Source organism: Phascolarctos cinereus, unplaced genomic scaffold (genome assembly GCF_003287225.1).
Source record: "Phascolarctos cinereus isolate Bilbo 61053 unplaced genomic scaffold, phaCin_HiC Scaffold_1;HRSCAF=81, whole genome shotgun sequence".
In the NCBI taxonomy this organism is placed as follows: domain Eukaryota; kingdom Metazoa; phylum Chordata; class Mammalia; order Diprotodontia; family Phascolarctidae; genus Phascolarctos; species Phascolarctos cinereus.
In genome coordinates, this window is record NW_027555514.1 from 212,256,178 (window position 1) to 212,400,356 (window position 144,179).

General features: G+C 38.2%; 1 protein-coding gene across 2 annotated transcripts; it reads right to left on the reverse strand.

Moving 5' to 3' along the window:
- Positions 1-6,525: 6,525 nt before the first annotated feature.
- Positions 6,526-86,017, reverse strand: FAM186A (family with sequence similarity 186 member A). Of its 2 annotated transcripts, none has more exons than XM_020966038.2 (5): positions 81,036-86,017; positions 45,635-45,827; positions 31,405-31,571; positions 30,486-30,671; positions 6,526-6,606 (listed from the first exon to the last, which is right to left on the reverse strand). In XM_020966038.2, the coding sequence occupies exons 1-5, from the start codon at positions 86,009-86,011 to the stop codon at positions 6,573-6,575; spliced, it is 5,556 nt and encodes a 1,851-aa protein (XP_020821697.2). In that variant the 5' UTR covers positions 86,012-86,017; the 3' UTR covers positions 6,526-6,572. The 2 variants fall into 2 exon arrangements, with proteins under 2 accessions (XP_020821697.2, XP_020821698.2); XM_020966039.2 differs by lacking the exon at positions 6,526-6,606 and adding an exon at positions 25,023-27,528.
- Positions 86,018-144,179: the final 58,162 nt, after the last annotated feature.

The following is a 144,179-nucleotide window of genomic DNA, read 5'->3' on the forward strand; positions in this document are numbered from 1 at the left end:
CCCATTCTCCCCAGACCTCTCCTTCTGCTCCCTATTTTCCCTTTACCTCCCCTGCATTTCCCTATTCTCCCCTACCCCTCCCTGTTTCCCATGCCACCACCTCCTTGCCCATACCCCCTTTCCTTTGGTTCTCCTTCCCTTTTCCTCTGGCCTCCTACATTTCCCCCCCAAGCCCCTGCTCTAGAGGCTGCTCCTACTCAGGCCTTGAGCAAGAGCCTCACCCCAGCCTCTACTTCCGAAGAGATCCCAGCTCAAGCTCCGGACGAGGTTCTCAACTCAATGCCTCCTCCCCAGACCTCTACTTCGGATGGGACCCCTCCTCAGGCTCCAGACAAGAGTATTGCAGTAGCGTCTTCTCCCCTGATCCCTCCCCCCCTCCTCCCATGTCAGGTAATCTTCCCCCTTGTCGTCCAGATTCCTCAGCCTTGCCAGTTCAACCAGCACTTTCCAGTCCCTCACTCACGAGAAGTGAGACTTCCTATCTTCCCTTTTTCCTTTAAGGGAAGTACCTGTCTCTCCTAATGGGACACTTAGGGTGCATGTTCCATTCTCCATTTCAGACCTCACCCAGATTAAGGAAAGGCTGGGTCGATACTCTGAAGATCCCACTAAACTTACTGATGGCTTCAGAGATGTGTCCCTACAATTTGAACTTTCTTGGGGTGATGTGTATGTCCTCTTCTCCACCTATTGCACCCCTGAGAAGAGACAGAGAATCTGGGAACAAGCCCAAAATTTTGGGGGTCATTTGGCTAGCAATGACCCCACAAAATACCCCCCCAGAATTGCTGCTGTTCCTGCTAGGCATCTGGGGTGGGATTATCAGAAGAGGGAGGATAGGGGAAAGAGGGACTACATGATAATTTGCCTGTTAGAAGGCCTGAAAACAGCATTTCAAAAGCAGGTAAACTTTCAAAAGATTAAGGGAATTACTCAGGAAGAAAAGGAAAATCCTGCCCTTTTCCGAGATAGGCTAGTAGAAGGCATTAAAAAGTATAGGAATTTAGATCCTTACTCTACAGCAGGGGCAGCAATCCTTAGCATGTATTTCATTAACCAATCTGCCCCAGATATTAGGACAAAATTACAGAAATTGGCAATGGGACCCCAAACACCTCAGGCCCAGTTATTGGAGATTGCCTTTGGAGTCTTTAACAACAGAGACTTAGTTGCAGCGGAGGAGAAAAACACAGGCAGAGGGCTAGAGACAAAGAACATGCCCAATTCCTGGCTGCTGCCATGGTCAGGAAAAGATCTAAGGGTGTTCCTGGCAACCTGGGCAGTGGGAAAACCTGCTTTCGATGCCACCATGAGGGTCACTGGTCCAAGTAGTACCCCTCCAGGGCACCCCCTTGGAGGAAGCCCCCAAACGGACACCTCACCTCCAGGACCTTGCCCAAGATGTGACCAGGAGGGACATTGGAAGGAGGATTGTCCCCGAGGTAGGAGAAGTGGTAGAGCAGCCCCCTAGTACCCTGTTCTCCAGTCTTCTCAAGACTGGGGAGGACAAGGGAGTCTGGGTGCGGGCAACACTCCCACTTTCTCCAACTCTCGCCAAGCCTTGGGCAGAAATCAAGGCTGAAGGTAAGGTTACCCACTTCATCATGGCTATGTTCTTTGCTTTAACCAATTATTGTGGCCCTATTCGCTCCTTGACCCATCCAGTCATGGGCATTCCAGAGGTAACTGAGGGATGTCTCCAGACACAGACATACCCCTCCCCCTGCCTATTGGAGAATCTGTTGTTTAAACACTCCTCCCTTATGCTCTCCTCTTGCCCTGCCCCCTTGTTGGGAAGGGACTTAATGGTGAAGTTGGGGAGCCAATTTTCTCTATTTAAGACTCCCATCTCCCTTTTCCCTCTGTGCCAGACCTCCCCATGTTCCCCTGGAAGTGTGGGAGACAATTTGGGATACTTTTGCAACCCCTGTTGTTCACTTCCGAGACCCTATTTTCCCATTGCTGTATTTGTAGCCCCACCAAGAAGGCTTCTTTGTCCTCTGCCTCAGTAGTGCTTAATTTCTTGAGAACTCGAGGCTATATGGTCTTTTTGAACAAAGTCCAGATAGCATCCCAGTCTGTAAAGTTTCTGGGCCATGAACTCCCTGTCCCAGCCACTAAGAAACAATTTCGAACTTTTCTAGGCATGGATAGATTTTGTAGACTCTGGATCTCTGATAATAGTTTGATTGTTTAAGCCCCTTTATGACTGTCCTCTGGGTCCTGATTCACTCCCGGAAGAGTGGGGCCCAGACCAGGCTTTTGTGATTTTAAAATATAAATTGACCTCCATGCCCCTAACTCAGTCCTTAGGAGCCACTGGAAAGCCTGCAAGCTTCCTGGCAGTGGCTACTACAGTCATCCTAATTGAGGAAGCCTCTAAATTTGCATCTGGCCTCCAAAAGTGGGGAAATATTTTCCTAGTTAAACTGGGAAGCTGCTTACACCCGCATAGTAACTCTCATCTCCACAAAGCCCCCCTCCCCAATGCGAATTTCTCAGAAGTTTATGCCACTCCATTTATGCTTGCCACTTCTCTATGGGCCACTCTCTCTGTATCAACACCTTGCTTTTCCACAGGGAAATATTCCCAAACTTGGGAGACAAGCTGCAAGGACACTAGACAAGTTAACACCTTCTGTGGAGGGAGGGCTTGTTAGAGTTTCTGCTAATATTTTGACCTGTACTACCTGTGCAGACACCACTAGTGACAAGAATTTTGGGGAAAAGGTGAAACGAAGTACGAACACATGGCAAGACCCCAGAACTACTGTTTTGGTCACTCAATGTTTGACACCCTACAAAGGCTTTGGGGTGTGCACCCTCAGACTTTTAGCACCACCCTTCTCCATTTTCAATGCCAAACAGCCCACAATCTCTAACTTAAAGGTAAAACATGGATTTTGGGGAAATGTCCTCTGGTCTCTTAAAAAGGGAGCACATTATTTTATGTCTTGGTATAACTTACAGCATGAACATATTCTCTCTAAGCTTACAGAGACTACTCACCAGTTGGCAAATGTGACAGCTTATGGTCTCCCAGAAATCCAGCAATCTCTGGATTCCTTAGCAAAAGTAATTCTAGACAACAGAATAGCCCTGAACTACTTGCTTGCCTCCAGTGGGTGGGGGTGTATGTGGTTTAGCAAACACATTTTGTTGCACGTATAAGAACTCTGGGCAGATAGAATTCTGCACTGCTCATATTTTGGAAAGGGCTAGTTGGATGCAAGAAATTCACAATAACTTTAGTGCTCCAAAATCTTCTTAATGGGAGTCCTGGCTTTTTCCTATACTGGCCCCTATTCTCATTCCACTACTGATCATACTTCTCTTGTGTGTGTTTGGTCCATGTTTACTAAATATTCTTGCCAGATTCCTTTCTTCTAGGGTCAAAGCCATCAACTTCAGATGACTGTATACCAACCCAAGGTCTCTAGTCCACTGAGCCTGGCATCAGCCAGGTTTTGAAGTTTGACCCCTCGACCTCGAACGGGACCCAGAGAGGCAAGGACAGCTCTACTCCACTTGCCAGAAGGAAGCAGTTTCAGAAGCAGAGACCTTCCTCCCTTTCACCAAAAGAGTTTGGTTCTGATTGTTTGAAGGGGGAATGATGGGGGGCGGGGCCCAAGCCAAGATCTTCCGCCCTTTGCCCCAAAGGGAATCTGACTCACAGGCCCCAGACCCTCATCTCCCTTTGAAAGCCTTAGCCTTACCTTTTAATCTTATTCAGATGTGTCCTAAGAGAATCTGGCTTCCTTTTGTCTATTGGCCCCAGAAAGGCCTTCTCTGGTCTCAAACCATTCCTTAACTCTCCCCTTATCTCCTTTTGAAAGTCCTAGCCCCACCTTGATTTTGTGCAGATGCCTTTCAAACTTCTGCCTTCCTGTTCCCTCCATTAGCTATTCCCATTGTCTATTCAATCTCTCAGACCTCCCCAACTAGAATTCTTAGCTAGACCTTTTTCCCAACCCCCTTCTCTGGCCACCCAAAGTTACTTTAGTATTTAAGATCCACCTTGGCCCTCATTCAGAAGCTGAGAATCTCAGGCCCACAAGGCTGAGAACTTCTCATGCCTGTTTGTCTTTATGGGCATCACCTGGCTCAGAATGCCCACCTGTCCTTACAGCGTCACCTGGCCTCTGTGATTTATCACTAACAAACTTTTCCTCTGGCTGAAGAAGATTTGAGTTGAATTAGGGTTAGGGTTAGGCCCGGTCCCCGCGATCTTGGAGATTTTGCAGCACCCCAAAAGTCCTAGACCTCTTCAATTTCAGAGTCAAATCCCAGTCATGGGTCTCATTTGACTAAATTTCAGAGTATCTATGTGATCACATTTGCCACCTCAAGTTAAGATTTCTAGTTCACCCTGTTGGATACCTCAGTTTCATTTATGTGTAGAAATCACAGGCCACGGGTTTTGTTGCTGGGTTCTTTCTTGGATTTTGTCTTCCATGTATTTTGGGACATCTCTACTGCTATTTTTCTTCCTACATGGTGGCTTCTCTATGGTATCTAGCTTAGTAGGCAGGTAAGTATAAAGGCATGTAGGCAGAGTTGGTGCTATATTTTCGGCAGCATTATGATGGTACATAGTGTATTTATGGCTTCCTGGGGCTGATCTGGAAGCTTAATCTCAATTCATAACATTCTTTCAATGAGAAGATACATTAAAAATTTATCCACCAGGTAGCACTAAATAGCTACTTGCTAGGAAGTTCTATATTCACCCTAATGTTTGGCATATGCCACACTGGGGCTGAAGTGCCTTGATCTTTATGGTTACCAGAGAATCAGTAACCTTATATCTCCCTCTCTATCTCTTTCTAGGGTGGTGGCCTTCATTACCAATCACAACTTGGTTCCTAGCCTATACCCATGAAATAATTCTACTATCTTGTGAATAGGTTATTAATTCACATCTGAGTCACATGACCTTGACATCATGGTGATGATTTCCCACAAAAGCAAGTATACATGCTGTAATGCTGAGTACCTCATTATTTACTCAGCATAGAAATAGGTGCATGATCAGAATTCAGTAACCACATAATAAATTAGGTAAACATTAACCAACCAACTCAAGACTGCCATTGTCTTAAGTCCTGGAAGTCTAGCTTGAGTCCCACCTTGAGCAAGCAAAGTAGTACAACAATACAGTGCTCCAGGGTATTTGAATCCCACTTCCATTGGGACTGGTGACTCATGGTATTGAGAGTTGAAACATGGGATCTAATAGAAACTGAACCTCAGGAAGGCTGATATTTGGTTGCTGGCAGGAACCTCCAAACGAAGCAATAGTAGGGCAGAGAGTGGTACGGCTAGTGTCCTTACACCCATTTCTCCTTGATTATAGTACAATTTCCCCCTACTATTGTACCTCCTCTAAGCCTCACTTCCAGTTACCAACCCCTGCTCCTGGTGGGGAGAGGTGCTACACAAACGTTTGGAAAACATTTATAAATTGGACACTGGCTGGACTGTTAGTACCATTTCAGGCAAGTTAAGGAATGAATGAATTTTTGTGTTTGCTGGCTGATCTGGGAACTGAATCATCAGATATATTATTTGTAGGAGAAAATGTGATCTCTAGTGCTTAGCACACAGCAGGCATTTAATAAACATCTATTGATTTATTTGTTCTTTGGCGCTCCAGGCCAAAGGGAAAACAGTGGGACCAAGAAACACCCTTACTTCCTATCACTATTGCAGCTGTGGCAACCATGTATCCTCTCCTCCTATGTACCCCACTGCAGCCACAAGATTGTTGTTCTCCTTCATTCTTGAAGAGCACCATGACATCAGGAAGATGATGCCATGACTTGCAAGTGAATTGGATTTAAGTGAGGGAGGGCTGTGCAAGGTCACCAGCCTCACTTTCTCTGGAGCCATGTGGGTCCAGTGGCAAGATATAGATCAGAACAACTAGAAAACATTTTTCACTCTGAGGAGTACCCATTTGAAACAGCCCAGGTCAATTTATTCATATGTTTGAGACCTAGGGCATTTGTAAGTCGGGTAGTCATAAATGAGAGGATGCCAGGTGAGAACAGTGGGGTGGACAGTCAGTGACTTCTGAGACCTGTTCTGGTTAACACGGTTATTCAAAAATTAAGACTCCTAACAAGAATGAGTTAGATAAGACATACATGTTCTTGGCAAACAGGGACAGGAGTCAGCTTTCAGTGATGTCACTTTCTTGGATTAAACTCTACTTGAAAGAGACACAAACAATAGAATTTAGAACTTCAAGGGAATTTTGGAAATCTAGTTAAATTCCACCATTTTTTAGATGAGGAAACTGAAGTCTAGAGAGGGGAAGTTACTTGCTTTTAGGAACTTTGGGTTTCTGGATGAAATATATCATCCAAAGATCTGAAACCAAGAATACGTTTCTGACATGGAATATCACTGAATCAGGGAAATTTGGGAATGAAGTCCTCCAACATGACGATGCCCAGACTATTTTTGTCTCGAAGCAAAAGGTTATTAAGAAAAGCAGCACATGTTGTAGGAAAGAAAAGTAGGCATTTTACTTAAACTAAACAGAATTTACTTGCGTACACCAGTGTTCATTTCTTTGCGTACTGGGGAATATTCCGAAATCTAAAAGTGAGAAAGATAAAGACATATAACTATACATGTACCCTGAAGAACGGGCCCCTAAAATTTAAGAATCTTACATAATGCCATGATGCTTTTGGTTAAAATAACTGCCTCTGGCTGACTATTGAACGGTAAACACATTTATGGGGGCTTGTGATCTACAATTTTAGGACTGGAGACCCACAGAATATCTTGAACCTGGAGTTACTCTCTGTTGCAGCCCAACGGGGTGCTGCTTTTTAAATTAATGTTGATACTATTGGTTTTTTAAATTACCACTTCCTCACTCTGCATTCCCACTCCTCAATACTATTTGTAATTTATTATACTCTTCCTGATATCCTCTCTCCTTTTCCTTGTTCCTCCTCACCCTTTCTCTATTCTCTCTCGATGATCTTTAATCATTTTTTCGTGTAGGCATATGTATGTGTATACACACACACTGCATACACATACACACACAAAGATACAACATACATGCACAAGTGCACACAACATGCAGCATGCAAACACGTGAATGTACATGACACACATGTGCACACACGTGCAAATTCATGCACAACACATGCCACTCACACGCACACAGTGCACATGCACACATGTGCACAACACACAGGACACAATGCACATGTAATGCGCACGCATGTGCAGACGCGCAAACGCACCTGCACAACACACATGCGCATGCATAAACATGACATACATGCACACATGCACATACACATGTACACACAAATGCACATACACACATGCGCATATGCATGTGCACAAGCATGCACACATGCATACGCATGCAGACATACACATGGTACACACATGTGCATCACACACAATCACAATGCACATGTACATATGCACATATGCTCATATACATAAAAGAAATACACTGATGGGGATGACAGAGTTATGGTTTTTGATTGCTGATTCATGGAGTGCCTCATTTATGAACATTTTTTGGTTGACCCACATGTTAGAACAGGAGATCCGTGTGCTACATACAGATGCTTAATATTTTTTAATTGAAGTGAATTCAGCATGAGTGGCCATACCAACCTCTCATCCTTCCCTCTAATCTTAGAGAAAGAAAAGAACTTTTTAATGGTACCATTTTAAAATAGATTTTATTTTCCAGGTCAAGAATTGCATTTTTACTTGTTTACAGTACTGAATAAGTGCAATGTTGTTCACTTCTCTCTCCCTCTGCACACATTCAAGTATTCAGAATGTCCAGATTTACACAGTAGCTTAAATGTTACTTTTGAACTGCTACACCTTGGCTAGGTTTTGAGTCCTTCAATTTTTTGAAAGCTGTGTGGAATGCTTTTTCTTTTGGTGTGTTTAGTTGACCTCTTCAAAGATGGGTCCAGAAGAAGCACCTCCAGATGGGGCTGCTCCACCCCCTGGGAACCCACTAGGCATGCCCCCTGAACTCTGATACAACTTAGTAATTATAGGGTTGCAGACCTTCTACAAATCTTTCTGCTGATCTTCAAAATCTTGGCAGCAATCTGGTTTGTTCAGATCTGTCATAGAGTCATCAACAGTTTCAATTCCAAGGGAAAGAGGAGTGGTATCCAAAACCAACAAGTTTTGCACATTCTTAGATTCATCTCCAGACAAGATGGCAGCCTGGACAGCTGTGCTATATAGGGAACAACCTCATCAGGATTGATACTGTTGTTGAGCTCCTTGCCATTGAATAAGTCCTGCAGAAACTTCTGGATTTGGGGGATCCAAGTGGAATTACCCACCAAGATGATGTCATGAATCTTATTTATCTAGCTTGGCATATCTTAGGGCCTTTTCCACAGGGTCCAGTGTACCATGGAAGAAGTCAGTATTCGGCCATTCAAAATGGGCCCAGGTGATAGAGGTGTAGAAGTCAATACCTTCATAGAGGGGGTCCATCTCAAAGCCTATGTGCTTTGCATATTTCACAAGTGGTACACAGATGGTAGACAGACCTTTTGTTTTCACTGATGTCCTTCTAGAGCTTTTGCTTGAACTCAGCAATGAAACGGTTAACCATGAGGTTGTCAAAGTCCTCCCACCCAAGTGGGTGTCCCCAGCTATGGTCTTGACTTAAAAGATGCAATTTTTTAATTAATGTTAAGGATAGAGACATTTCAGATACTACCTCCAATATCAAAGATCAACACATTTCTCTCAGTCCAATCTTTTTGTCCAAATAATAAGCAAAAGCAGCAATTGCCTCATTGATGATTCAGAGCACACTGAGGCCAGTGATGGTTCCAGCATCTTTGGTGTAATGACACTGGGAATCATTGAAATAGGCTGGTACCATAATGACAATATTTGTAATGATCTTCCCAAGTTAAACTACAGCAATTTCTTTCATCTTGGTCAAGACCCATAGAAGATACTTTTTTTTGGATAGAAACTTTTGGTTTCCCCCTTACACTCGGACCATAGGCCTGCCTGCATCATTCACCACTGTGAAAAGCCAATGCTTCATGTCTGATTATACAACTGCATCATCAGATCTGTGACCAATCAGACGTTTGGTATCAAAAACTGTTGGTAGGGTTGACTGCAATTTGATTCTTTGCACCATTACCGATTAAATGTTTTATGTTGGTGAAAGCAGTGTAGCTTGGGATGATGGTATTTCGTTAACAATTAGCAATGATCTCCCCTTTCCCATGATGGAAGACTCTCATGCAGGATAACTATGGATCCCTTTGATGTAGTTGCTGGGCATCAGGGGTTGTAGCTGACCACTGAGGAGCAAGAAGGGCTGTTGCTGTGCTAAGTAGCTGAACTTTTCTAAAGCTAACCTTACTACTCAGTGTCAGCTATTGGCTTTCTAAGGCTCCACCTGACTCAACAGGTACTTGGTTAGGGTGGGTAACAGCAGGATGTTGCTTTGTTATGGGTCTTCAAAAAGGCATCTATGAAATATAGCTTCTATCGTCAATGAGGTGGACCTGCAACTGCTCTTCTCCATTTCCATTCATACATTTGAGGCTGTATATTTTGCCTTTAGTGATCACCTTTAAGTTTTTCCTTTAACCTGGACTACATTACATATCTTCTAACTAGTTCTATATGTATGGGTAAATATACATATAGATTATATATATGCATGTAATATATATATACACACACACACATATATTTTTATATTCTTATAACCTGTATAAAAATTCTGGGAGAGGGAGGGAGGAGCAGCATATAGTATGACATGCTTGGCAGTCCCATTATGGGTCATTCTTTTCTTCCTTCCTAGTCCATTTGACCACACAACCAAGGATTTTATCAATCATCTGACTATATCTTTTTTTAAAAATTACTTTGTGTTGTGTGTGCAAGTCTTATCAATTACAGTAATAATAGCTAGCATTTATATAGAGCTTTAAGGTCTACAAAGCCTTTACAAATATTATCTAATTACATTATCACAATAACCCTGGGAAATAGGTGCTATTATTATCCCCATAATAAGGAAACTGAGGCAAACAAGTTAAGTGACTTGCCCAAGTTACACAGCTAGTAAGTGTCTGAGGCTGGATTTGGACTCAGATTTTCCTGACTCCAGGTCTAGAACTCTATCTATTGTGACACCTAGCTGCCTAGATGCTAAGCTAGGGCAAGGATTATTTTATATTTCTCTGGTTGTGCCTCTCCTTTCGCAAAATATAAGCTTAGTAGAAATAAATGCTTGTAGAACAGAACTAGCTCTAAGTAGGATTTTGAAAAAATCAGAAAATCTTGGGGGAGAAAACGAATCTATAAAATTCTCATATAACTAAGTAATTAGCCATCTACCCTCCTTCCTCCAGCCATGTCCTATTGACACAGCATCAGAACCTCGTAGATTGTTCTTAGGTTGATTTTCTATTTGGCAGGTAAACTTACCCAACCAGTCCTTCACTAGAAACTGAATTAAGCCACAGAGGCCTCCTTGTTTTCTGTCACTTTTCTATCCTGATCAGACTTTATTCAGATCTTACAACAACCAATATGCAGCAATGATAATATTTCTATACAATTTCAAAGTAACCGGTCCCCCAAAATTCCTTTATATCCTGGCTTTATGCCTCTTTTCTCCTTCTCCCTCTCTTTCCTTCTCCCTACTTTCTAACTTTTATAAATTTTTCCCTCCTCCCTTTTTTCCCCTTCCTGATTTCAATTCCCTCAAGTCATCCTATTTTACCCCCACTTTGTAGTCTTACAATTGGAAATATTAGAAGGGGATAAAAAAGAGGGAACAAAATATCCAAATCATTCTTACAAATTCTTTGGCTTGATTTGATTCTCCTCACTGAAAACCTTACAGGGTTTCCTTCATCACAGAATTATCAGTGGGAAGGACTTTAGATCTTCAAGAGAAAAAGAGAAATCTTTTCCCCAATGGTTCTTAGATTCCAGTAACTGCTAAGTTTCCTTTTTTTCAGCTTAGGTTTTCCAGAGTTTCAAGTGAAAAGTAAATGTTTTAGGAAGGAATCCAAAAATGAAGCATTGGGTCAAATTTATTTTATTAACTTTGAATGATTTCCTCTGAAAATCCTGCTGGCTGTATTTCTTTTCTTTCTTGTTCACTCAGAAAAGCAGTCTGTATTTATGGATTTGCCTTTTTAATGCTTCCAGTTAGAAGTCCCTGTTATTCCTCTAATGGTCTCCAAACATTCTTGATTATGTGCTCTAATCAGCACAGAATTTTTGGGCACAATATTTAGATTTACTTATTTATAAATTGTATATAAATACTAAAAATTATGCATGTGACAAAAGTTGCTGAAAATAGACATGAAAAAAGGATGAGATAAAAATGAGATAACATTTGACCCTAGAATCAATAAGGAGCTACTGGAGATTATAGACTAAGGAAGTAGTATGGTCAAACCTGTGCTTTAGGAAAATCACTTTGGTAGCTATGAGAAGATGGGTAGAAGAGAGATGAGATGAGGCAAGGAGACCAATTAGAAGGCTATTGCAATACTTCCGATGAGAAGTGATGGGGGCCTAAACTGTGATGGTGGCATTGCAAGTAGAGAGAAGGGGACGGATGTGACAGATGCAGAGGGAGGAATAAAAATTTTGACAACTGATTGTATATTTGGTATGAGGGAAAGTGAGGAGTCAAGGATAACATCAAGGTTTCAAGCCTTGATATACTGGTTCCCTCAACAGAATTGAAGACTTTGGAAAAGGATTGGATTTGAAAACGATAACAAGTTCTGTTTTGGACATGTTGAATTTAATATACTTTCAGGATATCAAATCTGAAATGTCTAACAGGTATTGATAATGTGGGAATGTATTTCAGGAGACGTATTAGGGCTGGCTATATAAAACTAAGTCATCTGCATAGAGATGATAATTAAATCCATGGGAGCCAATGAAGTCATCAAGAAAGAGTATATATAGAGAGGAGTTTCTGGGACAAAGCCTTGAGGAATACTCACAGTAAGGGGGTAGAATATGGATGACAATCCAGAAAAGGAAATTTAGAAATGGTTAAACAAGTGGGAGAACCAAGAAAATGTGTATCATGAGAATCCAGAGAGGTTATACAGGAGGAGAGCATGGTCACCAGTATCAAATATAGCAGAGTGTTCAAGAAGGATGAGGATTGAGAAAAGGTTATCAGATTTGGCAATTAAGAAATCATTGGTGTTGGGAGAACACTATTCTAGCAATATTACCATTCGGGCTAGGCTAATTTTTTCTTAAAAGGCATTTAAACTGTCCTGGAGGTTTCATTTGCCCAGGATGCTAAAGTCTCAGGCCACTGACATATCTTTCTGGTGCCTTAGGGACAAAAGCCAGGTCATAAATAGTCACCTGGCTCTTCTTTCAGGCTTCTGACCAACAGAATAACCACATAGGTGCAGGGAAGCTGCCCTCAATTGAAACAAGCCTGCATCCTTGCTAAATATCCTTTCCCTACTCTGAATGTCCTTCTCTTTCAATGGCTAAGTAAACCTCCTTTTCTTAACTGTAAGATGTTCCACAAGTGTCTTTATTTTATAGCAATCTCAGAATGAGGTACTAGGCTATCCTGGGTCAGGCCTGGCTTACTGCAATAGGTAACTTTGAAGAAAACCATTTCAGTTGAGGGAGGAGTCAAGGATAAAAAGGGGGTTATGAACCTGGGAGACTTGGAAGGGTGGTAAAACCCTCAAGAGAAATAGAAGTTCAGAAGAGAGATGGATTTGGTAAGATAATGTAATCACAACCTGCCTGCTCATTCTATGCTACTCATTCTTTCCCAGTGAAAAATGAAATATATATTAGGGAATGGGGAGAAGCCCTATTCACTAAGCTAGCCACTTCCACGGAGCACAGAATCTAACAACTGAGAGGCACCTGTGCTTCTTTAGGTGAGAAGGCAATGGGATTTGTGTGTTTGGAGTGGGGTGAGGATTTTGCCTGCAGAGCTACTGCAGGTGCCTGGGTCAAGTGAGGTAATTACAGTCCTGACGGGCCCATGTTCAGGGCTATATGGGAGTCCAGTGGTGGGAAGGGAGTCAAAATGAAGAAGAACTGAGGGAGTGATGTAGATAGGCTAGAGCCAAGACCAAGTTTGGCTACAGGCAGAGGAGAGTGGGATGCAACCCATCTTCCCTCCCTCTGAATGTTTGATCATATCATTCTTGGAGTCATTCCAGAACTCACCAGGGGCTCCAGTCCCCATTTTCAAGATGACTGCTCTAAACAAAGGTACCCTCTCATTCAGCTAATCTATCCTTCTCAAGTCACCATTTGGAATTCATTCACTCATTCAACAACTATTTACTAAGCATAAATAACAATGTGTTAAATGCTAGGTTGATTACAACCTATGCATATGACACAACTTGGAGAGAAGAGACCTACATGTGTGAGGGATTTATATAACAATACAAAGCATTACATAACTGACCACCAATAAAACTGGTACAATAATTTAGTTCATCTCTATTAAACATTTTAGCATTTATTAAGAGTCTACTATATTCATGACATAGTGTGAGGCCTCTGAATTCAGAAGAGGGTTACATCAACATGGGATTCAATGGTCATTGGAGGTTTCATGAAAGAAGTCACTCCTGAATTAAAATTTTGAAGGATGGATAAGATTTGCATAGTCAAAAAAGGGGGAAGGCATTTCAGGTGGGGTGGAGCAAAACAGTAGTGAAGACATAGAAGAAGATGGGTGGGATAGGGAAGAAGAGATGGTAAGCAGATGGGTCAGCCCAGAGTGGCCAGTTTATGTTGTGGAGCAGAGGGAGTTAAACATTGGAAAATCAAGTGGCCTTGGAATGTAGAGAGTCTTGACTATTACCGGAAGTCTGGACTTTTGTGAGCGATGAAAAGTGTATGAGTAAAGTGTATGATGAAAGCAATGTTTTAGAAAGATTAATCTGGCAATGGCATATAGGATAGATGGGGTGAGGGGAGGTATTAGTGGTATTTAGAGGCAAGGACATAATTTAGGAGGCAATTGCAATACACTAGGTATGAGCAAATGAATTACTATTGCCAATAGAAACTACATAGATTTACTGATTTGTAAATTATACCTGTACTAATAATTATGTACATTATATATAAAACTTATGCAAAAATAAATATTAAAAAAGGAGGAGATAAAGATGAAATATTTGATCCTAGAGAGAACAGGGAACCACAGAGTTTATTGAATAAGGGGAGTCAGACCTGAGATTTAGGGAAATCACTGTAGCAGTTATGTGGAGAATCGGTTGAAAAAGAGAAAGGTTTGAAGCAGGGAGACCAATTAGGAGACTATTGCAATGATGCAGTTAAGAAGTGATGATGGCCTGAACTAGGTTATAGTTATGTAACTAGAGAAAAGGGGTTCAAACGGGAGAGATGTGGAGATAGAATTGACAAGATTTGTCAACATATTGGATACATGAGGTGAGAATGATTAGTCAAGAATGACACTGAAGTTTGGAACCTGGGTGACAAAAAGAATGGTGGCACCCTCAATAGTAATGGGGAATTATCAACTAATTCCAATATTAAATAAATTATTTGGAATAATAGGCAAAGAAGGAGTCCTACCAAACTCCTTTTTTTTTTTTTTTGGCTAGGCAATTGGGGTTAAGTGACTTGCCCAGGGTCACACAGCTAGTAAGTATTAAGTATTTGGTCTGAGGTCAGATTTGAACTCAGGTCCTCCTGCCTTCAGGGCCCGTGCTCTATTCACTGCATCACGTAGCTGCCCCTGCAAGCGTTATTTCTAAAGGGGATGAGTAGAAGCCTTCCCAATAAGGTCAGGAGTGAAACAAAGATGGCCATTATCACCAATATTGTATTAGAAATGGTAGCTATAGTAATAAGAAAAAGAAATTTAAGGAATTAGAATAGGCAATGAAGAAAATAGTATCACTCTTTGCAGATGATATGATGGTACACTTAAAGAATTCTAAACAATCAACTAAAAAACTAATTGAAATGATTAACAACTTTAGCAAAGTTGTAGGATATCAAACCCACACAAATCATCAGCATTTCCATATATCACCAACAAAACCCGACAAGAAGAGACAGCAAGAGATAACCTATTTAAGATAACCATAGACAGCATCAAATAACCTGGGAGTGAACCTACCAAAATAAACCCAAAAACTATATGAACATAATTATAAAACACTTTTATACAAATAAAGTCAGATTTAAATAACTGTAGAAATATGAATTGTTCATGAGTGGGCAGAACCAATATAATAAAAATTTCAATTCTACATAAACTAATGTACTTACTCAATGCCATCCCAATTAAATTACCAAAAAATTATTTTATTGAGCTAGAAAAAAATAATAACAAAATTCATTTGGAAGAACAAAAGGTCAAGAATATCAAAAGAATTAATGAAAAAAAAGTTAAGGAAGTAGGATTAGCAGTACCAAATCTTAAACTATATTATCTGGTGCTGGTTAAGAAATAGAAAGGTGGATCAGTGGAACAGAGTAGACCACAATACACAGTACTAAATGGGCATAATAACCTTGTGTTTGACAAATGTAAAGATTTAAGCTTTTGGGATAAGAATACACTATGGTAAGAACTGCTTAGAAAACTGGAAAGCAGTCTGGCAGAAATTGGGCATAGATCAATATCTTATACCATTTACCAATATATGGTCAAAATGGATACATGACCTACATATATATCATAAGTAAATTAGAAGAACACACACACACACACACACACACACATATATACATATATACACATATATACATATATAAACTATATATAGTCACATGAAAAATGCTCTAACTCATTATTGATTAGAGAAATGCAAATTAAAACAACATTGAGATATTATCTTACGCTTATCAGAATGGCTAAAATGAAAGAAGGGAGAAATGACAAATATTGGAGGGGACGTGGAAAAATTGGGACACTAATGCACTACTGGTGCAACTGTGAACTGATCCAACCATTTTGGAGAGCAATCTGGAAGTATGACCAAAGAGTTATAAAACTGTGTATCCCTTTTGACTCAGCAATACCACTATTAGGTCTGTTTCCCAAGGTGATCAGGGAAAAGGGAAAAAGAATCGATAATGTTCCAAAACATTTATAGCAACTGTCTTGCTGATGACAAAGGACTGGAAATTGAAGGGATGCCCATCAATTGGAGAATGGCTAAATAAGCTGTGGTATATAATTGTGAAGGGATATTACTGTGTTGTAAAAAATGATGAACAGGCTGATTTTAGGAAAACAGGGAAAGACTTCCATGAAATAATGAAGAGTGAAAAGAGCAGACCAAGAGAATATTATATATAGTAACAGCAATATTGTTCAAAGAATAACTGTGAATGACGAAGTTATTCTGAATATTATAAATACTCAAATCAACCACAAAAAACCCATGAAAGAAGATGCTAAGAAAGAACAGATAATTAGAAACATGCATATTGTGGTTTTACCCTATTTATGGACATATGTATGTATGTATATTTGTATATCTGCATCAAAAGCTGGTCTTCTGCAGTGCAGGGTGGGGAGGGAAGGAGGGAGACAGACTGGAACTTAAGATGTAACAAATAAATAAATAAAATTAAATTTTTAAAAATTTGGGGTGGGGGAAGGGAGGGAGAGATGGTATAGCAATAGGGTTGCCAAAAAAAAAAAAAGAACTCATTGAAGCATTTTTAATGCACAAAAGGAAAGCCAAAAAGAAACACACAGGATAGCTTTGAAAATTACAAGTTGAATTATTATATACTTACAGAAAAAGCAAGCTGCAGGTAATAGAGACTCACAGTTTCATGTTTTTCTCTTCTACTTTGTATACAGAAATGCTCATTGTATTTGGTATTAAGTTCAGAATTTAAAAAAAAATTTAAGAATGCAAAAAAAATAGTAAGAGGGAATTTTGGAAGAGAAGTGGATTTGAATGGAAAGATAATGTAATAGGATGGAACTACAATTTATCACATCCCATCCATGCCTGCTTATCCTGGACAACTCAGTCTATCTAACCCAAAATCAAAACAGAGGAGGTGGGATCTCACTTGCTGGTAACTGCCCTGGGGTGTAAAGCCTGATCTCTAAGGGGCATCTGTCCCATCCATAAGGTAACATGGGGAACAAAAGCTATGTATGCAAGTGGCTGTGGAGAAGGGTATAAGTGCCCTGAGAAGCTGACCCTTGGTTCAAAGGAGGGCAGGTTGGGAGCTTGCACAGGAGAGGGAGAAGACAGAGTGAAAAATGTTTGAGGAATAAAGGCAGGTCTAGCTTTATTAGATGGGAAGCATGGGACGTGACATCTTCCCACTTTGTTATTACTTTATCTTACACTCCTTGGGATGAAGCTGTGGCCCCCAACAGGCCGCACTTTGGAGCCTCCTGACATGGTGAATAAAGAGTTGGCATTGGAGTTAGGAAAACCTAGGTTCAAGTCCTGCCCCTGATACAGACTGGCTATGTAAATCTAAGCAATCAATTAATCAACCCACAAACATTTATTAAACCTTTACAAAATGCCAGGCACTGTTCTGAGTACTGAAGACAAAAGAAAAAGCAGAAACAGTCCATGCCCTCATGGAGTTTAAATTATTATTATTATTTTTAAGGTATTCTTTAAAAAAATTTCTTTTAAAAAAACCTATATTTTGTTCACCCTCCCATTACATGTAAAAACAATTTTAATCTTTTTTTTTTTTAAAGTTTTGAGCTCTAAATTCTATCCCTCTGTCCCTTTCCTCCTGCTTCCCTACGACAGTAAGCAATCTGATATAGGTTATGCATGTGCAATCATGTAAAACACTTCAATATTAATCATTTTGTGCAAGAAGACTCAAAAAGAAAGGAAGGAAAGAAGGAAGAAAGAAAGAAAGAAAATGAAAGAAAGAAATAGTATGCTTCAGTTTATATTCAGACAACATCAGTTCTTTCTCTGGAGGCAGATAGCATTTTTCATCATGAGTTCTTTGGGATTGTCTTGGATCATTGTATTGCTGAGAATAACTAAGTCATTCACAGTTCTTCATCATACAATATTGCTGTTACTGTGTACAATGATACCCTGGTTCTGCTCATTTCACTTTGTATCAGTTCATGTAAGTCTTTCCAGATTTTTCTGAAATCATACAGCTTGTCATTTCTTATAGCACAATAATATTCCATTAAAATCATATACTACAACTTGCTCAGCCATTCCCTAATTGATGGGCATCCCTTCAATTTCCAATTCTTTGCCACCACAAAAAGAGCTGTTATAATTTTTTTTTATAAATATGTCATTTTCACGGGTATGTAAATGTAGAGCCTATATCAAATTGTGTGCCGTCTTGGGGAGGGTGGGGGGGAGGAAGGGGGAGAAAAAATTTCAACTCAAAAGCATATGGAAGTGAGTGTTGATAAATCAAAATAAATTAATAAAATTTTTTAAAAAATTAAAAAAAAATGTCCTTTTCCCTTTTTTTTTTGATAGAAGCTTAAATTCTAATGGGGAAAACAACATGTACATGCAAGATACATATAGAGCAGAAGGAATGTAACCTTAGAAGGAAAGGCATTGGCAGCTGAGGGGGACAAATCAGTTAATGTCTCAGTGCCCCCGGGCAATTCTCTAAGAATGTAATGTGTGAAGGTTAGAAGATAATGGTTAAAAGACCTGAAAAACACTATTTTCCATCTTGTAAGGGAATCATTATCTTCTATACTCCTTTATTTCTAGGGAAAGAGGTAACTTTGGGAGGAAATGGAGACAGCTTAGGAGATTTGGGATACTACGTTTAAAAAAAAAACTCCTCTCCTATATCCTGTTTCTAATATGATGACTCAGGGGAGAGTAAACATTTCCTGAAGTTGAGAAAGCAGAAACAATGATCAGGGAAAGGGGTGTGCCTTCACCAGATAGGCCTAAAAAAGGCATGTGTTTGCCAGCAAACACATTCCCTATTTCCACACCCATTCCTCAAGCTACATGCTTTACTTTTGTATCATTCATCTTTCAAGGCTACTCTTGCCATTTATTCTATCCTGATTTCAGCTATATAAAAATTTTGGGAAAGAGAGAGAGAGAGGAACACAGATCTAATTGTGGCCCGGGAAATGGGCACATCTGAGAAATTTTTTGTTTGTTTTAACTTGGGTATGCTTGGGTTAGCAGTAAGTGAGAGGGTTGGGAGAGGTAAGTTCTATTCTTCTCTCCTTCATGGGAAGGGGAAGCAGAAGGTGTAATTTTAGGAAGGAAAGATGAGGAGTTTGATTTTATTTTATTTCATTTCATTTTATTTATGTATTTATTCATTCATTTATTTATTTATTTATTATTTTATTAATTTATTTTGATTTATCAACAATCACTACTATACTCTTTTGAGTTGAAAATTTTTCCCCCCTTCCTCCCCCCTCAACCCTCCCCAAGAAGGCGCACAATCTGATAGAGGCTTTACATTTACATTCCTATTAAACATATTTTCACATTAGTGAAGTTGTAAGGAAGAGTTAGAACCAATAGGAGGAAAGATGAAACAAAACTCAACAGAAGGTAAAAGTAAGTGATAGCAATTCAACTTCCATAGTTCTTTCTTTGGATGTGGACAGCATTTTCCATCCCGAGGCCTCTGGAGATGTCTTAGATCCTTGTAATGCTGAGAAGTTCAGTTCAACAATCTTAGTCATCGCACAATGTGTCTGTTATTGTGAACAAAGTCCTCTTGGTTCTGCTCACTTCACTCAGCATCAGGAGGAGTTTGATTTTAAACATGTTGTGTTTGAGGTATTGCAGGACATCTAGGCAGAAAAGTCTAGTAGGCCAATTGATATACAGGACTGGAACTCAGAAAAAAGGTCAGAGCTGGAGACAGAATAGCCAGTTGGAAGGGAAAACTGAACCCATGGAAGTGAATGAGATCACTCATTATGTAAAGAGGTAAGACAGGAGGCCTAAGGCCTGGACACTGGGGAACTACCTAAATTTGGAGGGCAGGAGGATAAAGAAAAGCAAAGGAGCTAGAGAAGGAAGAATCTAAAGAGAAAGAGAGGCAGGATACGATAGTACCCTGGAATCAAAGAAAAAGAGAGTTTCAATGAGGAGGATTAGACAATTACATCAAATGCTATGGAGATGTAAAAAAAGACTAGGAATTGAGAAAGTACCATTGACTTAGTTATCAGACTCTTGGAGAAGGCCATTTCAGTAGGATGCCTGACATGGAAGCCCAAGTGCAAGAAGTAAATGGGTTGTCAAGAAGTGGCTGCAGTGAGTGAGTATAGATTCCTCTTTGGAGGAAGGGAGCAACTCTTTGGTAGTGAAAGGAAAGAGAATGAGAGCAAACATCTTAAGGGGGTAGGAAGAGAAAGGGAAAAGTCCAATCAGCTGCTAAGTCTTGTTGAATCTACCTCCTCCACATCTCTCACATCGATCCCTTTTCCACTTAAACCACCACCATTGTAGTCTAGGAATTCATCACTGGTCATCTGGGCTACTGCAGTAGGCTCCTAATTGCACTCCCTGCAACCAGTATCTTCCCTTTCTAACCATTCCTTATTATATAAACATCTATAACTAACACAATAATGGTCCTAATGCACATCAATCAACCAACCACTCATAAAGGACTTGTTGGGAGCTGTGCTAATAATTAGGTGCACAATACAAGACACTTACAGAGTAGATGGGAGATAACCTTAGAGGAAAAGATTCTAGCAGCTGGGGAGCAGGGCTAGAAAAGGCCTCCTGCAGAAGGCAGCATCTGAGCTGAGTCTTGAAGGAAGCCACTAATTCAATGAATCAGAATTGAGAAGGCAAAGCATTGTAAGCTTGGGGGACAGCCAGTGCAAAGTGAGGGAGATAGGAAATGGAGGATTGCATGTGAAGAACAACAAGTAGACCAGTATGGCTGGTATGGGTAAGACAGAAAGGGACCAGACCGTAAAGAACTTAAATGCCAAACACAGAGGTTTATATTTGATCCTAGAGGTCACAGGGAGCCATTGGAGTTTAATGAATAAGGAGGTGACATGGTCTGACACTCTGCTTCAGGAAAATCTCTTTGGCAGCTGAGGATGGATTGGTGCAGAGAAAGACTTAGGGCAGGGAGAACAATTGGAAGACCACTGCATGAGTTCCAACGAGAAGTGATGAGGGCCTGAATTAAGATTGAGAAGGGAATATGGAAGATGTTGCAAAGACAAGACACTTATCTGTCAGTTGTGACACTCTTCTGTTCAAGAAGTTTGAAGGGGCTCCCCATTGCCTTTAGGACAAAATACAAACTCTGCTGGTATTTAAAGGCCTTCACAATCTGGCTCTAGCCTATCTTTCTAGCAGTATTACTTCCCCCATCATGCACTAAACTCCTGCCAAAAACCTACTTGCTATTCTTCCATACATGAATATTCCAACTCCTGTTTCTCAATTAATCAATCAATCGATAAACATGTATTAAGTGCCCACTGTGTGTCAGGCACTGTGCTAAGTGCTGGCAATAAAAAAGGAGACAAAAGAGTCACTGCCCTCAAGGAGCTTATGATCTAATGGGGAAGACAACATGTAAGCAAATATATACAAAGCAAGGTATAGACAAGATAAATGGAAAATAATTAACAGAGGGAAGGCACTAGAATTATGAGCAGTTGGGCAAGGCTTCTGGTAAAAAAGATAGGATTTTTGTTGAGACTTTAAGGAAGCCAGGGAATTTCTCCATGCCTGGAATGCTCTCTCTCCTCACTTCTACCTTTTGGAAACCCTTGGTCCCTTTGAGGCTCAGCTCAAGTGTCATCTCTTTTTTTTTTTTTAATATCTAATTTATTTATTTATTTATTTATTTTTGGTGAGGTGATCAGGGTTAAGTGACTTGCCCAAGGTCACATAGCTAGGAAGTGTTAAGTGTCTGATTTGAACTCTAGTGTTAGTGTAAGACAGGGACAATTTCTCCACCTTACAATGATAGCTGAAATTTGCATGACTCTCCTATCTGATAGTCCTAGTTTCCTGTGTGAAACCAAGGAGAACGAGTATAGTTCATTTCCTGCATGACTTTTAGTTGTTATGTGTCCCTTAGTCTTCTTTTCTCTGGGTTAAACATCCTTAGGTCCTTCAAATGACTTTTTGATATGATTTCAAGTCACCTAAAAATCCTGATCACCTACTGGACATGCTCCAGCTTATCAATATCTTCCCTCAAACTGAATATGGTATTAAAGACGTGGTCTAGTCAGCCCCTTCCTCTTAATTTTGTATAGTTCTATTCCTCTTCCGTTTCTATAGGGAGGGGTATGCTGAAGTCATCATGAAATGGCTTCAAACTTTCAGAGTGAGAATTTATACCTCAGAAATACAAATCAGGGATTGGTTTATCGCTTTGTGGATTTTCTAGACTTAATAAAATGATTGGAAAAAATGTTAATAAAGCAGATTAAATTTATGCCATTTATTTATTAAATGACATATTTATTAAAAAATATGTCATGTGTTTTTGAGAGTCAGTTGTTAAACATTCACCAGCACATTGCTATATGTAGGCATTTTTTTTTGTACCTGTCACCGTGCCTAGCCTCCTTTCCTTTCATTGTAACATCTTTGAGGGCAAGAACCCGGCCCTCTTTTTTTTTTTTTAAAAGCTACACACAGATATATGCAGTGATAATACTAATTAGAATACAGCCATATCTATACATATCTCTACATATCTATCTATCTCCCCCTAAATGGATAAATGGCATTATGTGACTAAATGCTGGGCCTTCGTTTCCTCGTCTTGCAGGTCAGGGGTTCGGACTCAACAATCTCCAAGTCCTCTTCCAGCTCTAACATCCTATGATTCTGACACAGAGCCAGATTAGAGATTGAGAGAGTAGGACAGGCTCAGGGATCCTGACTATCACTCATAGGCATCATCGTCTTCATAAAGCTAGGCCACAATAAGGGGATATTTTTTCTGGTCTCTATTTAATTTGGTTTTTAAAAACATTGGATCTCTTTGTGAACTCTGACAAAAGAGACTTGTTGAGTCTTTTGGGGAATCTCTAATCTTTTCTATATAAGCTAGAGCCTCATGGAATGTGTTAAATCACATATTACTCATAGTCTCTAAGAGATCACGAGGTCACAAAGACTGAACTTTCTTCTTATCCCAAGGGCTAATCATCTGGGGCTTTGACATGTTAATATCCATGGTAGACGCCCTGTACTATTAGGGAAATAGTAAATTATTAGACCTGATTTCTCAAGACTTTTTACCAGTATAGAGAATTTTAAAGACTGAGAACAATCCCCCTAAAAATACCCAGATCCTAAAAAAGTGACTTGAGACTTCCCCTTCTTTTATTTTTGCACTTAATAGTATTTTATTTTTTCCCAGTGATATGTAAAGATAGTTTTCAACATTCATTTTTGTAAGATTTTGAGTTCTAAATTTTTCTCCTTCCCTCCCTTCCTTTCCCCCTCCCCAAGACAGCAAGCAATCTGATATAGGTTATACACGTACAATTCATGTTAAGCATATTTCCACATTAGTCATGTTGTGAAAGAAGTATCAGAACAAAAGGGAAAAACAAAAAACAACGTGAAAATAGGATGCTTCGATCTGCATTCAGACTCCGTAGTTCTTTCTCTGGATGTAGATAGCATTTTCCATCATGGAGACTTCCCATTTCTTTCTGCAAAGTTGTAACTTTCAGAGACCTGTCTTTCCCTCCATGCTGCCCCTCCCCTTCTCCTTTCCCTCAAACTTTGCGTACTCAAGGGTGAATCACAAGATTAGTGTAGTGGAAAGACCACCAGCTCTGCCACTTGATATTTTGGTGACCTTAGGTAAGATATTTCATCTCTCTTGTCTTCTATTTCCTCATCTGCAAAATGAAGGTCTTGGAATAGATCAGATACACACACACACACACACACACACACACACACACACACACACACACACATATATATATAGAGAGAGAGAGATACATACACACACACACACACATACATATATATATATATATATATATATAAAACTTGATGACTGTGTTTCAATGTAATTGCCTTGCTTACCTATACATTTTATTTATGGATTTAAAAGCATTATTCTGAGAATTAGTCCATAGTTTTTACCAGACTGCTAAAGGAAGTCCATGACACAAAAAAGATTAAAAATTTCAATTTAATTGATCTTTATGGTCCCCTTCAGCTCTAAATCCTATTATTTCTAGCCTTGTATAGGTTTTTGACCTGAGCAATAGCAGCAGCACCTGCAGAAGCCTGGATTAAGGAATGACTAGGTTCTCACTCTTGAAAGTCTATAAGAAGACCCTGTTCCATCACTTGCAAACCTATGATGGCACCAGAAATCTGTGCACTAGAGGTTTTTCCACTCAGATCATATTACCAGATAGAGATCTAACTTTACAAAGTATACAAGGCAAAGTTAACAAGTTTGCAAAGGAAAATTTTACAAAGCACATGAATCACTAAAGTTTGGAGTTATGTCGAGCGGCAGCAAAAGCAGTTCAATGATTCAAGCTGATATGGAATAGCACAGTCTCTAAAGGACCAACATTATGGGTCACCCAAAGAGCCTTGAAGAGACACCGAGCAGGTATAAATAAGATATCATCAAAAAGATGTATGACGACTGCAAAGTGAGGAAGGCTGGTCAAGTACTGAAAATGAACTATACCAGATGAACAGCTTTATGGGATCCACCTCTGAGTCTCTTATGTGGGTACCAATGTAGTATACCCACATAAGATTCAGAGATTTATAGATTTTTTTATATATAGTATTTATATATATACATACATATACACACACATATGCATATATACGTATATATACATATATACGTATATATATATACATATATACGTGTATATATATATATATACATATATACGTGTATATATATGTATATATATATACATATATACGTATATATATATATATATACATATATGTATATATATATATATACACACCCACACACCCACACACACACACATATATATTTATCAGAAGATTTATAGGAGCACATAGACAGGAGTCCCCCATGCCTGGAATATATTCCTTCTTCCTTTCTGAGTAATAAAAGTCCCAGATGCCTTCAGATCCCGTTTTAAGTCACCCCTTATATACTATACCTATTCCTATTTTCCCCGATCACCAGTGGCCTCCTCCAGGGAAATTATTTTGTACTGATGTTGTTTGTATTTTGCATTTACTTATAAATATATATATTTCACTTCCCTGTAACTGCCCAAGTCATGATTTTTTGTCTCTGAACTTAAATTCAGAAATTTAGCTGGCCTGTAATGAGTTGTTTAGAGGCTCAGTTCTCCTGCTAATCATTCTATTGTTGCCTCAAGAAAATCTGTTATAATTGAGGGATGCAGGTAGGCACCAGGGAGTCTGTTCTAGTATCTGTACACTACCAAGTTATCCTTCAAGGAAATCTGATTTGTTATCCAAAGAAGCCTCATCCATTATCTCTAACCTTGCAGGTGGATTCAAACCTCTTAGTCATAGGAGGGAAGGAGAATATTGTTGTTAGCCCCTCACTCCCAATTTCCAACCAATCATGTTGTCTCCCATTCCTCAGCTCTGTAGTCAATCATATTGGTTACCAATTATGATTGGTTACCAATCATATTGATTTTGCCATTCAAGTTCTTTTAACCAATCATAACTTACAAAGTCCTATTCTTTGTTGTGCACTTTCCTAAAAACTATAAAAAGGGTAGTCATTCTCTGCCTTGGTGTCTTAGCTTTGCTGAGGAAGCTGAAATCCTATCTATTGGCAAATTTACTTTACTAATACATTGTGCTTTGAACATTGTGTCTCCGTTTACCTTATTTTGACTGTAACAGTTCCTTTAGAGTAGAGACTACTTTCCATTTTTTAAAAATTTGTATCTCCACGGCCTGGTTTATTGAAAGAATGACTAGAAAATACTTCATTCTGCAACATTCCGAACGAGTGGTTATCCAGGCTTTGTTCGTAAACTGCCAGTGAGGAGGGAACTCATCACCCTCTCAGGCAGCCCATTCAACTTTCAGATAGTTGTAAATAGGTGTGAGAATTAACCGGGCCAAAGTAAAATAATTCAGTGTCTTGACATACAACAAATCTTTTAAATTTTTACATTTTTAAAATAAACTTTTAATATGTAATACGTCATCCATTTGCTTCATTTACTTGTTGTACATGTTTTGGAATTGAGTCTTCATGAATCTGACACATTTTTCATCCTTCAATATGAAACCAATATCTCAATGGATAGTCAGCAAACCTTTGATGAACACTCCATTTTTCAAACTCTGGCCTTACATTATATAGCCCAGTTTGCACTCGGAGTTCGTCAGTAGTCTCTCTGAAGGTAGATAGCATTTTTCATCACGCCCTTTGGAATTGTCTTGGATCACTGTCTTGATTAGAATTTTCAATGGGATTTAAGTTTGGTGAATTCCCAGGTCATGAGAGTATGCTCATCTCTAGCTCTTGAACAAATTTCATAACCCTTTTAGGATGTATGTTATGGTACGAAATCATGCGGTGGTATTCAGACTCACGAATTTCTCTAATTCTGGAGCAGTTGTGTTTCTCAGTATATCAAGACGTTTATCAGGGCTCGGATAAGCCTTCCAAGCCCACTGGAAATGAAAAACCCCCAAGGAATTTTTGAGCGGATGCTTTATAATGTCACGAAGATGCTCAGCTCATACGGATTCATCTGCTACCTCTGATGATAGTTTGGTGCAGTATTGAACGTAAAATGGACCACTTCCCAATCTTTAGTATCCTTCTATTTGTATTGCCCGTGCCAAGTTTTCTCCTTCATAGCGATGGTTAATAGCGGTTTTTCATATTTTTAACTGGTCTTCTAAGCTGATCTTTCAACTTCAAGAAGTCTACTCCACCCTGTGACAGGTCCCTCCAGTGGTCTTTGTTTTCTGAGGGTTGTTATTCAGTCATTTCAGTCATGTCCAGCTCTTTGTGACCCCATCCGGAGTTTTCTTGGCAAAGATACTGGAGTGGTTTGCCATTTTCTTCTCCAGCTCATTTTTCCAGATGAGGAACTAAGGTGACAGGGTTAACTGACTTTCCCAGGGTCACACAGCTTGCTCGCTGTGTGTCTGAGTGTCTGAGGCCAGATTTGAACCCAGGAAGATGACTCTTTCTGATTCCAGGACTGATATTCTATCCACTGTGCCACCTAGCTGCCCTTTAGAATTAATTCTGAGGATTAATTAGGTAGTTTTTCACTATACTGTGCTGAAAATATTGGGTTTTGACATTTTTTGTTTAGAACACATTTTTCCTTGTTCTTCAGTGCACTGAGAGTTTCACTGTGGGCTTGAATGATCCTTGAAATGCTTGACTTCTCCACACCAATAGTCATTGCAATATCTCTAACAGTCATTGAAGTATACTCCTTGATAACTACAACTTCTTTTTTTTCACATTTCCTTCCCAAAAATCCATTTTTAAAAACTACAGAATTAAAAACACACAAAAAAGAGAACCATGAAATACATGTATATGGCACAAAAATCCAACAGTCAACTGACAGAAAAGTAATAAGGTGGGGAAACCAGATCAATCTAATTTCACCTGGTCAAGACCAGACATGTTGAATAGGCATTGTAGAAGTGCACATACATAGCTGTAGCCATCACAGAATGAAACCATATCAAAATTGCTGCTTGTCCCAAGGAATTTGCACAGCCTTATAATTGTCAGAAGGTTCTTCCCTACATTAAGTTTATTTGTCTCTGGTTTTCAACCAATGCTTGGGTACCCTCTGGGCCCAAGTAAAGCAAATTGAATTCCTCTTTCTCATGACAGTCTTCTTTTTCAAGTTTTTGATGATAGCTATAATCCCAATAAGTCTTCTTCCAGGCTAAACATATGCAGTTCCTTCTACTGGTCTACATATGATTGTCTCTTCACCATCCTAGTCACCTTCCTCTGGGTTTTCTCTAACTTATCAAAATATTTTCTAAAGGTGGAATCCAGAACAGAATCTAATACTGTAAATGTGCTTCATTAAGGGCAAGTGATGATAGAATCTCTCTTTTTCTGGACAGCATGTCTCTTTTCATGTAGTCTGAAATTGCATTAATTTGAAATTGCATAAAATTTGCATTAATTAATGTTTATAATGCTGATTTAAAAAAAAATCCAAGTTTAAGACTTTACATTTACCTTTATCTCCTTGTAAGGTTTAGCCAAACACTCTAACCTGTTTTTGAATCCTGTCATCCATTGCATTCCTTAGCTATCTCTCCCTTGGTGAGGGACAATCTTAAATTACAATGAGTATCTTTGTACGTCATACCTTAGTATGGTGCCATCCACAAAGTAAATATATAATAAACATCGAATCAAAGTGTTTGTTGAGTTGAATGAGCCCTGAACCACCTCGCCTCAACCTACCTTTCCAGTCTTGTCTCCCACTACCCTCTCCTCCACATACCTTCTGCTCTAGAAAATGAAGACTGCTTGTTGTTCCATACCCCAGACTCTCAGAAGGCGGTTATGAAACTCAAATGAGATTATGTATGCAAAGCACTTTGAAAATGATATTATTCTAGTTTATGCTACTCTCTCTTCTTGGAATGTCCATCTTTGCTGAAATTCTATCCACCTAGTTCAAGGGCCACCTTGTGGTTTCTAAGATCACAGGATTTAGAGATGGATCGCTATTGTTCACTTGTTTTAGTCGCGTCCAACTCTTTGTGACCTATTTGGGGTTTCCTTGGCAAAGATACTGGAGTGGTTTTCCATTTCCTTCTCCTACTCATTTTGCAGATAAGGTAACTGAGGCAAACAGGGTTAAGTGACTTGCCCAGGGTCACACAGCTAGCCAGTGTCTGAGGCAAGAGTTGAACTCACTGGCACTCCATCCACTGTGCCAGCTAGCTAGAAGGAACCTTAGAAATTATTTGGTCCAACTCCCTCATTTTACAGATGAAAAATAGACCTATACAAGTTCAAACTCTAAATCCTATGGTCTTGAGGCATTCTCATTAGCATTATAGTATGTGCATATTGACCACATTTGTACTTGAATAAGAGCAGCAGCATTGGAAGTCTTGATTAGGGAGTTTCTGTGTTCTAATTTAGGCAACCTATTAGATCCACATACTGTTCTGTCAATGGCAAGCCTATGTTAACACAAGAAATCAGTCAGCTAGGAGTTTCCCACTCAGATGATATTAGCAGGCCTTGAATCAGTGACCTTTAGAACTCTATTCTGAGCGAATCATCTGTGGAAACTGGGAGTAAGCAGCAGAACTGGTACTGAACTTAGGTCCTCTGACTGACTGCTCTTTCCAGGACAGTATCGCCTCCCTAGAAAGCCTTTTCTAATAACTCCAGACAGAAAAGATCTTTCCCATAGCACCCTGAACCATTTTTCTAACATCTCAAGTCTTAACATGGTACCTTTCACATAGGAGATACTTAATAAATGTTTATTGACTTTTGATATCTTCTTCCCTTTAGGGAACACCCTTTCAATGACATTGTCATTCTCCTCCATTTGATCTCTACCTTTGGCAAGATATCATCTAGAGCCTGGTTTTGCTTGGAACATGGCCTTCATAGGCAATGTTTCTTGTTTATAGGCAAACATTTACTGAGTGACTGGCTAACTTACCTTTAAAACGTTACATTATAATATGTATTAATATGCATATGTGTCTTGTTTTCCCTACTAGGTAGGCTATGTACCTTATTCATCTTTTTATCACACATAAAATACACTCATTGGCTAATAAATGTTTGGAAATCTCAGCTGACTGGGAGTCAGTCAGAACACCCAAGTTCTCTATTTTAGGCTAAACGTTCCCAGCCCCATTAACTGATCCTCATATGACATAGACTCAGGGCCCCTCCACTGCATACACCCCAGCTTTTCATTATGGCATCCAAGACTGAGTACAATACTCTGTATCAGACCTAATGAGGGCAAAGTACTGTGGGTCCTCTCGAAAACACACTTCCTTGTTCTTGGCTCCAGGGCATTGGGCCATGAGATACAGTGAAAAAAAATGATGCTGTCCTTCTGCTATTTTCAGTAATAAGCTCCCTAAAAAAGGTCTTCAGTGTAATTTGACTTTGTGACTAGATAGGCCTCTAAGGGAGAATTTTAAAATCTTGTATTGCTAAATTGTGACATCTACAGGACAATATAGAGAAACACTAGAAACCTGCCTTGAATTCAGTTTTCAGCTAACAACTTAATGACAGCCTCTCAGTCCAGGGAGAGAAAAATTATCAACAAATCCCACCTGCTTCTTTCCAGTACTTTCCAGTAGCAGCTCCAGGGTACATGAGTAAGGGGGAATGAAGTTACAAAGACTAGGAAAAACCCAACATATTCAAGTGCCAACCAACCAACCAGCTCAACTGCCCAGATCCAAACCCTCTAGTCAGGTACTTACCTTGATTGAATAGATGCAAGAGATTTCCTGAAGGTAGAATGGATATCTAATTCCAGCAGTCTGGGAATATCTGGATACCCACCAACCTGATCCCAGAGTAATTTCATAGGTGTTTTTGTTTCTATTGGGTAACTGGAGGAGGACACATCAGTTCGCCAAATGGCCTCTACCTTGTCCTTCTGTTTCCTAAAAAATTAGGGAGCTATATTAGGAAGCAATAAGCTCTTCTGGGTTGTACAACCAACCCAAATATTCTATGTCCAAGTCCCATTCTACTTTTCTTTTCATGAAGGGCAATCCACTAGTACCCTCTTACTATCTCTTTCACCATCCTCTCCCTGCACTGTGATCCTGTTTTGCTTATCATTCTTCCACACACCTCCACCCCTACTTAGGACTCCATGTGGAGGACTAGCTTCTGGGAAAAGGAAGCTGTGCCCATTTAGAACTCTTTAGAGAAATCCAAGGAGCATTGGTTCCTTAAAGAACTACCAAGGCTACATTTATATGGTCTTTCTCAATCATTACTCATTGTGGAAGTGCCAACTTCCTCTCTGGGGCTTTTTTAAAAAAAAACTATTTGGGGCATAAATAAAGTAGAGGTAAATAATTCTTTCCTACCTCCAATTCTTGTCATTCCCCATATATACTTACACAAAAAGGGGGTTGGTTTTATAATATTTATTTTTGAATTTTTAAAAGCCTGACTCTTTCTGAAGGAGAATAAAGCTCTTTTAAAAACAAAACAAAACAATGAAACAAAGCTATATTTTTCTAGGGGAAATGTCCATAAATAGCGTAAGTCAAACAGTTGACACAAATATTCTGGTGGACCACACCACATTAAGAAGAAGAGAGAAACATTCTGCCCATATAATGTCACCCTGGAGAATGTTGTAATAATATATTTGTCACATACTCAAGTGCCTTGAATATTTCAAATTCTTTTTTCTTTTCCACCTTCTCTGGGAGTGACCATTGAACCACATGTTTGAAGCACACAGCTTTCAAAGGATGGTCTGGCTCCTTTTTGTGGATGACCAAGGGTACTGGATAATTAAGTTTAATATTATATCTCTTTTTGATCTAAAAGATGAAGACAGAGAAAAGAGTCAATAAAGCAGGTTAGAAATCCTCAAGCAAAATTCACTGTGTACCAACCCCTATGTAAAAGTTTTGCTTTTGATGTCTTTTCCCCTTTAGGGAACATCCTTTTTTAAAAAAAATTTTTTTGTAATTGCATGTAAAAACAATTTATAATATTTGTTTTTGAAATTCGAGTAATATATTCTTTCCCTCTCTCCCGCCCCTCCCCCTTCATTAAGAAGGCAAGCAATTTGATATAGGTATCCATGTGCAGTCACCAAAATATAATTCCATATTAATCATGTGAAAGAAAACACAGACCAAAATAAAAACAAAACAAGAAAAATAAAAAACAGTATGTTTTAATCTGCATTCAGACTCCATCAGTTCTTTCTCTGGAGGTAGATGGCAATTTTCATCATGAGTCCTTTGGAATTTTCTAGGTAATTGTATTGCAAAGAAAAGCTAAGTCATTCACAGTTCATCATTGTACAATACTGCTTTAATGTGTACAATGTTCTCTTGGTTCTACTCACTTCACTTTGCATTAGTTCGTGTAAGTCTTTTCATGTTTTCTGAAAGCATCCTACTCATCATTTCTTATAGTACAATAGTATTCTATCATAATTATGTACCACAACTTGTTCGGCCATTCCCCAATGGATGGATATCTTCTCAATTTCCAATTCTTTGCCACCACAAAAAGAGTTTCTATAAATATTTTGTACATATAGGTCCTTTTCCTTTTTTTTTTTCTTTTTAACTATCTTTGGGATATAGATCCTGGTAGTAATATTGCTGGAGCAAAGGGTATGCAGTTTTATAGTCCTTAGGACATAGTTCTAAATTCCTCTCCAGAAAGATTGGATCAATTTGCAATTCCATGAACAGTGCATTAGTGTCTCAATTTTCCCACATTCCTTCCAAAACTTGTGATTTTCCTTTTGTGTCATGTTTGCCAATCTGACAGGTGTTTTAATTTGTATTTCTCTAATCAATAGTGATTTAGAGCATTTTTTCATATGACTATATAGTTTTGATTTCTTCTTCTGAAAACTGCCTGTTCACATTCTCAGACCATTTACCCATTGGGGAAATGACTTTTATTCTCACAAATTTGACTTAGTTATCTATATATTTGAGAAATGAGGTCTTTATCAGAGAGATAAACTATAAAAAATTTCCCCCAGTTTTCTGCTTTCCTTCTAATCTTGGCTGTATTTGTTTAACTTGTGCAAAACCTTTTTAATTTAATGTGATCAAAATTATCCATTTTATATCTAGTAATGCTCTCTCTTTTGTTTGTTCATAAATTCTTCCCTTATATGTAGATCTCACAGGTAAACTATTCCATGCTCCCCTAATCACCCTTTGTGTCTAAATCATGTATCCATTTTGACCTTATCTTGGTATATGGTGTGAGATGTTGGTCTATACCTAGCTTTGCTGAAATGATTTCCAGTTTTCTCAGCAGTTTTTGTCAAAAAATGAGCTCTTGTCCCCAAAACTTGGACCTTTGATTATCAAACACTAGATTACTATGGTCACTTACTACTGTGTCTTGCATACTAAATAAGTTCCACCTCTCCATTTCTTAGCCAGTACCAGATAGTTTTGATAATTACCACTTTGTAACAGATCTGATACAGCTAGGCCATCTTCCCTCAGTTTTTTTTTTCCATTAATTTCCTTCATATTCTTGACCTTTTGTTCTTCCAGATGAATTTTGTTATTTTTTTTTCTAGCTCTATGAAATATTTTTTGGTAGTTTGACTTGTATGACACTGAATAAGTAATTTGGGTAGAATTGTCATTTTTATTATGTTGGCTTGGCCTATCCATGAACAATTGATATTTTTCCATTTTTTTTCAGATCTGACTTTATTTGTGTTAAAAGTATTTTGTCATTGTGTTCATATAGTTTCTGGGTTTGTCTTGGCGGATAGACTCCCAAGTATTTTATACAGTCTGTGGTTATTTTAAATGGAATTTCTCTATCTCTTGCTTTTGGACTTTGTTGATAATATATAGAAATGCTAATGATTTATGTGGGTTTATTTTATATCCTACAACTTTGCTAAAGTTTTTAATTATTTCAACTAGTTTTTTATTTGATTCTTTAGGATTCTCTAAGTATACCATATATCATCTACAAAGAATGATAGTTTTATTTCTTCATTTCCTATTTTAATTCCTTCAATTTCTTTTTCTTCTCTTATTGTTATGGCTAGCATTTCTGGTACATTGTTGAATAATAGTGGTGATAATGGGCACCCTTGCTTCACCTCTGAGCTTATTGGGAAGTAATAGTGGTGATAATGGGCACCCTTGCTTCACCTCTGAGCTTATTGGGAAGGCTAGCTTATCTCCATTACAGATAATACTTGCTAATGGTTTTAAATAGATAACCATTTATCATTTCAAGGAAAGCTCCATTTATTCCTGTGCTTTCTAGTGTTTTTAATAGGAATGAGTGCTGCATTTTGTCAAAAGCCAGCCCAGAATTCAAGGTATAAATCCCACCTGGTAATGATGTATGATCTTTTTGATATATTGCAGTAATCTCTTTGCTACCATTTTATTTTAAAACTTTTACATCAATATTCATTAAGAAAATTGGTCAATAGTTTTCTTTCTCTGTTCTGGCTCTTCCTGCTTTACGTATCAGTATTTGTGTCATAAAAGGAATTTGGTAGGAGTCCTTTGCCTATTGTTTCCAAATTTTTTATAGTATTGGAATTAATTGTTCCTAAATGTTTGGTAGAATTCACTTCTAAAACCATCTGGCCCTAGGGATTTTTTCTTAGAGAGATCATTGATGGCTTGTTTAATTTCTTTTTCTAAGATAAGGTTATTTAAGCATTCTACTTCCTCTTCTGTTAATCTGGGCAATTTATTTTTTTGTAAATATTCATAAATTTTACTTAAATTGTTAGATTTATTAGCATATAATTTGGCAAAAATAGCTGCTAATAATCACTTTAATTTCCTCTTCGTTGGTGGTGAATTCATCCTTTTCATTTTTGATACTAGTAAATTGGTTTTCTTCTTTCTTTTTTAAAAAATCATGTTAACCAATGCTTTATCTATTTCCCCCCATAAAATCAGCTCCTAGTTTTATTTATTAGTTCAATGGTTTTCTTACTTTCAATTTTATTACTCTCTCCTTTAGTTTTCAGGATTTTTAATTTGGTGTTTAACTGAGAATTTTAAATTTGTTCTTTTTCTACTTTTTTTAGTTGCATGCCCAGTTCATTGATCTGTTCTTTCTCTATTTTATTGATGTAAGCATTTAGAAATATAGTTTCCCCTAAGTATTGCTTTGTCTGCACCCAAAAATTTTGGTATGCTGTATCTTTGAAATTATTGTTTCTACGATTTATTCTTTGACCCACTTGTTCTTTAGGTTTAGATTATTTAACTTCCAATTAATTTTTAATCTATGTTTCCACAGTCCTTTATTGAATACAATTTTTTTTATTGCATTATGATCTGAAAAGGATGCATTGAACATTTCTGCTTTTCTGCATTTGTTTGTGAGGGTTTTATGCCTTAATACGCAGTCAATTTTTGTGTAGGTGCCATGTACCACTAAGAAAAAGGTATATTCCTTTCTGTCCCCATGCAATTTTCTCCAGAGGGCTATCATATTTAACTTTCCTAAAATTCTATTCACCTCCTTAACTTCTTTCTTTTCTATTTTTGTTAGATTTATCTAGTTCTAAAAAAATAAAAATCTAATTCCGAGAGGGAAAAGTCAAGGCCCTTCCACTTGTATAGTTTTACTGTCTATTTCCTCCTGTAACTAACTCATTTAACTTTTCCCTAAAGAATTTGGATTTTATGTCACTTGGTACATATTTATTTGGTACTGATACTACTTCATAGTCTATGGTACCTTTTAGCAAGACATAGTTTCTTTCCTTGTCTCTTTCAATAAGATCTATTTTTGCTTTTGCTTTGTCTGAGGATCATGATTGCTATCCCTGCTTTTTTTTTTTTATTTCAGCTGAAGCAAAATAGATTCTGCTCCAGCCCCTTACCTTTACTCTATGTGCATCTCTCTACTTCAAGTGTATTTCTTGTAAGCAATATATTGTAGGACTCTGATTTTTTATCTACTCTGTTATCTAATTCTCTTTTCTGGGTGAATTCATCCCCATTCACATTCACAGTTATGATTATTGTATATTTCCCTCCATCCTGCTTTTTTCTCATTTATCTTTTTCTCTTTCTCCTTTCACCCTGTTCCTCCTCAAACACATTTTGCTTCTGACCACCACCTCCCCCAATCTACTGTCTCTTCTATCTCTTATGCCCTTTCTCTCCTACTTTCCTATAGGGTAAGACAGATTTTGATACCCAATTGAGTGTGTATGCTATTTCCTCTTTTAAGCCAATTCAAATGAGAGTAAGGTTCAAGTGTTGCTTGCCACCTCCCCCATCTTCCCCTTCACTCTAAAAGCTCTTTTGTGCCTCTTTTATGTGAGATAATTTACCCCATTTTACTTCTCCCTTCCCCTTTCTCCAAGTACATCCCTTTTTCTTACCCCTTATTTTTACTTGTTTGGATATCATCCCATTGAAGTCAACTTACATATATGCCCTCTATGCGCACTCCCTCTAACTGTCCTAATAATAAGAAAGTTCTTAGTAGCTTCCCATGTAAGAAGGTAAACAGTCTAACCTTACTGAATCCCTTTTGACTTCTCTTTCCAGTTTCCCTAAAGCTTCTCTTGAGTTCTGTATTTGAAAATCAAATTTTCTATTCATCTCTGGTCTTTTCATCACAAATGCTTGAATTTCATTAAATTTACGTTTTTTTCCCCTGAAGGATTATACTCAGTTTTGCTGGGTAGGTGATTCTTGATTGTAATCCTAGCTTCTTTGCTCTCCAAAATATCATATTCCAAGCCCTCTGATTCTTTAATGTAGAAGCTGCTAAATCTTGTGTTATCCTGACTGTGACTCCATATATTTGAATTGTTTCCTTCTGGCTACTTGCAGTATTTTCTCCTTGACATAGGAGCTCTGGAATTTGGCTAAAGTATTCCTGGGAGCTTTCATTTTGGATCTCTTTCAGGGGGTAATTGTTGGATTCTTTCAGTTTCTATTTTACCTCTGGTTCTAGGATATCAGGGAAGTTTTTCTTGATAATTTCTTGAAAGATGATGTGTATGACAAAACAGAACATGATAAATGTTGGAGACGTGGGAAAACTGGAACACTAATGCATTGTTGGTGGAGTTGTGAAATGATCCAACCATTTTGGAGAACAATTTGGAACTATGCCCAAAGGGCTATAAAAATGTGCATACCCTTTCATCCAGCAATAACACTTCTAGGGCTATATCCCAAAGAGATCATACAAATTGGAAAAGGACCCACATGTACAAAAATATTCATAGCAGCTCTTTTTGTGGTGGCAAAGAATTGGAAACTGAGAGGATGCCCATCAATTGGGGAATGGCTGAGCAAGTTGTGGTATATGAATGTAATGGAATACTATTGTACTATAAGAAATGATAAACAGGATGACTTCAGATAAACCTGGAAAGACTTATATGGTCTGATGCTGAGTGAAGTGAGCAGAACCAAGAGGACTTTGTACACAATAACAGCCACATTGTGCGATGACTAATATTGTTAAACTTAACCCTTCTCAGCATTACAAGGATCTAAGACATCTCCAGAGGCCTTGTGATAGAAAATGCTATCCACATCCAAAGTAAGAACTACGGAAGTTGAATCGCTATCATTTTTTCCCCTTCTTTTGAGTTTTGTTTCCTCTTTCTGATGGTTCCTCCTATTGGTTTTAATTTTTACTTGCAACTTCACTAATGTGAAAATATGTTTAATAGGAATGTAAATGTATAGCCTATATCAGATTGTGTGCCATCTTGGGGAGGGTAGAGGGGAGGAAGGGGGAGAAAAATTTTAAACTCAAAAACATATGGAAGTGATTGTTGATAAATCAAAATAAATTAATAAAATAAAATAATAAAAAAATAGAAAAATGAAAGATGATGTGTAGGCTCAATTTTTTATATCATACTTTTTAGAAAGTCCAATATTTCCTAAATTATCTCTCCCTGATCTATTGTATAGGTCAGTTCTTTTTCCAGTGAGATATTTCATATTTTCTTTTATTTTTTTCATTCTTTTGATTTTGTTTTATTGTTTCTTAATGTCTCATAGAGTCATCAGCTTCCATTTGCCCAATTCTAATTTTTAAGGAATTTTTTCTTGAGTGAGCTTTTGTATCTCCTTTTCCATCTGGCCAATTCTGCTTTTTAAGGAGTTTTTCTCTCCAGTGGATTTTTACGCCCTTTAAAAAAAAAACATTTTACTCATTCTGTTTTTTAAGATGTTATTTTCCTCAGTATTTTTTGTTCCTCCTTTACCAAGCTATTGACTCTTTTTTCATGTTTTTCTTTGTTTGCTTTTTTTGTTTTTTTTTAGGCAATTGGGGTTAAGTGACTTGCCCAGGTCACACAGCTAGTGTCAAGTGTTTGGTCTGAGGTCGGATTTGAACTCAGGTCCTCTTGACTTCAGGGTCAGTGCTCTATCCACTGTGCCACCTAGCTGCCCCTTTTCATGGTTTTCTTGCATCACTCTCATTTCTTTTCCAATTTTTCCTCTACTTCAATTATTTGATTTTTAAAATCTTTTTTGAACTCTCCCAGGGCCTGAGACCAATTTACATTTTTCTTTCAGGCTTTGCATGGTTTTTTTTTGTTTGTTTGTTTTGTTTTTGGCTTTGATTTTGTTGTATTCTGAATTCGTGTTTTGATCCTCCCTGTCACATAGTAACTTTCTATGGTTGGCTTCTTTTCTTGTTGCTTGCTCCTTTTTCTGGCCTATTTCTTGACTTCTAACCTTATGTTAAAATTGGGTTCTGCTACTGGGGTGGAGGGAGCACTGTCCCAAGCTTCAGGTTTTTCATGCTACTGTGTTCAGAGCTAGTTCTGGGGGTCTGTAAGTTTTCAATTCTTCCAAGGTGGTACAGTCTAAGGAGAGGTGTGGTCATTGCTCTCCTGGCCTGTATTCTGATCTATAAGTGAACACAAGCACTCTTTTCTACCCTGGAACTATGACCAGGGTTCCCTGTTCCTGCTAACCCTCCTCTTCACCTTGAGACTGTGACTCAGAACCATATATGGCAATGTAATAGAGTCTTGCTCCCAGTGACAGCAAAGGGTCCTCTGTAATCTCCTTCTGATCAGTTATCCAAACCCTTTACCATCTGTAGGCTGAGAGCTTTGGAGTCTGCCACCAAGGCTTTCTGTAGGCTTACTAGGTGTGGCCTACTCTGGCATGATCTGTGTGGACTTCACTCCACTCTCATCCTAGGGAGTCAGGCTTGTCCTGTTGACTTTCTAAGTTGTCATGGGTTGGAAAATTGTTTCACCCTGTCCTTTTATTGGTTCTGCCACTCCAGAATTTGTTTTGAGTCATTATTCTAACGCTGTTTCACATTCAGATACACTAGGAACTGTAGTCACACCCCACTCCCCATCCCTATGACCACTCCAGAAAAAACCTATATCCAGTTCTGACTTGGGTAGAGGCATTCATTTGCCAGCTTTTTAGGTCTCCTGGATTTCATGTTGTCCATAAGCATGCACACATTCCATGTACCGATGGTAAGTGGAATCATCACAAAAGATTTTTTTATATTTTCTTTTGTGTGTGCGTCCACCACAGAGTGGGATCTCCACTTACCACAGTAAGCAGGCCAGAGTTGGGTGAAGCAGACAATTTTTTTGGTACCTTTTCTAGCCCCCTTCCTAACACCAGGAAATGAGCAGTGTGGTCATTAAAAAAGGCTTCTCAGACTTCAGGCCAGTGAGAAGATGACCCTATAGCCTGGGCCACCTGTGTGCAGGGCTGTGACTACATCTCCTAGTGTATCAATATTTGCTGCTTCATCACTTGTCTGTAACCACTGGACTTTGAAGTAAGTGAAAATGGTAAAATTTTATGGGTGATATTTTTTGACTAGTGCATAAATTGGATTTAAGTGAGGCAAAGTTGCTTGAAGTCATCAGCCTTACTTTCTCTTTCAGAGTCATCAGAAGATCCCAGTGGCAAGATAAAAGTTAAGATGACTAGTGATGGCTCAGAATGCAGTGGATGACCTTGGTGTCTTTAATGTCTAATCAAGCTCTAAGCACTCCACAGCATGTGCTTCAGTCACTTTCATGGCTGTTGGAACAAACTGTCCTCAACTACCCATTCTGCTAGATGAAGTCTTTACATGCTTATGTAGACATTCCCCCTAACTCACCAATGGGTTTGAGACCCCTTTGTTACCCTCAACTTGGATTAGCCTGTCTGCCAAAATGGTTTACTGGAGTGTGGCCACTGCTCTTAGTCACAGGTAAGAGTTGGGTAAATCAGGTGGAAATCAAAGGTGGAAAGCTGCCCTCATACCAGAGGTACTAGTCTACCCTGAACACTCCTGTACCCTAAATGGAAGCTAATGATTCCATGAGATATCAGGAAAGATTAACATAAAGTAAAAATAATTTAAAAACAGAAGAAAATATAAAACATCTCATTGGAAAAACTGACCTGGAAATATGGATTGAGGAGAGATAATTTAAGAATTATTGGACTGCCTGAAAGCCATGATTTAAAAAAAAAGCCTATATATCATCTGTCAAGAAATTATCAAGAAAAACTTCCCTGATATCCTCGAACTAGAGGGTAAAATAGAAATGGAAAGAATCCACCAATCACCCCCTGAAAGAAATCCAAAATGAAAACTCCCAGAAATATTTTAGCCAAATTCCAGAGCTCCCATGTCAAGCAAAAAATACTGCAAGTAGCCAGAAAGAAACAATTCAAATATATGGAGTCACAGTCAGGATAACACAAGATTTAGCAGCTTTTACATTAAAGGATCAGAGGGCTTGGAATATGCTATTTTGGAGAGCAAAGAAGCTAGGATTACAACCAAGAATCACCTACCCAGCAAAACTGAGTATAATCCTTCATGGGGAAAAACGTAAATTTAATGAAATTCAAGCATTTGTGATGAAAAGACCAGAGATGAATAGAAAATCTGACTTTCAAATACAAGATTTGAGAAGCATAAAAAGGTAAACAGGAAAGTAATCATTAGGAATTCAATAAAGTTCAACTATTCACATTCCTGTATGGGAAGTTGATACATGTAACTCCTAAGAACTTTCTCATTATTAGGGCAGATAGAAGGAGTGTACATAGACAGAGGGCACAAGTATGAGTTGATTATGTTGGAATGATCTCCCCCTACCCCCAAAATAAAAGAGGGATACCCTTAGAGAAGGAGGAAAGGTATAAGTAGAATGAGGGAATTTTTCTCACATAAAAAAGACATGTAAAGAAATGCTTTTATGTGGAGGGGAAAAACCTCACTCTCATCAAAACTAGTTCAAAGAGGGAAGAATATATATACGTACTCAGCTGGGTATAGAAATCTATCTTAACCCAGTAAGAAAATAGGAGGGGAAGGGGATGAGAGATATTGTTGGTGGGAGGTGCTAAAATGGAGGACAGATTAAGGGAGGCAGTGATCAGAAGCACAATAGACTTTTGAGGAGGCACAGGATAAAAGAGAAAGAGAAGGATAAACAGAAAAAAATAGGATGGAGGGAAATACACAAAAATCATAACTGTGAATGTGAACATAATAAGCTCACTCACAAAACAGAAGCAGATAGCAGAATGGATTAGAAACCAGAATCCAACAATATATTGCTTACAAAAACACACTTGAAACAAAGACACACACAAAGTTAAAATAAAGGATTAAAGTAGAATCTATTAAACTTCAGCTGAAGTAAAAAAGGCAGGAGTGGCAATTGTGATCTGAGACAAAGCAAAAGCCAAAAAAAGCCTAATTAAAAGAATTTTGCTAAAAGGTACCATGGACAATTGTCTATTCAATATCAAAATTTTTTACAGCAAGTTTCTTTGATAAAGACCTTATTTTTCAAATATATAGAGAACTGAAAGGGTATCTAGGTGGCGCAGTGGATAGAGCACTGGCCCTGAAGTCAGGAGGACCTGAGTTCAAATCTGGCCTCAGACCAAACACTTGACATTTACTAGCTGTATGACCCTGGGCAAGTCACTTAACCCCAATTGCCTAAAATATCTATATATCTATATATATATATATGGAACTGAGTCAAATTTATAAAAATAAGAGCCATTCCTCAATTGATAAATGGTCGAAGGATATGAACAGGCAGTTTTCAGAAGAAAAAATCAAAGCTATCTATAGTCATATTAAAAAAGGCTCTAAATCATCATTGATTAGAGATGTACAAATTAAAATAACTCTGTGGTACCACCCCACACCTATCAGAAATGACAAAAGCTGGAGAGGATGAGGGAAAATAAGTACACTAATAAGCTGTTGGAGTTGTGAAGTGATCCAAACATTCTGGAGAGCAATTTGGAATTATGCTATTGGGCTATAAAACTGCATACTCTTTGATCCAGCAATACTACTACAACAACTACAACTACAACTATGACTATTACTACTACTATTACTACTACTCAAGGCCACATGTGGCCCTCTAGGTCCTCAAGTGCAGCCCTTTGACTGACTCCAAACTTCACTGAACAAATCCTCTTGATACAAGGATTTGTTCTGTAAACTTGGATTTAGTCAAAGGCCACCCAAAGGCCACCCAAGGACCTAGAAGGCCACATGTGGCCTCAAGGCTTCTGATTCCCCACCTGTGACTTAAGCTTTTGATCTGCTGTTTCTGACTTAGACTCCTTTATATCTCCTTAGGCCCTTAGATGCACATTTGAGGCTTACCATTTTGGTGCTGGACTTAGCTTAGTCCTACTGCAACCCAAGCTCTAGCAATTCACCAGTTGTAAGTGTGTGACACCAAAGGATCAAATAAAATAATGGGGTTACAAAGGAAACCAATTAACTTGAAATGCAATTATCCAAATTCTGTTTGTTTTTAAAGTACATGGCCCTAGGTTAAGGACTCTTGATGTAGGGAGTAAGTGGCAGAACCAGGATGTGAATAGAAGTCCTCTGACTCCAAATCTAGCTCTTTTTACTATATTACCCTCTCTTCTCTTGTATTGCTTTTCCAACTGCCATGGGTTTCTCCATTGAGTTATCCTATAAAGACTGGCCATTCCTAATTAACAACTTCAAGCTATACACCAATTTTATCCTAGTTCCCCAAAGCTTGTTGTTAAGATCTCTTCCTTCCCCTCCACCCCCACTACCTTTGAAAGCAACCATTCCAATATGTCATCTATCCAACATCTATTCTTCTAAGGTACCCAGGAGTTGTCCTAAATACTAATGTGCTAATGAGAAGACTGAGAAGATTCCTAGAGTCTTCAGGTCTTTATCCACCAGCCCATGACTTAAAAGCCTGAAAAGCCCAGAGCTGAGAAATACTGCCTCATGCCCCTACTTTCTGGTTATTGTCAAGGTTATTCACAATAGAAAACTCTTATCACTTTGGAGTTTATGGTTGTCACAGTGGTGATATTCCATTAGAATTCCATTAGCTCCTTAAGTGTATTATTTTTGCTTTTTTATTTTTTTGCATCCCCATGGCTTAGCAACTTGCCTGGAAAATAGAAAGCGTATTGATCACTTGATGTTCATAGATGATAGGACCACAGATTTAGAGATGAAATGGACATTAGAGGCTATCCAATCCAATTCTACCTCATTTTACAGATAAGGAATCTGATGGTCAGGGAGGTTAAGTGATCTGCCCAAGATCACAGATAATAAGCATTGGCAGTGGAAAAAAGCAGGAAGAGGAGGGAAGGTAGAGGAATAGGAAGAGGAGGAGGAGGAAGAGAAAAACAATAACAACCATCACCTCTAAAATGATGAAGTTAGACTAAATAATCTCCAAGGTCTTCCAGCTCTAAATCCCATGATAATTAACATTCTATATGATGTAAGTTTTACAAAACACTTTCCTCACAATAACCCAGTGTGTCTCTATTTTAGAGATAAGGAAACAGAGAATTGAGCCCAGGACTTCTGACTCTAAGACTAGTACTCTTTTCAAAAATAGATGTTTGGACTTTCACGGCACTCTCATTCCCTCTTACAACCAAAATCCAGTCTCTGTACAATGCAGTGAAAAGCGCTACTGCCTCTGGAGTCAGAGGACCTACCTCTGATGCTTCCCATTTGTGTGACTTTAGGCAAGTCACTTGCCTTTCCAAGGGCCTCAGTTTCTTCTTCTGTGAAATAAAGGGGTTAGACTAAGTGGTCTCCGAGGTCCATGTACTCTTAAAAATATTCTGATAACTGCATTTAAATATAAATAGTTTCTTTTGTCATCTTATGTATTAAAGCTAATTTTAAAACATTATTCTGAGAAGGGGTCCATAGAAGACCTACCAAAGGATTTTAAGACTCAGAAAAGGTTATGACCCCTTGGTCTAGATCTGTGATCCTCTGTCCTATGTGGTTTTGGATCCTTGTTCTTCATTTACTATCTGTCTTGAACAAGTAAGATATTTGATATCAATGGACCTTAGTTTCCTCATCTGTAATATTAAGGGATTGAGCTAGATGCTAGGTAAAAGCCCTTCTGGTCTGAATTTATGATACTCCCCTCAGAGTCTCATTTTAAAGAGAAAAGTAATTACCAAGCTGAATTATAACTAGGAATTCCAACAGCTAGAGCAAATTCATTTATGGGGAAGGATGCCTAAGGTATGACTACTCCTGTGTATAGATGAGATAGATTGGACACAAGAAGTAATAGGGATTGAGGAGGCTAAGGAATTGAGAGGTCAGGGGAGAAGGAAGAGTGGCTTGGAAGTCTATGGACGGCAACAATAAAAAATTGGACTAGACGGAATGAACACTGAAGGAGGAGAAATGGATACTTAGGGATGGTGGCAGAGGAATGGTCTGAAAGCAGCAGGGAGACCAGCTACTATGTTAACTTCTCCGCCTGGCCCTGTGTATCAGGGGGTTAAGAAAAGGAGGAGATGATCATAGATTTCGCACTACAAAAGACCTCAGAAGCTATTTAGTTCAACCTCTTCTTTTTTCTAAAGATAAGGAAACAGACTCAGCAAGTTGAGTGACTGGCCCAAGGTCACATAGATAGTAACTATCTGACTCCAGGTTTCTGACTCTTGCCTCCCATCTGGCCTCGAAAATAATGCCAAGAGATGTGGAGAAAATTAAGTTTCAGTGAGTGTGAGAATATGGAAAGAATATGAGCAGAACAGATTATGATGAAGGAGAATTTCATCAGGCACAGCAGAGAGGGAGGGCAAAGACTGATCTTTCCACTGAGAAGTGGGAGGTAGAAGGCAGCACACACCATGTTAGCTTTTGATCCCCTCAATTATCTCAGGGCAAGGTGGATTTCCAGTCCTGGCATCCTATAAGAGGCATACTGCCTCAGTGGGTAGACTAGACCAGGAAAGGATTATGAAGGCCCTGGGGAACCAAGTGAAGGAGCATATCGGTCACTTGGCACAAACACTCCCGTGCTAATTGTGGCTCTGCTACCAAGTTTCATTTGAAACATAATGCCAGCAAGAACTTTGGCAACTCAACCTTCCAAAAGCTAGGAGATCCTAAGCCACTTAGGAGTGAATTGAACAATTCCTAGATGACTATCTCCTTTAACTTAATCTCTTCCAGACTCAAAGAATCTTGCCAATATCTCCATACTCCCTCAGCCTAGGAAGAAGAGAAGGCTCAGTTCAGGTGTGTTCTGGAATCAGCTCAAAAGGACCCAACTGTTAAAAGTTTCAGTGTGAGTATTTACCCCTTGGAAATCAGCAAATGCTATAAATCAGACCTTGTTTTATTTTGCTGATTGTACAGTCTTAAGAAAGTTATGGAAAAAATGTCAATAATGCAAATTAAAGTTACAAGTCTGTCTTGTATACATTTTCCCCCAGAGAGCTGGCTGTTAAATAATTACCAACATATCTTTGGTTCAGTTCCAAAGTCCAACATGACTGTTCTTTGAACGTTTTCATACCCTCATCATTTCTCACTGTATACTTTCAATAGCTTAGGGAGAGTTTACCTGGCCATATAAGTCTATCATCTTTGTTGTGCATATATTGCGTCTGTGTTCCATAATCCTTTGCTTCACTGTCCATGTCTCCATCACTTTTTTCAGATATCCATCAAGTCTATTCAAAAACACGTAAAGGATCTGGGCTTCCTGGCCTTTCCCAGAATTCCTGATGGCTTTTATTCGATTGACTATGTTTTGCCTTAAAAGAGAAAAGAGAAATTCAACTTATATCATTGATGAACTTTCATATCTTTGACTCCATAAACTGAGAACAATCATATGTATTTCTAGGGCATTTTCACATCTATCATCACATTTTACTGTTACAAGACCCCTAGCAGCTAGGGACAGAGATTATTCTTCCTATTTCATAGATAAGGAAACTAAAACTTGAAGGTGTAAGATTTTTCAGCACCCTTAGATTTGTTCTCAAAAATCTTATCAGTCTCTAAAACTAGAGAATTTCATGTATCTTATTAAAGTCACAACAGTACTGCAAAATTTTTTTTGTAATTTTAACTCCTGGGTCCCATGCTTCTAATAGATCTTTCATCTTATGTTGAAGTGACTTCAGCAATAATCTCACTATGGTCACTCATAGGAACCCTCCCCTCCTTCACACCCTTTCCAGCATCTCTTTATGTGTTATCTTCTCCCATTAGAATGTAAACTTGAATACAAGGACTGTCTTGCTTTTATTTCTGTCTTCCTTCAGTGCTAAGGCACAGTGTCTGGTACATAGTAAGCACTTAAAAAATGCTCTATATATCTATTTATGTAAATGAAGAAATGGAGGGGCTAGAGTTAGCATGAAGGGCCACCTCTACTTCTGAGATCTAAGCAAAGGAAGATAGAGTAGGAGATAATGTTGAGATGATTTTAAGTGTGAAATTGGAGAGGAGTTCCCAACAGATGCCCTCAGTTTTTTTCAGTGAAGTATGAGGCAAGGTCATCTGCTAAGAGGGAGGTGGGAGGGTTGGCATGGGTGGCTTCAGGAATTAAGAGGAGGTTTGGATTAGATTGCAAAGTGAATCAGAGGATCAATTAGGGAAGAATAAAAGGATTAGAATCTAGTAGCAAGGGTTTAGTTGAGATTTTAGTTTGAAATCAAATCACATAAATTTGTAGTGGAATCAGTCAGCATGTCTTTGTGGCTTTCTCCCAAAATCTTTCAGCAGCATGGGAGCAAAAGTAGAGAAGGCAGATGGGAGTAACAGGACTGGGATTTGAAAAGCAATGGGTGTCAATGGGACAATGTAACAAAGACTCAAGGACTGATGGACAGTGTAAACTTGAACTGAATAAAGGGTCAACATTTTGAAGGGAGCAAAGAGAGGCCAGATCTGAGAGGACAACTGGAAAAGCAGGGAAGGGTGGAGTGACAAGAGATTGTGGGGAGGTCAGGAGGAGTGAGGGAGACCTGGAAGGACAGATGGTTATGGTCGGATAGAGGAATTTCAAAGTTGTGAATTGAGTAGGCAGAACACTTGTGGGTGATGATATGATCAAGGATATGAACATTCCTGTATATGGCTAGGGTAGAATGTAGGTATAGATTGTGGGAGTTGAGGAAGTTGATGAATTGGAAGCAAGGGTATTTCATGGGGACAACAACATAAGTACATACTTGACGCTTATTGTGAAGAGGAAGAGTGAATCAGATATTGAATTCCTAAAAGGAAGAGGAATGATTCAGTTAACAAGGATCTAGGCAGGGTGACCTGTCTGGATTGAGCAAACCTCAAAGGAGGAGAGGTTGATGACTGGTGGTGACAAGCGTATCAATAAGGAGATTAGCGGTGTGTTTCAGAGAGAGAGAGAGAGAGAGAGAGAGAGAGAGAGAGAGAGAGAGAGAGAGAGAGAGAGAGAGAGAGAGAGAGAGGTTAGAACAGAGGTGTCAAATTCATGGCTGAGGGCCAAATGGAGCAACAAAACTCCATAGAGCAGGCTGAACTAAATTGAAATGTAATGGGAAATGTTTAACAAAATAAATACAAATACAACATAAATAATGGTTTTCTAAGTCAACTGCAGGGATCTACTTCTATTTAAGAATGGCACTACTTGATTATAATGTGGTGGCTTCTAGAAGCTAAGAGAGTGAGAGTCAAATGGTTTGTGGGAGTATCCAGTGTGGGTCTCAGGCACTATAGAAATTATTTCTAGTGCCTAACCCCATAACGTTGAATTCTTCTTGATTTGGGGAGCATAGAGAGAATGTAGTATTAAGTTGGTGCACAAGGGCAGGTGCCACCAACTGTTAAGATTTAGTATGAGCAGATAAAAGCTAGAAGCCTTCCCAGTAAGATCAGGGGTAGAGCAAGGATGCCCATTATCTCTACTGTTATTTAGTATTGTATTAGAAATGTTAGCTATAGCAATAAAAGAAGAAAAGAAATTGAAGGAATTAGAATAGGCAATGGAGAAATAACCTCATTCTTTGCAGATATATGATGATATACTTAGAGTCCTAAAGAATCAACTAAAAACTACTAGAAATTATTAACAACTTTAGCAAAGTTGCAGGATACAAAAAAACCCCACATAAATCACCAGCATTTCTATATATTACCAACAAAACTCAGCAGCAAGAGATAAAAAGAGAAATTCCATTTACAACAACTGTAGACAATATAAAATACTTAGGAGTCTACCTGACAAGACAAACCCAGGAACTATATGAACACAATGATAAAATACTTTTAACACAAATAAAGTCAGATTTAAACAATTGGAAAAATATTAATTGCTCAGGGGTAAGCTGAGCCAATATAATAAAAAGACAATTCTAAGTTAATTTACTTATTCAGTGCCATGCCAGTCAAACTACCAAAAACATTTTATAGAATTTGAAAAATCATAACAAAATTCATCTGGGAGAACAAAAGGTCGAGAATATTAGGGGGAATTAATGGAAAAAAATATGAAGGAAGGTTACCTAGCCATACTAGATCTCAAACTGTATTATAAAGTGGTAATCATCAAAACTATCTGGTACTGGCCAAGAAATAGAGTGGTAGATCAGTGGAACGTATTAGGTACATAAGACACAGTAGTAAGTGGGCATAATAATCTAGTGTTTGACAAACCCAAAGGTCTAAGTTTTGGGGACAAGAATTCATTATTTGACAAAAGCTGCTGGGAAAACTGGAAAACTATGACAGAAATGAGGTACAGACCAACATGTTACACTGTATACCAAGATAAAGTCAAACTGGGTACATGATTTAGACATAAAGGGTGATACCATAAGCAAATTATGAGAGCAAGAAATATTTTACTTGTCAGAGCTATGCAGAAGGGAAGATTTTATGACCAAACAAGAAATGGAGAGCATTATGAGAAGTAAAATGGATAATTTTGATTATATTAAATCAGAAAGGTTTTGCACAAACAAAACCAATGTAACCAAGATTAGAGGGAAAGCAGAAAGCTGGGAAATAATTTTTACAGCAAGTTTCTCTGATAAAGGCCTCATTTCTCCAATATATAGTGAACTGAATGAAATTTATAAGACTACAAGTCATTCCGTAATTGATAAATGGTCAAAAGATACCAACAAGCAATTTTCAGTTGAAGAAATCAAAGCTATCTATAGTCATATAAAAAATGCTCTAAATCACTATTGAATAGAAAAATGCTAATTAAAACAACTGTTATCATCTTACAGATATCAGATTCACTAATATGACAGAAAAGGAAAGTGATAAATGTTGGAAGGGATGTGGGAAACCTGGGACACTAATGCACTCACTGTTGGTGTAATTGTGAACTGATCCAACCATTCTGGAGAGCAATTTGGAACCACGCCTAAAAGGCGATCAAACCGTGCATATCCTTTGACCCAGAAATACCACTACTAGGTCTGTATCCCAAGAGATTTTTTAAAAAGGGGGCAGAGGGAAGTCCCTATTTGTACAAAAATATTTCTAGTGGCTCTTTTTGTGGTGGCAAAGAATTGGAAATTGAGGGGACACCCATCTACTGGGGAATGGCTAAACAAGTTGTAGTATATGATAGAATACTATTGTGCTGCAAGAAATGACGGGCAGGCTGATTTCAGAAAAACCTGGAAAAACTTAGATGAACTGATACAAAGTAAAGTGAACCAAACCAGAAGAACTTTGTACACAGTAAATGCAATATTATACAATGACCACCTGTGAATGATTTAGCTATTCTCAGCAATACAATGATTTAAGACAATCCCAAAGGATTCATGATGAAAAATACTATCCATCTCCAGAGAAAGAACTGATCGAGTGTGAATACAGATTGAAGCATACTATTTTTCACTGTATTTTTTTTGTTTTTTTTTCTTTTGGTTTATTTCTTCTTTCACAATGTGACTAACATGGAAATATGTTTTACATGATTAAGCATATGTAACCTTTTTCAAATTGTTTACCATCTTAAGAGAGGTAGAAAATTTGGTACTCAAAATTTTAAAAAAATTATATGTTAAAATTATCTTTACATGTAATTGGGAAAAATAAAATGTTATTAAAAAAGATTGACTGTGGGCTATGTTCCAATGCCCTCCCCATGGAATAGGTCCAATATCTGGGGGAAATGATGATAATTTTAATAAATGTTATATTCGAATTTTGTGATTCAGAAACCACAATAGTGTCCACACAGGAAACTAGGTCCCCTGGGGCAGAATGTGGAGTACAAATGGGCTCAGAAACAGGATGCTAGAGGGCAAGTGGATCCCTAACATTACTGGGAAAAGAGTTAAGTAGAACAATGTCAACCAAAGAGCTCTGCAGCATTCCTACAGTCTGTAAAACACATACTAGAAAGAGACTAGAGGTCTCCTTCTAGTATGACATTGATCCATTGGTCCACAGTCATTCAATCAGTGCTAAATCCACCTAATTATATTGTGATCTAGTCCAGATTGCAGACCAGTATGAATAGAATCCAGAATCTAGGCCATACTGCTCTAGGGCATCAGAGAACAGTGGCCAAGCAAGTGAAAGCGAGGTCTTTTTGGGAATTGTACAGGTGTCATACCTCAAAATCTTTCCATGGCATCAAGCCATAAAGTAAATAGTATTCCCAAAAGGAAAAATCTTCAGATTGTAAAGCAACCCTAAAACAAAATAATCCAGCTAGGTGGTACAGTCCTGGAGTCAGGAAGACCTGAGTTCAAATCTGGGTTCAGACACTAGCTGTGTAACCTCAGCTGGGCAAGATACTTAACTCATTTGTCTCATTTTCCTCATCTGTAAAATGAGGATAATAATAGCACTTACTTCCCAGGGCACTGTGCAGATCAAATGTGATAATAATTGTAAAGCACTTAGCAACATGCCTGATACATAATAAGTGCTATGTAAATGTTAGCTGTTACTATTGTTGCTATTGTCAGTATTATTATTGTTATCCAGAATACCTCCAGAATAGGTAATCAATATCCTTTGGGTCTCAAGAGGCCCCTTCAGAGTGTCCTACGAGAGAGATTCAGAGAGCGAGAACAAGAACTGTGGTAAGAAATCAAGACATGGAGTCAGGCATGAATGAGGTGGGGTCAGCAAGTGCTGTAAGTAATTCTAGAGGCTGTTTGTATGCCCCAAATATTCTTACATACCAAGGCCACTCCCTAACAAGGACAGCACCTTTGTTACTCCTCCACAAAGCCTAGATATTTCTCAAACATGAGAGACTTTATGAAATGCTTTCCATGGATATTCCATGTTTATAGCATTTTTCTTCCTCTTAATAACTCTTTTTAAAAACAAAACTAGACAAAAACCAAAGTTAATATGGCATGACTATGTAAAACAACATTGGTTCATAGAGGTTATTGCTTTCGTTTCTAGGTGCTCACAAACTATCTCTTCTAGATTTTGTCCAGATTTTGACAAGAGGCAGACCTAGGAGAGTGGGACCAAAGACTCCTCTGGTTATTCAGATGAATACCCTGGTTAGCCATACTTGTCCTGTCTAAAAGATTGAGGGAAACTGTACCTGAAATTAACTGGCTGTCCAGTTAAGAGTTAACAAAACAAAGCAGTGGAAATGAGGGTAGGGATCAAAACAATGTATTAATCAGTCTATGGCCAAATCAGAAATCTATGAGGTCACACACTTAGGATACTGTGCAGGAACACATGACCAGTTTGGAAGCAGTGGGTCAAAGCGTGTGTGTGTGTGTATATGTGTGTGTGTAGGATTAAGGTAGATCTGAATAAAGCTGTGCCAGAAAAACAAATGAAACAGAGGAATTTTACTTTTTATGAAAGAAAAGTTCTATAGTCTACATTTTAGCCACAAATCTTCCAGAGACAAATTTATTAAATAATTCCAAATATCTTTACTTAGAGAGATAAAATCTATAAAAGCAGAAATCTATTCTGCCTTTGAAAATTTCTCTGATAATAAACCATTTCCACTCCCTCCAGCACCCCCAAAAGGGACAAAATTCCACAATAATATAAATCACTGTAACAAAGTTCAGATGAAAGTTCAACCAACAAGCTTTGATTCTTCAAACAGAATGATAGTCATCTAGCTTTTGGCACATCCTGGAGGATCATTTTACTAATATCAATCAATCCTTCTTTAACCATTCCATCTAAATACTCTCCTTTCAGTCTGGTCAGAAAAACTGGAGAGATAATTATAATCTATTAATTAAATTAGTCAAAGACTTCCTCTGTCTTATAGTTTGATCATTACCCTCATTACTTCATGGAGGAGTCCTTCTTAGGCTGATCAGGCCTCTCCCTTTAGAAACTTATTAACCTTTAATAAGAATACTATTAAAAAAATCAGTGAAGGGCACTTTCAGAATTGATAGTTAAAGAAAGGTACTGATAAGGACTTCTCATTCAAATTAGACCAAGGTCTTCAGACTAAAGTACTTTCTTAATATTATTTCATAATATGTAATAGCCTAAAGAAGAAATGGGGTTGGGGAAGAGGAAGGAAGGGAACTCAGGATGCTTCCAAATTCCTCCCTTCTGTGCATCCCACCAACCAATCTGAAGCATAACCTATATTCGTTAATTTTAGGATATCATTTTATACCTTCTCTTTCTGTTCTTTAGACCACATTTAATCAGTATCAGGACAGAGAGCTCCAGAGAGCTTCATTTATAATGAACCAACTCTAGTTGGTTATCATTATAAATATGGAGCTTTCTGTCTTTTTACCTGAACAAAGTGAACATATCAAAACAATAATCTAGATGCTGTAACAGCATAACAAGAGGCATAATAGGGTTGAGGGCATTGTCTTGAATATGTGTTAGATTATATTACAGAGATAGGGAAAGCTATTATTGGGGTACAGAAAGCCATACAGAGGATAGCAACAAAAACTAAGTGTTCAAACACATTTGAACCTCCAGCCCTTCAATATCTTGAACTGTAGCTATAAGGCTAAACAAATTAGTGAAGCTATGTGGGGTCAAAGTGGTCCAATCTAAAAATGATTAGAACTTTAATATTATTCTTTTGGTCATCTGGCCAAGTAGATAGTCTGATCTCCTTAGCCATGGCTATTACAAAATAGATATTCTGAATCTATACATTGATGGTTCCAATATAGCTGCAACCCAACAAGAGTGTGTACTAGTCTTTGTTCAACCCCTTATATCTTATGTACTGTAATGATATCCTCATCTCTAATTCTTGTGCAAGGGGGAAGAAGAAGGGAATGGAATAAGCATTTACATAGCTCCTGCTATGTTTAAGTACGGCACTAAGTTCTTTTTACTAATTTATCAGTTGATCCCCACAACAAACCTAGGAGGTAGGTGTTATTATTATCCTCATTTTATAACCAAGGTAAACAGTGGTTAAGTGACTTGTCCAGAGTCACATAGTAAGTGTCTGAGTCTGGATTTGAACCCAGTCCTGACTCCAGGCCAAGTTCTATCCACTGTGCCACCAGCTACTTGTGCGCTATGCACATAGCAACTGGACAGTTGTAAAAGTCAAAAAGTGTTCACTAAGTCCCATTTCCATACTAAATATCTGGTGTTATTCCAAGAGCACTTAGGAATAAACTTGACTCTCTAAAGGACTTAACCTCCCTCCTGCACCTCTTGATGGACTTCTCAATCCCACCTATGTCAGGCTCTTTTAATGGAACCACAGACAGAGAAGCTGCATTTGTCTTTGGTCACACTTCCAATCTGAGAACTTCTATACATAAATCCATGGCCATAGGTCAGAAAACATTCTTGGTTCTTAGTTTAAACTGGCAGATGAAAATTTATTTATCATGTGTGGAACACAACTAGTCAATCAAAAATTTCTGATCTTCAGCGTATGCTCTGTCATCCTCTCCTCATTTATGAGAAAAATACTGTTATCATGTGGTTGCACACTGCAAAAATGATAGGGAGTTTTTTCAAACCCCACCTGAATCTGGTTCAGTGAGGTTCCTGTCATAAGGACAGTGGCTTTTCTCATTATACCAATTAGACCAGTCATCTCTTTCTAGGCTTTATTTTTTTGGGGGGGGCTAGGCAATGGGGTTAAGTGACTTGCCCAGGGTCACACAGCTAGTAAGTGTTATTGAGGTTGGATTTGAACTCAGGTCCTCCTGAATTCAGGGCCAGTGCTCTAGCCACTGTGCCACCTAACTGCCCCTCTTTCTAGTTGGGGTTTTTTGTGGGGGGGGGCCTCTCTGCATGATTCTATTAATTAAGAATAAAAAGAGTTTGAAAGATCAGAAAATATTTTCTCGAAAGGCACAAAAGGAAAAGATGAGAAAGCCCTGAGGACTCTATGATACAGAGATATTGGTGGCTTAAGAAGGTAACTGTGGGCATGGATGAACACTCAACCCCTGGATCTCAGTGAGAGCCCAAGTGGGAGTGGCCCTGTGAGCCCTTTCTGCCTTTCACTAGAGGGATGCCATAGGTGGTATCTTGGCACCTACAGATCTCAATGTGGGTATACTTATGGGCCAGAATGTTCCCTCCAGCACAGTCCTTCTAGCAGCAGCAGAGTTGATGGTCCATGTTCTGAGCCTCTTCTGAGTATCTGACAAAGTCCCACGGGCTCCTGAACAGTGATTCACCAGCACTTCCTTCCTGCAGCTTCCCACAGAAATCATCTCCTTCTGGACAGTCAAACAATGAATCCTGTTCATATTGTGGAATTTGCATGTCTTATGACAGCCACTGACCATCAACTTAATCATGCCAGGCTGGCAGAAGCTCAAGTTCACATTAGGACAAATAATTTCTGAGACAGAGGAAATGAGTTAGTCTACATAGCTGTAGATGGTAGAGTTGTTCTGAGGGTCGTTCTTCTCACTAGGGTATGTGGGCAGAGAGGAGAGGAGAGAACTCTGCTTAGCTTTGAAAACCCTTCACAACCTAGCCACAACCTACCTTTATTACACATTAATCCCATTTACAATCCAGTCAAGTCCTTCTAGCTACTCCTAACACCACACTGCATCTCCCATCACTGAGTCTTTGTACTATCTGAACACAATGCTTGGCATATGCTTCACCTCACCCCCTTAGAATCCCTTGTATCCTTCAAAACTCTTCTACATGAAGCCTTTCTTGATACTCTAGTTACTAGTACCCTCCTATCCACCTCCATCCCTCCTACCATTTACCTTGGATTTATTTTGTATACATAGCCCAGGTATGGCTTCAACCTTACTGTGGATGTGGCAACTGACATGACACCTTAACTCTCTTCCTAGGCTATCTCACCAACCCCGACCTGCCCTCACAGTGGCAGGTGGGGTTTTAAACTCACTGCTCTCCCTTAGGGTCCTAGGGGCAATTACAATCCTACTACTCCCTACTGTAGCTTCTGAACCTCCACTGAGGTGCTTTCCATTTACATGAATGAAATCCATCACCATTATATCATTAACTCTTAAACATAAAACATTTACTAAATGGTTAGACAAAAACAATAATGATAATAACATTATTCAATATAAGACCAGAGAAGGAATAATAACAGTTCACCCAGAAACCTGGACTACACTCTTCCATCAATACATTCAGTGTCTGTGAGGGAGAGTGATGATAGAAAACTCACAAGGAGATCGTGAGGGAGGAAACCCACGTGTCCAGGGCACTTCACAACTCTAGACTATCAGTCTTGATGTCTTTGGTCCCTACAGGATCAAGACTGACAGTCTTGATACTCAATTTGTCGATCAATCAATAGACTGATCGCCAATTTACACAACACAAAAGCTGCTTCTCTGCTAGGTGCTCCCTTTCTGATCCATTGTCCTAATGGGTAAAGCCACTCCTGCTCTTGAGCAATGACAAGCTTAGTAGCTCACAGCCACCTTTTCCTTAGCTCATGAGTCACAGCACCATTTCAGTGAGAAGGAGAAATTCTGTACTCTGCATTTTAGATACAAATCTGCCAGGGACAAACGTATTAATTAAGTCTAAGCATCATTTTAAAATGTTACACTATTGTAATTACCTGGCGTTCCCTTAAGCTGGAAAAGCACCAAGCTCCTCATCTCTAGATGGCAGAGAATTCTGCTTTATCCAATCGGCTCAAAGCCAAGCCTCTGCTCATTATAAAGAGATACAAAGATAGGCATTTCCTTCCTATATTCTCCCTCTCAAACCAAAGCACCCCGAAGAGGTTTCCCTTCTCTCAGGCTGTAGGTGGTACCAGAAAACAAGAAGCTCAAATAGCTGTACGCAGCTGGAGAATTCAATTCTGCAATCAGCCCAGGAGTTGAAGACATCTCTCAGTGGACCCAGGCACTCAGTAAAATGATGCATCTCTTCAATCAGCAGGCTCTCAGCAAAGCTGCTGTCAGATCTTCCTAACAGTTCAATTCTTATTGGTCTCTGTCTTATGTTTTCCACGAGGAACTTTTCTAATAGACTTCCATGTCTTCTGTTCCTGACCTCTTGTGGCTCCTCCTGAGCTCAATTTATCATCCCTTCTCTCTCCTCCTTCTTCTCATAGCTTCTTCCCTTGTTTCTTTTACCTTCCAGTGCCTCAAATCTGAGCCTCTTGGTTGACAATGACTCATCTTTATGAGGGAAAATGCAAGAAATCCACATTGTTGTCAGATGTGAAACCAATAGTTCTTACATAATTTACCCATAGACACCAAACAATTATTTCATTTACATTATCTTAGTTACAAAATACAAAATTATAAAAACAATTATATACAAAGGAGCTAATGGATTGTAAGACCCTATAGACATCATTGTGTCAGTTATTGCTCTGCCTGCAAACAGATGCTTTCAGTACATTTGTTTGAGGGGCAATTCTCTATCTGGTCCTCAAAACAATCTGTATCTCTCCTCAACGTTTTATGTGAGAGACTATATTTCCTCACAAGTTAATTTTATCATTATTTCTTCCGCCCTTTTCAACAACCAAAAACTGTTTATATATAAAAGGGGCAATACCATATATGCATACACAATATGCATATACATATTGTGCATGTATAGCACAGTACATACTGATTTATGTACATGTTATTTCCACCAGTAGAATATAAGCTCCCACCTCTGTAAAGAAGAGGGTTGAGCTGATTGAGAAGGAATATTGTGGTTCTTTATTTTTTTAATAACTCATAAACTCCTAAGTAGCTGAAATTAATGAACTAGTTATCTTGGAACCAATCACATCTAAAATATTAAGTCATGAGGTTGCTAAGTGGAGTGAAATGGCAGAAATTTCAGGGAAACTTACAGCTTTCAGAATAAAGGCAGGAGTAGAGTCACGGGAGGAAGAAGGTATGATCAGGAAAGAGTGATCATACCCTGGAGAAAGTCCAGAAAAATTATAAACAGTGGAGGCTATTCCCTCACCTACATAGCAATCCTTCCTCACAGTGCTATTTCCTAGTTATTTTGTCTCTCCTTCTTCCTCCTGACCCCTAAAACAGGATTTCCCCCCAAATTTTGTTCTTTACTGTTTTCTCTGTATTCCGTCATCCATCTCAACTATTCCTGCTGCTTCTGTAATGACCTTTTATGCTATATGTGGAGACTTCAAACAGGCTTCAGTGTTAATAAGACAGCTTTAGATGAAGCCTATGCTGTCTCAGAAAGACCTTATAAGCACAGACATGTCTAACCTGAAAGACAAAACCCCCAATCACCAGGATTACACCAATTGTAATTACAACATTCAAGATGCCTAGGTGAAAAGAACATGTAGACACCATACACTGCTTCTCTGATTGCCTTCCTATGGATCAATGGACAATAGACACTGCTCATCCTTATCTTTAAATCCTCACACTATCGTCTACCCCCAATGACCATAATGGCAGTGCAACATAGCCCTGTCTGCTTCTCTTTTGCTACAAACACTGTCCAAATTACAGTAATGATACCAACAGTATCTCCCTTTGGCAACCCTTTCCCTCCTCTCTGGTTACAACCCATCTGCATGCATTTGACGAATAATCCCTAACCAAGAAGAGGCAATAAACATTTTCAACTAACTACAACTAGCTATTGATCCTAGAGATCACATTCCTTCCAGTCAATCAAACAGTACTTCTGTTTCTACTTGTTGGTAATCCAAAATTTCCCATATTCATCTCCTGGACGCATCTACAAGGAGTGGGTCATTCCCGCCGTTATCAAGGGAATACTAGAAATATACCAGTTAGTGATAGAGACAGGGACTGAACTTGTGATTTCTTTACTATGGTGAGTTCTCAGGTGAGAGAATCTCCCATCAATGCAGATTGGCACCTTCTCTGCAACTTAAAGTCTTAGAAAATTACCTAGGACCCTGAGAGGTCAATGATTTGTCCAGGGTCACAGAGCAAGTGTATGGCAGAGGCAGACCTTGAACCCAGATATTCCTGGCTTCTAGGCTTGTTCTCTTCCCTCTGTATCAGCTTGCCTTTTGAAATACCTATTAACCATACAAAACACGATTGGATGAATCTTCCAGATTCACTGTAGTCCTAGCTCCTGAGTCATCAGGTTCACTCTCCAAATGACAGTGAATGGATGTGAATATCAATCTATTGTCAAAAGTGTGGGAGGACCCCCCAAAAAAAAAAACCTCAGAAGATGAGAATGATCTAGCCAGACTTGGCCTCCAGCTTCCCACAGTGGGCCTTTGTTTGTTGGTTCCCTCATCACTTTCCTTGCTCCTGTATCCACCTTAATGCATGAAAAGTGGCCCAGAGTTCTCTTTGCAGGTGTTATTTTCAGCTTATCAAAGCTAGAGTTTGCTAAGTCTTTCTTATTTCAACCAGGCCCACATTTGAGGAGGAACCATAGGCTATCTGAAAAGTAGAGTTTCCAAGAGCAAAATATACTGTATTCTTGCCATTAACAGGAACCAGACCCAATCTTGCTATCAAGTACCTGGCTTAACAGGATTGATACAGTTCAATAATCTAGTTCACATACTCCATGTTTCCATTGGTTTATGGGTAGTAGACTGTAGTTAAGTAATAGCTGAACCCCTAACTCTCCTCATTTCCCTTGTAGAAATTGGCTACAAATTCTGACGCCTATCCTTGTCAAATCTGTATGGGAAACTCATATAAGTGGATGACCTCCTTTAGAAAATACCATCTGTAAGGTAGATAATAGTTTGGGACATAGGATCAAGCACCATATTCTTGAGAAATAAATACTAATAGAATGGTGATGTTCCCCTTGGATAGTGAGAAATCAATATAAAGTGACAACTTAAAATAAAATCTAGTTAAATAAAGTAGTTAGTCTAGTAAAAACTAAGCCCCACCCAATATCATAGTTGAACAGGTCCTACCAACGGCTGTAGGATTCTTCATGACTTCCACTGGAGTCTCCTCATGTGCTGAAACTGATCACCCTCTTGGATATAACTCAGAATGATCTTCGGGGAACCAACAGTACCAATACTTAGAATTTTTGGTTTTCACTTCCCCTCTATATCTGGCTGACAGCAAGGTGATGTAGTGAGCCAATCAAACTTCTCTCTCATGCAGCAGCACTAAGTCCTGCCTCTCAAAGAACCACAGCTGGAACCTTTCCTATTTCCTTACTGCTACTGCACATATCCTGGGGATAAATAAGGGCTCTGTCCAGATCTTTATCATGTTTCAAATTCTGCAATGGTACAAGAGTTTTTCATTCCAGACACCTGAGTCACTTAAAGAAAAAAAAATGTGCAAAATTATAATGCTCACTTGGCATGACTTCCCGATATCTTTGGTCTCCTTGACGTGAATTAAATATTTGTGGTCTGTTAACACCATAGCTGGGTGCTTAGTTTCCTTCGAGTACTGCTGCCAAGTCTCCAGGGCAACACTGATAGCAGGCAGCTCCCAGTCTGTCATAATGTAATTCCTTTCTGCCAAAATCAACTGGCAGGAATAATATACAGCTTGGGGCATTCAGCCTCAAGGCTCTGACACTTCTCCCCTTTCTGACAAGTTTTGCTGAGTTAGGCCTGCCTAACTAGTTACCCCCAAGGTGTCTGTCACCATAAAGAATGGATAGTCTGAGTTTGGGTGTTATCTCTGAGGGCATGGCCATGAAAATTTTCTTCAGTATCAAGAAGGCCCCCTTCTGGCTAGCACCTCCTTTCTCTATAATTCCATGAAGAGTTCTCTCAGTTTTTAGTATTCTAGAATGTAAAAGATCCCCATCCCTTAGTGAAATTTCAGAGCCCAAACTGTGTTTACCACAGGGGAAGGGCATACCGAGGAGAAACTTCTATACCAAGGAAGTGTCCTGAGCATCCCAGACAGTATAGTGCACCCTTTTCAAGACCTAGAGGCTTATGAGGGAATTAATTTCTCTCAACAAGCAACTAAATCTAAAAGTTTCCACAGCTGAAGCCAGTCCAATTTCTATTGGAAGAATGTATTTTTCTTTCTCTGTCTAAATCCCCTCACTCTATGTTGCCCATAATTGTGGTACAACCCAGTCCATCTATGGCCAGCCTTTTCTGCTTCTTTCTCTAGATGCAATGCTGACCAAGTTAACTGTGGCTAGTTCTTCCACTACCCTTAGCCTGGTGCTCACTTCTATGAAGATGTCTTCTCAGATCTCCATCTCAAGTTCCAGTTTTTCTCCTGAATTAGATTTTTTTTTCTCCTGAATTTCTCTTGCATTTATAATTGCCTAGTGGACATCTCTACTAGATATCTTTCTGGCACCTCAAACTTGACATGCTCAAAACTCAATCTTTGCCCACAAGACCAGTTTCTCCTTCCTTCCCTACTTCAACTGATGACAGTACCATTCTCCAACTTAATCATATCTGAAACTTTGAAGTCATCTTTGACTCCCGCCTCTCCTTTGTCTACCTACAATCAATAAGTTGCCAAGTCCTGTGAAATATATCTCATTTATCCCTTTCTCTCTATTCCTACTGCCACTACCCAAATTCAAGCCCTTTTAGTTCTATATTGGTCTATTGAAATAATCTCCTAACTTGTCTTTATATTGTCATTCTCCCTTAATCTGTACTACATACTACCATGGGATGAATATCCCCAAAATCCACTTGATCACATCATGTATCTAATTAAAATCCTTCAATGGCCCATACCAAATAAAATTCCATACCAAGCTTCTTAGACAGGCATTGAAAGCCCTTAATCTCCTAGCTTCCATTTTCCTTTGTAGTCTTATCGCATAAATTCCACTTTTCATGTGCCCTTGTCATATATCCAAATGCATAAAGATAAAAAAATATTTTCTTAAATAATGGCTAGGACAGGTAAAAAACACAAGATCTAATAACAGTATTTTTTTCAAAAATTATAAATACAATGTGTCAAATTGCTATGGTGCTACCAAAACAGCATTCAGAAGAGCATTTATTACTCCAGATGCCTATGCTAGTCAAAAAGAAAAGGAAAAACATCATGAAACACATCTCTACCTGAAGGATTTGGGGAAATAACAATGTGGTAAACCAAAAAGAAGTAGAGAAAAAGAAAATACTAAAACTAGCATAGAGATAGATTGAATGAAATATTCCATTTGGATAAAAATTAACTAATTGAAAAAAAAAACATTAGCAGAATTCATCATTAAGAGAAGAAAGTATAAATCAATAATGCCAGGGATGAGGAAGGAGCTATAGTATCCAATGCAGAAGAGATTTGAGACATTATTATCAAGCAAAAATAGATGACTATCAGAAAAAATACAAATAACAAAACTGACACACAAGAAATAAAGGATGTAAACAGACCAACTGAGGAAAAACGAGTACACAATAATGAATTCTGCCTTTCCTCCATAATGGATTCACTGGATACTTAATCCCCATGCAACATAAAGCATGACATATATCAGTGCTTCCAATAGCATAACCGCTGCCTCTAAAGAGAAAATGCAAAGTCTGGAGTTAGGATCATAGACTGGGAATTAGAAGGGATCTCAGAGGTCATCTCTGAGATTGTCACCATGTGAGCTTCTTGAGAACAGGGGCTCTTTCCTTTCTATTTTTATCTCCAGAACTTAGCACGCAGTGCTTTGGACACAGCAAGTGTCTAAGAAATACTTGGATGTTAATTAATTCATTCAATCCTCTAGTCTAAACCCCTCATTTTATAGGTGATACATGAGTGGCCTGGACGTTAAGTGACTTGACCAAGGTCATACAGGTAGTAAGCATCAGGGGTGGGATTTAAACCTAGTTCCTCTGACTTCAGAGTTGCAACACCCTATTCACTCCCATATAGTGAGTGATTTCAATTGGGGAATGGCTGAAGAAATTATGGTATATGAACATAATGGGATACTGTTATGCTATAAGAAATTAGGAAATCAGTGATTTCAAAGAGACATGGAAAGACTTGCATGAACTGATACAGAGTGAAATGATCAGAAGAAGAATAACAATGTATCCTATGATATCAATTAGAAAAATGAACAATTTTGGAGATGTAATGACCATCCATGACTATAGCAGACCAATGATGAAATATGACATCCATCTCCTGACAAAGAAGTGATGGATTCTGGGTGCAGAATGAGACATACATACAGACACATACATACATACATGTAAATATAGATATTGATACATGGTCACCAAGGGAAATTTGTTTTGCTTGATTATGAATTTTTGTTATGATTTATTTGCCTTTCTTTTCTTTGCTGGGTAGAGAGGGAGAAAATAGTTTTGTCAATTTCAAAAATTTTTAATTAAAAAAAAATGAGCTTGAACCTGTTGGTCTTGTTCCCATGCAAACTACTCCCAGACCCACTTCTTAACCTCCATCTTTTCCTGCTTTGTCAGCTTCCTCAGAATCTGTCTCTGCCTGTCCTTCCAGAAGCCATCTCTAGATTTGTGCTCCTGAGTAGCAGCCTTCATTGACTGACTGCCTCCTCTGAGCCAACCTCTGCCTGGCTGCTTCCATGGATTTTGCTTCTGTATTTGCCCTCTAGTTAGTCTGCTTTAGTGTACTCCCCTCTTCAGCCAGAGAACTTTCCAGGCCTCGCAGTCTCTGTCTTGTAGTCTAGGTCAGATTAGTATGTTTTCCAGCTTGTGTTGTGAAGCAAACAAGGTTTGGATCTCAAGATCTGACAAAGACAACACCCAAAAAAAATAAAGATACAGAACAATTTCACCAATGAACATAGATATGAACGTGCTAGAAAAGAGCATATAACACACTTAAATAAATATACACCATAACCAACTATTTTTGGAATGCAAAGTTGATACAAGAAACAGAAACATAATTTATTATGTTAAGAAACTAGTGAAAAATTATCTTAATAAATGTAGAGAGACTATTGCATCAAAATAAAAATGAATCATTGATTAAAACTCTAAAAAGAAATAGATATGGAAGCTTTCTTAATGTAATTTTTAAAAAAGCAAGAGTTAATATTAAAGTGAATGAAGGTGCATTAAAGCCATTCTTTTGAGAAATAGAAACAAAACATAAGGATGCACTACTCCTGCTTACTATAATACTAAGAATGCTGGCATTCACTACCAGTGGTTTTTAAAAAGTCATAAATATAATGAAATGACACGGGAAAATCATTTTTTGATGGGCCTATGATTTCATCAGTGTGGACACTCCTTCCATTAAAGCAGCTTACAACTCTTTTGTGCCTTCTGATCCTAATACATGCCTGTATTTCCCCACAAATCCTCCATAGGTCATTTACTCAACATACTGTTGGTCTTTATATCATTCTTTTAGCATCTCAGGAGTATCAATCAGTTAACCAAACAGATCACAAACATTTATTAAGGGATGTAAAGATAAATGCAAAATGGTACCTGCCCTCAAGGAGCTTACATTCCAACTGGGGAGACAACATGCACATAGATAGGTATAGCCTTGTTTTGGGGAGAGGTTTTCATAAAGCGAAAAAATTCTGCCGGGCTACTGCTGCAGAAGAAAGATTAAGATTTGTATCCACTCTCCTGGCCCCCATCTTTAAAATATGGGGTTTGTCTTTGCTAGGTGTGCCACTCAGCTAGGGTCCCAGAATTTGCTTCTTTCTTAAAGCCATTGCCCATTCTCATCACCACCATGAAGGATCACACTCCCCGAAGGTGCTTTCTCCCTTGGGTGACTCTCTACATCTATGTCTGTTGTCAGTGAGTCTCTCTGCTCATGGATGGACGTCTCTTATTGGTCCAGTAACTCTCATAACTCAGCTGATGAGGATGGGGAAGGAGGCAAAAAGAATCCTTCTCCTCCTCAAGAACAATTCCCCCTCAGGAGCCTCGTTCTTTCTCCACTTCTGGCTTCAAGCTTGTAGATATTCAGCTGAAAACTAACTCCCAAACCAAGACCTCTAAAATTCCTTTAACCTCCCAAAGCATGGCTAGCTTGTTTGGTTAGCCAATCATACTATTCCTTTCTTGACTACATAAAAAAGATTCATAGGAAATACACAGCATTTTACACACACAACACACACACACACACACACACACACACAATTCATAATGTGCTACTACTACATTGTTGTGGACTTATAGGAAAATTCCTCAGCACCAACTTTACTCTTTCTGATTATATTAATCTGAGGGTTTGGAAGGTGGGGTTGGTGGAGGTGGAGAGAGGGGATACTTCCTTTCATGTGGATCATAGGAACATAAATATAAACCTGGATCATAGGAGCATAGATATAAATCTACTACAAGAGTTCTTCACCTGGGTCTATGACCTTGTTTTTTAATATTTTGACAACTGTATTTCAATACAATTGGTTTCCTTTGTAATTCTGTGTATTTTATTTTGTACATTTAAAAACATTATTCTAAGAAGGGGGTCTGTATGCTTTACCAGACTACCAAAGGGATCTAGGACACAAAATGGACTGAGAAATTCTGATTTAGTTCAACTCTCTTATTTTACACATGAGGAAACCAAGGCCCACGGAGGTTTGGCATTGTACTCAAGGTCACACAGTAAGCCCCAAAGGCAGGATTTGATCTGACTCTGGAGCCAGTGCTCTTTCTATTATATTATACTGCCTATGGCTAAAGAGAAGGGAGTGCAGATGAGAAATATTGTTGAAGTAGAAACAACGAGGTTCGAAAACTGATCATATACATAGGACAAATAAGAATGAGACATTGAGGATGACAAAGAGGTTGTGAACTTGAGTGACTTGAAGGATGGTAGTGTCAAGAACAGAGAGAAACAGGCATGAATGTATTACTTGGATGGTCTACCTGTTGTCTGTGTGTGCAAAAAAAACCCCAACCAACCAAAAACAACAACAGTGTGAAAAGCATTACTGAAGATACAGATGACCTGGGAGGATGGGGACTAGCAGTTATAAATCATTTTAGCAAAGTTTTGAGATATATCATGAATAATAGACAAAACAAGGAAGAATAAGTAATACAAAGAAGAGTAAAATGTTAGAGCTATAAGGGGCCTTAGAATTCACTTAGTCCAACCCAGACATTTTGCAAATGTAGAAAATGTAGCCCAGAGAAGAGCAATGATTTGGTGAAGGTCACAAAGCAAGTTAATGACACAGTCAGGATGGCAACTCCAGTCTCTTAAACTCAAGGCAGATCATTTTTCATTATACCACAGTTACCTCCATTAACAATAGTGATTGGAGGAGGGGAAGGAAGCCCATGAAACACTCACATGTTAACTGAGAAAAAAAGAGATTTATCCAAACAAAGTATAAAACATCACCTGTAAAAATACAACACATATGATTAAATGGCACATAATGTGCTTCTAGATCAAAAGCCTGTCATAAAGATGACAACATCTCCTTCCCTCTTCCAAATGTACATTTGCACCTTCTCTGCAATGCTGACTACAAGACAGTTTGCCTAGACTCCTGAGAGGTTCTGTGACTTTCCCAAGGACTCCTGTACTAGTAGAGGTGAGGAGGGAGAGCATTCCAAACACAGAGAATAGCCAGTGCAAAAGCCAAAGACAGGCTGGGAGAAGTAGGCCAATATGGCTGGAAATCAAGAGTATGCAGGGGAGTAATGTATGAGACACTTAGTAAACGCAGGAAGGAACAAGTTATGAAGAATTTTAACTGCCAAACAGAGGAATTTATATTTGATCCTAGAGGTAATGAGGATATTTATTGAATAGAGGGAGTGATATAGTAAGACCTAAGGAAAATCACTTTGGAAGTTATGGTGAGATGATAGTGATCACTGCATGTACTTCACAACCACATAGGGAAGGCTCCCGAAAATATGATCAGATTGTTGATCATAGAGAAGTCGGGAAAATGGAGAGACGCAGAAATATGAGATACCATTGAAATACAACACAATGTAACTAGAAGTAAACTGTGATAACATGATGAAAACATGAAGGTTAATATGGGAATTAAAAGAACACTGTTGAACAATCTGTGGTTTAAGGAAGAATTACAAAGACAATTTATTTTGAGGATTGTAGCAATACAAATACTATGTATCAAGGTTTTCTAGGCAAGAAAGGTTTAGTGAGCAGTTCAAAGGGATCCAAAATCTCATAAACCCTCAAAAATTAATAAAGACAAATTGTGGTATATGAATGTAATGAAATACTATTGTGCTATAAGAAACGATGAGCAGGCAGATTTCAGAAAAACCTGGAAAGACTTACATGAACGAATGCAAAGTAAAGTGAGCAGCATCAGGAGAATATTGTAACTGCAACATTGTGCAATGATCAACTGTGAAGGACTTTGCTCTTCTCAGCAATGCAATGACCCAAGACAATTCCAAGGGACTTGTGTTGGAAAAATGTTATTCATATCCAGAGAAAGAACTACTGAATCTGAATGAAGATCAAACCATACTATTTTCACCTTATTTTTTGTGAGTTTTTTTTTCTTTTGGTCTGTTTCTTCTTTTACAACATGACTAATACGGAAATGTTTTGCATGATTGAGCAAACTGCTTACTGTCTTAGGGAGGGGGGAGAGGGGGGAGAAATTTGGGACTAAAATTTTTTTAAAACAAATGTTAAAATTGTTTTTTACATGTAATTGGAAAAAATACATAAAATAAAATAATGCTTCACATATAATAAAAAGAAAGTTGCTTTGAGCACTGAAAGGGTGACTTACCTAGAAAGAGAAGAATATACATAGCCAGAAAAAGAATAACAGCTTTAAAAAAATCTCCACAAGATTATGAATATCAACCAAAATAAAAATGCACAAAGGTAAAGGAAAGTGTCAATACAATTTTTAAAATGCTACAAAGCAACTGAAATAACAAAGCAGATGGAAAAATAAACAGTATGACAAAGAATGCAAATGAGGGAAATGAGAAATGTTGAAAGGAATATGGGAGAAACAGGCACACAAAGGATGGAGCTGTAAATTGATCTAGAAAGCAATTCTGGACTGGAAAGCAATTTGAAAGTTTGCCCCAAAAGTTACTAAACTGTACATACCCTCTGACCCAGCTATACCATAACTAGACCTATATTTCTTTTTTTTTCTTGGTAGCAAACCTGCTATATCTTTTTTTTAAAAAAAATTTAAATTAATTTATTTTTAGTTTTCAATGTTCACTTCAATAAACTTTTGAGTTTTAAATTTTCTCCCCTCCCCCACCCTCCTCCACAAGATGGTGTGCAATCTGATATAGGCTCTATATGTACATTCCTATTAAACATATTTTCACATTAGTCATGTTGTAAAGAAGAATTAGAACCAATAGGAAGAACTACAAGAAAGAAGAAACAAAACAAAAGAAAAAAAGGAGCAAATAGTATGCTTCAACCTGCATTCAACTCCACAGTTCTTTCTCTGGATGTGGATATCATTTTCCATCATGAGACTTTCAGAGATTTCGTAGATCCTTGCATTGCTGAGAAGAGCTAAGTCTATCAAAGTTAGTCATCACAAAATGTGGCCATGTGTACAATGTTCTCCTGGTTCTGCTCACTTCACTCAGCATCAGTCCATACAAATTCTTCCAGGTTTTTCTGAAGTCTATCTGCTCATCATTTCTTACAGCACAATAGTACTCCATTATATTCATATACCACAACTTGTTCAGCCATTTCCAATTGATGGGCATCCTCTCAATTTCCAATTCTTTGCCACCACAGAAAGAGATGCTATAAATATTTTTGTACATGTGGGTCCTTTTCCTGTTTTTATGATCTCTTTGGGATATAGCCCTGGAAGTGTAGACCTATATTTCAGAGAGATAAAAGAAAGCAGGAAAGAACCTATATGTAATAACCACAATAGCTAGTATTCACATAACTCTTTGATTTGTAAAGCATTTTACAAATATTTTCTCATTTTATCCTTATAACAACTGTGGAATAAAGGCGCCATCACTATTTCCATTTTATAGATGAGGAAACTGAAACAGAGATTAAATGATTTGCCCAGGGTCACAGAGCTAGTAAATAGCTAAAGTTGGATTTGGAACTCAGGTCTAACATTCTGTTCACTGTGCCAGAAGTTCTTTCATAGTAGCCAAAAGTTAAAAATTGGTATGTATGTCTTGTTATTAGGGAATGGCTAAACAAATTATGAATGTAATAGAATATTATTATGCCATAGGAAATGACAAGATGAAGTTTCAGAGGACACTATGAAGACACTATAAACTGATGCAAAGTGAAATGAGCAAAAGTAGTAGAATAATTTATACCATGACATTATAAAGAAAAACAACTTTAAATAACTATAGGACTCCAATCAATCCTATGATAAACCATGAGTCCAGAAGCCTGAAGATGAAACACATCATCATCTCCTGTCAGAGAGATGATGAATTTAAAATGCAGAGAGTCATGCCTCATACAAAGTTTAAAAAGCAGCGGGTGGCAAACATGATCAATAAATAAAACAGTAATAAATCTAGACTTGATTAAAAGAGACAAGCACAGATGATGGGATAATAACAATATTTAAGTATGGTCTGATTGACATAGCATGTAAATACTTAAATGGAAAGCAGGAATAGATAGAAAAATTGTAATGGATTAGTGAATTAATGAGTTCCCTAGACAAATTAACAAAAAGATAAAGAAGAAAGAAGTTATGGACCTGAATAGAATTTTACAGAAGTTAGATATGATAGTTTTCTGGTGACTACTGAATGAGGATAATACAATAACATACATGTGCCATAACTATACATGGCTCCTTCACAAAAACTGACTATGTGCTAGATCATAAAACCCTCATAAATAAATCTGGAAAACCAGAAATATCAAATGCATCCTATATTGACCACAATGCAATGTAATTAATAAAGGCTATTTGAAGAAAGGTTTCAAATGGAGATTGACTTAATTCAAAAGGGTATGTAGCTCAAATAATAAATCATAAAATAACAGATCATTTCATATAATAAAATTATGACAGTGAGATAATATAACAGAAAATTTGTGATGTAGCAAAAGGAGTCCTGAAGAGAAAATTTATACCTCTAAACACTTTCATCAACAAAAGACACAAAGAACAGATCAATGAACTGTACATACAACTAGAAAAGCAAAAAATCACACCTCAACTAAATGTTAACAGAATATTAGTTTCAAAGATCAAAGAAGAAATCAACAAAACTGAAAATAAAAAATCTACCAAATCAATAAATAAAAGTAGGCTTTGGGTTAAATAAAAACTAATAAAATCGATGAACTATTAGCTAACCTGATTTAAACAGAGAGAAAACTATACTATCAATATCAAAAATGTAAGAGAGAATTCATATCAAATGAAGAAGAAATTATTAGAAAGTACTTGCCAATTTACAAGCCAACAAAATTGATAACTTAGAAAACATAAATTAATATTTCTTCAACATGCCCAAATTAACATAAAAATATATAGATAATTTAAATAACCAAATTTCAGAACAAGAAATTGAACAAGCAATAAAGAAAGTCCCAAAGGGAAAAAAAAAATCCAAGAACAGTGAATCCTATCAAACATTTAGCTCCAATATCACATAATTTTTTATTTTGCAGAAATAGAAGAAGGTGAGATCCTATCAAAATCCTTCTGAGACAAATGCAATTCTCATATACAAACCAGGGAAGGATAAATCAGAGAAAAAAAAATATAGACCACTAACTCTAAAGAATATTAATACAAAATCGAACAAAATTATTGCCAAAGAAACTATAGCAACACATTAAAAAGATTACACACTATGACTAGATTAGATTCAATATTATGAAAATCATAAGCATAATTATCACAAAAATAATAAAAAACTACATGGTTATATCAACATATTCAGAAAAGGTTTTTGAGAAAAGACTACACCCATCTATATCTTTTTAAAAAATAATAGAAAGCATAGAAATAAATGGACCTTTCCTTGAGGTAAGCAGTAAATTAACCCTTTGATAGTTTGCCAATCTGATGAGTGTGAGGTGGAACCTCGGAGTTGTTTTAATTTGTATTTCTTTTTATTATCAGTGATCCAGAGCATTTTTGTACAGTAGTTGATAGTTTGCCTTTTTTATTTTGCAGACTGTTCATTTATTCAAACCATTTAATAATTTACTGAATGTAAGATAAGTAGTAAGTTAAGTAGTATCAATTTAAAACAAAGAGCTAGCATTATCTGTAATGGAGAGGCCTTTCCAATAAGATTGGGGTAAATTAAGAATGTCCATTTTCACCACTATTATTTGAAATACTTCAAGAGAGGCTAACTATAGTAATAACACAAGAAAAAGAAGAGAATAATCATAGGCAAAAAAACCCCCCAAATACTGGTTTTTTGCTAATGACATGGTTTATTTAAAGACTACTAGAGATTCAACTAAAATTTTAAAGGGAACAATAACCAGAAAATCAGCAAGATATAAAATAAACCTATAGAAACATCAGCCTTTCTGTATATAAAGAATGAAACCTAGCAGGAAGAGCAAGAAAAAGTAATTCTATTCAAAGTAATTACAGAATGTATAAACCACCTAGGAGTCTGTCTACCACAACACTTGCATGTATTTTATGACTACAATAATGAAAAGTTCTTTATAGAAATAAAATCATAAGCAACTGGAGAAATATCAATTTCTCGTGGTTGGATCATACAAATATAATAAAAATGGCAATAGAATATAAATTAATTTCCGGATTCAGTGCCATCCCAACTGAATTACCAAAGGGTTATTTTATAGAACTAGAAATAATTGTAACTCAGGGTTCAAGCCAGGCATATTTGCATAAGACTCAAATGAAAAATGTGATATGTCCCAAATTTCCAGCTCAATTAACAGAGAGCCCTCAATTATCACCCAAGGGGAAATTCCTTGAAGTTTCTAAGGCATCAAGCTGGAAATCAGACACACGTCGAGATGTCAGCTTCTCTACATATCTTTTTCTCAGTTCACATGTGTTTTCTCTTGAAAACAGAAAAACTGTCCCCTTTCCCAAGCTTTTACCAATTCTGCCTTGCACAAATCCATGGCACATCATCATCTTTCTCTGCATCAGTGAAGAGAATCTTATGCAAATGTATCAGAACTGAACCTCAGGCTAACCTGGGGTAACAAGGGAAATCATGAAAATAAATGGGAGGGAATGGAGTCTAGCAGTACTAGATCTCAAATATACTACATAGTAATAATCATCAAAACTACCTGGTATAAGTTAAAAATGGGAAAATTTTTCAGTGGAATAGATTAAGATACTTATGACCCAGAAGCAATCATATATAGTAGCATGGTGATAGAGAAACTTTCTAACTGCTAGAGTAAGGACTCATGATATGACAAAAACTGATGATAAGGAAGTCTCACAGAATTTAGGTTTAGATGAAGATTTGATACCATATCCCACAAGAAACTCCAATGGTCTATGATCTAGAAACAAAATTTGTTCAGATCATGAACTAATTAGAGGATCAAATTCACAATTGGTAGATGGGGAAAGAGTTCTTGACCAAACAAGAGATAGAAAGGATAACAGGAGAAAAAATGAAAAGTTTTGATTACATAAAATCAAAAAGTCTTGCACAAATAAAATCAATGCAGTTGGAAGTAGAAGGGAATCTGGGCAGTATATTTCTCAGGGATTCACTATAACTGTAGTCATTCCCTAATAAATAAATAATTGAATTATATGGAGGCAGTTTACAAAAGAAGAAAGGCCAACTATCAACTCTTATATGAAAACAGTACTCCATCGCTTTCAAAATGCAAATTAAAACAACACTGAATTTCTATCAAACACCTATCCAAACGGCAAAGATGATGAAAAAGAGAAGTTAACGGTTTTCAGAATATCTGTCGGAGGACAGGCTCACTAATGCTCTGTTGGTGGACCTGTGAATTGGTCTAACTATTCTGGAAAGTAATTAGGAACTATATTCAGATAGGCATTCCCTGTGATTATGCATTCCCTATGTCTGAGGAATACCGCTACTATGCATATGACCCAACAAGATCAAAGACAAAGGAAAAAGACATTTAGTAACCCTTTTGAAGGGAACTAACCAGAATAAGTTTTTGTGCCTTAATAAGATAATAGGAATGTTTGTCAACTTAGCACAACTGACTACATTTTAAGCCTCAATTTTGTGGCTGAGTTGAGTCAGTTTTTTTTTAACAAGTTGTTTTCTAGTAATAAAATAAGCACTTATGTGGTATGATGATATAGTCAATAAAATGCGTTCTTAAACAACAGACAGACATATATGGACTCACTGATAAGATAGACCACCAATGAAAAAAAAGTACCATAAACAACTTCATAAGTAATTCATATAATAAACTACCAACCAAATTATGTAGTAAACAACTTAGGAACACCCATCGCTAAAAGTATAAAAAACTTACCTGAAGGCCCAGCCATCAACCTCTTCCTAGCATTCATCTATGCCTGGCTTCTTCATTCCCTGCACTTGAGACTCAAGCAGCCCATGTTCACTTGAGGCAGTGCTGAGGGGAGGAGACTTGACAGAAGACCACCTTGGAGGGAGTACACAGCCTCCAGCTGGGCCAGGAGGGAACATTGTACAGTCCTATATGAAAGATACTTATTGGAAGCTCCAAGAAGCAGATTGGTGTTTTGTTTTTAGAGGAAGGTATTGTCTACATGCTTTGATTAATAAAATTTGCATGCACTGAAAAGTGTACGTCTAATTATGTTTCTATCCACTAGTTAGCTTAAGTAAACGGTAATTTGGCAGTTCATTACAGAAACCAAGAGCTATTGTCTAAAAAGGAGTTTGCCCTTTATCTCCTAAAGCTGAAGGGAGAGAGCTTAAATCTTTTTTTTTCCTTATTTCTTTTTGGTGAGGCAATTGGGGTCAAGTGACTTGACCAGGGTCATACAGCTAATGAAGTGTCAAGTATCTGAGGCCAAATTTGAACTCAGGTCCTCCTGACTCCAAGGCTGGAGCTCTATCCAATGCACCACCTAGCTGCCCCAAGCTTAAATCTTTTAAAGAGGCAAGAAGTGAACAGCACCACAAAGGGGAAGCTTTTACACACTGCCACAATGCAATGGAAAGAGCACGCATAGCACAATGGTGTCAGAGAGGCTAGGGGTAACTACAGACTCCTGACCAAGCAACTTCAACTATGTTACAGAGGGTGTGTAACTGATGTGACTGATATCAGGACTTATTAGAGCTGAGTGTGGTGAGCTGCAAGAAGAGACAGACCCCAATATCCCAGACTTCTATATCCACATTCTCTGCCTCTTCTTTCTACCACCTCATTCTATCCTAGGGACAGGCAAATCTTCTTTGCCAGGCCTTATTTCCTTAAGAATTTGTTTAGGTTTCTCTTTCACCATTTATTTAAAAAAAGAAATAGGTTTGTTTTTTTTTCTTCTGAGATCCCATGGTCATTCGTTTCAGTATTGATTCATTCATGTATAGATATGTGTAGCCTTTCAGGTAAAATTCAGCCAGTAAGAGGATCAGGGTCCATGGACAGCAAAGCATACTGGAGAGATACATGGGAGATTTTATATTTTGATAGATATTGAATAGAACTAGGTCCTCTATATAATCTATATAATCTGGCAAGATGACCAAAATAAATTCTATTAATTCATAATCACGTGGCCTCCCAAATAAGGGAATTCCTTTGAGGAGAGCCAGGAAAGATAGCAAGTGGAGATGAAGGAGAAAGTTCCAGGCATAGGAGACAGCCAGTGAGAATACTCACAGTTGGAATATGGAGTTTCTTGTTCAAGGAACAGCAAAGAGACCAATTTCACTGGCTCGAGGGGTACATTGGTTGGGGGGTGGGGTTGGTGTAAGATGTAAGGAGCCTGGAAAGGTAGGGGAGATAGGTTATTAAGGGCTTTAAATGCCAAACAAAAGATTTTTTATTTTGAGGAAATAGGGAGCCACTGGGTTTTCTTGAATTGTGTGTGTGGGGTGGAGGGCGGGGAGTAAGATGGAAAGCCAATTTGACAGCTGAATGGAGGATCAATTGGGTCAGAAAGAGACTTGAAACAGAGAGATCAATCAGAAAGCTACTGCAATAGTACTGGCATGGGGTGATACGGGTCTACACCCAGGTGATGGTATTGTCAGAGGGAAACAGGAGGCTTACATGAGAGGTATTTCAAAGGCAAAATTGACAGGACTTGACCACTGATTAGACATGGGGTTGAGAGAGTGAAATAATATAGTGGGAGAAGAGGGCCAGGACAGGGGCCAGGGGGACATCCATGGTTTGCAGTCATACTGGATGAAGATTCAACAAAGGAGACTGAGGAATGGTCAGACAGGAGATAGGAGAAAAACAAGTAGAGAGCAGTGAAAACTTAGAGAGAAGAGAGTATCAAGGAGAAGAAAGTGATTATTGAAGTTTGCAGGAAAGGTCAAGAACAATGAGAATGGAAATAAGGTAATCAAATTTAGCAATTAAGAGTCAATTTCAGTTGAATGATGAAGGTGGCAGCCAAAGAGTTACAAAGAGAGTCAGGGGAAAGAAGCAGGTTGTTGAGTTGTTTTTCAGGAATGTCCAACACTTTGTGACCCCATTTGGGATTTTCTTAGCAAAGATATTAGAGTGTTTGCCATTTCCTTCTCCAGTTCATTTTACAGATGAGGAAACTGAGACAAACAGGGTTAAAGTGGCTTGCCCAGGATCATACAACTTATGAGTGTGTAAGGCCATATTTGAACTCAGGAATATGAGTCTTCTTGACTCCAGGCCTGGCACTCTATCTATTGCACCACCTAGCTGCCCTTAAAGAAGCAGAAGAAGGAACCAACATGCCAGAGTCGCAGGAAGCGGTATAACTCTTCCAAAAAGACCTAGAAAATGTCCTGAATCCTGATAGGGAAATGCAGAAAAAGTCACAGTGGGTCCTTTGTCCAGCCCAGGTCAGCATGTGGACACTGAGTATGAGGTCAGGCCAGGAGTATGCTATGAATGGAACACTCTAGCACCAAGGGAGAGGCTATTCACCAAGACAAGATGTGGTCCCAGACCCCTACAGGACACCATGACAGAGACAGATACTAAATGACAGCTTGGTCACCCACTACCCAGTTCCAGGTCACAGATATAGGACAGACTAGGGATACTTGCACTTGAAGTGGCATTCCATTCCCATGGTTTCCAGGTTGGGAGGTCCTGGGTAGGGCACAAAGAAATTAGGAAGTTCAGAAGCAAGCAGGAGCAGTGTGGCTCAGAAACTCCAAGTACAGGGTGGGGTCTCTTTTCCAGCATCTAGCCCAGCCTTCAGAGGAATAATTGGGGCATAAATTCCAGACCAAAGATGAGTCCACAATTCTGTCACTGAACCAACACAGCTTTCGAGATAGTTGGTATGGACTGAGTCCAGCAACGTTCTACTGTTGCTCAAACTGAAACCCAGGTCAGAAACTTACAGAGTTCAGCAATAACCCTCAGTAATACAAGTCGTGGATAGAGTGCTGGGTTTGGAGTCAAGAAAACCCAAGTTCAAATCCAGCCTGAGACACTTTGTGTGAGCCTGGGCAAGTCACTTGACCTCTGTCTGTCTCAGTTTCTTCATTGGTAAAATAGGGATAATAATAGCACCTATCTCCTAGGGTTGATGCGAGGATAAAATGAGATAATACGTGTAAAGCACTTTGCAAACCATAAAACCTTATACAAATACTAACTATTTTTATTACTGGTGTTGTTACTATTTTACAAATGAGGAAACTGGCTCAGAGAAGTAAAGAGTAAGAGCTCTGATTCTTTAGTTAGAGGACCTGAGTTCAAATCCTTTCTCCAATGTTTACTACTAGTAGAAGTAGGCAAGTCACTTAACCGTCCTTGGCCTCAGTTTTCTCACTTGTAAAATAAACGGTTGGACTGTATTGCCTCTGAGGGCCCCCTCCAGCTCTCTAAATATCCTATGACTTACCGAGAGTAACACAGCTAGTAAGTTTACACATACTGTCTAAGAAGCCTTGTGACTTTAGTAGGAGCCCAGGAACAATGAGTACCAAACATAAACAAGATCAAGCAACTGAATAAAGCTTTATATGAATAACTGACAAAGTAAATAAGAGAATCCTAAGGAAAATGACCCATTTTAGAAAAACAGAAAGCTTGCCCAAGGGAGAACAAGAAAGCCCATGGGCTTTGTCTCTAGGACAAAATAGAAATTAGGCAAAAATATCACTTAAGAAGTACCATGGAGGCAGCTAGGTGGCATAGTGGATGGAGCTCTGGCCTTGGAGTGAGGAGGACGTGAGTTCAAATACAGTCTCAGATACACGAAACTTACTAGCTATGTGACTTTGGGCAAGTCACTTAACACCAACTGCCTCACAAAAAAAGAAAAAAAAAAGTACCATAATAGCAATTCTCATTTATGCCCTATGAGGACAGGGAGCCTGTCTTATCTAAACTTCAGATCTTCCCTAGGGATTCCCCTTGTAGAATCTTCTGCACACAGTAGATACATAATATTTGCTGAAGCAAATTAAATAAAAGGAATGACTGCTGGTGGTATTTTTACATGTATTTCATCGTATACAAAAGTTTGTGAAGTAAGTAGCAAAATTATTATTTCCCTTTTACAGACAAGAAAACTGAATCTGAAAGCTTTAGTGACTTACTCAAGATTATAAGGCTAAGGAGTGACAGAGCTATATATCTGAACTCAGGTCTTCTCATTCCTCCTCTAGTGTTCTTTCTACCACCTTTCACATATCATATCACCTTTCACAAGCACTTTATACGTTAAGGGTAGTAATAAGGGGAGAGGAAGGAAATAAGTATTTACATAGCACCTATTATGTGCCAAGCACTGTGCTAAGTGCTTTTTACACATATTAATTCATTTGATCCTAGGAGGTAGGCGCTATCATTCCCATTTTACAATTGAGGAAACTGAAGCAAACAGAGGTTAAATGACTTGCCCAGAGCTTAGGAAGTATCTGAGGTCCTATTTAAACTCAGGTCTTCCTGACTTTAGGCCCAGCATTTAATCCACTGTGCCACCAGCTGCTTAGTAATAATCATAATAATTCATATTTCTATGACACTTTCAAGTTTCTGTAGTGTTTTGCTCACAACAGCCCTGTGAAGTAGATGGCACAAGTACTACCCCATTTTACAGATGAGGAAACTGAAGCTCAGAGGTTAAGCAACTTATCTAAAGTCACAAGAGTAGGACTTCAAATGACTAGGATGTAAAGACAAAAGACAACAAAAAATTTATTTTTAAATATAGCACTCTCTCTGGCACATTCTAGTGAATTCACTACAGAAGGTGAATGCTACTTCAGGTTCCAGGGGTGACCCTGTGAGGCTACCCTCCTAAAACTATAGCTCACAAGTCCCCACCATTAACAATCAGCCTATTAAAAACATTAAGTACCCATTAACTATCAACCAGTAGACACAAGTAGCTCTCAGCAAAGATATTTAAGATGTCATAGTAAGAATGTGTGTATGTTCAGCTGTTTTTCAGTCATGTCCACTCTTCATGACCCCATTTGGGGTTTTCTTGGCAAACAGACTGGAGTAGTTTTGCCATTTCATCTCCAGTTCATTTTACAGATGAGGAAACTAAGGCAAACAGGCTTAAGTGACTTGCCTAGGGTCACATAGCATGGTCAGAATGTAACTATAAAACATAAACTCATGGTGTGCTTTTCCACAAATATACAGCAACCATGACAAGAATGGGCCTAAATTGAGAGTACAATGGTAGTGAGCCACACATGTAAAATGCATGTGAGACAAAGGCAACTCAAAACTCATAGTACTGTAGAGCTTGGATGTCTTTTCTTTCTTTATGGAGTCTTTGGGTAGTTCCATGTAGGTGAAGTGTCTTTTCTGGTTGGGTTGCTCATCTGGATACCAAAGATTTTCTTCTTTCTGTAGCTTTTTTTTACTTCTAGGAGTCCCATTTCTCGAGGCTGCTCTTTTCCTGAACTGACTAGTCTTTCTGCAACTGTGTCCATCTGAGTACATATCGCTGCTCCCTCAATTGTGACCCTTTGAACTGAAGAACTCTTCAGTTCAAAAAAAGAAAGAGGGTGTTTCCCTCTGGGAAAATTACTACTGGATGCCACGGCATGGCCAATTAAAAGAAGGGAGAGAGAGTAAAATACTCTTCCACAAGGCATTCCTGATCCTGCAGTCCCTCAAATTCTGATCAGCTATCCCTAGGACCTAGCAATTTAAAGCCCTGAAAAGGCTTTAATCTAATTTTTGCTTATCCAATAAGGTTGAAAATACCATAAAGAGATAACAAGATGGCACACCTTTTTAAAACATTAAAATTTTTAAATGTGACTACATACTGTAACTACATCAACTGAGGTTAGTGAACACCCTCCCTTACGCTATCTTCCCAGTTTAAACACTTGCTGATCCCAAAAAATCAAATGGGATGCTTTTTGGCAAATTCCATGGAGCATGGTTCACAAACACCTTGGAAACAGATAATTCCACAAGGATATAATAGCTAGTGGGCCTGGGGATTGCATTCATTTCCCAATTAAGGGTTATATGATTTTAACAAACTGTTACTACCTTACAAAGTTCTCATATACTATTATTCGTCTTGCTGCTTACAAAGGCTTTCCCCAATCCAAAGACAATAAAGAAAACAAAAAAGGAAACCAAACCTAGTCCCTATAGCCCTTCTGGAACATGTGGGGCACTCCCTCACCACTGGGATTTGACACCTGGGATTTGATAATCATACCTCACTAAGACAAGGAGGCTGACATTAAAAAACAAAAAACCTAAAAGTCCTGAAGAGGTGTAGGACTCTCCAAAAAGGATTAAGTACTTGTAGTTGTTTACTCTAGGTTTCTAGGCTTACAGACAAACTTTATACTATGGACTTGCAGTCAGTAAAGACCTCAAAAAAGCTGTGTGGGGGCAGCTAAGTGGCGCAGTGGATAGAGCACCAGCCCTGAAGTCAGGAGGACCTGAGTTCAAATCTGGCCTCAGACCAAACACTTGACACTTACTAGCTGTGTGACCCTGGGCAAGTCACTCAGCCCCAGTTGCCTAAAAAAAAAAAAAGCTGTGTGGACTCATGTCAGAGTAAGGCAAGAAGTCTAGGGCTGCTTAAAAGTGTGCTTTGTTTTTGTTTTTGTTTTTAAGAGTGAACATGAATGACCTGCTAAGTGCCAGTATTTTAGAGATGTAACTTTCATACTGCTCATGTCAGTTTCCATAATCATAATAACATCCAACCACGCACAAGTCGTCCAAAAGAAACTGGTCTGACTCGTAAAAGAAAACCCCCTGGAAAACTGAATGTCCAAAAAGTGGATCCCTGCTAGGATCTTCAAGGAGGAGAGTATGGAGAACATCTTTTCCATAGTGGGTCACCCTGGATGAAATACCCATAACCCTGCTGGGGTACTCCTCTGATTTAGACACTTGGAATCTAAAGCTTGGTCTCCAGAGATTACTAACAACCTCAGGTTCTAGGGTTAACTCTGTGAAGCTATAATTCTAAAATTACAGTTCATTGGTAACTATACGTTGTGACTATATTAATTAAGGTTAGAGTTATCCATCAAAATTTGGGGGCAGCTAAGTGTCAAAATTGATAAGAGTGCTGGGTCTGCAGTCAGGAAGACTCATTTTCTGGAGTTCAAATCTGGACTCAGATGCTTACTAGCTGTACGACCCTGGGCAAGTCATTTAACCCTGCTTACCTCAGTTTCCTCATCTGTAAAATGGGCTGGAGGAGGAAATGCCAAAGTACTCCAATATCTTTGCTACTGAAATTAACATTACCACCAATTCTTCCTTAAAACTTCCTTCCCCTGGTGTCATATTTACGCTTCCAACAGGCTAGAAAACCAGTTTCTCATATAAGCTGCATTTTTTGCTGAAGTATGTAGTTTCATCAGTCAAACAATAACAGATTCATAGCAGGCATAAGATAGGTTCTCAACGATTTTTGAATTTTTAAAAAAGAATCATAGGATCAGAGCTGGAGTTGGACCTTAGTTCAACCCTATCATTTTACAGAGGGAAACTGAGACTTAGAGATGTTAACAACTAGATATGATCACATATCTAGTGAATATATTGGGGGGGTATGGAGGAAGTTTTTGAAGCCCGGGCTTCCTGATGCCAATTCAGCACACTATCTTCTCTGCCTTTCAACAAGATATTGTCCTCTCACCTCATTTCAGTTGGTTCGCATCTTATTAGAAGCAGCAGTAACCCTTCTCAACTCCACCCCCCACCCCACCACACACACTCTCTCTCACTCACACACACACACACACACACACACACACACACACACACACACACACACCCTTACCCTGTTAGAAACATACAGGTCACATATTCTATCAATGAAGAGAAGTTAGAGATGTTTGAGATCTATCTCTAACTTTTTGAAGTTGAGACTATTCCTTTTTTTTTTTTGGTAAGAGACAAAAATCTGGAGTGGGAGGACAATTGGTTTCAACTCCTGGAATTTCTTAATACAGTTCTTAAAACAATATTTCCTTGTGCTCTTCAAACCAACTCTTAATCCCCCACCTTCAACCCTTCTCTGCCCTTCTACAGAGGGATTCCCTCCCATCATCAGTGAAGCTAGACATACACATTCTCTACCTGGCACTCTGGATCAGCCTATAGGCAATGTACTTGCGGAAGAGGCACCCCAGCCTGTTTAGGTTCAAATAATGCATCTTATTTATGAGTTCCTTAACTGCATCATACAGTATCAAGGGGAATTGAAGGCCTTCCACTGCCCGGCTAAGGATCCTCAGGTTCTTCCTTTGACCCTCAATATCAATAAAGTATCGACTTTCCTCAGGTGGAGGAGCAGATGCAAAGAAATCTCTAGGACAGGGAGGGGACACTGTTGTCCTGGATTTCTCAGTGACTGTAAAAGAGGACGACCTCAGGAGCTTGTTATCTATGGGAGGGAGACAGACTTTCGGGGATATATGAGCAGAAGAGACGAGCTGTGATATTTGGAGAAACTCAGCAGAGGGTGGAGGTGGTGATTTTGAAAATTTAACAGCAGGAAAAGAATGTTCAGCAACAAAAGGTGGTTGAGGTGATAGGGCCTTGTAACCACTCTCCTCCTGAGGGGTATGAGGCTGAGTTCTCTTCAAGATTCCTGGGGACCATTCTGTTGGGGGCTTTCCAGAAGTGGGAAGAAACAGTGGCATCTCAAACTTTGGAGCAGAAGGAGGACCCAGAAATGGCTTCAGAGATGTAGAAGGGGCCAATTCCAGGCTGAGTTTCTCAAGAGCAGAAAGTTGCAGTGCTGTTAGGGACTGCCTATGGCTGTCAGGGACCAATGGCTTGAGCAGCTGTCGTCCAGGTGGGACCATCTGTCCAAGGGAAGGAGTGAACTGTGGCACATAGGTTTCTTCAGGGGCAGCAGGGTGCCACAATGTCGGGGGCTGTTCTGGGATACCAGGGGCCACAGAGGTGGTAGGCTGTCCAGGAGCAGCAAAGACCACAGGTGTGGGGGGCTGTCCTGGAGCAGCAGGGGCCACAGGTATAGGGGGCAGTCCAGGGCCAGCAAAGACCACAGGTGTGGGGGGCTGTCCTGGGACAGCAGGAGCCACAGGTACAGGGGGCAGTCCAGGGCCAGCAAAGACCACAGGTGTGGGGGGCTGTCCTGGAACAGCAGGAGCCACAGGTATAGGGGGCAGTCCAGGGCCAGCAAAGACCACAGGTGTGGGGGGCTGTCCTGGCACAGCAGGAGCCACAGGTATAGGGGGCTGTCCAGGGCCAGCAAAGACCACAGGTGTGGGGGGCTGTCCTGGGACAGCAGGAGCCACAGGCATAGGGGGCAGTCCAGGGCCAGGAAAGACCACAGGTGTGGGGGACTGTCCTGGGACAGCAGGGGCCACAGGCATAGGGGGCTGTCCAGAGCCAGCAAAGACCACAGGTGTGGGGGACTGTCCTGGGACAGCATAGGTCACAGGTATGATGGAGGGTTCCCCAAGAGCAGCAAGGGCCACAGGTGTGAGGGGCTCCCCAGGGGCTGTAAAGGTCACAGATGTGGAGGCCTCCCCAGGGGCTGCAAAGGTCACAGATGTGGAGGGCTCCCCAAGAGCAGCAAGGGCCTCAGGTATAGGGGGCTCCCCAGGGGCAGCAAAAGTCACAGGTATGATGGGGGATTCCCCAAGAGCAGCAAGGGCCACAGGTGTGGGGGGCTGTCCTGGGACAGCAGGAGCCATAGGTATAGGGGGTGGTCCAGGGGCAGCAAGGGTCACAGGTGAGGGGGGCTCCCCAGGGGCAGCAAAGTCCACAGGTGGAGGAGGCTGTCTAGAATCCCATGAAGCTTGGAACTGCCCAGGAGCCACAGGGGTTGGAGAGACCTGTTGAGGCTCCACGGTACTCCATGATACTTGGGGCTGCCCAGGGGCCCATGATGTTTGGGGTTGTCCAGATACTGCAGGGGCCCATGACATCTGCGGTTGCCCATGGACTGTAGAGGCCCATGACACTTGGGGTTGCCCAGATACTGCAGAAGCCCATGACATTTGGGATTGTGCAGTATCTGCAGGGACCCATGATGCTTGGAGTTGCCCAGTGGCTGTAGGAACCCATGACATTTGGAGTTGCTCAGGGGCAATAAGGGCCTCCAGATTTTGGAGTGACCCAAAGTGAGGAGTGGCCCAGGATACTGGGGCTTCCCTGGGGGCAGCAGGGCCCAACAATGTTGCAGTCTCACCAGGGATGGCAGGGAGCCTGGATGGCAAGGGTTGCCCAAGCTGCCCAGTGGTTAAAGGTGGTCTCAATGTTGGGGGCTGCTCAAGAGCAGCAGAGCTGCACGTTCTTGTAATTTCCTCAGGGGCAACAGGTTCCTGAAATAGTAGAGTTTCTCCAGGGACTGAAGAAGCCCCTGACGTGGGCGCTTCCCCAGAGGTAGTAAGGTACCTTGATGTGGTAGGTGTAGGAAGGCCCCAGGATACTGGGTCCTCTCCAAAGTACCTAGGGGCCCATGATATTGGGCTTTCCTGAGGGGCAGTTGTGTACACTGGCATTTCCCCAGGGGCAGTCCCTGGTTGAGGCTCCATTACGGGGAGTTTTGTAGGGATGCCAGGGGGTGGGTAAGGAGATAGATAGGTTTCATCGTATCCCTCCTGCCTAGGAAGATCGGCTCCTCTTAAACCTGATATGTCTTGTCCTGGAGTCACCTCATCCATGGCACCTGGCATCATCATCTGTGAAAGGGACTCACCCTCTAGAGGCAGAGCCAGTGTCTCCTCACCCTCTGGGGGTAGGGTCAGGGGCTCCTGGGTCTGTGGCCCCCCATGTTGTGACACTCTCTGAGCCCGCTGCTCTTGCGCCATTTGTTGCTTAACTTTTCTCCACTCTCTGAAATTCTCTGGGTACAGCTTCTGAAGCTCCTCCTCTTGTCTCCGCATTTTCTGCAGTTGAAGTTCTACCTGTTCTTGATATTTTTGGGCTATTTGCTCCTTCCATCGTTCCAGCTCCTGGGGAACCAGCATTTGATGCTGAGCTGCTTCAATCTCCCACTGTTTCTGCTTTTGCTTGTGCTCTTTCTCCTGCTGCCGCCACTGCTGCTGCATTTCCAACCACAGTTCCTCCTCTGCCTGCCACTGCCTCTGCTTCAGCTCCCATCTCCTCTTTTCATCCTGTCTCTGGAACCACGCATTCTCTTGCTGGAATTTTCTTTGTATCTGTTCTTGGGTCTCCTTCCAGAGACGTCTCTCCTCCTGCAGTTGTTTAATGAACTGCATGCCTTGATGCTTCGGAGAACTTTGGTCATGGACCAATTCAGTGCCCACTTTGTCTTCCTGCTCCTTGCGTTCGCGCCGAGCCTTTCCCCCTCTTTCTCCTGCTTCCTCTTTCACGTTGTCGGCTACAGACAAGAGCACTTTGAGTAAGTTGGACAGCACTGGATCCATTTTCTCACTTAAATTCAAAAGTGCCTGAGGCGTTGGTAGAAGCAAGGATCCTTTCTTTGAAGGCTTAGTAGGGTCTCCAGGCTTCTCTGATTGTTTTTCTTTGTATTTCTTCAAGATATTAGTCAGAATCTCGGCCATTTTTTGGAAATATTCCTCCATCTTTCCCCTTACTATTTTTAAAGACTTCTGAGTCTCTGGGTTCTTTGGCTGTACCTGTTCCTTAAATTCACTCTTGGAACCACCTTTCCCCAGGTTGTCAATCTTCTGTTGCAGGAAAGACATTAAGGCTTTCTCATAGTCCTGCAGGATTTGCTGTTCATCATTTTGGTAAGCCTCTGGCACAGTCTTTTCCTTTTTTCCCTTTCCCTTTTTGGTTGCCTTTTGCTTAGCAGCTCCATCAGATTTAGCTTCCTTGACACTAATCTCTTCAAACGAGAGTGATTCCGTGGTCTTGGGTACTTCTTCATCAGTCAGCGGGCTTTCTCTTTCCTTTTGCTTCTTTCTCTGGGCTTGCGACTCACCAAGTTTGGCTACACTTTCCACTTCATCCTCCTGAGGAGATTGGATTTCCTTGCGTCTCTTTCTCTCTGGTGGCTCAGAGCTCAGCTCCTGACATCTGCTCATCTTAGAAATGTCTGTCAAAAAACCATTTTCCCCTTTGCTTTCCTGGGACTTGGATTCACTTACTTCCTCCGGACTTCCTTTCATTTTCCCTTTGGGTTTCGGTAGCTTAGTACGATCCACCGGGGCCTTTCTCGGAGAGAAAATCTCAGGGGAAGGAGTTCTGGAACGATCTTCAGAGGCATCTTTTGAAGATTTTATGGGGGTTTTCGCAGGACTGGTAGGGGGCATTATCGACGAGGAAGATTTACTATCTAAAGATAAATCACCCTTGACTTTGCTGGTAGAGGGCATTGTCAACGAGGAAGATTTACTAACTAAAGATGAATCACCCTTGATTTTGCTGGTAGGGGGCATTTGCAAGGAGGAAGATTTACTATCTAAAGATAAACCACCCTTGTCTTTGCTTGATTCCCATTTGATACCAGTACCTCTGGCCAATCTTCTGCTTGAAGGCTCACTCCTGGCTACTTCCTGGTATTCTGGAACTGAGGGCAGGTCTACTTGTGAAGTTTCCTCAGATGAGACTGTCTCTTCAAATTCTTGCTTGATTTTTTCCTGTATTTTTAGTAGCATATTCCTCCTTTTTCTAATAGTTTCCTCAGAAGGTAAGTTTGCCCCTGCATTCGCCAAACTCAGCTGGTGTAGTAAATTTGCTTTGGCCTGAAGAAGTTCCATGCATTTTTCTTCTTGATTTTGCAATTCCTTCTCAAGTGCCTCATTTTTATCAGTGAGGATTTGTATTGTCCGCTGGAAGGTCTGTTTCTCCAGCCCGTAATACTCTTTTATTTCTGATCCCATTGTGGTACATTGGAAAATCAGATTTTTAATCTCTTGATTCTGGAACCCCAAAGCCTTGTGAAGGTTTGCTGCCGTTGAGCTTATGTATTTAATAGCATTAACTTCACCTTTGTTGAACATATTAGAGCTGATGAGCTCCTGCAGCATGCCAAGGATTTCAGAAACCTTGTTGTTTGTCAGGGCTTCTTCCTTGATCATTTGTTCTGGTTTCAAAGGACTTCCTGCTGAAGGTTTCCGTAGAACCTTTTCTCTCCAGGTTTTCCACATGGTACCTTTGGATGCTGAGAAACATCAGAGAAACAATAGGAAATGGATCTCATTTCTCACCTTGCCCTTCCATCCCTCCAGCACTGAACTCTAATCCTTGCTAATACGACCCATTTAGGGTTTAAGCCTAAGCAACGGACAAATCTAGCATGAGAGCCAGTTGAAATACTTTCATCTGTTACATGAAAAAAAAAAAGAGCAAAATATAAAAGGAGTAGGATCTCCATAAACCCTAATGGCCTAGAGTAGTAAGGGTATGGTTCAATGGCCCTCACAAACTCTGCCTTCTTTGAAATATAAACTGGGGACATATGCTTGGCCTTGGGATGACGACTTGAGCCCTGTGAGCTTTGGAAGAAAGGGACACCAAGGGCATAATATAAAGTCTGACTGTGTTTGAGCTGTTGTTAGGAAATAATACCTGGAATAAAGGACCATCAGCTCTACAGACAGAAGAGATATTAAATGAAGAACAACTCTTTTCACATAACCCATTAGAGATATTGTTTCTATGGAGGCTGAGGCAAGAACCTAGCTGGGTTCCAATCACCAAGATATAGGGTTACCCTCCCCCTCACTATGATGACAAGTGTCTCTGGGAGTTTCCCCAGCACTCAGGACCCCAGTTCTCTTCTCCAGATCATCTGTTCATGGAGTGGAAGGCAAAGAGTCATACTGGTTCTCTTCAACTTGAGATTCATTGGAAATTCTAACTTCAGAGTTTAAAACTAATTTGGGCACCATCATATAAAGCATAAATTGGAGACAAAAAGCAAATTATACTAAACAGTGTCAACTGCTTGAAGCACTTACCTAATCTTTTCTTGTATCTTTTCTTGTCTTTTAAGAAATAAATGCTAAATGCAATCAGTGAATTCATGTTGAGCTCAGTAGCACTGAGGGCTTGTGGCAAAGCTTCCATGTCTGATATCCAGCGGTAATAATCTGTTTCATCTTCTTCACTGATGGTTGCCTCAGACAAAACAGAATCTTGAGAAGAGTCAAAATAAAAGTGTCAAAGACCTTCAAGGAGAAAGGGTTTATCTTTTTGGCTGGCAACATTACATAGTAATCTGAAATGGGACAGGGGCATTTTGAATTTACTTCTACCATGAGGCTTCTCCACATGCAAAAAGATGGAGCAGGGGAAAGAGGATATTTAGATTAAAGAAAGATGAGTAATCCTGTCTCAAACTAAGAATCAGATTTGGAAAGGATATTGGGAATGTTAAGTCAAATCAATTTGGGGCATTTCTTAGATTCCAGGAAGGACTACATACTGGCCATTAAAAAAATTTTAATTATAGTTTTAATCTAGTAATCATGCTCTCATTAGAAGAAAATTCTGCCTTACAACTAACCTAAATGCCTCTCCTTATAGTTTTAACTTATTTCCTACTGTTAGTTTTGCCCTCATTAACATGGAAAATAGTCATCATTACCTAGAAAGTAGTTTTCAATATATTATAAAGCTAACCCTTAACTTCTTCTGACCCTGAATAATACTAGTTCATTTAACCTGTCCTAGTCTCTATTCTTTGTTAGAACTGTGGCTCGTTTCTAAAACACCCGCTGTAAACTTACGCCAGTCTTCCAACCAGGATAGAAGTTCAGCTAGAATCCTTTCCTTAACATCAGCAGACTGTATATGCTGGTATATTTCTTCCAATATGTTGACTCGATTTTTTTTAAAGTCTTTTTCTATGAAGGAGAAGTCCCTCTTTTTTCTGAATGTATTCAATTCAATACCTCCTTGGTAGCGATTTATGATCCGATTCACTTGCAGCATTATGTCATCAAGTTGTTCTCTCAGGTCCTACAGCAGCAGAAAGGGACATCTATAAACCAATAACCACTTTAAAAGGACAAATTGGCAGGGTGCTTTGGACATCTTTCTTTCCAAGGTTTCAGAAGAAACAAATTTTAAAATAATCCATCTTTGATATGTTTTGCATGACGGAACCTACATCAAATTGCTTATTGTCTCAGGGAGGGAGGAGGAGGGAGGGAGACAGAAAATTTGGAACTCAAAATTTTTTTCAAAATTGAACATTAAAAATTGTGTTTATATGTAACTGAGGAAAAAATAAAATATTATTTAAAAAATAATACATCTTCCACTAGGTCCTTCAGATTCTTTCAATGAACTGAAGCTAAGTAAAATGAGTAAAGTGAGCAGAACCTGGAGAACAATTTTTATTATAACAACACTGCAAAGACAAACAACTTTGAAAAATTCTGATCAATGCAATGACCGACCACAATTCCAAAGAACTAATGATGCACTTTGCTGCCTACTTCCCGACAGAGGGGTGATGGACTCAGGATGCAGAATAAGGCCTACATCTTCAGACTTGGCCAATGCAGGAATTTGTTTTGCTTGACTATGAATATTTGTTAAAAAGTATTTTGTTTCCCTTTCTTTGTTCTCAGTGGGGAGGGTAAGAGAAAGAGAGGGAGAGAACAAAGCAAATGCTTATTAATTGGAAAAAATATAATTTTTTCAAATTATCACAGGATCTTATAAATTTTTTAAAAAATGAGCCATCATCTAGTTTAACCCTTCATTTTGCAAATGAAGAAATGTAGGCCCAGAAAGATAGTGTTTTGCTTAAGGTCACACATCTAGGGTATAAGCAGAGTTGTGACTAGAACCCAGGTTATTTTGACTCCCTTTCCAGTATTTTTTCTGCTGTGCCTTAGCTGTCTCTACAGCAGATTAACCTCCTGGAGTTTGGAAGTCTGTCAAACAGGATCTAGGGTAAAGCATTTGCAGTAAGATCAGGGACACAAGAAAGCAAAGGGTAGTATAGGAGAACAGAATCAGATTTCCTAACCTAACGTCAGGAGCATTGGAAGTCAGACTTAGAAGGTATAGAGAAATCTCCACTGTTTAAGCTCATAGAATGAGACAAGGTAGAACCAAATGGTCCAATGAGAATCTCTGAGAATCTTAAGTACATGGCTTACCCTGGCATTGTTTCCTGTACTTTCTGTTGCCCTGAAAGTTCACTCTTATTTGCCTAGTCTATCTGTTTTCTAGGAGGGTCCTAACACTTTATCTAGAGATGAAAAGTTATCATATATGAATGTGGATTGTGAAGATGCTAAATCCTCCATTGCAGATTGACTAGCACATGAGAAGATAGTAGATAATTATGGTAGAACTTGACCAATATGTGTGAACCCCAGGGTCTGGAATGGTAAGAAAGAGCACACTGTTTGAAGAAAGAGGAATTGGGATCAGTTGAGTCTGGTTAAAATCCTATATGGTAAAGACTTAACATAGGAAGGAATGTCATAAAGGAGTACAATGGTTGACCAAAGCGAGATGGGAAGGCAGTCCATTCTAAAGGCAAGATGAACAGCACAAGGAAAAAATATAGAATTGAAAAGGCCAAAAGCAAGCTTGGAAGATGGCAAATAGTCCAGATTGGAACAATTCTTTTTTTATATAATATTTTATATTTTCTCCCAATTACATGTTAAAACAATTTTTAATATTTTTTTTAACTTTTGAGTTCCAAATTCTATCCTTCTTTCCCTCCCTCAGACAGTAAGTAATCTGATATAGGTTATATATGTGTAATCATGTAAAACATTCCCATATTAGTCATTTTGTACAGGAAGACAGAAAGGAAAGAAGGAAGGAAGGAAGGGGAAAATAGTATGCTTCAGTCTATATTCAGACAACATCAGTTCTTTCTCTGGATATGGATAACATTTTTCATTATAAGTCCTTTGGGATTGTCTTGGCTCATTGTATTGCTGGGAATAGCTAAGTCATTCACAGTTTTTCATCGTACAATATTGCCCTTACAGCATATGATGTCTTCCTGGTTCTGTTCACTTCACTTTGCATCAGTTCATGTAAGTATTTCCAGGTTTTTCTGAAATAATCTTGTTTGTCATTTCTTACGGAGCACAATAATATACCACATCATTTACCACATTCTTCACCATGTACCACAACTTGTTCCAATTCTTAGCCACCACAAAAGAGTTGCTATAAACATTTTTGTACTAATAGGTCCTTTTCTTTTTTATCTTTATCTCTTTGGAATACAGACCTAGTAGTGGTATTGTTGAGTGGGTATACACAGTTTTATAGCCCTTTGGGCATAATTCCAAACTGCTCTCCAGAATGGTGGGATCAGTTCATAACTCTACCAACTAGTAGTACCAACTACCATTAGTGTCCCAGTTTTCCCACATCTTCTCCAACATTCATCATTTTCCTTTTTTGTCATATTAACCATAGATTGGAGCAGTTTTAAAGTTTGTGTTGGGGACCATTCATCAACCCCTTGCAATATGATTTCTAATCTCACACTAAACTGAATTTGTTCTTTTAAAAAGCAACCGTGACTTCCTAGCTGCCCCCCCCAATGGCCTCTTATCAGACCTTATTCTCCTTGAAATCTTGGCAATATCTGACACTATTAATCATTCCTTATTCCTCCTTGCTATTTTCTCTTCCCTTGGTTTCCATGACTGTACATCTTCTGGTTCTCTGATTCCTGTGTATTTTCTCTGTCTCATTTTCAGGTTCCTTTTCTCTCTTCCCTTAAAGATATTGCTGTTCCCCAAAGGTCTACCTTGGTCTTCTTCTCTACCTTCTCTCCCTTACCAATTTCATTCATACCCATGGCATCTGCTACCAGTCCTATAAACTATTTCTGTACTGTACTGTATTACTGTAGACTTATAGATGTTCATTTTCAGTCTTGACATTTTGCATCAGAGCTACTCACCCTATAGGAGACACTGTGTCCTAGAAGGAGTAAACCCAGAGAGTCTAGATATATGCCCAGCATAGAGGCTGAGCCTGGGAGAGCAATAGGAAAAAATAAGGAAATATAAAATAAAATAATACATATTACATAATATATATAATATAAAATTAAAAAAAAACAAGGATCCTGCAGCACTGAAACAGCAAATTGCCTTGGCCATATGTGTTTTCCACTTGTGTTCTTCTCTACTACTGTACTTCATGTGTGTTTCCACTTTTCCTCCTGACACTGTGTGCACTTGTGAGAGTTAGTCTTATATTTCTGGGGAGAAGGTTTTACAGCTACTGTTCTGAGGGTACTATCTCAATAAATATCTTTGCTTTGAGTTAATTGTGTCCTCTGGCTGACTATAATCACACTGTTAGGGGCCTCTGAGCTATAGATTTGGGAATTTGGACTCACAAATATACTTCATCATGGAATCATGGTTGGTCATCATTTACTGACCAAAGTTCCTATGTTTTTCAAAGTTGTTTGACTTTGAAATATTGTTGTTCTGCTTACTTCACACTAACCTGGCATAGCCATCAAGTTGGGGGACCCAAGCTATGACTATGACTTAATGTGGTGGCCCTCAAGGTATATTATACATAACCGAATCCCTCTGGCTTGTCTCCAAAATTTTATTCCATTTGTTCAATAGATTATGCTTTCCTCCTCTTCACATTTGAGATACATATATTATTCCCTTCCCTTATCTTGGAAGTACTATATGATTGAATATTACGATATATTGAAAAGACATTACCCCATGCTGGGGACAATGTAGAAGAATACATAGAAGTGAAGTGAATAGAAATGAAGACAGAACCAAGACGGCAAATAAAAGGCAGGAAGATGTCTGAGATCTCCCCAATTCTCCTCGAAACCACTTTAAATCATGACTCAACACAAATTCTAGAGCAAGAGAACCCACTAAAGAATGGGGCAAAACAATGTTCCCGCCTAAGATTCCTTAGAAAGACTGCAGGAAAAGTTCATCTCACTTGAGTAAAAGGTGAGCACAACCAAGCACAGGTGGTGTCTGGGCAAGCCAGTGGGAGAGCCCCTAAGCCCCAACACAGATGAGCAACCAAATCACTGTAGTCCAGCTCAGCAGGCCAGTGGCATAGAAGGCCAGCTGTGAGGGGTCCGGCTCTGGTGTAGCAGGCTAGTGGCTAGGCTTGGAAGGCCCAGAGGCCTCTGCACAGCAAGCAAGCCACCAGCCCTGGATGCCTGGGTGCAACAAGCCATTGGTCAGGGCACTGGCCCCTGGTGCAAGAAGCTTGGGACAGTGTCCCCTGTACCACAGGAACAGAGATCAACTTTAAAAGTAATGAAATAGGCTAGAAATGAGCAAAAAAAAAAACCCACAAAAAAAGCTCTGACCATAGAAAGCTACTATGGTGACCGGGAAGATCAAAACACAGACTAAGAAGAGGACAAAAATGTCACAATTCCTACATGCAAAACCTCAAAGAGAAATATGAATTGGTTGCAGATCCTAAAAGACCTCCTGGAGGAGCTCAAAAAGAATTTTAACAATCAAATAAGAGAGGAAGGTGAAAAAATGGGAAAAGAAATGAGAGTGGTGCAAGAGAATAATGGGAAAAGACTCAACAGTCTGGTAAAGGAAGCACAAAAAAAAAAAAACCAGAAAAAGATATATAAAAATTCACTAGAGAAAGCAGAATTGGTCAAATGGAAAAGAAGGTACAAAAATCCACTGAAGAAAACAACTCTTTAAAAAGCAGAATTAGTCAAATGGAAAAAGGGTACAAAAGCTAACTGATGAAAATAATTCCTTAAAAATTAGAATAAGGCAAGTGGAAGCTAATGACTCTAAGAGGTATCAAAAATCAATCAAAAGAATTTTTAAAAAATGAACAAATAGAAGAAAATGTAAAATACTTCATTGGAAAAACAACTGACCTGGAAAATAGATCCAGGAGAGATAATTTAAGAATTATAGGACTACCTGAAAGCCATCATCAAAAAAAGAGCCTGAATAGCATCTTTCAAGACATTATAAAGGACAATTGCCCTGATGTCCTAGATCCAGAGAGTAAAATAGAAATTGAAAGAATCCACTGATCACCTCCTGAAAGAGATCCCAAAATGAAAACTCCCAGGAATATTATAACCAAATTCCAGAACTCTCAGGTCAAGGAGAAAATACTGAAGACAGTCAGAAAGAAACAATTAAAATATCAAGGAGCCACAGTCAGGATTACACAGCATTTAGCATCTTCTACATTAAAGGATCAAAGGGCTTAGAATATGATATTATGAAAGGCAAAGGAGCTTGGAATACAACCAAGAATCAACTACCTAGCAAAACAGCATAATCTTTCAGGGGGAAAATGGACATTCAACGAAATAGGGGAATTTCAAACATTCTTGATGAAAATCCAGAGCCAAACAGAAATTTTGATCTTCAAATACAAGACTCATGAAAAGCATAAAAAGGTAAATAGGAAAGAAAAAAATACCAAAAGTTATTCAATAAGGTTAAACTGTTTACATCACTACATGGGAAGATGATACTTGGAATGCTTAAGAACTGTATATCTATTTGGGCTGTTAGAAAGAGTCTACATAGAGGGTGTGGGTATGACTTTGATGGGATGATATAAAAAAAAATCAAGGGGTGAGAAAGAGGCTTGAACTGGGAAAGAGGGAAGAGAGAGGTAGAATAGGATAAACCATATCACATAAAGAGTCATGAAAGACGTATTATACAGGAGGAAAAGAAGAGACAGTGAGCATTGCCTAAACCTTATTCTCATTGGATTTGGCTCAAAAAAGGAATAACATTCACACTCAGTGGGGTATAGAAATCTATCTTACCCTATAGGGAAGTAGGAGGGGAGGGGGACAAGAAAAGTGGGGAGCTGACAGAAGGGAGGGCAGATTGAGTGAGGTGGTGGTCAGAAGCAAAGCACTATTAAGGAGGGACAGGATGAAAGGAGAGAGAGAGAGAGAGAGAGAGAGAGAGAGAGAGAGAGAGAGAGAGAGAGAGAGAGAGAGAGAGAGAGAGAGAGAGAAATATAAACAGGGGGGAAATAGGATGGAGGGAAATGCACAGTAATCATGACTGTGAACATGAATGGGATTAACTCACCCATAAAATGGAAGCAGACATAAAAAAACAGAATCCTACAATAGATTGTTTACAAGAAACACATTTGAAGCAGAGACACACACACACAAAAGGTAAAAAGCTGGAGCAGAATATATGCTTCAGTTGAAGTGAAAAAGGCAGGAGTAGCAATCACGATCTCAGACAAAGCAAAAGCAAAAATAGATCTAGTCAAAAGAGACAAGAAAAGAAACTACATTTTCCTAAAAGGGACAATAGACAATGAAATAATATCAACACTAAACATGTATGCATCAAATGGTATAGCATCCAGATTTTGAAAAAAGAAGCTAAATGAGTAATGGCAGTAAATAGACAGTAAAACTATACTAATGGGGAATGCCAACTTTCCCTTCTCAGAACTAGATAAATCTAACCACAAAATAAATAAAAAAGAAGGTAAGGAGGTGAATAGAATTTTAGAAAAGTTACATATGATAAACCTCTGGAGAAAACTGGATGGGGATAGAAAAGAATATACCTTTTTCTCAATGGTACATGGCACCTACACAAAAATTGACCATGTATTAGGACATAAAAACCTCATAATAAAATGCAGAAAGGCAGAAATATTAAATATGTCCTTTTCAAATCATGATGCAATAAAATTACATTCAATAAAGGGCCATAGAAATATATATTAAAAATTAATTGGAAACAAAATAATCTAATCCTGATGAATGAGTGGGTCAAAGAACAAATCATAGAAACAATAATTTCATTAAAGAGAATGACAACAATGAGACAACATAGCAATATTTGTGAGATGCAGCCAAAGCAGTACTTAGGGGAAAATTTATATTTCTAAACTCTTACTTCAATAAAATAGAAAAAGGGCAGATCAATGAATTTGGTGAGCATGCAACTAAAAAAGCTAGAAAAAGAACAAATTTAAAATCCCTAATTAAATATCAAATAGGAAATCCTGAAAATCAAAAGAGAAATTAATAAAATTGAAAGTAAGAAAACCATTGAATAAATAAAACTAAGAGCTGGTTTTTTGGAAAACCCAATAAAATAGATAAACCATTGATTGGTTAATTTGATTTAAAAAGAAAAAAACAAATTATTAGTATCAAAAATGAAAAGGGTGAATTCACCACCAAAGAAGAGGAAATTAAAGCAATAATTAGGAGCTATTTTACACAATTGCAGACTAATAAATCTGACACTGTAAGAGAAATGAATGAATATTTACAAAAAATGTAAACTGCCAAGATGAACAGAAGAGGAAATAAAATATTTAAATAATTCCATTTTAGAAAAATAAATTGAACAAGCCATCAATGAATTCCCCAAGAAAAAATCCCCAGGGCCAGATGGATTCACAAGTGAATTCTACCAAATATTTAAAGAACAATTAATTCTAATACTATATAAATTATTTGGCAAAATAATTTATATAGAAGGCAAAGGAGTCCTACCAAATTCCTTTATAACACAAATATGGTGCTGATACCTAAACCAGGATGAGCCAAAACAGAGAAAGAAAACTACACAGCAGCTTGTGGCCTGACTTTCTACTGGCCCAACAAGCCACGTAGATGTGTTGAGGTCTGTTTGTCAGCACAGACGATAGGTCTGCTCATCAGCTCGGGAAGATCTGTGAAATGTCAAGATAGTTATTTCAAGGCCTGCTCTTTGGCTCATTTGTCAACCAATGGGATTCCATATTTTGTGTAGACCCTCCTGGAGAATCAAGGCCAAGATTTATCAACCAATAAGACTCTGTATTTTACTCTGCCTCTTCTGTATTATCTGGGTATTAAGCACTATAAAACTAAAGCCTTGGAGGAAGGGGGCATCTCAGATCATTAGGAAGACCTGAGGTCCACTCCATTAGAGAGGACCATGGATAATAAATAATAATAAAGTGCTATTAGCTCAGAGCTCTGCCTCAGGTTTTTTTTTTTTAATTATAGATTAGACAATTTTGGACCCCACACTCTCTAATGAATATAGATGCAAAAATCTTATGACAAAAATAGAGTGCTGATACACAAACCAGGAAGAGCAAAAACAGAGAAAGAAAAAAAAGACCAATTTCCCTAATGAATATTGATGCAAAAAATTTAAATAAAACACTAGCAAAGAGATTACTGCAATGTATTACAAAGATCATACACTATACAAAGAATTCAGGGCTGCTTCAATATTAGTAAAACTATTAGCGTAATTGACCATATAAATAACAAAATCAAGAGAAACCATATTATTATGTCAACAGATGCAGAAAAAGCTTTTGACAAAATACAACATCCATTCCTAGGAATAAATGGAGCTTTCCTTAAAATGATAAATAATTATCTAAAACCATTAGCAAGCATCATATGTAATGGGGATAAGCTAGAAGCCTTCCCAGTAAGATCAGGGGTGAAGCAAGGTTGCCCATTATCATCACTATAATTCAATGTTGTACTAGAAATGCCAGCTATAGCAATAACAGAAGAAAAGGAAATTGAAGGAATTAGAGTAGGCAATGAGGAAACAAAACTATCTCTCTTTGCAGTTAAGATGGTAGATCCAGATAATCAACTAAAAACTAGTTGAAATTTTTAGCAACCTTAGCAAAGTTACTAGATATAAAATAAACCCAGCATTTCCATATATTACTAACAAAGTCCAGTAGCAAGAGATAGAAAGAGAAAATCCATTTAAAATAACTATGGACAATAGAAAATACTTGAGAGTCTTCCCGACAAGATAAACCCAGGAACTATATGAACAGAATGATAAAACACTTTTCACACAAATAAAATCAAAATTAAACAATCGGAAAAAGATTAATTGCTTATGGGCAGGCCAAGCCAATATAGTAAAGATGACAATTATACCTAAATTAATTTATTTATTCAGTGCCACACCAGTCAAACTACCAAAAATTATTTTATAGAGCTAGAAAAAATCAACACAAAATTCATTTGGAAGAACAAAATGTCAAGAATATCAAGGGAATTAATGAAAAAAATGTGAAGGAAGGTGTCCTAGCCATACTAGGTCTTAAACAGTATTATAAAATGGCAATCATCAAAACTGTCTGGTACTGGCTAAAAAATAGAGTGGTTGATTAGAGGAATAGACTAGGTACCCAAGACTCAGTAGTAAATGAGCATAGTAATCTAGTGTTTGATAAACACAAAGACCCCAGCTTTGGGACAAGAACTCACTATTTGACGAAAACTGGAAAACAATGTGGCAAAAACAAGGTATAGGAGCTAAGATGGAGGAGAAAAGGCAAGGATTTGCCTGAGATCTCCCAAATTCCCCTCCAAGCAACTTTAAATAACACCTTACAATTAGTTCTGGAGCAGCAGAACCCACAAAAGGATGTGCTAAAACAATTTTCCAGACCAGGATGACTTACAAAGTCAGCAGGAAAAGTCTGTTGCACCAGGGTGAAAGCGGAGCACAGTCCAACGCAGGTAACACCCTGGCAAGCAAGCACCAGGCTGTGAGGCCAACTGAATCCCTCACTATTATAGTTTTGCTACCTATTTCCACCTGTAATTCATTTAAAATTCAAAATTTTGGATATGATAGCATTTGAGTGCATAAAGGTTTTGTATTTATATTACTTTATTATCTATGGTACATTTTATTATAATATAGCTTCCCTGTTTATCTCTTTTAAATCTTACTTAAATCTATTTTAGCTTTAACTTTGTCTGAGATCATGATTGTTGCCCTCACTTTTTTTTTGCATCAGCTGAGCATAATCAATTCTACTCTAGCCCTTTATTTTTACTTTATGTGTATCTCTCATTTTAAAATGTGTTTCTTATAAGTAATAGATTGTCAGATTCTGATTTTTAATCCATTCTGCTATTCATTTCCATTTTATGGGTGAGTTAATCCCATTCATATTCAAAGTTATAATTATTAGTTGTATATTTCCCTTCATCCTCATTGTTTAGCCTTCTCTCCTCTTTTTTACCCTATCCCTCCTCAAACACCTATTTTGCTTCTAACCACTACGTCACTAATCCATACCTCTTCTAATCCTTCCCTTCCCTTATCATCTTATTCCTTTACCTACCCAACCTTCCAAGAGTCCCTCCCTTATCCTCTCCCATTACCCTTCTTTTTCTTGATCTTCACACCCTTCTAAAAGTCCTTCTCTTATTCTATCCCCTCAGTCTCCTATTTTTTTGTGAGTTAAAAAGACTTTTATACTCTACTAGATGTATATATTATTTCCTCTTTAACTCAGTCCTGAAAAGAATAAGGTTCTAGTGCTATCAGTCCTCCACCCCCTCCTACCTCCACTGTAACAGTTCTTCCATTCATGCCTCATTTGTATGAGATAATTCCTCCATTTTACTTCTCTACCCAGTTTTATTTTTTAGGATCATCCCATCAACCCCAAGCCTTCTATCTAAGTATGCTCTTTCAAACTACCCATGTTAATGATAACATTTTTAAGAGTGATAGATAGGGGCAGCTAGGTGGTGCAGAGGATAGAACACCTGCCCTGGAGTCAGGAGGACCTGAGTTCAAATCTGGCCTCAGATACATCACACTTACTAGCTTTGTGACTTTGGCCAAGTCACTTGACCCCAAATGCCTAGCCTCACCCCCACCCAAAGAGTTACAGATAGCATTTTTGCATGTAATAAGTAAATAATTTGACCTTATTAAATTCCTTATAATTAGTCTTTAATGTTTACCTTCTTAAATGTCTCCTGAATCTTTTTTTTTTGAGACAATTGGGTTTAAGTTACTTGCCTAGGGTCATATCTCTAGGAAGTGTCTGAGGCTAGATTTGAAATCAGGTCCTCCTGACTCCAAGGCAGGTGCTCTATCCACTGCACCATCTAGTTGCTCCCTCCTGAATCTTATAGATTAAATTTTCTATTCAATTCTGTTCTTTTCATCACAAATACCTGAAAGTCCTTTAATTCATTAAATATCCATTTTTTCCCCTCCATGTTAGACTACACTCAACTTCGCTGGGTAAGTTATTCTTGATTGCAAACCCAGCTCCTTTGCTCTTCAGAATATAATGTTCCATGCCCTTCAATCTTTTAATGTGGAAGCTGCTAAATCTTGTGTTATCCTGGTGCTACAGTATTTAAATTTTTTTTTTAATTTTCTAGTTGCTTATGGAATTTTCTCCTTGACCTAAACTTTGAAACTTGGCTATAATTTTCCTATGAGTTTTTATCTTGGGATCACTTTCAGATGATGATCAGTGGATTTTTTCCATTTCTATTTTTACCCTCTTGTTCTAAAACTTCAGGGTAATTTTCCTTAATTTCTTGAAGTATAGTGTCTAGACTCTTTATTTAAAAATTATAACTTCCAGGTAGTCTAATGGTTTTTATATTGTCTCCCCTTGATCTGTTCTCCAGGTCAGTAGTTTTTCTTTCTTTTCTTTTTCCTTTTTCTTTCTTTCTCTTTTTTTTTTTGTGAGGCAATAGGGATTAAGTGACTTGCCCACAGTCACACAGCTAGTAAGTGTCAAATATCTGAGGTCAGATTTGAACTCAGGTCCTCCTGACTCCAAGGCTGGAGCTCTATCTGCTGTGCCACCTAGCTCTCCCCAAGGTAAGTTGTTTTTCCAATAAGATGTTCCACATTCTCTTCTACTTTTTCATTCTTTTGATTTTGTTTTATTATTTCTTGGTGTCTTATAACATCATCAGCTTCCTCTTACCCAATTCTAATTTTTAACAAATTATTTTCTTCCATAAGTTTTTAGATCTTCTTTGAGATGTAAAGAAACCCAGATCTTCTCTATCACCACAGAAGCCATGTATGGTCAAGTCCTTTTTCCTTTTTTTTTTCCAGGTTCTTTTCTTTTGCTTACTCATTTTTATTTTAGTGGTTTATTTCTTGGCTTTAATTTTGTTACAATTGGGCTCTAGTCCAGAGATGTAGGGGACAATGTCTCAGGCTTCAAGTTTTTTTATGCTGTTTTCTGAGTTCTATCTAGGAACCTGATCTCAGGTATTCCTCTCTTCCCCTGAGCCATGAAAAGGGCTGCCAGCAATACTGTCACTGCAAATGCTCTTGTTCCCTGCAGTTCATTCTGTGGCTGCAAGCTTCAGCTCAGCCCTCTGACCTGGAACCAAAACCAGGGACTCTACTCTCCTGTAAGTGTCTACAGCCAGCAGGGTCTCTGCCCCTCTGCTATCTTATGCACTGGTATGTGCTCCCTCCTCCTCATCCATCCAGGAACCTCTTCTGGTCCCCCTATCTGGGAGAGGCATCCAGCACTGGCAGAGACCCCTTCAGTTTTTCCCTGATCAGCCATCTGACCCCCATGAGATGAAAGTTCCTGAAGTTGAGGCTGCCCTCAGGCTTGTTGTTTATTGATTCACTGGTATCTTCCTGGAGGTCTCTGCACTTCAATCAGGCCAAACCATGACCCCTGGAAGGTCAGATCTTTCCTAAGGTCTTCCCCCAACATATTTTATGCAAACAACTGCTTTACTCCAACTTTTAATTATTTTTACCACTCAAAGTCCAGTTTGAGGCATTATTTAACTTATTTGTAGGGGAATTTGGGAGAGCCAGGTAATTTTCTGCCTTATTCCACCATCTTCCCAGAATCCAATGAACTCTTAATTGACAAACCTAATGATCTTTTCCCAATTCTTCTGGAGCTTTCTGAAATGTTTGACACTGCTGATCATTCTCATTTCTCTATACTCTCTTCTCTCTAGGTTTTAATGATGCCGCTGTCTCCTGCTTCTCCTCCTATATATCTGACCACTCTTCCTGAGTCTCCTTTGCTGGACCTCTGTTCAGGTTATGCCCATTAAGTGTAGAGCTCCTCCAAGCCTCTGCTCTGGGTTCTCTTCTCCCTCTACACCTTTTCACTTGGTGATCTCATCATCTTCAACCATCATCTCTATGCAAATGATTCTCACATCTATTTATCCGTTCTCTTCTCCTGATCTCCCCATCCCATTCTCCAACTGCTCATTAGACATCTTGAACTAGATATCCCCTATTCATCTTAGGCTGAACATTTCTAAAACAGAATTCATTATTTCTTCCCCAAACCTTCCCTTCTTCCTAACTTCCCTGTTATGATCCAGAGTACCACCATCCTCCCAGTCACCCAAGCTCACAACTAGGTCCTCTACTCCTCACTCTTACCCCTCATAACTGATCTATTTTCAAGGCCTATAAATTCTACCTTAAAGGTATCTCTCATAAGTGTCCCCTTCTCTCCTTTGATACTGCCACTATCCTGGGCAAGTCATCATCATGTCATGCCTAGACAACTGCATTAGCCTTCTGGTTGGACTCCCTGACTTAAGTCTGTCCCAACTCCAGTCCATCCTTCACTCTGCTTCCTAAAGTACAGGTCTGTCCTTGTCATCTCCCTCCACCAGTCAACTCCAATGACTCCTTATTACCTCCATTATGAAATATAAAATCATTAGGTTTTCAAAGTCCTTCATTATCTAACCCTATTACACCATCCCAGTCTTCTTGGACTTTTCTCCCTTCCAGGCACTCTATGATTTAGTAACATTGTCCTTAATATTCCTCTCACAAGACACTCAGTCTCCAAGCTCCAGGCATTTTCACTGTCTATTCCCCCATTCTTGGAATGCTCTCCTTACTCACTTGTGTCTCCTGGATTTCCTGGCTTTCCTGGCTTCAGGTCTCAGTTAAAATCCACCTTCTGCAAAAAGCCTTTCCTGGTCCCCCTTAATATTAAGTACCTTCTCTCTGAGATTATTTCCAGTTTATCCTTCACAGAACTTGTTTGTACATGACTTTTTGCATGCTGCCTCCTTCATTTGAATGTGAACTCTTTGAGGTCAGGGGTTATTTTTGCATTTCTTTGTCTCCCCAATACTTAGCACAGTCTTTGGCATATTAAAATATTTAATAAATGTATTTATTTATATAAAAGTATTTAATAAATTTGATGACCATAAGGCAGTGAGACAATACCAATATTTTATATACACAGATAGATATAGATACATATGATACATATGTACATATACATACATATATATTTGTATGAAATGACCTAACATCTGATTACTTTAAAAAAGGTTTCATATGATAGATATTTGACAATTACTGGGTAAGAATTGTGAGGGAATTGAGAGGATTAGAATAGCAAGTGGTTAATTGTGGGAACTGAGTGAACCATAATTATTCCATCTTGTGACTCAATTCTGGAGCTAGCTCAGTTCCCTTTCTATTTGATTATGAGTCTTGTACAGCTTCTTTCTTGTAAGAAAACTTTAGGGGCAGAGCCAAGATGGCAGAGTGAAAGCAGTGACTTGCTTCAGCTCTCCTCCAAACCCCTCCAAATACTCATAAAAAATGGCTCTAAACAAATTCTAAAGCAGCAGAACCCACAAAAAGACAAAGTGAAACAAATTTCCAGCCCAAGACAACCTGGATGATTGATCAGAAAGGTGTATCCTGATGGGCTGGGAGCACAGCGCAGCACAGGGGCACGCAGACCGCAGCGAACCTGGAGCAGGCCTCAGAGGACTGAATCACGGGCAGCTGCGCAGGTTTCCAGACTCCTCAATCCACGAATGCCAAAGACAACTTAGAAGGTCAGTGGGAAAAGTCTGTTTCTGTCAGTGCTGAAACAGGAAGGTGGGGTTTCAGCTCCATTCCCCAAGAGTGGAGGGGTGGGCAGCTGCTTCCCGAGCTTCCGGCCCACAGACTGAGGGGGAATTCAGTGGCTGATCAGAGAGGGATTGCAGGGTTCTCTTTGCCAGTGCTCAGGCAGGAATCTCTTGCTTTGCCCGTGTGTGGATCTGGGTCACAGTTCTGGGCGGTGCTGGGGTGAGGAGGAACGCTGGCGTGGTGGAGCTTGAGTGGCTTGGAGAGGAACCCTCCTCACAGTTACAGGACAGAAAGAATACTTGTGGTCACAGGCCAGGAAAGGAGTAAACACCTCGCCCCTTATCATACCACCTTGGAAGAACTGAAAATTTACAGGTCCCTACAAGTATCTCTGAAAACAGCTATACAAACCTCTGAAGCTTGGGACAATACATTCTTCACATTGGAAGCAGACTCTTACCTTAACAAAGAGTTTAAAACTCAAGTAAGTGGCTGGGATCATGAGCAAACCTTGCAAAAAGAGTCAGACTATAATCTTACTTTGGTGAAAAAGATCAAAATATACAACCAGAAGAAGACAACAAAGTCAAAGCTCCTACATCCAAAGCCTCCAAGAAAAATATGAATCAGTCCCAGGCCTTGGAAGAGCTCAAAAGGGATTTTGAGAAGCAAGTAAGGGAAGTAGAGGAAAAACTGGAAGAGAAATGAGAGTGATGCAAGAAAATCATGAAAAACAAGTCAACAGCTTGCTAAAGGAGACCCAAAAAAATACTGAAGAAAATAACACCTTAAAAAATAGCCTAACCCAAATGGCAAAAGAGGTCCAAAAAGCCAATGAGGAGAAAATGCCCTAAAAAGAAAAATTGGCCAAATGGAAAAGGAAGTCCAAAAGATTACTGAAGAAAATACTTCCTTAAAAATTAGAATAGAGCAATTGGAAGACAGTGACTTTATGAGAAATCAAGACACAGTAAACAAATCCAAAAGAATGAAAAATTAGAAAACAATGTGAAATATCTCATTGGAAAAACAACTAACCTGGAAAATAGATCCAGGAGAGAGAATTTAAAAATTATTGGACTATCTGAAAGCCATGATAAAAAAAAGAGCCTAGACATCATCTTTCAAGAAATTATCAAGGAAAACTGCCCTGATATAGTAGAACCAGAGGGCAAAATAGAAATTGAAAGAATCCACAGATCTCCTCCTGAAAGAGATCCCCAAAGGAAAACTCCTAGGAATATTATAGCCAAATTCTAGAGTTCCCAGGTCAAGGAGAAAATATTACAAGCTGCCAGAAGGAAACAATTCAAGTACTGTGGAAACACAATCAGGATAACACAAGATTTAGCAGCTTCTACATTAAAGGACCACAGGGCATGGAATATAATATTCCGGAGGGCAAAGGAGATAGGATTACAACCAAGAATCACCTACCCAGCAAAACTGAGTATAATCCTTCAGGGGAAAAAATGGTCATTCAGTGAAATAGAGGACTTTCAAGCATTTTGATGAAAAGACCAGAGCTGAATAGAAAATTTGACTTTCAAATACAGGACTCAAGTGGAACATGAAGAGGTAAACAGGAAAGAGAAATCATAAGAGACTTATTAAGATTGAACTGTTTATATTCCTGCATGGAAAGATGATATTTATAACTCATGAGACCTTTGTCAGTATTAGGGTAGATGGAGGAAAAAAATTATATGGATTTATATGTAGATAGATAGATAGATAGAGGGCACAGGGTGAGTTGAAGATTAAGGGATCATATCTAGAGAATAAAATTAAGAGGATTATACTCGGAGAAGAAGAAAGGGAGAGGTAGAATGGGGTAAATTATCTCACAAAAAAAAACACAAAAGAAAAGTCTCTTACAGTGGAGGGGAAATGGGGGAAGGTAAGAGGGAATGAGTGAATCTTATTCTCATAGGATTTGGCTTAAGGAGGGAATAACATACACATTCAGTTGGGTATGGAAATCTATCTTACCCTACAGGAAAACAGGAGGAGAAGGGGACAAGAGAGCAGGGGGATGATAGAGAGGAGGGCAGATTGGGAAAGGGGGTAATCAGAAGGAAATACTTCTGAGGAGGGACAGGTCAAAAGAAAGAATAGAATAAATGGGAGGGCAGGATAGGATTAAGGAAAATAGAGTTAGTTTTTCACAACATGTCTACTATGGACGTGTTTTGCATAACTGCACACGTACAACCTATATTGAGTTGCTTGCCTTTTCAATGAGGGTGGGTGGGGAGGGGGGAAAAGAGAAAATTTGAAACCTAAAGTTCTAAAAACATATGTTTAAAAAAAATGTTTTCACATGCTACTGGGAAATAAGAAATACAGGAAATGTGGTACAGAAGTCTATCCTGCCCTACAGGAAAATAGAAGGGGAAGGGGATAAGAGAAGGGAGAGAGATGGAAGAGAGGACAGGCTAGGGGAAGGGATATTCAGAATGCATGCCATCTTGGGGTGGGGGGAGGAGGGAGATGGGGTGAAAATTTGGAATTCAAAAACTTGTGGGAGTGAATGTTGAAAACTAAAAATAAATAAATTTATATATGTATATAAAAAAGAAAACTATTCAATTGTGGGAATTAGGAGAAAACCTTATTGCATTGCTTGAACCTAGGCCTGCATGGCTGAGAAAACTGGGCTACCTCCACTTGCTACTTAGAGATGCTTAATTAACGATCTAGTTATGGTGACCAAAAACTCAGCCAAATCCAAACACTGATGCAAGTTTTCTCATAATTGTACACTTCAAGCAACCCATATGTCTTATCTGAAAACTGGCCCTGCACTGGTCTATCAGCTACTGTCTCTATGCTTCTTTGATTGTTCACAGATACTTGGGGGAGGGGGTGTTGGAGGGGAGAAGGGAAATGGGATCTTTTTCTGAATTCAGGGAATTGTACTTCTTCACTCTCCCCCTCTCAACCTGGAAAGTCTCAAATTTTTCATCCACTTAGAAATTAGATTACCTAATGTTGTATTGTTTCCTTTTAATTAATTGGCCTTATTTGATTAATCGTTTTTAATGTATAAAAGTCTGTTTCCCTGTGTATTCAGGGTCCAGGCCTAAGCTGAGGAGGTCTAGTCTCAATTTGTTGGTCAATTGGCATGCATTGCTTAATAAATGGATATGCTCAGAAGACAAAATCTTTGTTTTCTTGGTCATTTCATCTTTCACCCACCACAATAAAAAGGAATATGCATATTTCTCAGTTATACATGGCACTATTACAAAGCTTGACCATGTGCTAGAGCATAAAAACCTCACAGGCAAATCTAGAAAAAAGAGAAATATTTAACAAATCCTTTTCTAACCACCTTGCAATGAAAACTGAATCAATTAATAAAGGACAGGTATTCATGTATTGCTGAATGGAGCTAGAAGAAATCATGAAACTAGGTTGCAAATTTATGTTATCTAATCTAATTCTAGTCCTTAACTGATTCACCATTCCACTCTTTACAGGAGCTATTTCCAAACCTTCTCATCTCACCTTAAGCCTCCCATATAGCTATTGGTTTCTCTTGGTTTCAGTTCCTTTATTTTTGTGCTGAGAAAAATTTTACACCAAAAAAATGGGGCCATCCACCAAAAGCTCCCTCTTCTCTTGCCTTCCTTATCTCTTCTCACTAAGGTATCTCCCTAATTATCTTCTACACTCTGGTCTGGTCCCTGCCAAGGGCAATTGTCTACATTCACCCTTTTCATTTCCCCTTCTTTCTTCTCCAGAAAACTGCCTTGACAATAATCTCTACTCTTACTTTTATCTTCAATTAATTCCTACCCATTGGCTCCTTTCCTGTTGCCTACACACTTATCAATCCTCCATCCTAAAAAAAAACATGTAAAAAAACCCAACACTTCATTTATCTTATCATCTCTACTCTCTATCACTGTAACATCTAAGTATAGTCAAGGAAGACAAATTTCCTCATTGACTGTGTCCAAAATAAATGTCTCATTTTGTACCTTATATCCATTATCTCCCTATCAGCAAGGGGTTGCATACTTCATCATCATTACTCAGGAGTTGTGCTTAGTCACTGCTTTGATCAAAATTCTTAAGTTGAAAGACAGATTGTTTTTCTTTACGATGCTGTTCTTCTCGTACAAATTGATTTCATGATTCTACTCATCTCACTCCGCAACAGTTTATCAAGTCTAACCAAATTTTTTTGAAACTGTCCCTTTCATCATTTCTTATGAATAATATTTTATTACATTTGTATATCATAAGTTGTTTAACCATCCCCCAATTATTGGACACTCCTTTTGTCTCCATAAAGTATATCTACAAATATTTTGGACCTATAGGTATTTTCCTTTCTTTGATCTCTTCTTTTTTCTCCTTTTTTTTGTATATAAATTTATTTATTTTTACCACAATATTTTGAATTCCATATTTTCACCCCATCTTGCCCTCCCCCACCCCAAGACAGCATGCATTCTGAATACCCCTTCCCCTAGTCTGCTCTCCCTTCTATCCCTCCCCACCCTTCTCTTATCCCCTTCTCCTTCTATTTTCCTGTAGGGCAGGATAGATTTCTGTACCTCATTTCCTGTATTTCTTATTTCCCAGTTGCATGTGGAAACATTTTTTTAAAAACATCTGTTTTTAAAACTTTGGGTTTCAAATTTTCTCCCTTCCTCCCCCCCTTCCCCCCATTGAAAAGGCAAGCAAGTCAATAGAGGCCATACATGTGTAGTTATGCAAAACACTTCCATAGTAGATGTGTTGTGAAAAACTAACTCTATTTCCCTTAATCCTATCCTGCCCCCCCATTTATTCTATTCTTTCTTTTGACCCTGTCCCTCCTCAGAAGTACTTCCTTCTGATTACCCCTTTCTCAATCTGCCCTTCTCTCTATCATCCCCCTTCTCTCTTGTCCCCTTCCTCCCCTATTTTCCTGTAGGGTAAGACAGATTTCCATACCCAATTGAATGTGTATGTTATTCCCTCCTTAAGCCAAATCCTATGAGAATAAGATTCCCTCATTTCCTCTCACCTTCCCCTGTTTCCCCACCACTGTAAGAACCTTTTCTTGTCTGTTTTGTGCAAGATAATGTACCCCATTCTACTCTCCCTTTCTCCTTCTCCTAGTATAATCCTCTCTCACCCCTTGATTTTTTCTCCAGATATCACCCCTTCATCTTCAACTCACCCTGTGCCCTCTATCTATCTATCTATCTATCTATCTATCTATCTATCTATCTATCTATCTATCCATACATACATATAATTTTTCCCTCCCACTACCCTAATACTGACAAAGGTCTCATGAGTTATAAATATCATCTTTCCATGCAGGAATGTAAACAGTTCAGCCTTAATAAGTCTCTTATGACTTCTCTTTCCTGTTTACCTTTTCATGTTCCACTTGAGTCTTGTACTTGAAAGTCAAATTTTCTATTCAGCTCTGGTCTTTTCATCAAAAATGCTTGAAAGTTGTCTGTTTCACTGAATGACCATTTTTTCCCCTGAAGATAAGATTATACTCAGTTTTGCTGGGTAGGTGATTCTTGGTTGTAATCCTATCTCCTTTGCCCCCCGGAATATTATATTCCATGCCTTCTGGTCCCTTAATGTAGAAGCTGCTAAATCTTGTGTTATCCTGATTGTGTTTCTACCATACTTGAATTGTTTCTTTCTGGCTGCTTGCAATATTTTCTCCTTGACCTGGGAACTCTGAAATTTGGCTATAATATTCCTAGGAGTTTTCCTTTGGGGATCTCTTTCAGGGGAGATCGGTGCCCTCTGCTTCTAAAATATCAGGGCAGTTTTCCTTGATAATTTCTTGAAAGATGATGCCTAAGGCTCTTTTTTTGATCATGGCTTTCAGATAGTCCAATAATCTTTAAATTCTCTCTCCTGGATCTATTATCCAGGTCAGTTGTTTTTCCAATGAGATATTTCACATTGTTTTCTAATTTTTCATTCTTTTGGATTTGTTCTACTGTGTCGTGATTTCTCATAAAGTCACTATCGTCCAATTGCTCTATTCTAATTTTTAAGGAAGTATTTTCTTTAGTAAGCTTTTGGACTTCCTTTTCCATTTGGCCAATTTTGCTTTTTAGGGCATTTTTCTCCTCATTGGCTTTTTGGACCTCTTTTGCCATTTGGGTTAGGCTATTTTTAAGGTGTTATTTTCTTCAGTATTTTTTTGGGTCTCCTTTAGCAAGCTGTTGACATGTTTTTCATGATTTTCTTGCATCACTTTCATTTCTTCTTCCCATTTTTCCTCTACTTCTCTTACTTGCTTCTTAAAATCCTTTTTGAGCTCTTCCAAGGCATGGGACTGATTCATATTTTTCTTGGAGGCTTTGGATGTAGGAGCTTTGACTTTGTTGTCTTCTTCTGGTTGTATGTTTTAATCTTCTTTTTCACCAAAGTAAGATAATATAGTCTGACTCTTTTTGCGAGGTTTGCTCATGATCCCAGCCACTTACTTGAGTTTTAAACTCTTTGTTAAGGTAAAAGTCTGCTTCCAATGTGGAGAATGTACTGTCCCAAGCTTCGGGGGTTTATATAGCTGTTTTCAGAGATACTTGTAGGGACCTGTAAATTTTCAGTTCTTCCAAGGTGGTATGATAAGGGTGGAGGTATTTACTCTTTTCCTTGCCTGAGCTCTGGTCTTTTGAGTAACCGGCCACAAGCAGTCTTTTCTCTCTTGGAAATGTGAAGAGGGTTTACTTTCCGCCTCCACTACAAGCTCCACTGTGCCAGTGCTCCTCCTCACCCCAGGACCACCACCCAGAACTGTGACCCAGATCCAAGCATGGTCAAAGCAAGAGTTTCCTGTCTCAGCACTGGCAAAGAGATTCCTGCAGTCCCCCTCTGATCAGCCACTTGATTCCCCCCTCAGTCTCTGGGCCAGAAGCTCAGGACATAGCCACCACCCCAGTATCTACGCTCTGCTCTACACTCTGGAACTGGCTCTGACCTAGCTTTCTCTCACAGCAAAAACAGACTTTTCCCACTGACCTTCTAAATTGTCTTTGGCATTCGTGGATTGAAGAGTCTGGAAACCGCCACAGCTGCCCGTGATTCAGTCCTCTGAGGCCTGCTCCAGGTTCGCTGAGCCCATGCTGAACTGAGCTCCTCTCCCCACCCAGGGTGATATGCCTTTCCAATCAACTATCCAGGCTGTCTTGGGCTGGAAATTTGTTTTACTCTGTCTTTTCGTGGTTTCTGCTGCTTCAGAATTTGTTTAGAGCCATTTTTTATGGATATTTGGAGGGGTTTGGGGAAGAGCTCAAGTCACTGCTTTCATGCCGCCATCTTGGCTCCACCCCACTCTTTGATCTCTTTAGGATATGGAACTAGTTGTGGTATCACTGGGCAAAAGGGTATGCATAGTTTATGAGTTTTTAAGCATGGTTTCAAATTGCTTTCCAGAATAGACAAACCAATCCCAGCTTCACCAACAATGTATTAATGTTCCCGTTTTACTGTAGCCCTCTCAGCAATTGTCATTTGGCTTTTTTGCCACCTTTGCCCATTTGTAACTTCAGTTATTTTAATGTTTCATTTCTCTAATTTATTAGTGTTCTCTAATAATTTTTAGTAGCTTAGAGCATTTTCATATAATTTTTGATAGTTTAGATTTCTTCCTTTAAAAATTACCTATTCATATCCTTTGATCATTTATCTATTTGGGAAGGGCTATTAATATGTATTTGAACAAGCTTCTTATTTTTCTTGGATATCAGACCTTTACCAGAGACACTTGCTGCAAAGATATTCCCCCTGAATTTATTTTGTTTGTGCAAAAAATAAGTTAATTTCCTATAATCAAAATTGTCCATTTAATCTTATATGATCCTACCTCATCTCTCATCTGCTTATGAATTCTTTCCTTATATAATGTTGTAAAGGATATTTTGTTCTTTGCTCCTCTAATTTTTTATGATGTGACATTTTATATCTAGGTCTTGTATCCTTTTTGAGTTTATTGTGATATCTAGAATGAGATGTTGATCAAGGTCAAAACTCTACTAGACTGCTTGCAAGTTTTCCCAGCAGGTTGTTTTGTTTTGGTTTTTTTGTTTGTTTGTTTGGGGTTTTTTTGGCCAGGCAATGGGGTTAAGTGACTTGCTCAGGGTCACACAGCTAGTAAGTGCTATGTGTCTGAGGCCAGAGTTGAACTCAGGTCTTCCTGAATGCAAGGCCAGTGCTCTATCCACTGTGCCACCTAGCTGCCCCTTTGTTTTGTTTTTAATACTAAATCTTTACCCAGTGGTCCTGAAGTCAGGAAGACCTGAGTTCAAACTTCCCATAGACATTTACTAGGGACACTGGGAAAGTTGCTTAATCTCTATCTACCTCAGTTTCTTCAACTGTAAAATGAACAAAATATCTATACCTCCCAGGATTGTTGCAAGGATCAAAAGTGTAATATCTGTAAAGCATTTAGCACAATAGGCTCATAATAAATGCTTTTTTTCCTTCCTTCCTTCTTTCCCTCCTTCCGTCCTTCTAAGTCTTTGGAGTCTCTAGGTTTATTGAACACTATGCTATTAGGTTTGTTTGCTTCTGTATGTTTTAATCTGTTCCACTGATTAACTTTTTCTATTTTTTAGCCAATAGCAAAGAGCTTTGATGATTATTGCTTTCTACTGTAGTTTGAGATCTGGTACTGGTACTACTTTTCCTTCCTACTTTTTTTTCTTCATGATTTCTTTCGAGAATCTTGACCTTTCTAGCTCTGTAAAGTAATTTTTTGTTAGTCTGGTATGGTATTTGATATGTACATTAATTTAGGTAGTATTGTCATTTTTATTATGCCATCATGGTCCTGAACAAGAGCAATTAATATTACCAAGTGGTTAATCAAATCTATCATTATTTCTGTAAGGAGTCCTTAAAGTTGTACTCATATCATTCCTATATGTGTTTTGGCAGATGGACTCTTAAATATTTTATATGTGATCTGTAGATATTTTTAATAAAATTTCTCTTTCTTCCTCTTCCTGAGCTTTTTTGGTAATATATAGGCAGGCACAGATTTAAGTGGATTTGTTTTATATTCTGATTTGCTTAAATTATTTTAATTAATTGGTAGTTGGCTCTTTGGGGTTCATCATTTCATCTAGAAAAAGAGATCATTTTGTTTTCTTTTTACCTAAACTTATTCCACCAATTTCTTTCTCTTGTCTTATTGCTAAAACTGGCATTTCTAGCAGCACAATGTTAAATAATAATGGTGATAATGGACATCTTTACCCACAATTTTAGTGGATAAGCTCTAATTTATATTCATTACATACAATCCTGGCTCTTGGCTTTATTTATTTATTTTTTGCCTTAGACAACTACATTTACTAGCAAGGAAAAACTTCTTTGTCAGTTCAGTGCTGATCAACAAATTATAATTAATAAAGGATATCAAATCTATCACTTAATTTGAGAATACATACCTCAGGCAGCTACAACTAAAAATAAGGAGCACTTTTGTTTTCACTAATATGCATCAAGAATAATAAGCAGCATGTTTTGAAATCTTCAGTGAACACAATATTGCCTATTATACAATATATACTACACAGAAATGGGGTCTGATTGGGAAGAATGAGAATGAAAATAGTAGAAAGGAAGAGGAACAATGTGTATATGTTTTTCTGTGTAAGAGGTTTCTTTAATCAAATTTTGGATTAAAATAGAAATTTTACATTATTTAAAAGTTAAAGTTCTCTTTTGGATTTACAAGAGCCTGGTAATTCTTGGTTAGTTGCTCACATATCATGGGAACTTCTGACACTAGACACATTTGAAACTGAAGTTCATCACTAAGCATCAAACCTAGTTACAGAAAAAGGGCCAGTCTCCAATAAACATGTCCACCCAAGCATGCAAGCATGATATCTTTGCAAAGGAATATGGCATGTGTGTTTTTCCTAGCCCTAATCTCCAGAATTTTTCCTTTCCCATCCTTGCAACTGGGGCAAGTATAAGTCATTCAACTTCTCCAACTTGTATCTGCTCTTTCTGCAGCAGGATCTGGGGAACTCATAAGTCAGTGCACTGATGGTCAGGTTCTTCTCAGAAACATTCTGTGCAGTAAGTGGCTGTTGTTGCCCTCTGGGGCTGGCAATAGAGACAGGGAAGTCTTGAACCTCAACACCACTTATACTGGTAATCTGCAAACTTGGGCACTGCTCTATCCAATGAGCTATGCCTAGTTTGGAACAGACTTGCAGTCGGGCAGTTAAGGAGTGATCATGGTTTGATTGGTGCCAAGGATGATATGGATCTGGTTGGGGAGGTTAGGCTGGACTTGGATGATCTGCCTGTTGCCTACTTGAATCTGAGGAACTGCCTGATATTGGATAGTAGCTCTTATTCATTATCATCACCAAGATTTTTAATGTAATCCAATATATTCATTTTACCTTCGGCGATCCTCCTTATTCCTTGTTAGATCATGACTTTTCTCCTATCTATATCTCTGACAGTTATTTTTCCCCATGTTTCTCTCATTTGCTTATGACACAACTTTTTTACAAGTGAGTCATGTCCCCATTTGGTAATTATCTTTGTATAATTTATATTGTATAATTTATGAGGTATTAGTCTAAAATTAATTTCTTCCATACTTCTGTTCAGTTTTCCAAGCAGCTCTTGTCAAATGGTGTGTCATAATCCCAATAGCTAGTCTTTGTGTTGATAGAATACTAAGTAGAATGTTAAGATATATTTGTTTCTGTATATCGGGTACCTAATCGGTTCCACTGATTGATATTTTTTAAGCAGTACCAAGTTATTTTAATAATTACTGCTTTGTAGTATAGTTTGAGATCTGGCACTGCCAGGCCTTTGTCCTCCTTTCTTTTCATTATTTCTCTTGAGAAGCTTAACCTTTTTTACTTCCATACGAATTTCATTATTATTTTTTGTAGTTCTATAAAGTAATCCTTTGGTAGTTTGATTGTTAGGACACTGAATAAATTAATTTAGGTAGTACTGTAATTTTTATTATATTGGCTCATCCTATCCAGGAGCAATTGATATTCTCCCAATGATTTGGGTCTGTCTTTATTTCTGTAAATAGTTGATTATAGTTCTGTTTATAAAGATCTTGAAAACACACACACATACACACACACATATATACACATACAAATATACGTGTGTGTGAGCACGTGCAAGACTTGAAAGTAGATTCCCAAGTATTTTATTTAAGTGGAATTTCTCTATCTCTTCCAGCTATATTTTATTGGTATTACATAGTATGCTGATGATTTTGTGTATACTATCATATCATCTGCAAAAAGTCATCATTTTGTTTCTTCTTTACGTATGACTATTGCCTCATTTTTTTTTCTTTTCTTCTTGCCCGTAGGCAGTTTTGCTGGGTACCGTGTTATATAAAAATGGTCATTATGAATATCTTTATTTCACCCTTGAATTTGTTGTTATAGATTCTAGTTTATCTCTGTTGCAAATAATTGTAGCTCTTGGTTTTAAATACTATTTACATATATTTATCACTTTAATCCTATGTTTCCTAGTATTTTTAAACAGAAATGGATGTCATATTTTGTCAAAAACTTTTTCTGCATCTAATAATAGTCATATGATTTTTGTTATCTTGTCATTATATGGTTGTCTGTACCTAATATTATATTGTTTGAATTTCTGGTATAAATACAACCTATTCATCATGTGTATCTTCATGATGTTGTTTTAACCTCTTTGCTAATATTTTCTTTAAAATGATTCCATATATGTTCAGTAGGGATATTGAACTACAGTTTTCTTTTTCTGTTTTGATTTTCCCTTATTAATGTATCAAGACCATGTATCATAAAAGGAATGTTAGGATTCCTCCTTTTGCTACTTTTGCAAACAATTTATGTAATACTGCAATTATTTGTTCTTTGAACATCTGATAGAATTAACTTGTGAATACATCTGGTACTGTAGTTTTTCTTTTTTCCTTTGGAAGCTCATTTATGGTATTCAATTTCTTCCTCTGAAATTGAGTTGTTGAAATTCTCTATTTCTTGTTCTGTTAATTTAGGCATTTTATATTTTTATAAACATTCATTTAAGTTGTTGGTTTTGTTGGCATATAATTATATAAAAGTTTTTTAAATAATATCCTTTATTTCTCCTTCATTGGTTAATTCTATTTGGTTTTCTTCTTTTTAATCAAATTTGATGATTTCTTTTTTAAAAAATACAATTCCTAGTTTAATTTGTTAATTTTATGGGGTTTTGTTTTCAATTTTGCTAATTCTTTAACTTCCAGGATTTTTATTTTGGCATTTAATTGTGGTTTTAAAATTTTTTGCTCTTCTAGTATTGTCTCTTTTTTCTTTTTTAGGATGGGCAGTGGGGTTAAGTGACTTGCCCAGGATCACACAGCTAGTAAGTGTTATGTATCTGAGGCTGGATTTGAACTCAGGTCCTCCTGAATCCAAGGCCAGTGCTCTATCCACTGCACCACCTAGCTGCCCCTCTTCTAGTATTTTCAATCAATCAATAAACATTTATTTTTTTCTCAAGGATTTTATTTTATTTATTTCCTTTTTTCTATGTTTTTTGTTTAGTATTTTATTTTTCCTCCACTTGTATGAAAAACAATTTTTAACATTCATTTTTAAAACTTTGAGTTCCAAATTCTCTCCCTTCCTCCCTCCCCATCCCACCCCCATTAAGAAGGCAAGCAATTTGATATAGGTTATACATGTATAGTGAGAAAGGAATTTATAATTTTCATATTAATCGATATGATATATGTAGTGAATATACGAATAATTTAGTATTCTCAAGAGCTGCCTCTCTGGCTTGGGAGTCAGAGTTCACAATGCAGCTTAAACTGATTAATCAAAACTCTGACAACCACTCACAATCACTGTACCTTAAGTAAAATGATTCAAAGATTGTAGAACATGTTCCCATCATAGAACTCTGGTTCTGTACTTTAGGGGAGGTGGCCACAACCCCCAAAGACTTGACTCCAGAATTGTTGTATTGTGGGACTTAAGGGTTTCTTGTGGGAAACCACTAAAGGATTGTAATCCACTGTTCCCCCTCCTTCCCCAGGTGTGATTTAAATATATAACCTGTGCTTTTACTTCAGCTAAGAGAACATTCCTCACTCTGAAATTGATTAATTAAACTACTTGATTACTGGTACTCCCATCTCTAGGCTTGCTTTGTGTGACTCCCAGCATTCTCAGGTTAGAGACAGGCTCAGTAAAAATCTTAACAGTAGTTGTGCAAAACATATCCATAATAGTCATGTTGTGAAAGAAAACATAGACAAAAAAAACACCTCAAGAAAAATATAAAAGTAAAAAAAAAGTATGCTTCGATCTGTATTCAGACACCATTAATTCTTTTTCTGGGGATGGGTAGCATTTTTCATCATAAGTCCTTCAGAATTGTCTTGGATCACTGTATTGCTGGGAATAGCTAAGTCATTTGACAGCTGGTCATCTTACAATACTGTTGTTATTTTGTAGACATTTGAGTTTCCATCAGCCCATGGAAGTCTTTGCAGATTTTTCTGAGAGCATCCTACTCATCATTTCTTATAGTACAATATTACTCCATCATAATCATATTCCACAACTTGTTCAGCCATTCCCTAATGGATGGACATCCCCATAACTTCTAATTCTTTACCCCTAGAAAAAAACTGCTATAAATATTTTTGTACATATATGTCCTTTTCCTTTTTGTTTTTAATCTCTTTTGGGACACAGACCTAGTAGTGGTATTGCTAGGTCAAAGGGTATGCATGGTTTTATAGCCCTTTGGGCACAGTTCCAAATTGGTCTACAATTGAATCAGTTCACAACTCCACCAACAGTGCATTAATGTCTCATTTTTCCCACATCCCCTCCACTATTTGTCATTTACCTTTACTGTCCTATTTGCCAATCTAATAGGTATGAGGTAGTACCTCAGAATTTTAATTTGCATTTCTCCAATCACTAGTGAGTTAGAGTATTTTTCATATGCTATAGATAGCTTTGATTACTTCATCTGAAAATTGATCATATCTTTTGATCATTTATCAATTGGGGAATGGATCTTATTTTTATAAATTTGACTCAATTCTCCATATGTTTGAGAAATGAGGGCTTTATCAGAGAAACTTGTTTTAAAATTTTTTTTCAGTTAGTAATGCTAACTGTATATCTCTCCATCCTATTGCCCCTCCAAGTTTATTCTATTCTCTCTCTCCTTTCACCTTGTCTCTACTCAAGTGTTTTGCTTCTGACTATCCCTTCCCCCAATCTGCCCTCCCTTCTTTAACACTCCCCCCTTTCTCTTTTCCCCTTCCCATCCTACTTTCCTGTAGGGTAAGACAGATTTCTATACCCAATTGAGTGTGTATGTTTATTCCCCCTTTGAGCCAATTCTGATGAGAGTAAGGTTCACTCATTCCCCCTTACCTCTCCCTTCTTCCCCTCCACTGTAAAAGCTTTTTCTTGCCTCTTTTATGGACATAATTTACCCCATTCTACCTCTTCCTTTCCCTTTCTCCCAGTACATTCCACTCTCATTCCCTTAATTTTATTTTTTCAGATATCATCCCTTCATATTCAACTGACACCTGTGCCCTCTGTTTATATATACTCCTAACTACCCTAATAATGAAAAAGGCCTTATGAGTTACAAATATTATCTTCCCATGTAGGAATGTAAACAGTTTAACCCTATTAAGTCCTTTATGATTTCCCTTTCCTGTTTACCTTTTTATGCTTCTCTTGAGTCTTGTATTTGAAAGTCAAGTTTTCTATTCAGCTCTGGTCTTTTCATCAAGAATGCTTGAAAGTCCTCTATCTCATTGAATTTCCATTTCCCCCCAAAAGATTATGCTCAGTTTTGCTGGGTAGGTGATTCTTGGTTGCAATCCCAGCTCCCTTGCCTTCCAAATTATCATATTTCAAGCCCTCCAATCCTTTAATGTCTATAGAGACTGCTAAATCTTGTGTGATCTTGACTGTGGCTCCATGATACTTGAATTGTTTCTTTCTAGTGGCTTGCAGTAGTTTCTCCTTGACCTGGAATTTGACTATGATATTCCTGGCAGTTCTCATTTTGGGATCTCTTTCAGGAGGTGATCCATAAATTCTTTCCATTGCTATTTTATCCTCTGGTTCTAGAATTTCAGGGCAATTTTCCTTGATAATTTCTTGAAAGATAATGTCTAAACTTTTTTTTTTTGATCATGGCTTTCAGGTAGTCCAATAATTTTAAAATTATCTCTCCTGGATCTGTTTTCCAGATCTCTTGTTTTTCCAATGAGATATTTTACATTGTCTTTTATTTTTTCATTCTTTTGGTTTTGTTTGATTGTTTCTTGATTTCTCATAAAGTCATTAGCTTCCATTTGCTCCATTCTAATTTTTAAGGAATTATTTTCTTCAGTGAGCTTTTGGACTTCCTTTTCTATTTGGCCAATTCTGCTTTTGAAAGCATTCTTCTCATTGGCTTTTTGGACATCTTTTACCATTTGGCCTAATCTGTTCTTTAAGATGTTATTTTCCTCAGTATTTTTGGGGGTCTCCTTCACCAAACTGTAGACTTATTTTTCATGATTTTCTTGCATCACTGTTGTTTGTCTCTCCAATTTTCCCTTTACCTCTCACTTAATTTTCAAAATCCTTTTTGATCTCTTCCATGGCCTGAGACTAATTCATATTTTTCTTGGAGGTTTTGGATGTAGAAACTTTGACTTTGTTGTCTTCTCCTGAGTGTTATGTTTTGATCTTCCTTGTCACCATAGTAACTTTCAATAGTGAGGGTTTTTTCCCATTGTTTGCTCATTTTCCCAGCCTATTACTTGACTTTTAACTTTGTTAAAGTAGGCCTCTGCTTCCAGGGTAGAAAGCACACTGTCCCAAGCTTCAGGGGTTTTGTGCATCTGTTTTCAGAGATACTTCTAAGGACCTGTAAGTTTTCAGTTCTTCCAAAGTGGTATGATCTCAGGAGAGGCGTTTCCTACTCTCCTGGCCTGTGCTCGGGTTTATGGGCGACCAAAAGCACTCTTTTCTGCTCTGGAACTGTGAGGAGGGTTCTCCCTTCACTGTGGCCACAAGTTTTGCTATGCTAGTGCTCCTCCTTGCCCTGGGACAGCCACCCAGGACTGTGACCCAGATCTGAGTATGGGCAAAGCAATAGAGTCCTGCCTCAGCGCTAGCAGAAAGACCTCTGTAATCTCCTTTTGACCAGTAGTTCAACCTCCTTACCATCTCTGGGCTGAGAGCTCTGGAAGCAGTCACTGCCACTGCTGTCACTGATTCAGTTACTCTCGAGGCTTGCTCCTGGTTTGCTGGGGCCTGGGCCTGGCCTGTGCTAAACTGCGCTCCTCTCTCACTCTGGTGCAACAGACCTTTCTGGATGACCTTAAAAGTTGTCTTGTGTTGGAAATTTCTTTCACTCTGTCTTTTTGTGGGTTCTGCTACTCTAGAATTTGTTTAGAGTGATATTTTCAGGGTATTTGGAGAAGTTTAGGGGACAGCTCAGGAGAGTCCCTGCCTTTTCTCTTCCATCTTGGCGCCACTTCCAATAACGATTTATTAAATACATATTATGTAGCAGGCACCGTGTTAAGCACTGGGGATACCAAAAAGAAGCAAAATACAGTCCCTATCCTCAAGGACCTTACAATCTAATGGGGAAGACAACATGCAAACAAATATATACAAAACAAGATATTACAGGTTAAATAGGAAATAGTTAACAGAAGGAAGGCACTAGAATTAAGAGGGGTTGAAGGGGCAGCTAGGTGGCACAGTGGATAGAGCTCTGGCCTTGGAGTCAGGAGGACCTGAGTTCAAATTTGACCTCAGATACTTGACACTTACTAGCTTGTGTGACCCTGGGCAAGTCACTTAACCCTGAAAAGAGGGACTAGGAAAGGTTTCCTATAAAACATGGGATTTTGGTTGCAACTTTAAAGAAGCCAGGGAAGTTGAGTGGAAGTGAGAGAGCTTTCCAAGCATGGAAAAAAGCCAGAGAAAATGCGCAGAACCATTTTTTTTGTTCATGGAACATTCAGGAGGCCAGTATTTGTGGATTGAAGAGTAAGTGGTGGGGAGTAAGATGTAAGAATCCTGGAAAGATAAGAGGGGTTAGATTATGAAGGGCTGTAAATTCTAAACCAAGCATTTTTTATCTTGAATTCAATATGGAGGTACTGGAGTTTACTGAGTAGGAGGGGGTGATTTTCATTTTAGGAAAATTATTTTGGTACCTGAATGGAGAATGGATTGGAGTGCAGAGAGACTTAAGGCAGGCATACCCACCAGCAGGCCATTGCAACAGTCTAGGTGTTTGGTGATAAGCCTCTGTACTACAGAGGTGGCAATGTCAGAGGACAGAAGAGTGGAGGTAGAGGGATTTGAGAGATGTTGCAGCTGTGAAATCAACAGGCCTTGACAACAGTTTGAATGTTGGGTGTGAGAATAGGGTAAGAGAGAGAGAGTCAAGGATATCTCCTAGTTTGTGATCCTGAGCGACTGGGTAGATATTATTCCATCTACAGTAAAAGAGAAAACAGGAGAGGGGCAGAGTTTACTGAAAAGTGGTGTTTTGGAGATGTTTAATTTAAGATGTTTACTGGACATCCAATTTGAGATTTCTGAAAGGTAGTTGGAAATGTGAGATTAGAGGTCAGCAGAAAAGTTGGGGCAGATATGAGAATAATCAGCATAGAGATGGTAATTCAATCCATGGAAGATGATGAGATCACCTGATAGAGTATAGGGAGTAAAGAGGACAGAATCTTTTTATTTATTTATTTGCATTCCCAATTCTTGAACTATTCTTATTCTTTTTCAAAAATAAAAGTGCTTAGATATATAAAAGGGCACCTAAGTGGTGCAATGGATAGAGTCCTGGGCCTGGAGACAAATCTTCCTGAGTTCAAAACCAGCCTCCGTCACTTACTAGCTATGTGACTCTGGGCAAGTCACTTAACCCTGTTTGTCTTGGTTCCTCATTTGTAAAATTAGCTAGAGAAGGAAATGGCAAACCACTCCAGTATCTTTGCAAAAAACAACAACAACAAACCCAAATGGGGTCACAAGGAGTCAGACACAACTAAGATGACTGAACAACAACAAAGATATAAAATTTCCCCTAAGGACTGTTTTGACTGTATCAAAAAATTTTGGAATGTTATCTCATTGTTGTCCTGTTTAATGAAATTATCATTTTTCTGATTTGTTCTTTGAATTAAAAATTCTTTAGGATTAAGTCATTTAATCTCCACTTCATTTTTAATACCTTTTTCAATGTCCTTTTATTTGACATAATTTTATTGCTTTGTGATCAGTAAAGGATGTGTATATTTCTTTTTTTGTGCATTTGTTTGTGAGGTTTTTATCTTCTACAATATGATTTTTTTAAAGGAACAAATACCAAATTTATTTGGTGAATGCTGAGAACATATAGTCTAAAGATATATGATGGAAATTGAAAGTAAAGATGTTGGTACCCCTGAGAATGCTGCATCAGGAGCAAGGGGATGGTTTTTTACTCTCACAAAAATAGGGAGTTCTGTATGAGAAGAAAAGAGAGTCGTTCTCAGTCTTTCAGCACCATCTGGATTAGGTCTTTATTGTTTACATGACCATAGCTATCCTCATGTCCTGTCACCAACACCTCCACTTCTTCCTCTGAGATCTTCTCACTCAGCATAATGAGCACCTTACATTTCAGTTGCTATGACTGTACTATCACCTTATTACACAAATTCCCACTACCTAGTATTCATGTATGCCCTAGTCCTGATTCTTTGTTACTGCTTGAAGCACAGGTAGAAAGTGTTTAAAGTCCAGTACCTTCACATTCATCTCATCACTCTTGGGACTCCTTCAGACCTTGAGTACCTCAGCATTGCTAAGGTTCTGGCCCATGGTACATATCATATCCCCATGCTGGCTGTATAAGACCTTCCCATTCCCTGTTCAGTTAAACAGCTGGAAGGCCTCCTTGAATTCTACAATCTGATACCCTGTAAAATCTTAGCTGTGTACCTCTGCTTGCCTCTTCCTGTGAGTAATAACTTCCTATTAGCAATTTTTTAAAAGGTGTCAGAAGAAATATGTATACTCCTTTCTATTTCCATTCAATAATCACTAGTGATCTAATATATCTAATTTCTTCTAAAATTCTATTCAGGTCCTTAATTTCTTTCTTGTTTATTTTTTGGTTAAATTTGTCAAGGCTGATGGGGTAAATTGAGGTCTCCCATTATAACAGTTTTATTGTCTATTTCTCCATGATTAATTCATTTAGTTTTTCCCTTATGTATTTAGAAGTTATACCATTGGGTGCATACATATTCAGTATTGAAATCAATTTATTATCTATTATCTTTCAGCAAAATATAGTTTCCTTCTTTATCTCTCTCAATTTTGTATTTTTGCTGTTATCTTGTCTGAAATCATAGCTGCTACTCCTGCTTTTGGTGTCCAGGTGACGCATAAAAGATTTTGCTTCACCCTCTCATTTTAATTCTCATAACATTTTGTTAGATTTTTGCTCTTTAATCCTGTCTTCTAACTTCTTTTGTTTTATGGGTAAATACTTCCCCTTCATATTCATGATTATAATAGTTAATTGTTTGTTTCCTTTTATTCTATTTTCTTATACTTTTTCTTCTCTATACTCCTCTTTCCCTATTTATTTCAAACTATCCCTTTTTCTTTTTTTTTTCTTTTTAACCTTTTCTTCACTATTCCTTCTGCAAGCTAAGGTTTGTTTTGCTTATAACTAATTTATCCCTGAATTTGCCCTCTCTCTCATACTCCCATTTTCTCTCTTCCTATTTCTCTCTGTTGAGTCAAATTTACTTCCACACTAACCTCTTTGTGTGCATTCTGCACTATTTTGATCAATTTAGATGAAAGAGAAGTTCAAACGACATCTCCATGTTTGCATATAGTTCTAATTAAACAACCCAATTATGTGTCTTAACAAGTTCTCCCATCTTTTCTCCTGTTACCCTTAATGTTTCCTCTCCTTTCTTTTCTTTTCTTTTCCACTCAGCTTGTCAAAACATTTTGTTAAAGATCCATTTTTTTCCCCTGTAGGATGACACTCGACTTTACAGAGTAAGTTATTGGTTGTATGACTTTATTGTATAAGACTTGTGTTTTGCCTTTTGGAATATCTCATTCCATGTTCTCTAGTCTTTTAAAGTGATAGCTCCTAAATCTTTGTGCAATCTTTATTATGGTTCCTTGGTATTTTAATTCCTTCTCAGTGCTTATAATATTTTTTGTTTGGATTTTGGAATGACATTTCTATGAGTTTTCATTTTGGAGTTTGTTTCAGGAAGAGGATAGTGTATACATTGTATTTTCACATTGCCCTCTTGTTCTAATATGTGTGGGCAATTTTCTTTAATGATTTCTTGAAATATGATAGTTAACTTATTTTTTTGGTCATTTATTTCAATTACTTCTATGATCCTTAAGTTAAGCTCCTAGTTCAGTTGTTTTTTTTATATGGGCATCACACATTGTCTTTTATTTTCTTATTCTTTTAAGACTTTTTTTGTCTCTTGGAGTCATTAATTCCAAATTCATCCATTCTGATTTTTAAGAGTTTTGTCCTTTTCTCTTAAGCTTGTTGATCCTCTATCCAATTCTCTCTTATATACCTTTCATTTCTTTTAAAATCTTTTAAAGACTTCTTCATCTTTTACTTGAAGAATTCTAATTGTTCTTGTGAGCAGTTTTTTTCCCTTTCAGGTTTTGACTATAGGTATTTTTTAATTATTCTTCTCTTCTGGGTTTGTGCCCTAGTCATTCTTGACATCATCCTTTTATTAAAAATTCACTTTCATTTCTAAGGCCTCAGAAGTAGCAATCTCCCTTACTCTGGAGAACAAATCAAATTGGGAACCTTTCCTTTGCCCCAGCTGTTCTTCTTTAGGCTTCTTCTTCATTCCGCACACTAAATTTCTCTTTTCTCATGATCAGACTTAGTTGAAGCCTCTTCCTTTGGATGATGAGAGAGAAAAAGGAAAGGCCTTTTCTTTAATCCTCAGCTAAAATTCAAGGATGTCCTCCTCTAGCGTGAGAGATCTAGTTCAGGTATTTTATTTGTGGGAGAGGAGATATGTTAAGGTCCTTTTCTTCCACAATATTTTTTTTCAGATCAGCCTGAGCAAAAGAGTTCTTTTTCTTTTCTTTTTTCTTTTTTTAATCTTTCTTTATTTTATTAATTTATTTTGATTTATCAACAATCACTTCCATATGCTTTTGAGTTTAAAATTTTTCTCCCTCTTCCTCCCCACCACCCTCCCCAAGACGGCGCACAATCTGATATAGGCTATACGTTTACATTCCTATTAAACATATTTTCACATTGGTGAAGTTGTAAGTAAAAATTAAAACCAATAGGAGGAACCATCAGAAAGAGGAAACAAAACTCAGCAGAAGAGAAAAAAAAAGATAGTAATTTAACTTTCACAGTTATGATTACTATCTGTGTCGGTTCTTTTTCTTTCAAAAAATGGTGAGGTGTGTGTGTGTGTGTGTGTGTGTGTGTGTGTGTGTGTGTGTGTTTCCCTCCTTAGTGGGTAGACTTTTTGAAAAACATCTTGGCACCAAAGTCTGTCAGTTTTACTCTTTAGAAGAGGGGTGGGGAACCTGCAGCCTTGAGGCTACATGTGGCCTTCTAGGTTCTTTGGTGTGACCTTTTGACTGAGTCCATGTTTTATAGAACAAATCCTATTGTTAAGGGGATTTGTTCTTTGAAGTTTGGATTCAGTCAAGGGGCCACACTTGAGGACCTAGAAGGCCACATGTGGCCTCAAGGTCATAGGTTCCCCACCCCTATTTTAGTCTCTCAGAGGATTTCTTCCTACAATGTAGTTAAGGATCTTTTTTTTTAATCAGATGACAGTCTGAGCTGAAGATTCCTTTTCTTCACACTAAGATTTTCTTTTTCCTTAGTGTCTAGTGTTTTTTTTTTAAACCTTAGCATCAAAATCTGTTCATTTCACCTCATGTCCTCAGTGGATGTCCTCCAGCTAAGACAGTTGAAAGTTGTCTTTCACTTTCACTTTTCAGAATTTTCTTACTTGAAGTTTGAAGCCTTTCATCATGATCTCTAAGGGGATCTAGATCATATTTGCTACTTATCTAAGGGGTGAGTTGCTTAGTAAAGTTGCTTAATGGCAAAACAGAATTGAGCTATGCTATTTCGTTCTATTCTACCATTGTGGTCCAGTTTTAAATAGATACTATTTAACATATTGAAGACAGTTCCATTTATTCCAATTCTATCCAATTTTGTTTTTTTTTTAACAGAAGTGAGTGCTACATTTTGTCAAAAGCTTTTTTCTGAACACACTGATATAATCATATGATTTTTTCTTATTAATATGGTTTGTAGTTTCCCTAATATTAAACCGACCTCACATTCCAAAAGTAAACCCTACCTGTTTTTTTAAAAGAACAAGTTTTTTTTTTTTTTACTGTTGCTGTACCCTTTTTTCCCAATTATTTTATTTTAAATTCTCATATTGATACTCAGGGATATTCACCTATAGTTTTCTTTCTCTGATTTCTCTCTCATTAGGTTAGATATAAGACCATATTTGTATCATAGAAGGAATTTAGTAGAATTCCTTCTTTTCGTCTTTTTGTAACTTAATTTATGTAATAGTAAAATGAAATGTTCTTTGAACGTTTGATAGCATTCACTTGCAAATTCATCTGGTCCTGAGATTATTTTTTTCCTTTGGGAATTCATTTGTAGTTTATTCAATTTCTTTTCTGGGATGAGATTTTTTAAATTCTCTATTTCTTAATCTTCATCTGGGTGTTTTATATTTTCCTGCATATTCATTTATTTCATTTTAATTGTCAGTTTTGTTGGCACATAATGAGTAAAAGTGTTTCTAATAATTTCATTTTCATTTTCTGCATCTGTTGTGATTTCTTCTTTTTCATTTTTCGATACTGACAACCTCATTTTCCTCTCCCTTTTTCAAGTAGTTAATGGCTTACCTATTTTTTAGAGCTTCTAGCTGTACTTATTGATTTGTTAGCTTTCTATTTTATTAATCTCTAATTTTAGAATTTCTGTTTTTAATTTGATGTTTTCCTAATTTTTTCACTTGCATATCTAATTCACTGACCTGTTCTTTCTCTTTTTTGTTGATGAAAGTGTTTAAAAGAAATATTGTCTTATTATTTTCTTTAATGAAATTTTCTGTTGTTTTTATTATTTGTTTTTTGATTCATGAATTCTTTAAGGTTAAATGATTAAGTCCCTAATTAATTTTAATTCTTTATTAAAAGGTCCTTGGTTGAATGTAATTTGTATTATATTCTGTGGTCAATAAGTGTTTAACATTTCTGTTTTTGTGAATTTGTGAGGTTTTTATGTCCTAATGCATGGTCAATTTTTGTAAAAGTACCATAGGTAGCTGAGAAATATGTATATAACTTTATATTCCCATTCAGTAATTGCCAATGATTTATGATATCTAATGTTTACTAATTCTATTCAGGCTAACTTCTTTCTTTTTTTTTTTTGTAAGATTTGTTTAAGACTAAAAGAGGTACTTCTGATTCCCATGAGCAATAAGATGGAGTATGGACATTTTCTTGATCCCCACAACCTCTCAAAGCTCTCCAAAACAGAAATTATGCTCCAAAGATCAAGCAACTTCAGCTGTCTCTATGGTCTAGGATACCCAGAATCCAAAAAAAGATTAAAAAAAACAACAACACCTATGAACTGATCCTTACTGATCCTGAACTCAGCATACTCCCCCACCTCCCACGCTACCAGCATTGAGGCTACACTAGCAGACCCAACATTATAAAACAGGCTTACAACAAAAGCCACCCCCCCGACTCTTTCCAATGTTGTGGAGACCCCTAGATCCAGAATGTGGACATTTGCTTGGGCCACTATAGCCAACTTGGCTACAGCCCTTCAGAAGCAAAAGTGGGCCAAGTGCTACAAAACTGAACTGCTAGTGCCTGGGCAAACAGTGCTACAAAGCTCTGGACTCCCAAAGCTCTCAACTCCCAAAGCTCTGAACTGTTGATGTTGGCCCAGAGAAGTGAAGAACAGAGGGAATGGGACTGGTCAGCAGGACAGGAAACTGCAAAAATGGGCTGAGCTACACTCCCCTATACCTGAGGGAAAGAGCAAGCATCCAGGTGAAGTCAGTTCTGACCACCCAAAAGTCACTTGGAACAGAGACCTAGGCTAGTGAATCATTAATTGCCCAGCATGGGAGAAGGCTGAGATGCTTTGAGACCCAATCCCCAAGAAAACCACAGTCAGAGGGGAGGGAGTCAGAAAGTGAATGATAGCTAAATAAGGGGAGAGGGAGGGAAGGCTAAAATTACTAAAAAGTTCATGAAGAAGAAAATGTAAGGATTTTGAACATAAATGGATAGGTCAGTAACAACAGAAGGAAATCTGGCCTCTAGATCTAGTAAACTAGTTCAAATATCTAGGAATACATACTACAAAACAAAGGAAAATGACCCAACATTTTATGAGACAGTAGACCCTTTGAGAAAGCAAAATTTGAGAACATGAGATTACGATACAATGTTCCTGAGTGGTCTAAAAGAGAAATGAGAACTGTAAGAGGAGAATTTATGTGGTGTACAGCAAAAATAATGAGCAAAACAGAAAAACCTGAATCTGCACCCTGAGGTGCCAAGAAACAAAGAAGAGAACAGTAGTCTGGGAATGTAAATACACAGAAGTGAAGGACAATCTAGAATAAGAGCAGCAAAAAAAAAAATCCAATAACACTAAAAGAAAATATGCTCACTAAACTAGCAAAACATAGGGATCAAAAAGATAGGATACATAGAGAAAATCTAAGGATTATAGGTCTCCCAGAAGAACATGTCAGGGGAAAAAAACCCATAACACTGTAAAGAAGGAAGTAATAGAAGAAAATTGTACCAAGCTTCTGAACACAAAAAATGCTGTTGTTTATCCCTCATTCTCAAAGAAGTCCATGACATCAGGAGCGGTGATGCTATGACATGCAAGTGACCTGGATTGAAGTAAGGAGGGCTGTGCAAATTCACCAGCCTCATTTTCTCCTTTGGAGCCATGATACACAGAAAATTAAATTCCAATTGAAAGAATTCATAGATCACATCCAGAAAAGAATCCAAGGCTGCAAACTCCAAGACATATAACGGTTAAATTTAACAATTCAGTTCAGAAACAACAAGCTCTGCAAGCCATCAGGAGAAAGATCCTGAAATACAAAGGAACAGAAATTCAAATAATGCAAGACTATTCTGTGCCCACTAAAAAATGTAAGAGGGAATGGAATACTGTGTTCCAAAGAACAAACGAGCTCAAATGATGGTCTGAATTTAATCATACAGGCAAAAAAAATGAACAATCAAATATAATAAAGCTGAGTTTATATGTTTTAAGAAAGAAAACTCAAGAGATTATTTGCTTCTCAAACAACCCAAACTACAGAAATACAGGAGAAGTGAATACATGTAGTAGGTAAGGGCAGCAACAGCAACAAAATGACAACAAAGAAACCAGTAAGAGACTTCCTTCTAGTTGTACACAATTGCTTACTGGAAGAGTAACTTTCCTACTTTCCTGTTTTTCTTTTCCATCCCCCTGCTCTGCATTCCAATCTCCTTACTAGGTAATTTAGAGAAGTCCTCCATTTTACCAGCCTCATAGATAACAGGACAGTCTCTCATTGGTATCACACTGGTTCTTTGTTTAAAATGATACATACGGTTGAGTCCTGAGCATCTCAGGGCCTTCTACTGGAGTGTGGATACCAGAGCCCCTCCATGGGCTATGTTTACTGTCACTGTGGGCATTGTAGGCCACAAAATGAAACTGTCCCTGCTAGCAGCTGTTTTCTTCTTTCCCTCATGAGTATCAAATAAACTTTGTTAAATGATCTCTGTGTTGGATGATGCTTTTCATACATACTCCCCTGCACTATAATTATATCAGCAAATGCAGGGTTTTGATAAAACTGTTGCTGTAGTTCAGTTGTGTCTCACACTCTTCATGACCCCATTTGAGGTTTTCTTGGCAAAGACACTGGAGTGGTTTGCCATTTCCTTCTCCAGCTCATTTTACAGATGAGGAGGCTGAGGCAAACAGGGTTAAGGAACTTACCCAAAGTCACGCAGCTGGTACATGTCTGATTTGAATTCAGGAAAATGAGTGTTCCCTACTCCAAGCCTGGCAGTCTATCCACCCATTTAAATAAAAAAAAAGGAAGAAATGAATTTTGCCTTAATACGTCCAACATTATCTATCCAAAAACTAAGAGCTAGAATTATTCAAAGGAGAAATACTAGAGGCCTTTCTAATAAAATTAGAAGTAAAAGTAGTATATCCAGTATTACCAATATTATCTGATATACTTACAAAATAGTAGCTATTACAGTAAGACAAAATAGAGAAATTGAGAGGTTAGCGGTCAAAGAAGAAAAAATTATCGTTTTTTGCAGATGATATGATTTGCTTAGAGAAGCCTAGAGATTCAACTAAAATTAATAGAAAAAAAAAACTTCAGAAAAAAAAGAAAAAATAACTTCAGTTAAATAGAAGATTATAAAATAAACATAAAACTCATCAACTTTCAATATATTATGAAAAAATCCAAAAAGGGGATAAAGAAAAAGAAATTCTATTCAAAATTACTAGACTGAAATATCTGGAGTCCATCTACTAAGACACAAAAAGGAATTATATCACTACAACTGAAAACACTCCTTGTGGGGGGAAAAAAAGATTAAATAACTGGAGATATATTACTCATGCTTGAGCCATGCTGATTAAATAAAAGTAATGATACCTAAATTAATTTATTTCATGCCGTACCTAGCCACCAAAGGATTATTTTGGCAAACTAGAAAGAATAATAACATATCATCTGGGGAAGTAAAAGTCAGGCCTCTCAAAGGGAATAACGAAAAAAAAGTGGAAAGGAAAAGGGACCAGCTATCCCAGATCTCAAACTATGTTACTCAGCAGTAATCATCAAAAAAACTTAGTACTGACTAAAAAAATAGAAAAACTGATCAATGGTGAATATGATCCAGAAGCAAACAAATATTGCAGTGCAGTCTTCAGTAAATCTGAGAATGACAACTACTGTGGTAAGGGCTTATTTAACAAAACTACTGGGAAATCTGGAAAGCTAAACTAATATTAAGTTTATACCAACAACTCACAACAAAGTATCATCCAAATGGATGCATGACCTAATATAAAGGGTCATATCATAAAAGGAGATATTTTTCCAACTATGGGGAAGGGGAATTTTTTTTTTGGAATTATAACATTTAACATGTAATGAGTTTTATTTTATATTTCCCTAGTTACATGTAAAAACAATTTTAACATTCATTTTTAAAACTTTGGGTTCCAAATTCTCTCCCTCCCTCTGCCCCCCCAATTAAGAAGACAAGCAATTCGATAAAGTTATACATGTACAGTCATGCAAAACACTTCTATGATAGTCATGATGTGAAAGACTAACTACATTTCCCTCCATCCTATCCCCCCCCCATCCCCGTTTATTCTACTGTCTCTTTCCTTGAAGGGGAAAATTCTTGACTAAGTAAAGGGAGGAGATGACCATAAAAGATAAAATTTTGATTACGTTAAAATTGAAAAGTTTTTGCATAAGCAAAATCAACATAGTTATTAGAAGAGAAGCAGCTAACTGGGAAAAATCTTTGCAACGAGTTTCTCTGATCAAAGTCTAATGTCCAAGATACCAGACTGATTCAGATACAGAGAGTCATTAAACAATAGATAAATTGTTAAAGGATATGCACAAACAATTCCCAAAATAAAGGTTATCTGTCAACAACCATATGAAAGGATGACCTGAATCATAATAGGCAGCTGGGGGTGCCATGGATAGAGGACTGGGCCTGGAGTCAGGAAGACTGAGTTCACATTTGGCTTTACATACTTAATAGCCATGGGACCCTGGGCAAGTCACATATCCTCAGTTTCCTTAACTTTTTTTTCATTTTCTTTTTTTATTTTAAACTTAAATACACAATAGGAAAAAAGAAACATATTATAAACTTAAATATTGAAGCAAATACAAAAAAAAGGGGGGGAAAAGCATTGCCATGTGCACAGCAGAATGTAAAAGAGGATTCAAAATATACCGTAGTAAATTTCCATTTCAAGAAAGCCTATATAATAATACTATGTATTGTGTTCAAAGCTGTCCATCTTTGCTTCCTTGTAAATTTTCTTTTGCTCTCTGCTGTGAATTTTTACTTTGTTCAGTTTCTGCAACTTTAAAATGGAAATAATAATAGCACCTACCTCACAGGACTGTTGACTAAGCACAGTTCTGGCACATAGTAGGTGCTATATAAATGCTTATTTCCTTCCCTAATAGAAAATAAATGCAAATTTGAAGTTCTACTCATGACTATCAGATTGGCAAAGAGAACAAAAAAAGGAAAACGACAATTGTGGGAGGGACTGCTAGAGGACACATTAGTTGGTCTAGCTATTTTGGAAATCTCTTTGGAACTATACCTTTAAAATCACCAATAAAAAGTGTTGTTAATATTTTTGTACAGGCAGGTTCTTTTTTTTCTGCCTTTTATTTTTTGTTATCTATGCTTAGTTTTTCTGGGTCAAAATATGTACAGTTTGGTGATTTTTAAGGTATAGTTCCAAAGAGATTTCCAAAATGGCTAGAAATAGGAAAAAAGTGAGTACCTATCAATTAGGAAATGGCTAAACAAAGCTATATACATGGAATGGAATGTTATTATTCTATAAGAAATGACAAAAGGAAAGGAGTCAGAGAAACCAGGGAAGATTTGTATCGACTGATGGCCTATTAGCAGTTAGGGGGCACCATAGTCCACAGATTGCTGAGCCTAGGGTCAGGAAGACCTGAGTTCAAATCCAGCCTCAAACACTAAAGCTGTATGACTCTAAGCAAGTCATTTAACTTCTGTTTGCCTCAGTTTTCCTATCCATAAAATGGGAAAAATAATAGCATGTATTTCCCAGGGTTACAAGGATCAAATGAGATAATATTTGTAAAGCACTTATTACAGTGCCTGACACAGAGTAGGAACTATCTATATAAATGTTATCATCATCATCATTGTAAAGGTATAAATTATTATTATTACAAATTATTATTAATGCAAGGTGAAGTGAGCACACAATGACTATGATAATATAAAGGAAACCAACTTTGACTTAAGAACTTTGACTAATCATAATTCCAGAAGCCTGATGATGGATGAAGCACGCTTTCCACTACATGACAGAGAAGTGATGGACTCTTTATTGAAAAAGAGGCATATGTTTCCAGACACAGACAATGTGTGAATTTGTTTTGCTTGACTCCTACTTGCTAGAAGGGAGAGCTTTTATTCTATTGTGTGTTGGGGGAATGAGTGGTCAGAGACAATAAGAGAGAGAAAGAAAGACAGGGGAGGGAAGGGGAGAGGGGAGAAGGGAAGGGAGGGGAGGGGAGGGGAAGGGAAGGGAGGGGAGGGGAGGGGAAGGAAGGGGAGGGGAGGGGAGGGGAGGGAGGAAGGGAGGGGAGGGGAGGGAAGGGAGGGAGGGAGGGAGGGGAGGGAAGGGAAGGAAAGGAAAGGAGAGGAGAGGAGAGGAGAGGAAGCATCAATAAAGTATTAAAAAATACACAGAAGAAAGTAGAAGGAAATTCAAAAGGGGACAAAGAAAAGCAGGAAAGGTTTAGTACTATCATGTTAAATTTAACATACATTAAAAAAATAACAAGCTATACATATGCAGGATATTTGTGTTAGAATCTGTCTAATAAAACAAAGGCTTGCCCCACAAGTGTCAGGGACAGACTATCTGAGATCTAGCCCACCCTCTCTTCAAAGGAGATTCAATTTCTGCCTTTGTGAATAGCATGAGGGCCATGGTGGATAATTGTTCCTGAATATTAGGCTAGAATGATATCTGTCTTCCACACTTCAAATGTCGGTAACCTAAAGGCACAGTACTTTTGAGTCCAGGATAAATGCCACTTTCCCAGATTGCTCTCAAATGGAGGGTAAGATTTAGCTTACTATGACCAGCTTAGTTCTCTCTCTCTCAACCCTGGTTATACAAAAGACCATGAAAGAGGTTTATTATAGTAAAGCTCTTTAACAAAATAAGCTGAAATCAGAGAAGTTATACAGACTAAATTTAAACCAAATAATAGCACCAGAAGAAAAGGGCTCTTCAACTTGGGAGCAAGATTAAAACCTCAGTTCAATCAAGGAAAGATTTGATCAAAAGGGATGGGGGAAGAAGAGAGGGAGTCGGGGCAGCTAGATGGCACAGTGGATAGAACACAAAGTCTGGAGTCAGGAGCACCTGAGTTCAAATCTAACCTCAGACACTTGACATTAACTGTGTGACCCTAGGCAAGTCACTTAATCCCAAATGCCTCACCAAAAAGAGAGAGAGAGAAAGAGAGAGAGAAGGACTCTGATTTTAGGAATATCTAGGGTGCCAGCTCTAAAAGGAAGGCACGTGTTGGAGAGGAGGGACTGCTTTCCCATAAGTTTACAGCTCCAGGAAGATCTCTCGTTTGCTAATAAGAAGTTCACATTTGTCTTAATTGTCTCTCTCTTACAGCCTCTTCTGAAGCATTTGCCCCTTGTGCAGGTACACAGCACTACTGTCTCAGAGTTCTCCCAATCAGGAGTCACGTCTCCCTCTGCGTACACGTCATCCATCATGGGGCCATCCATCAGAAAACTGTCCTTGGCTTATCATAAATGGGGTTACACGCATTAGAAGTCCATAGTTTAATTCAGAATTCTCTTTTCCTGTTGCAAACTGAAATTTTTTTCAAAAAAATTTACATTTTTTCTTATTAAGTTTATAAACAAAAAGAGAGAAAAAAAGTAAGTATATTTGTGTAGACAGGTTGAACAAAAAGTCTCTTCTGGTTTCAGACATGTTGTGGATGACTGACTGCCTTCTGAGTCAGACACCATGTTCCCTTATATGTGTTTGCTGAACCATTGGTTAACACCAGTTACACAATAGCCAAATGCTGATCCAGTTCCCAAAGAACTCAAGTTTATATAAAAAGTATTGCTCTAGCCTATGTCAAAGAGTCTTCAATCCAAATCAAATCCATGATTCTGGGACCTCCCAGAATCTGCAAGGGATGTTATAGGTATTAAAAGCATAAAGTTCTTCTCAGTTATTTTTTTCTATTGCCTTAATAAAGTACTTTTTATGGCTATATTGTGGCTCTCATTGTCTTTATATGCCCCACGTTCCCTAAATTTAGACTACCCATGGTCAACACTGGGCATCATGATCAGGAATGTGGGAAGTCCCAGAATGAGACTATGTCATGGTTCTGAGCAGAAAGAGAGTAGAAAGGAAGAAGAAACTGAAGAAACTCCATTCCCAGGTATGTGGAAATATGGTTGGAAAACCCAATTAGGCCAGCTGTGTTCATTACAAGGCCCCAATCAGAGGAAGGAATCACCCTTCACATAACCAGCGTGATACAGGAGTTGAGGCTAGAACATCGACGTAGGAAAGAGGAGGAGTGATGATGTATTCCATATATATATATATATATATATATATATATATATATATATATATATATATATATATATATGTATATACATATATGCATATGTATATGTATATGTATATATATGTATATATATATATGTATATATATATATATATATATATATATATATATATATATGCTACGTTCTGCTGCTAGAGAAGCTAACCTAGCCAACTAAAAGAGAATGTTGTGGCTCTTAGAAAGCATGAGATATTGGAGAAGGAGTCTGATGTAATAAAAGAGAACAGAGAAGAATCAATTGTGAGCTTAGAAGGCAGAATTTACAAGGACATACCTCCCAGTACTTTTGAATAGGGCTTTTTTGTTTGATCAGTCATTCAGTGGTATCCAATTTTTTGCAATGCCATAGACCATAGCATGCCAAGCCCTTCTATCCTCCACCATCTTTCAAAGTCTTGTGTCCAAGTTCATGTTTGTTATTTCCTTAACACTTTCTATCTGTCTCATCCTCTGCCATCCCCTTCTCCTTTTGCCTTTCAGTCAGGGTCTTTTCCAATGAGTCCTGTCTTCCTATTATGTAGCCAAAGTATTTAAGTTTCAGCTTCAGTATTTGAACTTTCAGTGAATAGTCTGATTTTTTAAATAATTTTTTATTCATTTTAAACAAATACAAAACAAGAAAAGAAAAAAAGAACATTTCCATGTACACAGTAGAACAAAGGAAAGGATTCAATATAAAACAATAAATTTCCATCAAGAAAACCTATATAATAAATACTACACATTGTTTTCAAAGCTACTCAGCTTTTCTTTGCTTCCTTCTGGGTTGTTTTGTTGGCCTTTTTTTTTTTGGTTCTCTGCTGTGTACTTTTTATTTTTTTCCCCTTCCTCTCACCTGAGGAAGGCTACAATTAAATAAGTATATGTATAAACATACACATATACACTCATATACATATAGGCCACGGTCATTTCCACTTGTCATCTCTTTCTCTTGAGGTGCACAGGATCTTTTTTCATTTGTCCAAGTCTTTCCATGTTTTTCTAAATCAACCAGCCCATCATCTCCTCCAACACAATCACATCCTATCTGAGAGATTGTCAGTGAAGGTTTCTTCCCAATTTTCTCTACTTCTTCCATTCTTGTCTACATTGGTTTTATTTATATAAGAAATTTTTAATTTAAAATAATTAAAATTATCTATTTTACACTTCAACAATGCTCCTTCCTTATAATATAGTTTAAGGTCTGATACTGCTGAATCTCATTCCTTTACATCTTTTTTCTCTGGTTTCTTTGAAATTCCTCACCATTTGTTCTTCCAAATGAACTTTGTTATTATTTTTTCTAACTCAGTGAGATAATTTTTAGTAACTTCATTGGGATGACACTGAACAAGTAGATTAGTTAGGTAAAATTGCCGCTCTTTACTACACTGGCTTCACCTACCCATGAACAAACATACATCAATACAATTATTCAAACCTGACTCCATTCATATAAAAAGTGTTCTGTGTCTATGCTCACAGAGTTCCCACATCAACCTAGCAGGTACACTCTCAGGAATTCTACATTGTCCAGCTATTCCAAATGGTCCAAAACAACACTGAATAATATTGGTGACACACAGTATATTCTCTCCACTTCTGCCCTATAACCAAATCCATTCTACTTTCACCTTTTCTGAGATCATGATCACCACTCCTGCCTTCCCCATACAACAAACTCCAGCTCCTTATTTTATCTTTGTACATAGCTCTCATTTTTATTGTGTTTTCTGAAAGCAACATACTGTTGAATTCAAATTTTTAATCTGCTGTTTCCATTTTATGCGTAAATTCATCTCACTCACATTCTAAGCTATAATTACTTGTGTATTTTCCTCCTTCCTATTTTTCCTCACTATCCTTCTCACCCTACTTACTCTATCTCTCCTCACTCCTCTAATGTACTTCTACCTTACCCTCCTATTCCTTACCCTACCCACCCCTCTAAGATTCTCTCCTTTATCTCCTCTGCCCATCCTGTGCCCTAGCCCTCTTGTTTCTTTCTGAATTTAGAAGACTTTTATACACCCACACACACACATATATGTTCCCTCTTTAACCCATTCCCAATGAGAGTAAGGTTTCAGCACTATCCTCCCTCTCCCCAACTTGCTTCTTCTGTATCAATTCTTATTTCAAGCCTCATTTGTATGAGACAATTACTCCTTTTTATCTCTCCCTACACAATTCTATTTTTTTAGAATCACCCCATCGTACACAGCTCAGCCCAAGCCTTTCTTTCAAACCACCCAAATAATCATGACAGTAATAAGAGTGCTAACATTTTCACATATAAGAAGTAAACAATTTGACCTTATTGAGTCCCTTATAATTGGTTTTCAATGTTTACCTCGTATTTCTTCTGGATATTATATGCTGAATTTTCCATTAAGTCCTGCGGTTTTTGTCACAGACCCCTGAAAGGCTTTGAGTTTGTTAAATGTCCTTTTTTCCCATTCAGGATTACACTTAACTTTGCTGGGTAAGTTACCCTTGGTTGTAACCCCAGCTCTTTTGCACTACAAAATAATAGTATTCCAAGACCTATGGTCCTTTAACATAGTAGCTGCTAGATCTCGTGTAAGACTTATTGTAGTTCCATGATATTAAATTGTTTTTTTCTTGTTGCTTATATTTTCTCCTTAACCTGAGAACTTTGAAACTTGGTTATGATATTCCTATAAGTTTTCCTTACAGGTGTGATCAGTGGATTTTTTTCTATTTCTGCTTTGCGTTCTTGCTCTAGAACTTTAGGGCAATTTTCCTTGATAATTTCTTGTAATATTGTATCAAGATTCTTTTTTTTTTATTATATCATTCAGGTACTCCCACTATTCTTATATTGTCTCTACTTAATCTGTTCTCCAAGATCAGCTGTCTTTCTGATGCGATGTTTCACATTTTCTTCTATTTTTTCATTCTTTTGATTTTGTTTTATTATTTCTTGGTGTCTTAGAATGTCATTAGCTTCCCTTTGCCCAACTGTAGTTTTCAAGGAATTATTTCCTTCCTTAAGTTTTTGATTCTCTATTTCCAGTTGGTTGACTTTCTTTTCATAATTTTTATTTTCTTGGATTGCTCTTACTGTTTTTTTTTCTAATTTTTCCTCAATCTCTCTGATTTTTTAAGTCCTTTTTAAATTCTTCCAAAAACTCTTTTTGTGCTTGAAACCATTTGACATTTCTCATTGAAAAAGGAGGGGCTTTTTTAGCTCCACTCTGAATAGGAATCCTCTTCCTCTGAATAGGAATCCGGATCTTCATTATCCTCATAGCAGCTATCTAGGTTGGGTTCTTTTTCCTTTGCTTACTCATTTTTATTTTAATTTTATTTTTTTTAGCAGCTGCTAATGTAATTAAGTTCTAGTGCAAAGGCCTAGGGAATGATGCCCCCAAGGGGACTGAAGTTTTCAAAGTTAGCTATCTGATCTTTGTTATGTAGAAAAAGGAATGCTATCAAAGTTCTAGGTATCAAAAATCTTTTATACTCTGAACTTTTTGCACATAAAAGGGACCTGGACTTGTTTTGTTTAGTGAGAACGCTGAGATACCTCCTAATTAGTAGAGACACAATTAAAGTGGTTTTTTTCTTTCTTTCTAATAAGGGAATTTCTCTGAATTTAAGTGATTGGATACTTCCAGTAGTTTTCTTACACTCCCTTTCTAACCAATTGGGAATAGGGAGAAAAAGTAAGAAAAAGGGGGTTCTCTACTTTCCATTCTCAAAATATGTTGTATTGGGGGGAAAAAAAGGGACTAAATGTGTAACTTCAAATGAGACAGCATGATTTTTTTTTAATGTGGGCTTCCAAATGTGGTTAAAATGATTTTTGATTGTTTTATGTGCTGAATTTCCTAGCTCAGTTTTTTTGGATCTACTCTCCTAGATATCTTTAAAGCAGAGATTTTGTTTGAAAATGCACCCAGATCAGAATGTACTTTCTCCCTGCTTTCCTCTTTGCTCTTGCTCCTTTTCCCTCAAAAGTACCCACTGTGATTGGAATGGATGGAATCTATGGGGCACAAAAGCAATTATTGTTAAACTGTGTTGAGGTGTAATTTATGGTCAGGAGCCTGTGGTCTTTTATGGTCTTGGGTGGGTCAAACCTCTCCTGAAGAAACTCTTTATGCTAAATCTCACAGTTGCTTAAATCTGCATTCCCAAGAGTATTATGGGTTAGCTTAATTTGAGCAAAAGTACAAAAAACACTGGAAAGTCTCAGAGTTTGTAAGAGAGTTTTCTAATAACATATAGCCCTATCTATGGGTTTGCAGGAATGTTTACTCAACACGTCTATGAGAAAGGGAGGGAAATGTCAGATTTTTAAACTGAGGGAAAAAATAACAGCAGCTTCTTTAAGAATGTGTGTTAAGAGAAAGTCCTTTATGAATTTGAAAAATATAGACCATAATAATTAGGAAATTGACTCCAATGTTTTAAAATGTCATGGACTTTTTAACAAATTGATGTATTTAAATATGAACCTGTCTGAACAATTTCTCTCAGCCTCCACCCACCAACAGCATCATCCCTTTCCTGAAAAATGGGACTAATAACAATTTATTTACAGCAACACTTGAAAGAAATGAAAAACAAAAGGACCATTAAATATTTAGAATGTATTAAAGGACTGGCAATTCAGCATATAAATGATGTAACAACAGAGAATCTTTATGTCCTTGAGTATGATAAATTAATTAGTTGTTATCATCTCCATACTTAATAAACTCCAGTGGTTCCCTTCCAGGATCAAATACAAAATCCCCTGGCATTTCAAACCCTTTCCACTCTTCTGACACCTTACTCCCACCACATACTCTTTGATCCAGTGACGCTGGCCTCCTTACTGTGCTATGAAGAATGCTTTCCATTTCTTAGGTCTAGCATTTTCTTAGACTGTCTCCCATGCCTGGAAGGCTCCCTCTCTATTTCCACCTCTTGGTTTCTCTCTCTTCCTTCAACTCCCAATTCAAATCCTACCTTCTACGGGAATCCTTTCCTAATCCCTCAGTTCTAGCACCTTACTTCTCTTAATTATTTCCTATTTGTCCTGTATATAGCTTGTTAGTACATATTTGTTTATTTGTTATTTCTCCTGCTAGACTGTGAACTTCTTGAGGGCAGTCTTCGCTTTTCTTTGTATCACCAGAGTTTAGCTCAGTGCCCTGCCCACAGTAGGCATTTAATAAATGCTTATTACTGAATGACTGATTGTTGTGAAACACTGATGTGGTGTATACTCAGTTCCAGGCCTAGAATCTCAACTTCTGGTCACAGATGGCTGGGAAAAGACCTCATGAGGGACCTCAGACCACTAACATTGCTGCTACACAGCAAGCCCTTCAAACTTGGATCCACAGATCCTAATTTGACCTAAAGGGTGATGTGCTGACCCTAAAACATCAACGATATTAAGCTAATCTTAACTGCCTTTTGAGTAGGCCCCTATTCTTGTAAATGGTAATATAGTAATAGTAATTTTCTATGTAAAATCCAAGAATATATTTTATTTTTGTTAACTATCATAATGTTTGAGATTTTTTTTTACAACGGAATGTATTAAACCTGCAAAAGAGTTGGATGTCTTTAGAAAAGATCTAGTATAATTTTAAAGGATACAAAATCAATTTTTTCAATTAGTGTCATGATTTATATCACAACTTTAAACTTATTGATATTAATGTTTAATTGAGACACAACTGCATCCTTCTTTAGGTTGTAAACAGTAAAACTTGCTGTGTTGACCTTGTAAATATTTATTTGATCTCAATTTAAGACAAAGTAAAAGAGCTTATATTATTCAGTCAATAACCCAGAATGCAAGGGAAGATGCCAGCCACTGCCTAGGAGTAAAGTTCTAAAAGTGCACCAATAAGAACAATGATAAAGAAAACTAAGGAGAATGAATTATAAACTCCTCCACCCAATCATGTACTGCACAAAATCATTGACAGAGTGCTGTGGAATCCTTGAACAAGCCAGGCGAGGCTGAAAGTATGATGTGGAGCAGCCCGGCAAAACAGGGCACTACCCCAGCAGGAGAAAAGCTCAGGGCAGCACCTAGCATAGGATGTTCTTTGAGCTTAAACAGAAGAAACCTCACCCCCAACCCCACCCCCGGTAACAACCAACAACAGGGCAGCCCTGGACCTCTGGTTGCAACATGAGATAAGGGGTACAGCATCCAAGCAACCTATGTTTGAACCATAGTATGAAATAAGGTTAAATTGGTAAATGGTCAAAGGATATGAACAGGAAGTTTTCAGATGAAGAAATTAAAGCTATATATAGTCATATGAAAAAATGCTCTAAATTCACTATTGATTAGAGAAATGCAAATCAAAATATCTGAGGTACCATCACACCTATCAGGTTGGCTAACATGACATAATAGGAAAGTGATAAATGTTGGAGAAGATGTGGGAAAACTGGAATATTGATACATTGTTGGTTGAGTTGTGAACTCATCTAATCGTTCTGAAGAGCAATTTGGAACTATGCCCAAAAGGCTGTAAAAATGTGCATATCCTTTGACCCAGAAATAGTACTTCTAGGGCTGTATCCCAAAGAGATCATACAAATGGGAAAAGGACCCACATGTACAAAAATATTTGTAGCAGCTCTCTCTGTGGTGGCAAAGAATTGGAAATCGAGGAGATGCCCATCATTTGGGAAATAGACGAACAAGTTGTGGTATATGAATGTAATGGAATACTATTGTGCTATAAGAAATGACAAGCAGGTGGACTTCAGAAAAACCTGGAAAGACTTGCATGTACTGATGCTGAGTGAAGTGAGTAGAACCAGGAGAACGTTGTACACAGTAACAGCCATGGTTGTGCGATGACTAATATTGATAGACTTAGCCCTTCTCAGCAATGCAAGGATCTAAGACATCTCCAAAAATCTCATGATGGAAAATGCTATCCACATCCATGGAGTTTGAATGCAGATTGAAACATACTATTTGCTCTTTTTTTTCTTCTGTTTTGTTTTGTTTCTTCTTTCTTGTAGTTCCTCCTGTTGGTTCTAATTCTTCTTTACAACATGATTAATGTGAAAATACGTTTAATAGGAATGTGTACATAGAGCCTATATCAGAATGCACACCAACTTGGGGAGGGAAGTGGGAAGGAGGGGGAGAAAATTTAAAAGTCAAAAGCTTATGGAAGTGAATGTTGAAAACTAAAAATAGATTAATATTAAAAAAAAAGAAATAAGGTTAAACAATTCCTGCAAAAGGTAAGACCTAGTCTTAACTATCACAGTTGAAAAAAAGGTTTGCTCTCATAATTCAGGAGTATGGTAGTAGAGTCTGACCCAAGTATAACCCTCCAATGCAGAATGGAGATGATAGAGATATGAGTAAATAGTATGCTAAACACAATGAAGAAAATATTTTGGACTAAGAGACAACCAAGAAGTAAACCCAGAAGAAGAAAATGAGTCTATAACAAGTCAAAGTAGACTCAGAGGGAAAAAAATGTTCTGGCCACAAGGACAGTAAGAGAACCTGGGAGAAATGAAAATAAAGATACAAAATGGAATAGCTAAGGAGGAAAGAATGGCAAGTTGAATTAATGCCTTAGAATGGATGGTGGTGAACCTTATTAAAGAACTGAACTCTCTGAAAACTAGAATTGTTTAAATAGAAAATGATGAAACTAGAAATATTTTTTAAAACTTAAAGAAAACAGAAATTAAAAAAAAACAACAGAAGAAAATAGAATGAATATTATAACTGTCCTGATTGAAAAAAAATCAAGGAGAGATCATCTAAGAACCATCTATGAGAAATACATGACAAAAAAAACCAAACACCTTGATACCATATTTTAAGTCTTCATAAATGAAAACTACCTAGATCTCTTAAAGGGTAAAGTGAAAATAGAAAGAATCCACCAGTAATCACCTGAAATCTGAAAAAAGAAAACTCCCAGAAATGTCAAAGTCAAAAGTCAGAATTTCCTGGTAAAAAAAAAAATACTGCAAGAAGCCAAAAAAAAGAGTTCATGTACCAAGGAGTTACAGTCAGGATTATGTAACTTGTCATCTGCCACCAGAGAGAAAAGGAGAGCTTGGAATATTAAATTCCAAAAGGCAAAAGAGAAAGGCTTACAAGCAAATAATAATATATCTAGCAAAACTCAATATAATCTTTTAAAAAAATTTTATTTATTGATTTTTAGTCAATTAGGGTTAAGTGACTTGCCCAAGGTCACAAAGCTAGTAAGTGTCCAGTGTTGGTCTGAGGTCAAATTTGAATTCAGGTCCTCCTGACTTCAGGGCTGGTGCTCTCTCCACTGCACCACCTAGCTGCCCCAATTCAATATAATCTTACAAGGAAAAAATGAATCTTTAATGAAATATAGAATTTTTAAAGCATTCCTAATGAAAAGGTCAAAATTTAATAGACACTTTGAAATGGAAATAGAGGAATCAAATGAAACATAGAAAAGTACAAATATTTGATCAAATGGAAGGGACTGTGCTGATAGCGGAATAAGAAATAAACATCCACTCAGAACCTAATGTCTTCAAGGATCACAGAGAAAGTTAAATAAGACAGACAGAGGCAATGGTAGTGTTTTTTTGTCTTAGAAGAAGGAAATGAGAAGGAATAGGAAACTCTACTAAGAAGAAAATGAAGAAGAGAAAGGAACTCGTTAGTTCATATATGATATGAACTATCTCATTATGAGATAAAGATATTCAAAATACACATGGAGGAAGGAGTGAAGCAAAACATCCCATGACCCTCACTTTCACCTAAACTGGACAAAAAGAACATAAAACACACACACAAAGAAGTTACAGCTATAGCCAAAGGCATGATTCCCTTCTTGCCAAATGCCAGTTACACAAAGACCATCACACACAGCGAATAAAAAATAAATCCAATGGGGGAGGGGGGCAGAGCCAAGATGGCAGAGTAATAGTAGGGACTCATTTGCCCTCTCCCCTAAACCCCTCCAAACTCCTGTAAAAAATGACTCTAAACAAATCCTAGAGCAGTAGAACCCACAAAAAGACAGAGTGAAACAAATTTCTAGCCCAAGACAACCTAGAAGGTTGACAGGAAAGGTCTGCTGCACCAGGCTGAGAGGGAAGTGCGATGCCAGTGCAAACCATGCCAGCACAGACTGGGCCCCAGCAAACCTGTAACAGGCCTCAGGAGACTCAACTACTGGCAGCTGTGGCAGTTTCTAGATTTTTTTTCAACCCACAAATGCCAAAACAACTTAGAAGGTCGGTAGGAAAGGTCAGTTGGTCGTGGGTGGGAGAGGAGCGCAGTCCATCCTGGCCCCAATGTAGCCCCAGGGCAGCTGCTTCCAGAGCTCTCAGCTAACAGATAGCAAGGGAATCAAACAACTGATTAGGAAGAGATTACAAGGGTCTCTTTGCTGCCACTGAGGCAGGATTCTGTTGCTTTGCCATATTTGGATCTGGGTCACAGTTGTGGGTGGCAGTCCCAGGTCAAAGAGGAGTGCTGGCATAGCAGAGCTTGTGGTAGCAGTGGAGAGGGAGCCCTCCTCACAGTTCCAAGGCAGAAAAGGGTGCTTGTGTTCCTTCACAGACCAGAACACAGGCCAAGAGAGTAGGAAACACCTCCCCTTAGATCATACCACTTTGTAAGAACTGAAAACTTATAGGTCCCTAGAAATATCTCTGAAAACAGCTTCATCAAACCCCTGAAGCTTGGGACAGTACACCCTCTACACCAGAAGCAGAGACCTACCTTAACAAACTGTTAAAAAGTCAAGTAATTGGCTGAGAAAATAAGCAAACAGCAGAAAAAACTCAGACTATAGCTCTTACTTTGGTGACAAGGAAGATCAAAATATACAGTCAGAAGAAGACAAAAAAGTCAAAGCTCCTACATCCAAAGCCTCCAAGAAAAATAAGAATTGGTCTCAGGCCACGGAAGAGCTCAAAAAGGATTTTGAAAATCAGGTAAGAGAAGTACAGGAAAATTTGGGAAGAGAGACAAGAGTGATGCAAGAAATAATGAAAAACGAGTAAACTAAAAGAGAGCCAGAAATTACTGAAGATAACATCTTAAAAAACAGACTAGAC

Coding starts and splice junctions, on each gene's coding strand:
- FAM186A (XM_020966038.2), bottom strand. CDS start 86,011: ATGTGGAAAACCTGGAGAGAAAAGGTTCTACGGAAACCTTCAGCAGGA. Junction 30,672..31,404: donor GAAATATTCAAGGCACTTGA/GTATGTGACAAA, acceptor CTAATTTTTTAG/GAAACAGAAGGACAAGGTAG. Junction 6,607..30,485: donor CTTGCATCTATTCAATCAAG/GTAAGTACCTGA, acceptor TCTCACTTTTAG/ATTTCGGAATATTCCCCAGT.